The sequence below is a fragment of the Tachypleus tridentatus genome, chromosome 8 (genome assembly GCF_004210375.1).
Source record: "Tachypleus tridentatus isolate NWPU-2018 chromosome 8, ASM421037v1, whole genome shotgun sequence".
Lineage (NCBI taxonomy): Eukaryota > Metazoa > Arthropoda > Merostomata > Xiphosura > Limulidae > Tachypleus > Tachypleus tridentatus.
Window position 1 is genome coordinate 101363873 of NC_134832.1, and position 143112 is coordinate 101506984.

Genomic DNA, 143112 nt, shown 5'->3' on the forward strand with positions numbered 1-143112 from the left:
TGTTTTATATACATAGAATCTACTAGTCGCAAATAAAGTATTTTCTTACTGTCAACAGTTATTGTTCGTGGACAAATTCAAATTAATGCTAAGTATAAAAATGCGCAGAAGTTGAATGCAGAAGTTTCCAATAATTTTATAAACTATATGATAAGCTTTAAATCGGTAATCAAATGTTTTATTGTATTGTACATCTCTACTGTAGCCACGTCTCTTTCAAAGAGCATATTACGGCCCAGCATGACCAGATGGGATAAGGCGTTCGACTCGTAATCCGAAAGTCGCGGATTTGAATCCCCGTCGCACCAAACATACTCGTCCTTTCAGCCGTGGGGGCGTTATAAAGTAAAGGTCAATTCCATTATTCGTTGGTAAAAGAGTAGCCCAAGAGTTGGTGGTGGGTGATGATGACTAGCTGCCTTCCCTCTAGTCTTGCACTGCAAAATTAGGGACGGCTGGCGCAGATAGCCCTCGTGCAGCTCTGGACGAAATACAAAACACTAACAAGCAGTATATTATCTAGAATACAGGTTATAGAAAGTTTTATACGTATATTATTTAACAGGAATTATGATTCGTCGCTCTCGGACATTTTAACCAATTACACATGCTACTTTTATATTATCGTCGTATTATTTGACGTGTAGAGCTGGCGAAAATGAATATCAAAATTATAGCATCAAAGATAGATTATTCGTTGTTTTTTCTAATTTCGCGCAAAGCTACACTAGAGCTATCTGCTCTAGACGTCCTTAATTTGGAAGCAAAAGACTAGAGGGACAGTAGCTTTTCAACATCACCCATCTCCAACTCTTGAGCTACTCTTTTACCAACTAATAGTTGGAATGACCGTTAAATTATAATGACCCTTCAGCTGAAAGGACGAGCATGTTTGATGGAACGGACATTTGAACCTGCGGTTAACCATCTTGCCATGACTAGCCTCAAAGTTAAATTGAATGGCACGATGTCCACCACAAAAACCTTTCTGGATTCGACAGCACATCCAAAGTAGTAACTAGAAACAAACACTTTTTATAAACTAAACCTGTTATTAATCTGTAACAGAGAAGTAATTACAAACTGGTGTCCTTGCTGGATATAAAGTCTTTAGCTCAGTTTGTAAAAGCGCTTTGTTTGTGTAACTTTAGCAGATGGTGGTTTGGACCCTCGATAAAAGTGATTATAAATTATTGACTAAGTAGCTCTGTTTGGTACGAATTAGTTTCATCTCTATCAGAAACAACTGTCATAAGAATGAATTACGTGTTTTCAAAATACAATTCAGCAGTTATTAATTACCGGTTCTGAACTGCTCAACATTAGGATTTCTTCGCATGACTTGCATTGTTAGAGGGCTTGTTTGTGTTTATTGTTGTTTAATCTAAGTTGCATTTGACTTAAGGCTGTTTGATAGCTAATCAACAACAAACACGAATATTTTTTAAGTAACCATATGTGTCTCGATTGGTTTTGAAGACTACGTTTGACTCTTTTTATTATTATTATTATCATCATTAAACAGAATGAGTTCCTGTAAAAGTTTGCTTTCAGTTACGAACAACTACTGGGTTCGTCATTTGTAACTATAGCTATACAGAGGTAAAATATTAATCATTATAGGTTTGACATTCTATAAATGAGATCGAAATTTATGAAACATGTGGTCCTACACCTTCAGTCGACCGAAGAGGAGTGTTAGACTGGTACAGCCATCAGAAAACATGCAGTATGCATCTGTCTCTAATGTTGGCTATTAGCCAAACATTTTCATGCATGAACAAGGAGGTGGAGAGGGAATTGAAGTAACACGCCTTCTTGTAAGCAATCGTAAGTGTTTTGACATTGTTGTCGTGACCTGAACTTGTAAATTAAACACCAGAATATCCAGAAAATTAAACACCGTTATGTGCACTCTGAAAAGTCATTTTTACCTTGGTTTAATTTACTCATCAATTGCGAATATTTCTTTTAACTAGTAATGAGAGGTACGAAAGAAAATTATTCATTTATGTATGCTGTTTTACATGTATGTTGTAATTATATTTCAGTACATAGAACCTGAATTCATTATTAATAAGCGTTGACCTATCGGATTCCACAACCCGTAATTAAGAAAGAAAACTAGATATTAATTCTACCAATAATCTATGACTCATTTCGTAAAGAGGCAATAAAATTTGAACCTTGGATACCACCTGCTGGTCGTTTGAAAATAATGAAAATGCGAACATCCCTAATTTTGCAGTGCAAGACTAGAGGGAAGGCAGCTAGTCATCACCACCCACCGCCAACTCTTGGGCTACTCTTTATTAAACAGCACAACAAACAGCAGTCGACTTGTAATGTTTTGTTCTCGACGTGATAATATTCATATATGATAATTGTCTTTAAACATGACAACTAGTTGACTGAATAGTTTTCGTACTAATCTCCTAGTTTTTCTAGAATTTTTTTTGTTATATTTAAGTTATTGAACTTACTGTGTTACAAACTTCTGCAGTTAGAACCGTTTCATTGATCAATTATTTCTACAAGCCCTATTATACAACACAAGTATCAGTATATTTTCTATAAGTTGTGGTCATCAGTGACCGTGTAATCTGTTCATTAATAGTAACAATAGCATTGCAAGAAATTTATTGATTGTTTCGAATTACTAATTTCTGTTTTATTGAAAAATTCTTAATACATTAAACCTTTCCATTAGCAGGGTGTCTATAGGGAATTTTATTTTTGAACAATATTTGGTTCTTCTCGAGAAGTCGTGGATAAAGATGGTATTAATATTTGTTTGTTTGTTTTAATACATAATAAAACTTTTGTTTTGCCGACTGTGAAATAATATAAAGTAGTTAATTAAAGTTTAAATTTCAGACACAAGTTACCTCAGAATAGCTGGAGGAAATAACATATAAAGATTCTATGAAGGTACGTTGTCATTCATTTTTTTTCATCAAAAGTGAATTAATTACATAGATTATAATATATCTTTTAACATAAATATTTAATGCCCCTATTCCATGAACAAGAAAATAAAGTATATTAGAATTAACTTACCTTGAATTATCATTTCTATGTTCAGTCATAATCCAAAAAATATCTCTTGAGTTCAGCCAATTTGGTAAATAAAAACTATTCCTATGTTTATATGTTAAATAAAAGCTATTCCTATATTTATATATTAAATAAAAACTATTCCTATGTTTATATATTAAGATGTAATGATGCAAAGTATTCTTCTTAACCTAGAAAAACGATTTTGAAAAAAAATAATTGAAAACTGTTTTAAACATTATAATCATACCATTAATTGAATTAAAAATTAAATAAGTCATTATTTTCAAAACAGTAACCATTTGCACCATTGTTATTTACGCATATTATTAAACAAGCCATATAACTTTGAAGAAAGCAAATATCCGAGAGCCCTCCATACAAGCCCTCCAGTGGCACAGCAGTATGTCTGTGGACTTAAACGCTAGAATATTCATTTCAATACTTGTGGTTGGCAGAGCACAGATGGTCCATTGTGTAGCTTTGTGCTTAATTTCAAATAAACAAATCTTGCAAACAGTATCTGTGTTAGGTTATTTAAACTTACGCATTAATATTACATTAGCCCCACTATATCTACCATATTCAATGCTGACGAGAGCTTTTACACAAAAACGCTTAAGAGAGTGATGAAGCAATGGCGAACTCTTACTATAGAAGGGAAACGATATAGATAATACTAATATTGATTTAATATATTAAAAAAAGAAGTTACACTAAGCAACATAGATAATAGCTCATGACTAGGATATTGGAAATACGATAAACTTATGAATACCGAAAATATGAAGTAATCTATAGAAGTTTTATGTACAAAATATCGCTGGTCACACTGACATAGAGAATTCCCTTATGCAGAAGCTTTCTTCTCTATAACTTGAATGAAGCTCTTCAAACATAAGAAACTACACATTTAAGCTACAAGGAATTTTCATTATCTCATAAATTATCATGTTTATATTGCACAAGAGTTGCTTCCAAGAAAACAATGAAAACCTGTAAGAGAATATTGAACATAGAAAATAAATAAGAAGTTGTTACATTATAATGGACAACATTTTCACATCTAAATTATATTTGTTTTATAAATTATAGAGAGATGGCTTAGTGGTAAAAATACACACAGTTTATCACAACGTAAAATCTGAGTATACTTATTATCATGTATGCGTAGTTATTTGAAATAGTACAAAACCAGCATCAGAAATAATCAAATGAAAAACACTAAAATTATAAGCAAAGAAATAATAGTTGCCTATACCAGGAGTTACATCAATGTTCTGTTACTGATTTCCGTTGGAACTGCTAGAGGAAATCAGAAATAGAGTTTCAGTAACATGTTACAGTAGTTGAAGAAATAGATAGTGGTGTTTCATATCATGCTCATTAAGTCGTGTTCGTTTAAAAACACTAAAAGTTAACGAAACAAAATCTATTATGAGAAATAAACAGTTCTCTTTGGAATGAAGTACAAAAAATGAAACATTTTATTTTAGAGCGCCATCTGACAGTAATATCGTAAAAAAGAGTTGACATGCCATGCAATCTTAACTTCCCTTACAAATCTTGTGTTTACTATTTCAAAATCTTTTCGTAAAGTGTAATTTGAAATTACAAGCTCTAATGGTACGTTTTTTTATTTGTAATAATTAATTTATTTCCTTATACAATCCACAAGAAAATATTTATTGGTGAAATAACCAGATTTAAAAATATATGTTTCTTTACTGACAAAATGAAATAATTCATAGCTGAGAAACATATTTGGTTATAAAATAAACCGTGAAAAAATAATAATAACAATAACAAAAAGCTCTACAGGAATGAAAATATTTCATAAAATAAACTGGCGACATACATCACCTCATAGAAATATTGAAATTATTCCAAAGCAAAGATATAAAATCACATAGTTCTCGAGTACTTCTACGAAATAGGATTTTTTTTTGTCTGAATATTGTTAGAAAGTTTTATGGTCTCAAATTACTGTATAGCGTGTCTTAAATTCCTCTTTAAAGATTTGTGATTAATCCAGTACCTTCATAAAACTACCCATTTCATACTTACTATTAGTTTTATCTTTACGCTTTTAGATTATACTGATTTTTTCTGCCTCTTAACTGAGTATGCAGTTAACATTTCAAAGATTATTTTGTTTAATACTTCAAACTCTGAATGCATATTTTACAAATTTCTAATATTTATTAATGTAGAAATTATTTTCACTTACAATGAAAACATTAGTGTTAATAAAAGACTTTCTACTAGAGTGTTCTTATACCTTATTCAGGTAAACAATCCGTGCTTATATTCTTGAGATCCATAGATCACTAAACAATACTCACGATCACTGAATATTAGTGTGGTAAATCATATCTTGGTATAAAGTGTGTTTCAAGGTCCAGTTACTTTGAAACGAAACACTCCTTAGCATATTCCTGTGTCACTTGTACCACGCCTACGGTAGTCTTACACTTGGGTCACATCTACGCGTGCTGGTTATCTTGTTTTGAACTCGAGTCGTGCGTACCTACGATACTGTTGATTCACGTGCCTTCCACACTAATTTCCTTCTTATCCTCTAGGGGAGCAGGATCATTTCTGTTGGCAGTGTTATTATCATATCTCGCTTGGTAATTTAACTTTGCTGCTTCGACCTCGTGTTCACAACATTATTAAGAACCTATTCAAGCGTTGGGAGTCACGCAATAGCGTTAGAAAGAGTAATTCTCATATATTACAACTTTGGAGATTAGGCTAACTATTCGAACCCACGTGTAATTCACAATCTGAAAAGACGTTGTATATGGCCATGCCTGTTGTGGTGAGTGGTACCATGTGTTCCAGTATAAGATGAAAATACGAACAATTGCACTCATTAACAAAAGTAATAGCGAGTGACACAATGAATAAAATTTACAAATACATATCCATCTTTCTGTCTGTTACTTACTTACCCACTTATATGCTTATGATATCTGATATTTCTACTAAGAAAGATGAACTGCTTTAAGTGTATTCGTGTTATTCCTCAATGCTCAGAACTGAAAATGATTTTTTTCATAATATTTTTCCTGCTTAAAATAGAATGCCTTGATCATATCGAATCGCGGGTAATAAAGGGTTTTCTTTAGTTTAATAGGACTGTTTGCAGGTAACACAGCTTAAAACTGTTTGTAAAATATGAATTAAAAATGTTCTAACTCGAGGGAATAAAACACTATATATTACAAATGCAGTTTGTGTGACTGCTTGTGTCATATACTGCCTTAATAAAATAGATAACATTAAAACTAATGACAAGTTCTTTTTCACGATGCAGTATAACTGTCGAAACAAGATTTTGTAAAGATAACCGACAATTAGATATCTGACACTCGTTCCTTTCAAACATCGGAAACCTCAGAGCTATGTTAGTCTTTACGTGTAAAAACAGTTAGAGAGGGATTAACAGTTTGGCTTTTGTAAGGCGTGAAAACTAACAAGCAGGTGAAGGGGTCAGCGCGAGCTCTTCAATCTCTCGCGGAGAGACTGGCCTCCATCCGTGAACTCTAGAAAGTGAAGCAGCCAAGTGAATGTCGTGGCTGGACAGTACGAAGAAGAGCACTGCTGACGAGGCGTGGATTGTGAACCACTTGGCTGGAAACAAGTCTAATTAGATTTCCTCCACATGACTATAACAAGAAGGAGAAGCCTGGACATTTCGGCTAATTCCTCTGTGTGATGGACAGATTTTTAGTGGTAGTTAGTCACTTGACCCTCAATGCACCCTACTACATCCTTGATTGAAATCTTAGTGACTCATTCTTGTGTGCTTACAATTTTATATGAGTACCGCTGAATAACTGTAGCCTAAATTTAGACACTTCCATTTTAATTTCAATTCCCTATGAAACGTGAGAAAACAACTCCTTCAAGCTTGTAGTCCCTTAAACCTGCACAAAGATCAACTGAAGTCATTTTGCTGAGATTGGTTTCTAGAATGTCGTATTTATTGCAGTTTATTTCACATTAGTAACGTCCATACACGTACCTAATAAAATATAAGAAGTTGAGCGTTTAAACTCAGAGGTCTTAACCAAAGATTGCTGTCATAAACCAGTTGTGTAAAAAGTTGTAGTTTCTGTTCTCAACAAATAAAGGATTTTAATATCTTGCTTCTCACGTACGGCCAGTAACTTAAATATCTTTATTGGCTTTCTTCGTTCAACCTGCAGCTCTCTCTTCATTTTTATTTTTCATGTTCGTTAATGGTGTAACTTACAGGTTAATAAAACTTTCTCAATCGTGCACACAAACATAGTAATACAACACCCAGAAGGCGGTGGTAAGAGAAAGGTGGTTTAGTCGCTCAGGTGAAGACCGGATGATGGATCACCAAGAGAGTGACTTGTTCAAATCTGTGCACTTTGAAAGCTTTCGTGGGGGGTCGTGCGACTAACTCAACCTTTGGCTCCTGAGACAATCACGGGCCATTTGCTTTAATTATCGGTTTAAAGAGTCAACATCTTGAACTTCTCACGCTGTTACTCAACCTTACGCAGCGCCCTAGTTCAATCCGATTACATCATATAACTTGCTTGTTTCTGACGGTATTTTTTAACGTTAGATATCCTACACTAAATTAAATATTTAAATTTTGTCGTTATGTTCAGCAAAAATTGTTGTTGAGTTAAAAGCAAAGTTACATAAACATAAATAAAACGTTTTTATTTTTTGACTTAACTTTTAAGATTTAAATATTTATTTTCATACGCAACTTTTTCGACTTTAGGTACTTAGGTGCCCCCCATTGGCTCAGCGGTATGTCTGCGGACTGACAACGCTAAACTCTGGGTTTCGATACCCGTGGTGGGCAGAGCACAGATAACCCATTGTGTAGCTTTGTGCTTAATTCAAAAACAACAACAACAACAGGTACTTAGGCGAAAGAGAGCTAATCTAGGAAAGCGCTTAAACATGAAAGAGTAAAAGGGCAGAGCTATACAGAATTTATTATGATTATAAAAAAACGAATTTTTTACTTAATAAATATTATTGAGAAAACACGACAAACTGATTTTAGTTAACATCAAACTATAACTAGAACTTTTTACTATTTTAAAAGACAAAAGTAAATAGATAAAAATTCCGAGCGGTCAATTTCTCTGCTAATTTAGTCTCTCATTTTAAGGATAAACTTTAAAATAACATTTACTGAAATGCATTAAGAAAATATTAATACTGGTATGTAATCTACAATAAGGACTTGAAGTACGGTATCCTAAATACCATCTGAAAAACAATATATTTAATCTATTTGAGAAATAAAATTCAAACTTTAATCTTAGGTACGAGAGGTTAATTCAAATCGGAAGCAAAAATATCGGTCTCAACCTGATAAAAATTTGATTTTGACCTCTTAGAAGAAAGACTAATTCTAGTTTAAAGAAAGAAAAGTAATTCTGATATGAGACAAAAATTGCTAACCCTAATCTGAGGCAGTATAAGTCAGTAGTACCTATAAGCTAATTCTGATAAAGACAAACATTACCAATTTTCACCTGAAATGATTTTGCTTTTTTGGTGAGCCATCTATGCTGTGCTTGGTATTGACACCAGGTTTTTTGTCGTTATAAGCCTTCAGATTTACTGCTGAGCCACAGGGAACACCCGAAACAACAATTAATCATTTCAATTTAACTAAACATTGACCTCAGGTAAGATTTTCTCATTTGATCTAAGGTTTATTTGATTTTATGTAAATAATAATATTAATCTTAGGATTATGTAAGCGATAATATTACTGAGCTGGTGTAAAAGTTACTAATTTTGATGTAAGCAAATAAATGATATTCCCTACTTAATGTAAGATTCAATACTTCTCAATTAATGAAAAAATTGTACTTCTAGAATGACAAAAAAATAGATTCTTCTTAACCTAAAGAAATAATAGTAAATCCTAACGTCAGAAATTCTACCTTGAAGTTTGTTTTCTAATTTCGCGTAAAGCTACACGAGGGCTATCTGTGCTAGCCATCCCTAATTTAGCAATGTAAGACTAGAGGAAAGGCAGCTAGTCATTCTCACCCACCGCCAACTCTTGGGCTAATTTTTTATCAATGTCCTCACGGCTGAAAGGGCAAGCATGTTTGGTTTGACTATGATTCGAACCCGCGACCCATAGATTGTGAGTTGAGATCCCTAAGTACCTGCATATGCTCGGCTTACCTTGAATTAAGAAATGTTAATTCTGACTGCCTGATGTGTAACCAACAGCTGGTAAATCTCAGCATTTTGGACATAAAACTAATTTCTTATAATTGTAAAACAGGATTGAATATTGTACATTCAAAACCCATATTTTGTTATAAAGTACTTAAATATATTATAAAACTGGTATACCTACTCAAGAATTAAAGTTTATTTCAAACGCCAGTTCCATGAATTAAATGAACTATTTTTGACCTAATGTTTTAACGAGAATTTTAAGCTTTTTTAATTTTATAATATATAATTTCGTTGCCTGGTAATATATATTCTGCCTAAAGGATTCTTTCTCTCCTTACCATTGCTAGAAGTGTTTAATGTTGTTATATGTATATCAACAGCTAAGATTTCCATTTTCATGCAAACAGTGATATATATATGATTTTTTTATATTATCCTGAAAAGTAATTTAAAAGTAATTCATGACCTTCGTCTCAAAATAACGTTTTGTAAAATTATTTGCTCGATTTCACTCCCAGGTGGCGCTTGTTGTTCTCAATAATAATCCCTCTTCGTTATATCGTTGCCAGCAAAGGTCGACGTGAAACTGATTACTTCGCGATAAGGTGTTAGGGGAATAGGTTTTATTGAAAGAAAACACCTAACTGTTTTGAGCTCTAACGGAAGTTTACATCATTCGTTCCCACTGCTTAATGAATATTTTACACACAGTGACGAAACGAGGTGAAAAGGCCGCGGTGTGATTCTTGTTTTCGCTCGAACACTTGACACCTTATCTGGTTAGTTATGTAAACTGCTCACTTAAATAACGTTAGTTCCCACCCAGAAATCACGGTTACCACAAAAGCCAGATTGCCTCTTTGGGAATATTACAGGTACACTTACGTGGCTGTGAATACATTACTATGGAAGCAGTAGGTAGATGTGTAGGTTGGTAAGCTATCCTATCACAAGCCGACCTTTGATGTCTTTAGGTTGTATCTCGCCACTAATGACACGACCCAAAACAAGCACAGCCACGCCTGGCAATAGCTAACCCTGTAGCCTGAAGAGAAATGATTAAATGCACGTGCATGAATTGAAGGTTCAGCGGACAGTTTGATGGATCAGATGAAATCAGATATCTTTTTCTTCTCGTTGTCCAACCGGACCTTCAACCGCCCTTCATATTCAGAAACATGCTTTCTTGTCCGCCCCTTGAGGAACTGACGTGGTACCGATGGGTCCATATTAGCATTATACAATTACATCTTTAAATGTAAGTTTCTAGTCTTACAAATACTAAGTTTATTTAACATTTAGCTATTATTGATTTAATTTTCAATGCCACTTTCTCTTTTAAACCGTAAAAGGAATACTAATTATGAGAACACAACAATCATTTGAATATTCAACATTGGACACTGTAAATATCTTTCTAATTTTTCTAACAATAAGAGCTTTCTTATTTTCGCATATATTATAATACAGAAACTTATCTGTATAAGAGCGAAAAAAAAACTTCGCCAGTTTCAGCATTAAACACACTCTCAGTGTTGTTTGGTTTAGAGTTTTTAACAGACCTTTTAAGCATTATATAATCGTGCCAACAGTTTACTTGTTTAATAAACTTAATGTTATTGATATTGAAAAGACAACAGCCTTGGCATTTCTGACATCAACGTTTTCCAAACTTGGTCTTTTAAGTGAAAAGATTTCATCAGATAAAATAAAAGAAAAAAACAATTAATTTTGATTTATAAGAAGGGAGCAGTAGAACTCTTTCTTTTCTGTTCAGGATAAAACTTTCTAGGATAACAAGACCAAATTTTTGAATATTTTTTTATTCAATGGGAACTGTTCTATTTCTGGTTTTAAAAACAATCATTTATGGACTTAGTTCCATGCACAAACAACATTATAAATATTTAGAATTCAAATCCACAACAAATGCTGTTGACCATATAAATGTTATTAAAACAACTAATTGTCATCTCTCTTTTCTGAAAATTTTAAATTATTTTTATTTTCTGAAGCAACTTGTACTGTCTGTGAAATAATAAATAGAAAACATTAATCCAATAAAGAATTTGTGAAATGAAATTCAGTAACAATAATCATTCAATGATAATAAACCTGGAGTTGAAAGCCTTTGTCATCGAGAGATAACAGTCAAATTAATCATGTAAGATACAAAATAATATTTACTAATACACTCCTCGTTAGATGTTGTTGGTTTTCTTCTTATTTATTAAAACATTTTAATATTCATGTTAGAAACAAAACGACCGCTACCTTGTGTCATAGGGGTATGTCTGCTGACTTACAACATAGAAACCAGGTTTCGATACCCGTGGTGACCAGAGCACAAGTATCCTGATGTTTTACTTGCTTCCAAACAAACAAAACGATCTTATACTCCAGATAATTAAAAGAAAACTTAATTTTTCAACATTGTGGTTTGATTATAGCTATTACAAAAATATTTTATTACTTTGAAAATGTTCATTAGAAGTTTTCATATTAACCATAACAACAATATCTGTTCAGTGGATTTGTACAAAACGTATGCATACTTAACAAAAAAAATATTAACTTGTATGAAATAGTCCAATAGTTTTCAATACATTCCAGGACGTTTGATTGTCCCAAGTTAGCTCAATGCATGCGCATTATCTAGTTCAACCTTACGTTACTCTTTCATTCTTAAGAATCAAATTAGTTCTCAACTTTCTTCTCAACACCTATGATCATAAAGTTTAACAAGGCGAAAGGTCGTAGAGCAATAATGTATTAGGTTATATTAATATGATTGATAATATTATATTGATTGGTTACTAGATTGTAATTTGTTCGAATATATGCATTTTTTTAAAACGTTTATATTATCTCCGTCCTAGTGATTCATTACCTGCCTCAAAGCAATTATCTATATATATATATCTTTATTTATTACTTCATAAACATGTTCTCTGTAGTGTTATCGCTCATGTTTATCATGAAACAAAATGTTCCAGCCTACTTAACTAAGATAAGTATAAAGGTAAATGAAAAAGAGTTACACGTGATGTAGAGACTTATATATCTTAACTTGTTTAGAAATAATAATTGAAAAAACGTTACAATCTGACATTTGTTAAGACATGCAATAAAAGTAATCATCTAATACTCTGCCACTTGAGGGAAAATTTAAAAAAACAAACCAAGAATTCATCTTTTTTTTATTTAAGAATAGAAAATGCAACCAGAAGACATACAGTTTACTTTGTTCTTTGTGAAACTTGTACAACTTTTACATTACATACAATTTTCGACAGTTTAACGCTGAGAAATATTATTCAAACACCTGCTGATTGTTTCGACTTTATACTTTTATTATGGGCTATTACATACGTTTTATAATCGTATGAAAATGAAAACTCAGAATGCAAGTAAAAATAAGATAAAAGTCGTTCAATTAGAAGTTGTTTACGACACTGCAATTCGCGCCACGTGTTCCGAAAAACAAAGGTTTAGGTTTTGTTTTCCAATGCGACATTGCAGCAGTAATTGATTACACTGGTCAACAAAGTTTTTGTTGCATTTATATCAAACACTTGGTATTACATAATTTCTTGCCCTGATTTCAGATCTGAAGTTAGTTTTTTACTCAGTGCTCTACTTTTTTTGCAATCAAGGTATTTGAAAATCTCAAAATTTCGTCATCATCACATTGACGTCGTAGTCTATCATAAAAAATATGTGATAAAATATGTTATAAAACTCTTTAATATAGCTGGGTAATAAAAAAGAAAATGCAAGATAGTATAAATGTATTCAAGTTATTTATATAAATTCAATTTTATATAAAGTTATAATTCAATTTATTTATATAAAACTGATTAGTAGATAAGACATTTGCTACTATGAGCAGGCAAAGCTCAATTGCAGTCTACTCAGGCATGAATTTCCGCTTGTAGCTCTTGCGTTTGTGGACTGTCTCAGGGCATTCTCGTTTAATGCTCCAGCAGTAATCTGCCATCATATGTTTGTCCCATCTCCTTTGGTAACGCTCTTCCATGGTCTTGAGGTCCTGATGGAACCGCTCGCCTTGCTCGTCACTTACAGCTCCTGGGTTCTCAGGGAATCTATCAAGATGACTGTACAGGTAATGGAGTTTGACACTCACGTTACATCCAAGATCGCGAAAAGCTGACAACATATTCGCTACAAAAGTTTCATAGTTGTCAGCTTTTTTATTACCGAGAAAGTTTGCCATCACCGCCACAAATGAAAGCCATGCAGTCCTTTCCTTGTCGTTCATCTTTCTGGCAAATTCTTGATCATGCACAAGTGCACGAATCTGTGGTCCATCAAAAACACCTGCCTTGATCTTCTCGAAGGACAAACCAGGGAGCACAGAAAATATGTGTTGGAAGCATTCACCGTCAGTATTCAACGCCTTTATAAACTGTTTCATCAAGCCCAGCTTGATATGGAGAGGAGGAAATATGATCTTTTCTCGACTGACAATTGGATCGTTGACAATATTTGGCATACCTGCCTTCAGAGTCTCACGTATGGGCCACTCCTTCTGGTTCCAGTGCTTTTCTCGAGCTCGGCTGTCCCACATGCAAAGATAGCAGGGATACTTTGTAAATCCTCTTTGTTGACCTAAGAGGAAAGTAACCATTTTGAGGTCCACACAAATTGTCCAGTTGTGCTCGTGGTATTTTAGTAGGTCAATCACAGTCTTAATGTCATTATATTCCTCTCGTAAATACACAGAGTGTCCAATTGGAACAGCTGCATAGACATTGTCATTATGAAGTAGAATGCACTTCAAACTTTGCTTAGAACAATCTAGAAACAATCTAGAAATTGGATGGTATACTGGCATCCCTAATTCCTGGAGAAGACCTGAGATATTATGACAATAAACAAACATATTCTCCTCTGTAAAAATGGCACAAAAGTCTGCTCCCGATTTCGGAAGTATGACACTTTAGTTGTATGGCTCATCTGATTCTTTTCTTGCATCCTGGAAGCTAACACTTCAGCTGCATTTTGGAGAGACCCAAATCACGCACAAGGTCATTCAACTCTGGCTGGCTAAACTGTTGAGGAGTTAATGACTGTGGGGTCTCATAAGAAGGATCGCCAGATTCTGAAAGTATTTCTTGAGTTTCATCAGCAGTCTCTTGCTTTTGGTCACTACCCACATCTTCAGATGGAAGAAATCCTTTAAAACTGGGATTGGGAGCTCATCAGAGTGCAGAGTAGGTCGGATTGCTGAGGGGATACTAGGATATGAGATTTTGTGTCTGTTTTTCTTGCCAATGCCCTTTGTATTGACCAGACAAAATAGCAGTCAGTTGTGTGGTCCATCGGTTCTCGCCAGGTCATGGAAATCCCGAAAGGTAAACCCTTACGTTTCCCTTTTGTCCAGTCACGCAGCATTTTCTCGCAGTTATGACACACAATATGTGGGGCCCATTTCTTGTCTTGGTCACCAAGAGCAAGTCCAAAGTACGCTTTATAAGCACGCCTCAGAAACGATGTTATATTACGCCTTTGACGAATAAGCGTGAAGCATCCACAAATATAACAAAAAAGCGTCCGGCTTGTTCTCACATTGACGTCTCCTTGTAGCCATGATCAGATCTGAAACAAAATCTAAACAATTTTAATATCTCTGTTGATAACATAAACGTGTAAGTAATTAACACGTTTCCTGCGATGGGACCCACCGGTGTCCCACTATTGTCTTACCTTCAACTAAGTTGCAGGCTAGAGACAAGTGTAACGACAACCTCACGTTATCATAGCTCATGCAGCACTGAAGCTGTCAGATGTACAAGAGCATCGCAGCAGTTGCCGGTTTGCCAATATAGGCATCGCAGGAAACGTGTTAATTTGACCACAAAAGGCTAGAATGAAAAACTTAAAATTGCATTAAAACTAGAGCATGTAGAGCTGAACCGTTTTCATATTTGAATTTAGCAGGTCACAAAGGGTAAGAATGAGTAAAAAAATCTTATGCAACTGAGATTTCGAAAAAATTTGTTGACCTGTGTTATTAATCTCTTCCTACCAAAAGAACGAGCTAAGTAAAAAAGTAAAAGGACACACAAGGGTTTTATAGAAATATTCATGCATGCTGAGTTATAAACGAAAAAAATATCCTCTTCTTAATTTACATGTACAGTTAACAAGACATCTTGATGTATGTGGTTTTATAACGAAAATCCGCAAAGGAAATCAGACAAGAGCTTTGTCTATAATGAGTGTATTCACAAAATAGGTATAATGTGTACACATAAATTTATATGTATATATGAAATTTTTTTTTCTATATATATATTTTCAGCAGTAAATATTCTGTTACTCTGAGATTTGCTCAAGCAATTTCTTTATTTAGTGATGAAATACTGTTACTATAGCTTGAACTTACTGTAGAATAAATCAGTAATACAGGTCGTCCTATACTATTACCATATAGCATTTTTTGGAAAGTCATTCTTAAGTAAACTGTATTCACTTCCTTTAGACGTCGTATAAACCAAACATTTCGTTAAAAGTACAAAGATAGAATCAGATTATGCCTAAAATGTTTCACTCGTCATAGACTATGAACTTCTTCTCACTACCATGATGTTAGTACTAATACTAATGCACTTATGTAATGATCGAGACGCTAACATTATTATAATAATTTTCCTATTATAGACAATAACCCCCAAACCAATTCAGTCCTCTATAAATGAGAGAGGAAGAGAACAATCCATTCTAATGATATAGGTTTATTACATTCACTCCCATTGTACCAGCTGGTACATTTTATGGTCCAACCATAACTATAACCAGATTTGTCCAAGTTATCAGAATTTGTAAAAGTAACGTCACTACTATAAATGTGGAAGCAGCCGATGTTCCGACTTAGATAAAGCCGTCACCGATAGAGCCCGCCCCACTACCCGCGGTGAACGACTCTTGGTTATCTTCGGGAGTAGGTCTATTGTAAGCCGGTAACAGTCTGTCGGTCCGTATATCACCCAGCCATCGATGGCCACTGAAGTATTTAAATGACTATAAGCCACAATACGCCTGCCTATTTATCTCTGTCACCTTTTTGGAAGGGGGGGACTTTCTCTAAGCCGATGTGCATGCAGAGAATACGAGGACCGGGGTGGATAATAGGAAGGTGCTAGTGCATGGCTGCTACATGATGCACAAAGAAGAGAGATGTTTAGGACCCGTAGCGATCAGCCGTCTGCTGTGAAAGTTCTTTGTGTCATGTGGCCTTCGCCGGACGTCCAGCAGTCAACAATGAGCGCCCTTCCTACCATCATTATCGTTCTTTCTTAGTTTTTCTGTCCAATGTGTCCCTGGAGCTTAAAGAGTTGTAACTCATAATTGACACATCAGTGAAAACTGGATGATGGCGACAATAACAATAACGATTAAAGACAGAAACATATTCAACACAAATACCTTGAACAGTGTTCCTCTCAGCTGGCCCGGAATAGATGATTCTATTTCTCTGGTGTTGACTGAAAGGAATAAAAAGCTGGAGTTGAACGGATAGAAGAACTCGGTGTTTGTCTGATAATGTTGATATAAGAGAGGGCATTGGTGATGCTCTCACCCTTAGGTATTGTTTGTTTAGTTTCCACTGGCGTTGTAAACACAGATGTTAAACATCTTTGTAATAAAACAGAGAAAGAAAGTTTCGAACAACCTACTTATCAGGCTTAAAGTATTATCGTTATTAACTATTGAGAAACCCAGTTATCTTCTTTTGGTTGTTTGGTTTTGAATGCAAAGTGTCTCACATTTGGGAAGCTCTTTAACCAGAACTGAAATCCCACATAAGTAGAGCTGAAATACGTTGTTTCTCAATAACAAATAGTTTCACAGTCGTCTAAAAGAGTGTCCAGTCACAAACTTATAAAATAACTGCCAAAACGATATCAAATTTCATAACAAACTAAAACTTATCTCTTACTTATTAAAAACTTGATCTTCTTGGAGTTAGCGTTTCATCCTCCCAGTGGCACAACGGTAAGTCTCCGGACTTACAACGCTAAAAATTAGGTTTCGATACCTGTGGTAGGTAAAGTACAGATAGTCAATTGTATAGCTTTGTGCTTAACTGCAACCAAATACAACCAAAATCAAGGTTTCAACCACTATAATAAAGAATTCAGAGATTATTTTTCAATGTAAAATAACATACTTAACTATTTCTATCCTATAGTATAGCATTTTTGTCCGCCGGTGGTGTCACACAGTGGATCAGCGATAAGTTTTAGAACTGACAGTGTAACATTTGACGTTTGATTTCCCGTAGTGAACAGGGTACAATAGCCTATTGTGTAACTTTGCATAAAACAAACAAAAGCCCAAAAGTTTCTAATAATGTTTTACCTTAAGTATTACTTTCAGTTGTATATTAATAATTTGAATTCAGTTTTGTCATACATTTTTCATGCCCAGACTCTAACCCTTACTTCTCTGCGGGTAAGAGATTTCGGCAGGAAACAAATATATACGATCAAGTAGTGGATTTAATTCATTAATGTTTTCGGTTATCACTGTCTCTAATGTCAGTTTAGCTGTTTTCCTATCCTGTCATTTTGTTTATTCATTATTAAAATCAGGTTTGTTTTTTTGTCGGATGAGAATAGCTCTTGAATAACATCCAAAAAATGTTAATAACGAAGGAGGCTTAATGAGCTGAGCTTGTACAAGAAAAAAATATGTAATAGTTGTTTACTTGCACTTAAATAATTAAACAGCATAATACTGTCCCCATACTGAGTATACTTTCACACACACATGTGTACGTATATCTTATGAAACTGGAATTTTTCTGTCCCTATTTTTGTGGGTTTTTCACGTTTTCAATGCTTAAGACTCGAAGTTGCACCTCAAACATCCAAATTTTCTGTTTGATTGTACTCTTTACACAAATCGAATTTTTATATCATCTCATACCACGCACTATATTATAAGTAAAATATTTTGATCATTATGTTTAATTAGCTATGCTAATTAATAGGTATAAATTTCTGGTCTATGTAAGTAGCTTCTTTTGATCAAAAGTGAATATTAGATAGAAAAAAAAATTTAAAAAAATCTGTGAAGTAAAAAAATGGTGCAAAAATTAATTTATTTAATTCTTTATGTCTGTCATATACACATATATGCATGTCCTTGTATAGATTAATGTCCCCATAAAGAATTGAAACAATGTACCACATGATACCGAAAAACATTAACCCATTTTCAATGTTATTGATCTTAAAATGAGCTCAAAAAATAATTTTCAGATTTTTTTTTCACAGGAGTTTGCTAAATGTATTTACTACTTATTGAAATGAACCGAGTGATGTCAACTTCTATGTTGTTTGTGTTACATAAAAATTTATTCACGAGCGACAAAAATTTAAAAGGTCCTACACTTCTTCAATTTAATATTTCGATGTTATTTAAAAGATAAAACAACAGCTTATATCTATGTTCGGAAGTCGTGGATAGGGTGGCTGTTCTCTTGTGTTCATTGCCTAGAAACTGGTATCCGGATATTTCCTTTCAACTTTCATTTGCGTAATTTTTAGATGTAAAAATCCATAACATTTTATAAATTTAAACACAAGAGAGGTCGAGATTAGTTGTTCTTTTACACTGTAATTTAATGTGGTGTGTTTTGAAATATGGACCTGTAACATTAAAAATGGAAAAACACACTGAAAAAGAAACTACTGAGAAATTATTGTAAACAAATGAGAATGAACAAATTCATCAACAAAAAAGATGTGATTCAGTTGTGTGCTTTCTCTGTTCGTAACTAAGTATCCAAATGATAATGTTTTCGTGCTTTATCAGTAAAGTCTGGCTGGCATTTTCGTGATAAACGTTATCTTTTAGACGATTACGAACCAAAGACATCAGACATTAGATAGCCTTATTCTTCAGGAAATGCCACACAGTAATTCGGCATGTTGCTTGTCGACATTTAGTTAACTAATGTTTCTTCAAAACGATTTACCTTTTGATGTTCTTGGAAAATATTTTAACGGTAGGTCAATAATATAAAATAACCGATCGTAAGTTTATCGCTATGTATGGTATATGCTGATGTTTTTTATCTCTTAAATACGGATTTTTTTTTATAAATCAATTTTTATATCAGCGTTTTAACAAAATTAAACAAAAGTTAAATATTAAGCAAATATTAATCTATTCTTTTTTTATTATATAGCATCAAAACTGAGATGCTGTTTCCATAATGTTTCGCTAAAGGTTCAACGTTAAAGAAATAAAAAAATTGAGATTTATGACATATTATAAACAACTATGTTAAAGACATTTACTTTGAACAGGTGATACAACAATGGTAATGGACTCAGCGATCTTGAAAACAATTTTTATCATTACCGAAGTAACAAATGAATTACTTAGGAGTCTTTATATCTTATAATAGTTTTTTTTTACCTACATATTTAAAGTGAGAAGTAAGGAAAATTGGTCGTGCTAGTGTACTATACATCGGATACTAGAGTCCAGTGTTTGAGCTGTGATGACATATAACACGCTTTGTACTTTCAACATTGGATGCGTTATAAATGTAAAAGTCAATTCCGTTATTCAATTCAAAGAGTTAGATAAGCCTCCAGTGATAGCGGTTGCTGCTGAGTCGCTGCTTTCACTCAAGTTATTAACTGAAAATAAGGGACTGTTCTACCAGAGTCCGAGAGGGATCGCTAACCTGGCCGTATGTCAAATAAGGTGTCATTCACATTGAAAATTTCAATAGAAGAAAAATTAATCATAATTATTTTGACAAACTGAAGGAGACTCCAAAGTTTTTAACTGATAAAAAAGGCTTTAATTACGTGGTTTAATCAATCTAACTCTTCAGCGTATTTCACTCTTTATTAGTAATCTCATTTGTACTAGAATTTAATGAATTATTGTTATTTGTGTTTAACCTCAAGAGATAAGTAAGTAATACTAATTAAAGGTTATCAATAACACACCAATCGCAAATCAACCACTACATTTTGCAGTGTTTCAACATATTACTTAGTAATACGCCGATAGGAAATAAGTAATATTTTAGATTTCTTAAATATTACAGCAATTGATACTTTTTGTAAATATTGAATAATGCATCGATTAGACATAAATGATAATTCTTTAGTTCTTTATTAATTTAACTAAGCAACAATCTTTAATTCTTCAATATCTACTTAATTCAATACCTACTTCACCAGTAGGTAGGAAGTAAGTATTGCTTTTGTTAAGTTTTTTCCAATGTTTCAAAGAATGTATTCTTATTTATAGTTTTCAATAATACAACGGTCAGAAATAATATTTTCTATCGTCTTCGGTCAAAGGTCAGTTACGCGCTGTTCTCTGTGCCTTTTAATTACTTTGTATGTTTTTAACTTCTTAAACAATAAATAGTATTTGTATGATGTTTCATAGTCATAATTCATGTACATATGAAATAATGAAAATAGTAAGTCTGTTGACATTGGAATCCATTTTATTTGTTTTGTTTCGAGACATTTTAAATGTCGTTATTAGAAAACAAAGTTTTAATTCAGTACTCTGATTTCAAACAAGTTTGTTTTATTGCTAAGCACAAAGATACACAAAGAACTATCTGCGTTGCACCCACCGCAGGAATCTAAACTCGATTTTTAGAGTTAGAAGCTCTCGTGCATACTTGTTAGCCTCTATAGGAACATTTCAGACAAAACTTAAACATCTGGTTACATTATACACTAAACAAAACGTGTAAATCTAAACAAATTAACTATACAGTTGAATTTGTTTTTCTGTAACTTTAGGCAGAAGAATGATATTGTAAATTGTATTATATAAGGTTTAGATTTAATCATTTTATTCTATGTCTCAACATTACAACTAAACAAAACCGATATAATAACCTATGTATACATATTATGATTTATCACTGAGTTTCAACATATGTATTGGTTACAAAAAACAAACAAATGTGCTAAAATTAATAAACGAAACTAATTTACTGTATATTTATATTTATATATATGTGTGTGTGTATTTATATTTATATATATGTGTGTGTGTATTTATATTTATATATGTATGTGTATGTGAATATATATATATTCCTCTTAGTGACATCAAATAATATATAATTTACGCTTTTATTTATTTTGACAAAATAACTGCCTGGACACATACATATTGACAAGTTTCTGTATAAGCAGTTTCTAATTTGTGAACAGGAGTTTTATAACAGCAATGCAGCTAACATGCTGTACTTAATCCTCTGTTAGCTAGTTAAGGTTTCATCACCCTCCCCTCCGCTTCCTTTTCAAACTGTCCGGGAACTGAATATGGTCTCCGGCGTTCAACAAGAAGTTTCCCAGAACGTTGTAATCTCTTTCTACCGAAGTGTTGAGCCAGAAGCGGCGGAAAACACAATAATGCTTTCGTCTTTGCTGAAGCTAGAAACATCCATTGAAGGCAGCGTCCCCTTGATATCTTCATCTGTCCTAGACATACAGATGGAAACTCTTATTGTTGCCGTATCATCCCCCTTTTTGGCCATCAGAAGAACTCAGTAAAGGGATCAAGCCCGAAGCGACAAGCTAAATAAAAGTCCTAAACATGATCGTATGAGCGTCCTTTTTACAGGGCGCGAATCTGCTCACCTGCCACGCGGGAGACTTCACCAAACATCTTTGTTATGTTAAAGAGGACCCGGAGCCCACCCGGTGGGCCTGTCTGTCTGGAACAAAGATGTAGCCCGTCCCGGTACATTCTTCAAACCCCTCTCTGCGGTGTTTGTTACCAGAATTCTAAAGATTGAAGACTTTACAGAAAAGCTATGATCATTCTGATGAAGCGATCACTAGCCGGTTCTTGAAGCCACGTAAGCCCGACCTTTACGAAGAAAGGGTCTACAATATTTCAGTGACAGATGAGATTCCCTTCTTTGTTGCGATACAGCAGAAAAAGCCGTCTATAGTAGTGAAGGCAAGTAGAGCACAGCGAAAAGTTCCGCCTCATTTGATGTCTTTATCAATACTCTTCTGTCTGTCCATGGCTAAGACGATAGTACTTTGACCAAACTGTAATCTCTACTTTTATCTAAATAGTATCAAAAAGGAAACACTGGGAAAATGCTTAGTGAAATTGGCACGTAGAAGAATGTCTTTTGATTCACTTCTAGAGATGTATCATCGTGTATAGTTACCGACCCAGTCTTATAGAAATTACTGTTCTACGTTGCAATATGCTCACCCGAGTTGCTCCGAAGCTTATTCGAAAGTAAATTGGCAAATGTAATTTAAGAATAGACTTACTTAATAAACTTATTTAACATCTCATAAGGAAGCATTTTCTTGTATCAGTTAATTTGTTTTGTATAATGGTTAGTACACACTTTGTATCCTGAAAAATCTAATCATATTTTGTATAGAAGCTTTCGTAGTCCTGCTTGTTATTGCTCAGAGTTAAACGTTTATTTCTAGCTGTATGCTTGCTTGTAAAAAAAAAATAAAAAAAATAAAAACATAATTTTGATATAAACTCAAATATGAAACATAACTCAAATGCGCAAAAGCAACAACAACTCATAATAAAGGTTTAAGGGTTGTGTTAGAAGTGAGTGTAAACCTTAGGAAACAAATATTCTTACAGGGGCAAAGTAATGTAACCCAGCAAACTATGGCGTTTTTATTCTGACATTTAACAAGATTAGCTATAAAAGCTGTAAATTTATATACAGTGAAAAGCGTATTAAACAGATGTCTTTGTAAATATTTAGAATAAAAATAATAAACAAAATTATGAGAATCACTCTGTGAAATGGAAAATATAAAGTTAACTGTAAATAGTGCTTTATCTTTGGAAGTGCCCATCTATTAAAAGCTCTTTGTGCGCCCACACTTAGCATTATCAACATAGCTTAGATAAGTACTAACTGCGCGTCAGATTCGTTGAAAACCTAATTTAGACAAAACAAATATTTTATTGATAAAAATTAATTATACTATTATTACAATGTGTTGTGAAGGAAGTATTTTCTCTTTCATTGTTGTCGTACACCTCTTGTTGGGCTCACGCCGCCATGATTGTGTTTAAGAGATACTAACAATTTAAATTCATTCATAAAGAAGTAAAGTATTTTTATCGTTTTATTTTCATTATTAGGAAATAGTTTAGTTAAAACAATGTTTTCTATTTAATTTATTCGAATTACACATAAAAGCATGTTTTGTTGTTGTTACGATATGTTGTTGATAATGGAATACTTGAATTATATGTTTTAGTCATGTCCAAAAACGGCATTTTCTACATTTATTCACATCATTTTAAAACTGTTTTCAAAATATGAGTTATTAACTATCTTTCTTTAAGACAGATAGTTATTAAGTGATTGATATAAGTCGCAAAATAAATATCTTAAAAATGGATCCAGTGTTTAACATAATTCGACTAAATTTGTGATTATGTTTCCATAAGTCACTTAATGAAGGCAATTCTATTTTGTTTTATACATAAATGTAATGTTATCAAGTATATGTTAATATTCTTATCATTCAAGCACCCTTAAGTCAGCGACACTTTGAGCATTACGTTAGAGAATTTTAATTAAAATTACTAAACTTTAATGCAAAAGCCTTGGATACTGCTATTTATAAGGTTAAAAACTGAATAAAATATTAATATTTTTATTAGTTTATTAATATCAGAATCACAGTAGAAAATATTCTTTAAATAATGATCAACATAACAAGCAGTGCTATAGAAGAGACAGTATTGCAGTAAGAATATGGAACAAAGTGTACTAAGTGTTATAAAGCGATAGCAACACATGTTTGATAAGCATGATAACTACTATATAGATGGGATTATTTTATGTTTGGTCGTCTGTAGAACAGTTGTCGTATTCAGCATTTTATAGCAGGCGTTGCTGCACTAGGAATGTGTAACAAAGTACGTTACATTTTATATGGAAAAGATTACCGAATGCTTGATATTATGCCCAGTACTTTGTGTTGTATTGAGTACTGTACAGCACGTTATGTTGTATTATATCTGTACAGCGGGTGTTGTTGCATATCTTCCATTATGCCCAAAACTCAAAATGAAGTTTTCCTAAGAACAACACAAGTATAAATTAAAAACAGGTTTTCAAACTTCCAAAATAAGACTAATAAAGTTATTGTAAAAGTTGGCACTTATAAGTTGATTATCAAATAAATGTTTTAAAGTGAAAAAAATTTGAATGACCTGAAAACATTAAGGTTAGATTCAAACATTTTAATTTTTTGCCGAATTAGAGAATGTAGTTTTGAAAACTAACAATTATTTTGCTATTTGAAGGCAAATTTTTATTTAAAAAACTTTAAGTTTTTCAAATGGTAACTGATCCTAACTATGTCAGAGAACTTTGAGCACATAATCATTGTTTGGATTAATTTAAAAAATGCAAAATTAGTCAATTTATGTTATTTATTGGAAGAATAACCAAACAAGATATCTTCTTTTACATTAACATAAATCAAAAACAAACAGTTCGTGATTACTTTGTCTCCTGTACATCAAATGCCTCAGAAATTAAGTAACTACAAATATCTAAAGATTTCTAAAGAACTGACAATACACAGAAAGGTTATCTGGTGAGAAACGTAACATATCAAGGTGATAATAATTATTTTTAAGTTATGTTATTTCATGACTAAACCTCACTATAACATGTAGGAGTATTGAAGATAAATTAGTGAAAAACAACTGTGTAAACTAAACCATCACCATACAGTTCTTTCCAGTCATTGTGTAAGGCACCTCTTTGTGGGTCTTCGTTGTGAATTCGACATCTTGGTTATTAAAATGTTTTTGGACACCATTTGTACCCTTCGGGACCACTGACCATGATACGTTGGGGAGAAAAGAACTGTTGACAAGACCGGTTTCGGATTGCGACACATTTTCTAGAGAAGATGTACCACTTTTCAGTTTAATATCATACTGAGGGCTCGGGGTGTTTGTTTCTATAACTGCAGTGCTTTCGTTTTCATGGAGGTCGTTGTAAGTATCCACGTCTTCGTTTTCTTCTTCAGAGTTTGTAGAGCAGGGAGATTCTGATGGATGGCCGCTTTCATCTTGTCTTCTTAATTCCACGTTGTTCACGGGAGTGCGTGTAATAGTCTGGGAATCTTCTGTCTCTACCATTTCTTCATCTTCCTCTAGCTCTTTAAAACAATCATCGAATAGCATTGACTCGTGTTTCTTCAAGTGTCGATCCAGGTTAGTCTGTTGACCAAAGCTGCGATCACACAGTGTACACTTGAACGGTTTCTCTTTGTTGTGGATGTTCCTAACGTGACGTTGAAGGTTGGAAGAAATACTAAAAGATCTCTCACAGTACTGACACTTATACGGCTGTTCTCCTGTATGTGTTCTAAGATGGCGAGTGAGATTGGCAGAGCGGGGAAATACCTTACCACAAAACTTACAACAATACCGTTCTTTCTGTTTTCTAGAGAGCAAAGGGTTCATTTCTTCCAAGATCCTTTTTCCTGGGGTAAAATAAGATGGAATATAGCTAAAAGGATTAAAAGCACTATTTGTGTAACCGGGATTGAAAAACGGGGCTCGGTAAGGAATGCCGACAGATGGACCTCCCAACAAACCTGAAAATTGAGGTATAGCGGTCGCTGCAGGTTTTATTTGGTAAGATGGACTGGTAACTTTTACTTCAATTCGAGTATTAGGCGATATAGAACCATTTGTTAATAATAAGGTTTGAACTTTATTTTTTGGCTCTTCTTGTTGTGCTTCTTTTTTTAAATCTATTACCTCATTTTCTGATTCACTCGTGTTGTTTTTAGAACCATCTCGAATATCTTTCTTTGGTATTACTCTTAGATCAAGCGGTTCATCGATCGCTTTTATCTTTTCTTTTTTGTCGCTATCATTCTTAGAAATAGAAGACTTGCTCAAATCATAAGGCAAGTTACAAGGCTCTGATGCATGTTCTTCCAATATCAGTTTGTTGCTCTTTGGAAAGTGAAATTGACTAGGAATGTTCAAATGATTGTCTTCTTGAGATCCTTTAAGAAAAGCAGTTGATTCACAAAGTTTTTCGATTTTCGGGTAAGATGTCCAGGGAGATTTCTTTTCACCAGAGTGGTTTTCGAATTCTTCCTCCTCATCTTCTTCGTTTTTGGACATAAGAAGATGTTCTTTATCTGATTTCTGATCTTCTGATATTTTGGTGTCTTTGCCTCCAGAAGAAGACCCATGTTGAGTTAATACAGACTCTTCTACAGAAACACTGTTATATGCTCGAAGTTGGTTGAGATGAAAAGTGTTTAATGCTGTTGACAACTGGTTACTAGACAACAGGGGATGAAAGGGTGACATTGATGCCATAGGAAACATAGGGTAACCCATAATTGGTGACGGATAACTTGGAAACCACGGTTTGGGGTGGAATGGCAGTGATGCAGGTGTTAGGTTTGAAGTATTTGACATTTCTGAATTTTGAAGATAATTGGGCTGTTCGGACATGACACTGTTACCATTTTGTAAGCTGTTCCCTTCACAAAATCTTTTATGTTTAGACAAAGAAGAAGCCGTCGAGAATCTCTGACCACATCGATGACACTTTACTTGCATCCGACAGTTGGCATGCATCCTCTTGTGTCGACACAAATTAGAAAATTGTGTGTATGCTTTTAAACAGACTTCACACCGAAAAGGCTTTACACTGCTGTGGATATGCATATGTTGTTTTAGGCCACTAGATGTCGCAAATGTCTTCCCACAATCTGGACAAGCGTGAGAACGTGCTCCAATATGTTGAGAACGGATATGGCGTTGCAAATTGCTGGGATCTGTAAACACTTTAGTGCAGTTTTCGCACATATAGTTACGAGAATCGTCGTGTGCCCCCTGGTGGCGTATTAAATTACTTTTCCAATGAAAAATTTTTGGACACTGGTCACACTTGTATTCCTTTTCGTGGTAGTCAGCGTCTTCTGGATTAGTTCGTGATGTTGTACTCAATTGATCAGTTAACCTACATAAAGGAAGAATCAACATTTTCTTAAAATTATTGAGATCTTTAAATGAGTCAACTTGGATAAATCCTAAGTATTGATCAGTACTTGAAGTACTTAAAAGGTAGAAGTTTTAAGAATTATAGTCAACATTTAAATAATATACAATCATTTCATATATCCTATACACAAGTCAGTGACTTATCTAAACTATTAATGTTCTAAAAATGTCATAAACATTATTCAAACACATAACTAGGTTTACTGTTATATATTTGCTATTCTTACAATTATAAACTATATCAGAAGTAGGTGTATGGCTATGCTCTGAAATGTTGTTATAGTAAATCGGACGGAAAACAGCAAGTAAAATAAACACTGCTTAAGGCTTGCTTATGTAAAACCTACCGACTGTTGAAAGTTGGGAACTGATCAGCCAGAGACCTGGATTGACAGTGTTTTTAACATTACATCAGAAACTGTTTTGACCAGTATATATTTTTATTTTTCTTCTCGTGACGCAAATAAATACTTATTAAGAGAATGTTATGTTAATAAAAAGAAATATTAGACCAATTACTACAAAACTTTATGACTGGAGAGACAAACTTTGAAAGCGCCATTTAGGATAAACAAAAAAGATAAGAATCATGTATCAATTAGTTACTATTCTACATAAAATGTTAAAATAAATATGAATTTAAATTTGTTCTTTGAGGTATATTCAAAAACATCCATAAACGCAACGTTTTCTTTCGATTTTATTTCAAAACAAATTAACTCTACTCTTTAATGATAAATATCTGATAATTAAAAGGTTATAGCTACAACCAAAGTGTTCACGTATCTCGTATTGTAAAAAGCGAATAATTCACTAATTAATTTCAAAATGTGAATCTATACTCTTGAAAACTAAAGTTATCGACACCATACTACGAACTATAAAATACGTAACCAGTTCAGATAACACTTATAAAATAACTACTTAAATGTTTTTAGAAAAGGAATATTTCGTAACTTATATACCATACCTCATGCTATGCTGGATGTGGTTGAGTGCTTTGAATCTCAGATGCACTTCTTGTTTGTTTATTTCGCCCTCTACTTGGGCCCCTTCGCATAAAGAGACAGTTGAAGTTCCGGTCTTGTTGTCAGAAGTTGGAAAGATCGTTTCTATTAAAAATAAACGACTTAGGTTCAATACAAAAAATTCTTCAATCAATAAAAATCAAAGTTGTATATTACAGAAAAGCCATAAGATGTAAACTGGTTTAAATATAAAATAGTTAAACACTGGTTTCCAGTGAGACTAACGACAATACCATGCTTGTGTTTCTATACGCTGACGTGTAAAAATCAAGATTCGTCATGAGGTTACCCCAGCTACATAATTTTTGTAAAGATTAAACTTCTCCAACCAGACAGATGCCTTTTTTGCTAGTGATACTATCTGTGGGACGAGTCTGATTACATCACTAATGAAACGGGCATCCTGTTGTGTCTTCTTCACTCCAAGCACTTTTTACATTGCCCAAAATATATCTAATTTCACCATTCGGTGAACGTTCAGATCAAAAGAAACTTAGAGAATAGCGGAAATTAATATTTCGCAGTTCATTGATGCAAAAAACGCACTACGCAGTTAAAGCTGAGGAAGCGTTATATGAGTGACGGGACAAATTCCACTATTCAGTCAAACTTTGCGTATTGCTATTCCAAGCTGAAAGTTAAGGAAGAAGTCTCGAACACTATGCATCAAAAGTGTGATTAACCATAAGTAGCAGTATTTCTTATAGCTACACAATAAATTACTAGTACATCCAACATCCTAAGAAGTTCAATACCACCAAGGCAAGAATTTCCTATAAACACAATAATAAACATTATCAACAAAGTAATGCTTCTCGTGGTATTTCGTACTTACGTAATAATAATAATAATAACATAATTTGTAAAAAAAACATCAATGTCGTATGATATTTTACGTCACGAAAACGACTTGTTTGTTGTTTGTTTGTTTTTTGAAAAATAACACAAAGTTACACAATGGGTTATCTATGCTCTACCCACAACGGGTATCGAAACCCGTTTTTTAGCGTTGTAAATCCACAGACATACCGCTGAGCCACTGGGGGGCAAAACGACTTGTCATTAACATTGTAGGAATTTATAGACTGCCTATTGGCCCTTTATACTTAACTATTTACTAAAGAAAACAATAACAAACGATTATCTACAATTACAACTACGAACCAGCTGATCTATGTCAAACAATGTCTGCCTTTGTGATATTTAACATAAAATAACTATTTTTTTCCGATCCTGACTATACCAATATAAAGCTAATGACGTTAAGTTCTGTTTAATACAACAGTTACTGACACGCTGCAGGATAGTTACTGTTCAATATAAATCTATCACCGTGAAGCCACCAATTCTCAATGAATCGTTCTAGACTTAACTGTATGTAACTTCCTCGACGAAGGCAGTAGGGTGGTAAACAGAGGAAACACACTATTTCCTTTGTTATCATAAACCAGAGACGCCTTGCTAAAGGTGGGAGTCTATAGCGGAAACTGATGGATACAAACCGGAAGTGACGGCTTAAATAAGAAGCTACAATAACTACAATAACACGTCACTTCCGATGTCAAGCACGTGAATAACAGCATATCTCGCGGGGTGATGCAGGTTCACTCCAGCTCTTTCCCGACTACTTATTAACAACTTATCATATAATGCTTCCGATTCCGCACTGCCTATAGCGAGATCTCATTATTTTAAGGAAGTGTAATTATTCTCGATAACATCCAACTTTTGGTGGATATCCTTAAAAATTAATTAGGGTTCGAGTTAAAGGTCACTATTCAAGTTCTGACCACAGTTATCAGGGAAAGACATGTAACTGGTTTCATAGCAAATATGGCACAGTTGTAATGTGTGCTCGTGCAAACGTTCATCCTTACGTGAGTATATTGACACGATCAATATAAATGTGCAAATATCTCTTACAAATAAGCTACATACTTATACAAATGTACGTTTGCAGAAAGTTCGATTTATTTTCTTTATTTAATAAGCACAAGGATTTTATTGGTTTATTCTCAAATTTCTTGGAATCTTTTCTCCGGTAGGGTGATGACGATTGTTTGAAGTTCACGTTGTAAGTAAACATTTGTTTATTCGAGAAATTTATATATATATTTTAATTTCTATTAATTTCACAACTCACATTAACCTAAGATATATCTAACATCATTTCCTGATCCGTATTTTGCTAACATGTAAATCAGACTAACCTGAATTATATCCAGTCTACTTTTTCCGATCTGTGTCGTGTCTACATTCAACTCATAATCTGGTTTCTTATACCTACAAAGTCAACGTCTTTTGATCCTTGTGATATCTGTATCTAACTTAAGCAGATCTAGTTTATATTAAAATATTCAATTTTTTTTTACTCTCGTTAAGCCTACATTTTAGCCACTTAAGCGCATGTTATACCTAAAAGCGATTCTTTTTTATCCTTATCATTCTTAATTAGCATTATGTCAAATAAATACGCATAAATTAATCCACGTTAAGAGAACAAAATAGACTAATATTATCTCGCTTCATGCCATTCACTCTTACTTGTCTGCGTTTGACAGAAGAACGTTAATTCATACGAATACTGACTGCCCCAGGTTGTTTTTAAAATAAATTTTCACTTATCTTAATCTGGTTTATTTAAGTTTGAAATAAAGTGATAAAGAAGCTTAACTGACATACACATATAAATACGATTGGAAATCTACGTTTATATGTAAACTAAATGTGATATGTTTTGAAAAGGAATGAAATATATGATGTAACTAGATGTATTCTCAACATGTCAGATGGTCAGTATTATTTCTTATTTTTATGAATAATGTTACACGTATCTAAATAGTTCAAGGCAGTGTACATGTTCACTTTCTGGTGTTGTAAAATACAGTCATTGTGAATAACTGAAATAAAGGTTATTTTTATCTATCAATAAAATCATTCACATCCTTTGTCTGCACTCACTCTATACGACAACAACAATTAACAAATAGTAAAATTCATGTGTTACCCTCAACATTCGTTGCGGTGCCTTCAATAATATATCATCTGTGATTAAATAGTAAGGTTCATCTGTTTAACAACAGTACCAGGCTCACTGTGGAGTCAACATATTGCGGTTTTTCTACAGTATCCCCCTCTTCAATAATAGCAAAGTTCATGCGCTACAAACCAACTCAATTCACTAAAAAACTAACGCATTATGGTGCCTTCAAAAATATCTCTCAGGGATTATAACATTATGTCCTTTGCCAACAAGTAGTGAGATTCGTGTATTACCAATAACACCATGTACAGTGGAGAGCTAACACATTACGGTACTTCAAAAGTATTCTCACTGCCAACAAATGATAATTATTAATTTACTGTGCGTTTTAGCATATAAGAAACGAGGTATTCTGTATTCAAATAGTGTATGGCTCATTTGTCATTTTGTCACGTATTTATAAACCATGACACGTTGCGTTACATCGCCGTATGAAAATGACATCACTCACTAATTTACTTTCTGTAACTCCATAAAAACTTGCTACATCACATTTTATAATGAGTTACAGGTAGGTGATTCTCACTAATTTACTTTCTGTAACTCCATAAATACTTGCTATATCACAGTTTATAATGAGTTACAGGTAGGTGATATTTTACATTTTAACCGCTTGACGTTATTACAGTTAATGATATATAAAAAGAACAACGTTATGTTGTTATTTTTATATATCAAATATATCTATTAAATATAATTAGAAATACTTATTTTTCTGTCACTGATCATCATTGAATGTTTTTATGCTAGATACAGATGGCGAGGTATATGTTACCTTGTTCTGTCTTTAAACTCAGAAGTTCTGATTAATAATGTACGATGATATATATTTTGCTGTCTGTTTCTTAAATTTCACGCAAAGCTACACGAGAGCTATCTGCGCTAGCCGTCCCTAATTTAGTAGTGTTGGACTAGAGAGAAGGCAGCTAGACATCAGGCTACTCTTTTATCAAAGAATAGTGGGATTGACCGTCACATTATAACCCCCAACGGCTGAAAGGATGATCATTTTTGGTGTGAGGGGAATTCGAACCTGCGACCCTCAGATTACGAATCGAGCGCCCTAACTACCTGGAAATGCCGGACGGTAAAGATTAATGTATAATAGTATGTCAATCACACACTATATCTACTGTATTCAATGCTAACAAAATATTTCGTGCAATACCAGGGATCCTAAGGCCAGCGTGAAAGACAGGTCGTGTGGTAGAAACCTCTTTCAATTTTCGTAAAGTTATGCAACATATTTTATTCAAGCGCAGTATATTGCTTATTGGAGAACATACATAACACAGTACTCAAAAGTTTAAAACGTCAGTAATTAAAAACAGTAAAAGCAATGTCTCACATTGTATTCCCTGAACAAAACTATTTAGTCAAAAGTTCTGAAGCTTTTTGGAAGGAATACAGAAAAGTAAAAGGTTGGTAACTTGTAGTACTGTTTTATTACTTTATTCAAACACCAATTCAAATTATCTTCAAATTTTTAAAAGTTCTTTAATCTTAGCCTATGCTTCCTAAAAATAGAGCAGTTGATGTGGATTTGAAAGTTAGTAGATTTAATCCATTGCTTCTCAGTTTTTATCAGCGTATTTTTAACAGACATGAAAAAATGGCAAAATTCAATGTACAACAGTCGTTTAGTTTCACAATTATCTGTTATCATTATTACAACAAAATCAATAAAAAATGTTGACGTTAGAGTCCACGTAAGTCGTGGTTTTTGACATCAGAAACTACAGTTCTGTATGCTATGTGTTCAAGTTAGTTATAACCAAAATTACACATTACCTGCTTAGGTCTAGATAAAAAGCCATGCATTCGTAAACACGAATTAATTTAGCAAATATAGAGTTATGTAACGGGACGTGCGTGGCGTAGTGGTTAGCGTACCTAGAATCAAGGTTCAAGCTCACAATAAGATGCAAAATAAACTCCTCACTTCCAGCAGTGAATGCATTTTAAAAGTAACAGTCAGTCTCACTATTTGATTAAGAGTAGCTCTGTAAGCAACAGGTGGTGCTAATTAGTGGCCTTCCTTTTGGTCGGAAGGTGCAAGATGGCCTTTTGATAAAACTCCAGATTTCGGTACCTCAAAATAGTCCTTGCACATTAAGTTGTGTGTGCGTAATAAGAATGACAGTGAACCTTTAAATGTGGGTTATGGGTTGTAGGATACTCTTTGTTGGGTGTCTTCTATCTGGTCATTAGTTTGAAAGTGGGGACTGAGGCAAGTTGCCTTATATAAATACAAAATTTCCTCCTGTGACCAGTTCTCATTTACGGACGAGCTTGCTCGAGTCTTATAGTCTTTCTCTTAATCACGTATTGCATAAGATATTGTTGACATTGAAAATGTCAAGTGCTATTAATCCTTTATAGGTTGATAATGGTTTGGATTTAATCGTTTTGATTTTATAAAACATTCTCGAAGTAATTTTCTAGCAAATGACTCGTTTGGATTATACAGAATGTTATGGTAACTATGAGTAAATCAGTTGTGATTTGCCGTAAATAACCTGTAATATGTCGAATTATATTTTTGTACATCTGTAGCAAATTCCGTGTTAAGCCTTTCGGTTTAATTTATTCACTAAGAATCTGCAACAAGTTACTTATCAAAATTTTAGAGTAAATTAGGTTTGAAAACTAAAAGTAAATTACTTTTCAACGTAGGCTAAACACATATTTTCCGTTTCTTATTTTTTCATTTGCCATTTTTACCTTATAAATGGCACGTTATAACTCGATTTCGCGACAAGAATTATCGCTAGACAGACACACAACTTAGCAAGCACTTGAAAGACCAAGTTTTTCGGCAGCTGCATTGAGACTAGAGAGTCATGTCTGTCACTCCTCCTTCTGAGCCACATTTCACGTCCGACTCAATTTTCACCACGTGATGGAATTCCTCAATGTATGATTAATTGCATTTAGTGTTAGCTAAAAGTTACATGTGATGTATCGTTAGGATTACTCAGTTAGCTTTGAGCTTATAAAACTGACTTACTAAGGAAACATATAGGATTAAAAAAAAAACTGATGAAAAAATCAGAAACCTGATAAGCCGAGCGCTTTCCAAAAGCTCTCGGACTATCAACGCGGTATTTGATACTATACTCCATGTTTGCCGCTATATTACACCGGTTGAATAAACCTAATAATTATCAGCTACATCAGCAGCAGTAAGGACAGGACCATTAGTCTCGACACATGTTGTAAACAGAGTTTCATGAAAACAAAAACCACTATTTAACTAAAGACATAAACATCGTACATGTTTCCATACTTCACGTCATAATTAACATGAATGCTATGATAAACTGATGAACATGAAAACTATAATCCAGGTTTTACTTTCGTGTAACAAAGTTTACGTACATACCTGGTGTTTGTAATGCTGGATTTTCTTCCTATATCACTGTGCGTGTAAACGTTTCTAAATGTTGTCAAGTTGAATCAGGCAGGTAATAACCCAAATTATAAATTATGTTTTCCCATGAGATAACACTAACATTGGTTTAAAACTATAATATTAATTTATTCTTCATAAAATGGCCAATTTTAGAAAATCAAAGATATCCCACTGTTTAAAATCGTTACTAAACATTTTTTGGCTTTTACCGTAACCTCACTTGCTAGGTTTGCTCACAAACCTATGCTGTTTATTAATATGTTTATATCGTTGAATCTAATTACATGGTTAAAAACACATTAACACTCGCATTGATAAATAAGAAATACAAAACATAATGTAAGTAATATAAAATAAACTTGCAAATCATTTTCTAAATAACAATTAGTTTCTTGTCACGTATGTAAGTATTTGGAAATATATAGGTTTTATTTCGCCAGTGCTGATAACGAAATATTGGATAAAACACCATACAATACGACTTCGCTTATTGAAAGAGTGTGTGTAGATGTCTTGTCAGAAATGATAAGTTAGTCTGAATACGTGAAGTCCATAAATATGAAGTTACTTCCTGCTTTCTCGAGGCTTACAGTTATTTACAAGAGCAAGTAAAAGGAGTAAAACCTCTATAAATACAAACTTAAGCTAAAAAATAATTATGAGCTACTTTTAGATGTGTATTTAAGTAATTCTCTCTAAGTTTAGAGTATGCGAAAACATTGGTTTAATACTGTCAGAGAAAAGAAGAAAAGTTCTTGTTGTTGTTTTGAATGAAGTACAAAGCTACACAAGGGGCTATCTTTGCTTTGCCCACCACGGGGATCGAAACCCGGTTTTTAGCGGGTAAATAAAACCATATTGTGAACTAGGACTATGTTAAATAAAACAGTCTTACCTTGTCAATAATTTTCAAACCAACTCCAGGAATACTAGTCTGAAAGAAATTTTGGATTCAAATTTTTTGAAACAAATGAGAATGTTACGAAAATTATATTGTTGTTACCATTATTACTACTGTAGTTTCTAGTACCAGTACAATATTTATATTTTGCTTACCAATTCCGTTGAGGCCCTTTCTCATACCGAATATCAATGTACTATGTCTGTTCGTTGTAACAATGATAGGCTGATACCTGAAGATTTCAAACCATATAAGCGTTCATTATATTGAAAAAACAACAACCCGACAGGGTGCAGCACCGTTTATCAAACTAGCGTGATGAGCACGTGCATGTGATCTCGGCAAGCGCGTGCACGAAGTCTTGGAAAGAAGTCGTGCGTGTGCGCGTTAGGGTGCGATATAGACGTCTCCCTTCAGACTTTTTGATTAGAGGTGGAGCTTACGCGTCACATGACCAAAAGCTTATGATTCTGATTGGTTACTCTAATTTATCAAGAAAGCCACCTGTGGTTGCTTTCTGTCCAGAAGAGGAACTTCGTTTCAGAGGCTTATCTGGGTGGCTGTTCAATGCTTTGAAAATAAGTTTTTGTTCAGAGATTGGCTCATCTGTGCGACTGTATGATGCTCTGGAGGGGTGATTTTTAATAACATTGGCTTATTAACTGTCGGAGCTACATCGCCTAAGCAGAAACAAGTTTTTAGCTGATAACCTAAGTTATATATTGTACGATTTCATTTCTCAAAAATTTTCTTTCCTTGAGACTAGTTTCGAATCGCTGAGTTCTCAGAAGACAAATATATATATATATATAATTTAATTCGTTGTTGAAATTCAAAATAAAACATTAATTGCAAAATGCAAATCACTTTTATGATATTTAAAAAATTAAACTGTAATTCTGAAGGCTTACAACACTAAAAAAGACAGTTTCAATATCAGTGGCGGGCACAACAGAGTAAGTCCATTGCGTGGTTTTATGCTTAATAACAAACAATTTGAACTCAAATAGTCGAATAAATGTCTTAAAGAACGTTACTGTTGACAAATTGGCATTTTCAGTCTTAGAATTTGTACTACCAGATGCTATTGCATAGAGTGTATTAAGTCCCGAGTATTTTTTTACATTAAAAATTATCAGATAAATAACGTGAAACTGATTGGTTGAGAAACTGACTTGGGTGACATAAGTAATATGTTGTTTTTCTTTCTGTTATCTGAGTTTGCTCAAAAAAGTTTCATAACAAGAGGATGTTTTCATACAAAATTATTATTCAAGATGAGAGGGTGTGACCTACTGTTAGCGTGCTTGAACTGTGAATTCGAGAGTCAATGATTCGCTTTGCTTTCCGAAGTTTGAGGTAATGAGTTCGCTATAAGAGGAACAATTGAGTCTCACTATTCGGTCAGACAACTGTAGCTTGAGAGTTGGTGGTTACTGCTGTTGAATAGCTAACTTCCTTCTATTCTATCACCTCAAAAATGGAGGATAAATATCAGAAGGTACCTTTCAGTATAACTCTGAGAGAAAAAAAAAAAACAAATAGTTGCTAAATTTACATGGATCAGCAGATGCATGTGGTACACCATACAAAACCTATTGTTACTAAAAAAATCCCTTCCGTATGGATCTAAAACAAGCATGATAACCTGTCAGCAGATGCATGTGGTACACCATACAAAACCTATTGTTACTTAAAAAAAAACTTCTGTATGGAACAAAAACAAGCATGATAATCTGCTAGTATTGTCCCTTACATTTCATAATATAAAGGGAATTTCAAAAGTATTCATTTTTGTAATGTGGGACAGTGTGAAATATTTAATGTTAAAAAAATTAACGTATGCTTAAATTCGAAACGTTGAAATGCAAACCTTACATATTTCAAGAGAAACACTTTCCAGCACTATATAGAAATGATAGGACACTTTTAGTAATGAAAACAACATAACAATATCGTTAAGTTATCCATATAAATGAATGTGGAAAATGATTATTAAATTTAGGCACACTAAACCATTATAAGCGTCTGTTACAGCAGGCATTTTGCGCTGTTCCTATACAGTATGCTACGACTGTTAGTGAGAAGGGAAGTACGTGAAAACCATCAGTTCCAGATTAAGAGCAATTATCTGTCAACTTCGACTGCAGATGTAATGCCTTTATATTAACAATGTTTAATTTCATGTATTTCAGACTCACCTATTTTAATTTGCATGCCTTAGTGGTAAGTAAGGTAAGACAGTAAAAGCATCATGGTAAATATATTGCAGTAGGTTGTTTTCTGGTTAATATTTTCCTTGCTAGCTGTTGAATGTTTGTTTGTTTATGAATTTTGCGCAAAGCTACACGAGGACTATCTGAGATAGCCGTTTCTAATTTAGCTGTGAAAACTAGAGGGAAGACAGCTAGACATCAGTACCCACCGTCAACTCTTGGGCTACTCTTTCAACGATTAATAGTGGGATTTATCATCACATAATAACGCCCCACGTATAAAAGGGCAAGCATGTTTGGTGCGACAGGAATTCGAACCCGCAACCCTCGGATTACGAATCGAGCGCCCTAACCACCAGGCGACGCCGGGCCTGCTTGTTAAATTATTTTTCTTATCTGAATATGTAGATAATGTTACTTATTATAATACATCCCAGACGAGCCTCTGATTTATTATGTTATGTATTACGATTTCAAATAGCCAAAAAAGTTAATATAAAAGTTAATTAAATGTCGATATTGATTAAAATTATATTTTCCAAAAAGATTGATACACACAATTTTCTTTCTTAACACAAACATATTTCATTATACAAACAACAATACAACTTCTTCACACGTGAGGTTTTTTCCGACGAAAATATCTTATGCCCTCGTTGAAATTCTAACGTTCAAAGTTAATTTACTGAAGTTAAAAGGTTTCTAATGTTCGAAATCTATAAATGTTCCTGGTCAAATATTTGTAGTTTTCCGCTTAATACGTGTTTATCACAGTTATAGTTTCCGAGGTTTATAATATACTAACTGTAGCAAACCAACAATATTCTGAAAACTGTCTTTTGGCGCATCGAGTTATAAACTTCAGGCGAGGTTCTCGAAAATTCAGTTGGTAACAATGTAAAACATATATTTTTTATTCTTACATTTGAGAATATTCTACAAATTTATAGAACAGACGGAACTTTAGCATTACACATTCACCAATACAAGTTACATGCATTTCTAAACACATATGAAATATGAAACTGAAACAAATATAGTATGAAAATAAATATATAATATTAAATCCGTCACAATGATGAAACAGGAAAGTGAAAAGATCAAACCTAAATCGTGTTAGCGAAAATCAGTTAATTATATTGTTGTTAAAGTATTAAAATGTAAATGACCTATAGATAAGTAAACTTTGCTGACCTTCCAACCAGAGTTGTGCATATTGAATCGTGTATTTCTCAAAACATTTGAAGAGACTTTTTCAGAATAGAAAAAAGTCCTATATACTGAGATCTATTGTTACATCATTTGTTTTTTTAACTTTGCGTAAAGCTACACGAGGGCTATTTGCTCTAGCCGTCTCTAATTTAGCAGTGAAAGACTAGATAGAGGGAACGCAACTAGTCATCATTACCCACCGACAACTCTTGGGGTACTCTTTTACCAGCTAATAGTGGAATTGACCGTCACCTGTAATGCCCTCAAAGATGAAAGAGCAACAGGAATTGGTCTAGGACACTATGTTTGTTCATATAATTATCAGTTTCATTCTATGCTAAAAATAGGTAATTACTTGTGAAAGTTCGGTTTCAGAAGCACGAGAAGCTTTTGGTAATGTACTTCAAGTGTAAGTAAAAAAAACGAACATGAAACAAGTGTCAACATGACTTACTCAAGACAAAACTTATTTTTTCTTTTGTTTTCCTCAACGGTTTCTATCAAACTTTGTTATACTATTATATCTATGTAACACTTGAATACAATTTTAAAAGAAACACGCTGTAAATATGTTATTTTGCGTTGTACTTCTAAACGGACTGAGTATTTACGTTATTAATTCTAATTGTAGTTTCATATGCAGACTTGGATATTTATTTCCAGATAAGTGTATTCAAGTGTAAACCATGTTTTATTTTATGTTTCGTGTTACGATCATAAGTATTTCTGTTCAGTTTGTGAAATACAATGTTCATATGATTTTTGACGTCTTCAAAAATTTGTTTAATCAATCTGATTTAAGCCACGTTGAATGACTTTTTACTTGTTAATAAACCACTAGTTTACTGGAGTACGACGAAAAAAAAAAACGAGAGATATTACAGTCACTACGATTATATCAAACACTCTAGAAGAGCAATAAACAAATATACTATTTATACACTATTTCATGCCTAGCAGAACAAAAGAACATCTTTCTTCTAGAAAAAAGATAAAGCTCTAACTTCAAAGCGACTGATGGGACAGTCTCCACGGTTCAGACATCTTAATGAACGGCTCTTTGTTGTGACGTTATCACCAGTCTCAGGCTAGTTGCCGTCTCTAATTATCGTCTTGTAAGGAGAGTTTTTCTGACATAAAGACCACCGAACCACACTGTCTAGTCGTCTCCGCCGAAAGGGTTTCGGGAAAGAGCGGGAACTCCTGATTTGTTTTGGTGTTGATTACAAATTTATCAATACACATCGAGCCTGTAACTGTCATGGAAATACGAAAATATTTTATGTAACTGTTTATTTTTCTGTACATTATCTCATAAAGATCTCCCAGTGGCCAAAGACATCAGTATATAATTAAATCTGTCCCGTTATCTCTGGGTTTAAGCATTTCTCCCTGGTGAAGATGACCTAGGAAGGTCGAAACGTTGTTCTCTGGTTTATTAGTAAAAGTGTTAATACCCGTACCAGCCGTCCTGAGATACATTGGTGGAGATGCTTCTTTGTGACTTAAATAGCTCGTCTTGAACGATACCACGAGTTAATATAATGTTGTATTACAGATTTTATTTTTTATTTCAAGCCTAATGTTTATAAACTGTATCTTCATTTTGTGTTACCATTTTAACTTAATGGTTTTGATTTGTTTTGAATTTCATGCAAAGATACTCGAGGGCTATTTGCACTAGCCGTTCTTAATTTACCACTGTAAGAGTAGAGGGAAGGCAGCTAATTATCACCACCCACTCTTGAGTTACTCTTTTACCAACGAATAGTGGAATTTACCGTAACATTATAACGCGGCTGAAAGGGTGAGCAAGTTTGGTGCGAAGTGAATTCGAACCTGCAACCGTCGGATTACGAGTCGAGTAACTTAATCACCTGACCATGCGAGGCCTTAACTTAATGTTGCATATTATTTACACATATGTAATCTGTGCATGACGTTTTGTTTTTTGGTTGTTGTTTTTTTCATTTTAGCAATTTACTATGTATACTGTGTGCTTTATTATATCCCCATGACCGCTATATACAGTCTATGTACTTTGTCAATATTTTTCTATTTATTACCTGAGGTCACACATTGCTAACAACCAGGTTTTGGTGCTAGTTTAACAACAAATAAACGAAAGTCACTAATTACTAATGTCACCTCCGATTGTAATGCTACGACTCATTACTCGAAACTACGCTTTTTATTATCATCGCCACAAGTTACTAACACTGTTTTCGATCTGTGCGTTACTGGCTACGTCACAATACCTCGGTGGTTTTGTATTCAACCTTCAATATTGAGTTTATGGTTCACTAGGAGATTGCTTTAGTAAACTAATGATACCGATCGATCAGAAAGTAACGTCAGTTGCAGGTGCTTGATTTGTAAATTATAAACTTATTTGGTGTTTAGCTTCGTATGTCTCTGTGGTTAAAGTATGCAATTCGGATTTTACGTTAATATATTAAGGTAATTTTCTTTTACAGTGTTACATGTTCGAAGTCAAAAAGCTATGAACTTTTCTATGCATTAGTATGTAGTCCAATTAAGAAACTAAAACTAAATATTTAAAAAAACATACATTTTACTTTATTTTTGAACTAACAGACAATGAAGCTTTAAGTGAAAAGCTGTCAATTTTTAAGAAAATTTACATCAAAGTTACATTCGTATAATAATAACTGTTTTGTTAATAGATAACGGTTTGCAAAAGTAAACCCACGTATTTAGTTTAATTTCATTGATCTTTGTACAATGAAATGATTATTAAACCATGTACAAACGGTATATTTATGTAGTATGTATTGTAGGTTTTAGGCTACTACATTATATATTCTGTAATGTCACCTTTATATTCGTATAATTTTAAACTAAATCCTTTATTGTTCATAACTGTGCTTAACCTGTTTTTCAGTATACTCATAAAAGTATTATTTTTGCAGTAACATAGACGTTTATTTATAGAAGAATCGACCTTTTTTATTTATTTTTTCTATAAAAGATTACATAAGAAATGATATGATTAAAACTGAAACTTCTGTGCGTATGTTGTTCTGCGGAAAGTTTTTGACTTGAATGACATTCTGGCTGGCCTCTGGGTTCAACCTTTAATTTGATTAGTGAGTCTTTTGTGTCATTCATGTTTAACTCAGTAGCATCGTTACACCTCAATCACAATGTTCAAAGCATTGTTCAGCTCAGATTCTAAGTAATAAAAACTGTTGTTTTTGCATGAACCGTCTAAAATGAGGTTTGAAACGTGTTATGGTTTGTTTCTAAGGTTACATGTTCGAAATGTGTATATTTATGCATTAAATCAAACATTTGTTTGGGTTTTTACTTTTAAAATTGGAAAATTGCACATGAGATATTGGTGATAAAAAGTGATACGCAAATATTCTGCTCATTTTCACTTCACCTGGTTTTGTAAATCTTTATCCGAAACTATTAATGTGGCAGAGGAATATAATCATGCTAAACCGTTAGTTTAATCCTAACTTCAAATAAACTGACTAGTTTTCAGAATGGTTTCTGTAGACTGTTTCTGCCTTATGTTTGTTTGCGCAATTGCGGGCTTTATACTAAGTTCTTCAGGACTCAGCATAGGGTCTGAAATGTTGTCATCAACAAATGTAAAGCAGGAGAAGTTCACAAAACACTTTTCTCAGATGTCTATCACACTGCTTAAATCTACATTTATAGAATAACTAATCGTTTTAATTGTAACCAGTTAAATATTCCTGGTATTAAGATGTAATTCATCGCGAAGATAACGATGAAAAGACTACATTTAGGGCTCTGACCCTGTTTTTAACCATACAGTAATAGCTACATATATTCTAATGAAAACGTTATTTTCATGCTGCAACGTATATACATAAAGGAAGTTACCCGTGTGGAATTTTTATGTATATTGTGAGAGTTTCATAATATCAGTATCTATTCTAATCATCTTCTCTCCTCATACCTTTTTGTTTTCACAAAATTTTGACATTTTCTTGCTGACTATAAAATATAATTTTTAAACCTAATACCTTAAACCTTATTACTGAAAGTTGTAATTGATTTACCAATACTAAATATAAACAGAAATCACGTTTTTCTATGCATTATTGGATGATCCATGATGAAGGACCTAAAAATCTGAAATGAATTTGACATGTGAAATTTTGTATATCCAAGAATTGCTAAAACTAATTTCTGACTAGGAAGAAACTAGAATAGAATAATAACTTTTCATAGTGTCTCGTTTGTTTGTTGTTGTTTTTAAATTTCGCGCAAAGCCACTCGAGGGCTCTCTGCGCTAGCCGTCCCTAATTTAGCAGTGTAAGACTAGAGGGAAGGCAGTCAGTCACCACCACCCACCGCCAACTCTTGGGCTACTCTTTTACCAACGAATAGTGGGATTGACCGTCACATTATAACGCACCCATGGCTAAAAAGTGGCGAGCATGTTTGGTGCGACCGGGATTCGAACCCGCGCCTCTCGGATTACGAGTCGAACGCCTTAACACGCTTGGTCATGCCGGGCTTCATAGTGTCTCGAAAGAAGAGAAAAAGTGTCAAAACTTTCGTGTCGTTAATAATAGGATATAAAAAAAATTAATAAAACAACTTTGAAAAAATGCTTTCGCAGCGCGATTTTATCATATAATGTTTATTAGAAGAGGATTAATTTATATAATTATTTAACATGAAGGTAAATAGTTTGATAAAAACCATATTGCATTGAGTGTTTTGGTTTTAATATTAAAATAATAATAAAAAACTGACTTGGCTTGCTAAGCGCCAAAAACTTCATTAAATCAAATTTATGGCTTCTTAGATCCCCTAGCAACACTTCCTAATCATGAGCAGAAGACGTATCACTTTGTTTAGTCAGAAAGTGGTCTCTTCCCCCATAAGTAATTCAGGAGGGGTTCTTCTTGGTCTCAGTTATCTCCAAATGGTCAGGAAGCTCAAACCACAAGACGGGAAGATGGCACAAAAGTTGACAGCCGTCTGTGTCATGTTTCACCAATTACTGGGTTCGGAGGCAGCAGACGCTTCCCAGAATCACTACATAACAAATGATCCTGTCTATTAGATGAACACTCCAATTCTGATTCAAACCAGAACCGAAATTGAGCAGCAGGACAAACAGGGCTGATAGACCGCAAAGATCGAGTTTCTTCCTTCATCCTTCGCAGGATTTCAATATTATTGGCTATAGTAGGATGTGTTTTTATAAAGCTCAAGAACGAAGGAGACAACTTGTATAAAGCCTTAAGCTAAAATCAACTTCGTGCATCTTATGAACGACTTACATTTTGTAGTTGACCGATGCTGGGCATTTAATCTTAGAAAAATGCATTTGTTAGTTACAAGTCTGAGAGGTGTTTTTTTAACCATCACTAAACTGATAAGGTTAAAAGGATAAAACATTAAGCACAATTTCTATATGTGTGTAACTTGGTCATTATTGAATAATTGAACTCAGAATAGTCACGCCATTAATTTCAACTATTTTGACATATGTACAATATTTTTATTTTGGTAGTTATCGAACATGTCTTAGAATTACAACACCATCAACTACAGCTTCTACATGTTTGTTTTAACAGTTTTCAAACAAAGCTATCTGCAAAAAAAAGAAGGGAATTTAAACAATATATATTTATAGAAATTAACAATAAATATTTCAGTCTTAGAGTGTGGGAACAATGATAACTCTATATATAATTTTGCATTCCATATGTATATATATTACTATCGTTGCATACATACGTGCATATATATATATATGCTGGTATTACACGTTATTTAGCTGAGATTATTTAATAATAATTATATGTAGTTAAGAGCAAGTAAATAACCAGCATTATATGAAAAAATATACACTCTTTGAGTCTTTTGGACTACAGAAAATATTAAGCTTCTTCCCACAGTTAACAAAGTTTTCTTATATATTCGTTTTTCTTAAAGATCTACCTGGGTACATTTAGAGCTAGATACAACAAGCTATAAACCTGATGTCTACAGTCAATTTCAATTAACAGTTATGTTTACAGCGCCACGTGTAAGACCTACCAGAGTAAAAAGAAATCAAAGAATGTTTTCATTACACCCTGTCGCTTCAGTTTCCTTTTTTGACTGACAGTGAACATGTGAAAATACATTTAGTGAAGGCCGAAAAATGTTGCTTTTTTCGGGGTCTTGGAGGGGATTCGTTGACAGGGTTCGAGAAGGGGGTGTGTTCATTAATTGATCCTTATAGCCGAGCTAAACCAGAGAAAATCTAAAATGCACGTGCACGCATGTCAACAGGCAGCTGTAATTAATCATACAAATCTAATATGTGTAACGAGTTTCATCTATATCTCTATTACAAAATGAATTCTTGAAGTGAAAACAGTAAATGAAACAAAGAACTCTTCACCATGACAGTTACATCAGCAATGTGTTGATTTCCTGTAATTTTTATATTATTATCTTAAACCAATAAATTAAAGCTTATATTGACTTAAAATTATCATGTTTTGTATTTCAAGATGAAAATTTTCAATTTCTTTCAACTTTATAAACTTGTTCAGTTAAAATAAAACATTTTTATTCATACAGGAATAGAAAGTTTGTTTTTGAATTTCGTGCAAAGCTACACGAGAGCTATCTGCACAGGCCGTCTCTAATTTAGCAGCGTAAGACTAGAATGAAGACAGCTAGTCATCATCATCCACTGCTAACTCTTGAGCTAGTCTTTTACCATCGAGTAATGTGATTGACTGTCTCATTATAACACCTTCATGAAATAGTGAGAATGGAAAAAAATATTTTAAAGTAACAAAATTCGTATTATGGGAATAATATATTATTTTACAAGAAGTCATAAAAATATGTACTGGGATTATGGTAACGATATAGGGGTAATTTTGTATAAAAATCAAAATGCACAGAATATTAAGAACGTTAATTTGTTTACTTCAGGATTTTGTACAAAACTACACAGTACCCACCTTCAACAACCGCCCGTAATTTCGAACTGGTGTTCTAGAGAGAAGACACCTAATCAACAGTATCCACTGCCAACTTTATCCTAACAGAATAATGAAAGTTTCATCATTATTTTAAGGAGTACCTGCAAGCCCAAAGTGCATTGCGGAAACTTGACTCGAACCATGAATCTCTGGATTTGCAATCTAGTATCGTTACTCACTAGACCATTTCCAGTCCATTAACAATATAACTAACTATATTAAGATAGTATAAGATGAAAGATACAAGAAGATAATGTATTAAAATAATATAAGCCAAATAGTATACAATATAATTTAAAAATTAAGAAAACGAAAAAACAGGCAGAAACAGTCAGTCAAAATATAAACCTCTATCATAGAGATGATATGAAAACAAAAGAGAGAAATTATTTTATGAACTTATGAGCAAGCAGAATTACATTCTGTAACTAAACACACACTAGCAACCTGTCCCAGGGCCCTAAAAGACTTTTAATATTTCGTTATACCTTTCAAAATTGTGTTTTATAAACTACACATTAACAACATTTTGAGTGGTTTATCATATTAGTTTCTTGATGCCAAAAATTTTTCTTATGGCAACTTAAACTTACATTCATAACCCTAAACAGTGTTTTAATTTCATGTTGAAGATGAAACATCGGTCATTGTCATTTTCCAGAAATTCTAAGAAACCACACAAATGTGTTGAACATTTACAGTTTTGAACCGTATTTTTCTTAAGAATTAACTTTGATTGTTTATTATCACAAAGCTTTAACTCAAACGTTTCAATTTAGAACGACTTCCTGACTCAAAAGGTAAAACAACCTTACAAATTTACAATAATAAATTAAAACAAGACAATATTTGGTATATTTCTGATATACTTTAAGCGACAAGATTCTTTCGAACTAACAGCGTCTTCATCGTAGATTCATTCTGCATCAAAAGCCTTCCAATTTAAAGCTTCTTGGATACTTGGGATTATCTCGATCCTAACAACGCGATGCCATGTACTTGGTAATCCTATTTTCTGATTGGCGCATCTGTTGCTAATCGTACTTTCAATTGAGCGGAACAAGACTTTTACAACGGTTGTTATAGCCGTCAATCCTGAAAGCAAGTGCCACCAGTGGACGGGTTTCCAGTTATGGATAACACTCTCACCCTCCTTACTTTCTTAATACATGAAGCGTTTTGACTAATAAAATAAGATTACAACCTACCTCTGGTGAGATTATCTGGTGTGGAAAACCCTATGAATAATTTACTTGTAAAAATGTTTTATGATAGCCTTTATGACTAAAGTTACGTAGATTGTGTTTTGATATACATTGTTACGTTTGTATTGCAAAGAGTTTCTAGATTTTTGAACTTGTATTGTTGTTTTTAAATCATTCAACAGACTATGACTGAACTATCACTGACTGGTCAGAATAGAAATGTTTGTAGAATATATTTCATTTACTTAAACAAAATAGTCTAATTGTGTTAGAACTTCACAAGTTCCATAAAATAGTGATGCAATAGTTAATCTACAAGTCAATGGGTAAGATCAAGGATACCTTAGATTTCAAAGAAGTATAATAGAGAATACCTGTTTAGCAAAAGCTATGCTTTCTAACATTAAACGCTATTACTATGATTGGCTACTCAAAGATATCAGCAAACAAAACCTTTTAACTTTGACAATCGAAGAAAAAAACACTTTTCTCACAAGTAAAACTGTAACCGAAAACTGTCACTAATAAATCAAAGATATAATTAATTTGACATACTTGTGGTGCTCGATATATATCGGACGCTATCGAAATTCACCAATTATTTCAAAAGTCACGTTTGGATTTTAATATGGATTATCTTTATATCATGGGAAAAAAACATTATAAAAGTCGTCTATATTGCTAGTAACTGGTTATATCAGATATAAACAGAACGTAATAGCTTCAATGGTGCATAATTAGAGTAAAACTTACGAACAATGAATGACTGGAAATATGGGATATGGTTTATAAAGTCACACTATACCATTCAATCTCTAACCGGACCGAAGAAAATCACACCAGCTGCTAATATTTCTTGTATTTTGTTTAAATATACAGTACATGCTGCTGTAGGTGGTGTAATTATGTGAATAAGGTTCAATGGCAGAGCTTTAACTTTCTGAGAGAGAAGAGAAAACAACAGAATGCGCTCGAGTATTGTTTGTAGTTGTGTCTACAACACAATACTTGATTTCAATTCTCATGGGCAAGTGTTCTTTCAAAATTATATTGTAACACCTTGTTGCTTTCGTGTTACCCGAAAATGATTTGAAAAGCAAGATAAGAGACTTCAGTCAAATTTCTAAGCCAGAACAACTATTATAACTCAGTACGGTTGGTTTTTGTTTTTTTTCGGTGATCCGCAATGTTTCATTGGCCATTTTAATCACTTGTTGACATACGTGAAGCCACTGTAGACCTCACTACTTAGCAAACGGGCTACACTCAAACACGGCACATTCCTTTAGTATGGAGAGACTGTGCTACTCTATATTTTTGTGTGTGGGGGGTGAAAGGTAGTTCATCTCGTTATTAGGTGATGGTACTACTTGAATGGTGAGCAAGTGTGTATAATGAGTGTTTGGAAAATGTGTTACATCAAATGACATATTCCAATTTATGTTCTTTACTAAAGGGTTTCCTTGGACAATACGCATTAAACTGTTTCAATGTATCCTGCAGTTTTTACTGCTCTTTATATATATATTGTGTTCAATTAGTATTATAAAATAATATTAAGTACATTAAACATACAACTATTGTAAAAGCAAATAAAGTATTGTACTGTGCTAAGCGATAAAGGTATTTTACCTAATATTAGTATTCTATATTATAGAAAAACAAGAGCATAAGCAATTGATAGAAGATAAAGCAGTGGATTGTGGTGTTGTGAGGACACTAAAAATATCAGTTAGGACCAGTTGATTGATGTTTATGACGAATTACATAACCTTAGATTTAGCGTAGCTCCACTAGGATGCTAATTTTCTATAGTGTGTTTTGTAATGTATTCTATATTTATTTGATGTAATTAGGAAGCGTAATGGTTTGAAACGTTCATAGTTCTGTTATTTTCAATTAAAACTAAAACTTCTTACAGATTATTGTGGAGATTTAATAGCTTTTTTTCCTTCGTTTAATTATGAAGTAAATGTTTTCCATAAAATATGTTGCCAAAGTAGAAGCTTTTGAAAATATTTCATCGAGGTTTTTGGGTAAAACATTTCGGTAATCACATCTAACACTATGCTGAGGTCAAGTACAAATTAGATGGTTCACCAAATGTTTTCGACACACATGGGTGACATATATGAATATCGTGAAATAAAGTATTCCAAACAAATTTATTCTATCCGTGAAATTAATGAGTTATTTGAATATATAAAACATCGTAAAATGACATATATTAGATACTAAAAAATCATACATTAAAAAAATACCCAACAAAGAATGTCCTCATGATGTACATGGGATATCGTAGTTGTCTTATAATAAATGTTCGTACTTTAGAATAACCTCAATTTATTGTCTGAGAAAATAAATAAATAGAATCCAGTCTGTTTTTTATCCAACGGAGATGTAACAGTTGTACACACAATAACCAATACTGATCTTTTAAACATTGAAATATATAGTTCGATTGTTTACATCAAAACAAATAGACATATGTTTATTTCACGTTTTTCAAATTGCATGTGTTTCATTAAGGATACAGATAAATCACAGTTAAAATGCAGCATGGTGTAACGTTTTCTGATAAGCATAATCTACTTGCTCATGTGCTTTGTATCACTTACCAAAATGTCGTGCACATTTCTGTTATGCCAGACTATAAAAGTGATAAAATTTAGTGTAAAATCAAAACATTAAAGACAGAAATTATCATTCTAACATCTTTTGTGACTGAAATTATAACAGGAAAGTGTTTAATGTTGAAAACTGTATTTACTATTTTGCAACTTGTAAAAAAAACAAAAAAACGTAATAGATGTATTGCATGTTACTACATCCGTTGGCAATGTCCTTGTGAAGAAATTACACTATAACATGATATTTAAGTCGTGATAAACTTGTAACTCACAGGCCAACTTTCAGTATTTATAAAACACGATAGTTCATCTTGTAATATTCTGCATTTTAACATGAACTTCTACTTCAAACAAAATATCGTAAAATCTCGAGCTACGCAATTAAATGCAATAAGTGTTTTACAAGATGTCTACTGAACTGAAATAGATATCAGATGCTCTGATGTATTAAGAGCTATCTATGTTTTATTTAACTTATAAGAAGTGGCCTTCTTATATGGAAAGTTTTGCATTTCTTTAAAACTGTTGCGTATTCTTTTTGGTTTGTAAAAGGCCCTTCATTTAAAAAGAATCACGATAATATGTTTTTCACCTAGTGGAGAAAACAAAGCTCTCGAGATTCTCAACAATACCATGGTATTTCTGAACAATATTATGATTGTGTTATGGTATTCAATAATTAATTCTCTACTGATTGGTTTTGTTGACACTTTTCAACAATATATCTCTTACTATTATAAATACCTTAATGATTATGTCAACTTCTGATTTGATGTCAACTAAATGAATCAAGCATCTCTGAGCTAGAAGTAGTGATAGAGTTTTTGGATTAAATGAAAGAGTGGTTAACAGTATTCATCACACAGAGTTTGTCTTGTTTTGGAGTTTCTTCTTCTTCCACTGATATATCTTCATCTTATATATCTATTAATACAATTTTATAGATCCATTTTTCCATTATATCGCTTTAACGTTGGTGTCGAGATTGATAACTTTCTCAATGAAGCTCTAAATTTCGTCAAACGGAGTTTCTTAATTTTCGTCATTTTGCTTCAGAGAATCTTTGGGAAAATTTCGTCCCATCATTCTCATGTTTCTTTAAGTGTCGATCCAAGTTGGTCTGCTGCCCAAATTTACGATCACATAAAGAACAGTTGAACGGCTTCTCGTTGTGGTGGATGTTTCGGACATGACGTTGAAGGTTGGAGGAGATACTAAATGATCTTTGGCAATATTTACAAGTATATGGTTGTTCCCCTGTGTGGGTTCGAAGATGGCGAGTAAGATTTGTAGAGCGGGGGAACAGTTTACCACAAAATTTACAAAAGCAACGATCACTGGTTTTATGTAACTCTTGAGAAATTATTTTAACAGTTTGGTTGCCATCTTCATTGATTCGACATTTCCAAAGACCAAAAGAAGACATGCCTGGTTCAAAAAGGGATTTTTTAAAGTAAAATGGCGTTTCCAGTTTAGTTGTACGTGGATATTTGTATTTAATACTTTTAATATTCTCTGAAAACATCGGAGGTGCAAATCGTCGGAAGGCGATTGGAGATGAAAGTTGAGTAAACAGTGTTGTGGTATTTTTGCACTCATCAATACTAGTATGTTTCCGTTTCGGGTTTTTGTTTATTGCCGTTGTCATTTTTTCAGTGTTGCTTGGGATCAGTTTCAGTATCTTATTAATCAAAACATATTTTTCTTTATCATCATATGTCGAGTTTTTTATCTTAGAAACGCGCAGGTCAAGAGGCTCATCGAGATTCAGTTTTCAATTTGTTCAGGAGTTTCATTTGTTTCTTCTTTTTTTAGAGAAAAATTGATCCAAGAAAGATCACAAAAGCTATTCAGAAGTTTACAATTTTCAAAGGTTGATGGCGTCACTGCAGTCATATCATTTTTTTGCAATACTGTTTTGTCAATGTGATTTTTTGGATTTGAACCAACTAACATATCTGCACTGTACTTCTGGCGATATAAAGAGAGATTTACATTTTTGTCATCATTGATCTGTTCATCCTCAGGAAATGTTAGTTCGGTTACAGTAGTACCGGATACCACTTCTTCTGAGTTTATTGAGTATTCACACATTTTCTGATGTAAAAATTGTACGTTATTTTTGTTAGTGAAGTGATTTTTTTGAGTGGACAATGACGAAGAAAAGTTACCCCATCGAAGAAACGGGTATTTATACATCGAGGAAGGAGAGAGGTGAAACTTTTCACTAAGCAAAAACCTGTTTGTTTGACATTTTGAATTCAACGAATTGGAGGGTTTTATTAAATGTTGTATTTGACTAGAAGACACCTTGCTAAGCGAAGAAGAATATGTTGACGAACTATGGACGGACATCCATCCTCTAATGTCACAATAGCTTTTATGTTTGGATAATGATGTCACGGTTAAAGATGGTCGCGTTCCTTTGTGGCGCTTAATCTTCAAACGACAGTTAGCATGCATCCTTTTGTGTTGACACAAGTTGGAAAACTGGGTGTAAGTTTTGAAACAAACTTCGCAGCGAAACGGTTTGATATTGTTGTGAATGTGTTTGTTGTGTTTAAGACCACTAGTGGTTGCAAAAGTCTTTCCGCACTCAAGACAGGCATGAAAGTGAGATTCACATTCACGAGTGTGGCTTTGTAAATTACTGGGGTCGGTAAACAGTTTATTGCAACTTCAACACACGTATCGGTGAGAGTAGTCATGTGACACCTGGTGACGAATTAAGTTGTTTTTCCAGTTGAAAAGCTTTTGACATTGGTTGCATTTATGTAATTTGTCACTCTGTTCCAGGTTATCACGCCTCTAGGAATAAAGGTCGTCCCAACTAAAAAATAAATAACTTTGAATTAATTACACCATTATGTGTTTTGTAATATATTTTTTTAGTATCCCACTCCACCAGGTAAGCCAAAATTTAAAATATATGTGTGTACAATATGGCAACAAAGAAAACCTCGTATTAAAACTATTGTTTCTTAAAAACTGTTTAAACAAATAAAATCAAATTTCAATAGAATTGTATTAAAAATTGTAAATTTTATTTAGGAAAACCCGGAAAATGAAAGCGTTGTTTCACAAATTGTCATAGAAAGTGTTCAATATGTTTTTGGAAATTCATAAATTAACAAATTCAACTTATTCTCAAATTAAGTTACTAAAATAATGATCTAGTCGGTAAAATATACATTATTCCTTGCAATGTACTGCTTACAAGAACCCATTTTATTCAACTCTACAATCTCGTATCACTGAAAGATGGAGAAAAAACAGAAACAAATTATGTTAGTTTGTAAGAAATATAATTAGATAGATTCTTTCATACGACTTTGAAACAAATCTCATCCTGTCCATATTATTCTAAACAAAAAATGTGCTTTTGATGAAGTGTATCTCCTTCTTAGACAAGCAATTTTTAAGCTATCGTTTTAATATAAAAATTTATTCACATTCACTCTGTATACAAGTGTGTAAAAAAAAAGGAAGTTTTAAATTATCTATGTTAATTTAACAATATTTTATCCAATAATACCTTAGGAAATTGTAATTGAACCACTTAATAAATAGATTTATGTATTCATATAAGTTTTTTTTATAATGATAATGACTTGTAGCAGATCGTTACAACCTTCTTGTTAATACATAAAGACTCGCTAAGACCAAGAAACTTAGAAGAAATTAAGGCAACTAAAACATTTAAATCGTAAATTAACTAAAACAAATAATCACATTATCTTTATAACGTATTTGTCTGTCAGCACTTCATGTTGTAAGATATTAACTTAGAAACATAGCAAAGCCATGCTACAAGATTAGATCAAGTATCACCATTTAAATAAACAAAAGACACAGAATGATATTACTAATATCCATCTATGAACAAATAATACAGTAGGAGACTACCTCAAGATGTACAGAGCAATACACATTTCATACCAGCAAACACATTCACTTGTTAAGGGCGTTCGCTTATTTAAAAATAAATAATTTCACTTACCTTTTCTTCAAACACTTCGACTGGAAGTTGGTAGACAGCATCAGTCATCATCGACTTAACAAATAGACATAGTCCTAAAAGTTTCCTTTACCTAAGTTTCTTGGACCAGTACTGTGAAAACTTTTAATAACTAATACCATATCGGATATATCTCCTTATTCCATCCAAAAAAATTAAATACATTCTGCAGTTATTACTGGTTTTCAAAGCTAAAATGAAGCATGTTCTTACCAGCAGATGACTTCTTACAAAATTTCGGTTTTAATGAGAAATTCTTAAATCTTTCCTCAGAATATCATAAGTTGAAACATGTTCAGAAACTCGACAAGCACTTAACAAAAAAAGGTAAAACTGCAATACTTCGTCAAATAAAGATTTTAAAACCAAGTTAAAAATTATAAAGAAAAGACAGAAAAATTATTTCTCTTAATCTCAACTTTTTTAACCCCGAAAAAACTCTCTGTGTTTGTTACCATAGCAGCTCTTCCCTGAAAAAACCTAACACTTACGAAAATGTATTTCAATTATAAAACTGCACCACCATATGTCATCAACAGCACGAAAGTAACCAGGAAAAACATCCATAAAAACTTAACACGACTACATTTATCGTGATTATCCCAGCAGAAAAAGGAAATAAGACTGTTACAATAAATAAAAAATTACAGCTCTATTAAAACCTGCACATCATCATTCAGAAAGTCTCATGTAAGATCCTGAAAAAAAAAGATTGAAAGGACAAAGTTGGATGTACCACAACAAACGTAAACCTGAAAAATTCATCAGTGTCACCTTTAACGTACCAAGTCATGGCGGCTGATCGGATTATTTAAGGTACAGAAACCAGCTATTCCTCTCACACCAATTATAATTATTCGTACCATAGGCTTTTAATCTACAACCTACTATTCCAGTCCACAAAGCTGTATTTATTGATTGAAAACAGCTTTCTGAAAACATTATCCTGAAACGTCAAATCAACTTTCCCAATGATTCTCTTCTCTAAATCATCATCAGTGATTTATGTATGAAAAATATTGAAACCAGAACTTTATAGTTTTTCCCTTGAAAACAATACTGAGGTGTACATTGGTAATCTGGCCCCACAGTTTGTATATTCTTGATGCTTTTTATACTACACTTCAAATTCTGTGAAAGGAACACTCAGTTTATCCATGAAATCTGAAAAAATGTTACCTCTAGTTTCTGAAACTATTCTTCTCCACTAACGTGAGTATTACCTCACAATACATATTCTTTTATGAAAAACCAAAGCATTTTAGCGGATATTTACATTTCTCATCCACTCGCTCTCTCTCTGTTTAAAGTGATAATACCCAGGATTTCGGATCTGGAAATCGTATTGAACTCCGTGCAATATTACAAATATTCTCCGCACAGTGAACTATGGACTCATTATACAAGTAACAGTGAATCTCTCATCGTGGACAGTAGGTTGCTGTTGACTAGTTGCCTTACCTATGGTCATTAACACGGAATTAGGGACGGGACAGATAACATTAGTAGCTTTGCCATAAATACAAAACGAACGAATTAGTGACTCTGTTATAATAATTAATTTCAAAAGGGAAATAACCCCAATAACTAGTATTTCAAACCAATAGCTATCTTTATTTCATTTAAATTTTATGAGAAAATGGTTATATCGTATCAAACCCTCAAATTAACATGTTAACCACTGTCATCCTTCAACTTGTTCTACATTTTAACATTCAAGTTTGCTTCAAATACAAAAATTTACCAAAGTTAAAAATTAGACTTGTAGAGAAAAACAGGTGAATATTAACTGTAAGAAGGATTGTTCCTGCAGAGAAACTGGATTAACAGTATTTTAGACATAAAAAATATCAGAGTGTCACAGAATACTGTTTCTGTAATAATCATTTTTTTCTGGACATTAATACAACAATATTGTTAATTGGAATCAAAATTAAATTTCTGACTTCGCACAAAACTAGAAAGTGGAGTAACCAAAAGAAGCATTTTTCATCCACTGCGAACCGCGTTCAGGATATAAATTTCAATCACGTGTGATTTTCTGTTTATTTCAAAGAACACAAAAGACTAAAAAATATGTCCATTCGATCCAAGCATTAATTTGACAGTGATGACGTCATATGAGGTTTTTCTTTCTCATAACTGTTTTTAATGTAGCTTTATTCATAGCTTCAATGTTACATTTGCTGAAGGGAGTTCAACTCGCAACTTGCCAGTAGTGGAATCAAATGCCATTACTAAATACGCTCGCCCTTTTGGCCATACGGGCGTTATGATGTGACAGTCGGTCTCTCTTTTCATCGATAAAGGGAAGCCCAAGAGTTGCTGTTGAGATGGTTAGTGCAGATAGCACAAAGTTTCAAAATGTTCTTATACACTTTATGGGGTTTCTCACTCCTCAACCTTTTCTTATCTTATGACATCTAAATCGTCATATTTACCCTCAATGACTGTTTACCAGCGCTGCTTTCATAGTAGGCAGTACATAAGTGCTATATATCCCGCCTTTTTAAACGGCTTTCAGTTTTACTGGATTATTGTGACAGTCCATTTAAGGACTAATTTTCGTTTGTTCTAATAATCTGTTTTTCTCACTGTTCACTTTTAATGCCTCCCATTTCTTACTTGTTCTTAAATATCATTCGCGTCATTTTCGATGTCCAGACGCCATTGACGTTTCGTGTTTTGGTGAATCTAAGAAAAAGGTAAAACTCAACCTACTAGATATGGAATTAGGCCATTTATAGTTCTTCAATGTCTAAATACCAACATTTCACACTCCTGGTACTCACAAAGAAATCAACCTATCTGGTTCATATCATTGCTAACCTAAACTTCAGACGTAGCTCCTTTTCAAGTCAGTCTCCAATGTCCTTACTCCAACCCATGTCCTTCCCAATTCATAATACTGTTAATAAACTGACAAATCACGTCGTTGTTTTTCTTATAAAATTACTCTCTATGACGACGTTTGATAGACAAAATTCTACTCTTGACATTTAATCCTTCAAATTCTGCACCTAAATTACCATGGTTTGTTGCTTTACAATATTATGGCACGACGAAAGCAAACTCTTTCAAACTGTTGTTACAGTTGAAGGAATTTCTTCTCCTTTAGGTAATCACAAATCTCCATTGTCTGCATCCGCTTATCTCCTTACCCAACTTAGTCTTCTTACAAAATGAAGCTACGTATCGAGTGCCTAATTACAAAATCATCTTTAAACTGGTATAGTCAAGTAATTAATAGGTAACTGGTTTATATACATACGATTTAGAAATTGTTTTACTGATTACCCCATTTCTAATTTTACTGAGTTTAATATGTTTAATATTCACCTTCCAAATTATCCAGTTTTCTGGTTATTTGTCTTTACCTTTACCTTTCTATCATCCAAAATTATTTGTTTAAAAATGGGTTCTCAATATACATCCAGAATAATTATTTTAAGTTACATTAATTCTCAACATACTAACTTTCATTGTTTTACAGTTAGCTACAAGGGTATTATACTATATCCTTTTATGAAAAATAATCTTTAGAAGTCGCAACACAGTACGATCTTAGTGCACACCAAACTTTTTGAAGACTCAAGGAAAAGCAAGTACACTATATACAACATCTCATGTATAAATAATTCCTATTCAATGGAGGAACAAAAATATTCACTATTCAGAAGCACGATAAACATAAAAGTATTATAATACTACTTTCCTTCAAAAAGTGATATATGTTGCCTTAAATATTTCATGTATCATATTATTTGTTAGCAAACATGTCCAGTCATTCTAACAGAAAGAGAGAACTAAGTTAGTATCTCAAAATAACATTTGATATATCCTCAGAGTAATTCTAGCTTATGTGTGATTTATAAAGAGACAGAAAAAAAATCTACTCTCTTACCCAATATGTTCCATGAATCCAGTCTTACCTTTGCTTATGACAGAAACTGTTACATTTCCATTGAGCCTTCATTTCAGTGAACCGACTCTCTTTGCTTTGTAAGGTAGCTTTTTTTCCAGTCCGCATGGGCAGTAATTTAATGGGGTTGGATAAGCTTGACTTATCTGGCTATATGTATCATACGCAGCATAATGCGAAGAACCAGAAAAGTGTTTAACTGCTACTAAAGGAAAGAGCTGTCAAATATCTTAATTTGCAACAACTGCTTATATATAACTGAAAACCAGATTCACTGTAGAGATTAAGAAATCAAACTGTTGGAAACGTTTAATACCCTTTGTTATGTAAATCATAACGCTCGTTTACTGTTTCTTTTGTTCTATCTTTATCTTTAAAATGTTTTTGGACGACTTACGATTCTTTTCAGAAATGATTTTACCTTTCGTCAAATCTAATTCTCTTCGATCAGAAACAGTTTTTTCAGCTGTTGATTCTTCTAAACCTAACAAAAATTCCAGATAAATCTGTGGGAGTGAAATAAAACTTGCAGTATTATAAAAAGTTTAAAAACAACTGTGCCCCAGAAACTGTTTGTTCCAAAACTTAATAAAACCAAAATTAAAAGTAACGAATATTTTTTCTTGTTTTTAAAGTTCCTATCTAATGTTGTGTTATAGCCTACAAAATGCGCAATTATTCTCATGACTCATGGCATCTGTACGTTTTACTGTTTTCACGACAGCACAAATTTCAACGTTAAGCCTCCATTGTATGACGCCATATTAGTCCCCACTGACTGACTGACAGCACACAACTATACGGTGGTTGAATGGTTAAACCAGATGACCTCTCCAGCGGGCCTATGGGAAAAAATATGTAATTAAGCATAGGCCTAAAACCCCCGTTGTTATTGCCAAAATCTTCACATAAGACCAGATATCTTATTTTTCTGATATTGATGTCAATTTTAAAAAGCTCATCTTGATTCAAGAACTCATTTCAGTGTGTTTGTGTTTGTAAAGCTCAGTATACTTATGCATAATTTATTAATACTTAAGCTTGAATATGTTTACGAAGCTCAGTACATTCATTATTTATAACCTCATTTCGAATTTTATTCTTGTTTTTAACTTTTATAGATATATATATAATTCTGAGCACCACAGGTTTCATTTAATTTTTATTCTAAACGTCATTTTAGAGCATAAAAAACTCTAAACTTCTGTTTGGAATTTTGTTTGTATTCTAAACTTCTTCACAGAACAATAAATATGCTGTGCCTTAGTTACGGTCCCCAGGATTCACAACGCGAAAATCAGACACTCAGTACCTCTCGGAGGTAAAAGCGGATCGCCCCGTGCTGCTTTGTTATAAAACACACATACACATGTGCCTTTGTTACGAACATGAGTTTTGTTTTAAGTTTCGGTACAAAGCAGCAGAAGTTCTGAACTTCAGTTTCAAATAATGTATAGTTCAATAAAAACATTTTAATACTGAACAAATGTCAGACAATTAATTTCAAATTAATGTTTTAATTTTAACATGTTTAAAATAACGCCCGTGCAAGCTCTAAATATTTTTGTCTGTGAATAAGCTGTTACAAAGATTAATGTGCAGCTTAGCTTTCAAAATGTTCGATTTTTTCAAATAGTTATATAGTTTGCAGAATGTTTTAGTTCTTGTTGTTTATCAATTATAACTCATATTAAATGACCTGCACTATTTGGAGTGATAAAGGAAAGTTGGCACTCAGGTTCGACTCATCTATGTCATTTTCTCAGAGTCCCTATGCATTTCTCGTACATTGAACGGATACATCAACTTTAGTTTTCGAATTTCGTGCAAAGCTATTCGAGGACTTTTCACAAACACAATTCCTAATTTTGAAGTGATAGAGTAGAGGGAAGGAAGTTAGTTAACACCACCCACCGCCAACTCTTGAGATACCCTATTAATAAATAGTGGGATTGAGTGTCACATTATAACGCCACACGACTTAAAGGGCGAGCATGTTTGGTAACGGGGCTAGAAGAATTGCGAATTGGTGTCCTAACCATATTGCTGAACTAAATTTTCGATTCAGTAAAAACAAACAAACAGAAAACACGTGATACCATATGTCGTCATTGAGAAAAGGTTTTAATATTACCGCTACCTATATCAAAATATCTCAATTACTTATGAAAACTCAAAACTCACACTCAAAATATAATCTAAACTATTAGTAAGTTATTTTATAACTTTGCAATATTCCAGTTTATTCCACTTTTCGCCTTTTTAACGAGTAAACTAAACAATTAACTACTAGTTCTCGGCTCTCAGCAAATACATTTCCATCTTCAGGTGTTGTTGGCCACCGTTCCATCACCCAGCAATGAAAGAGAGGAATCCAGTAATTATTTCTAATATTCAATAATAGTTTGTATTTCAGGTCGCGACCCAATATCTGCTTAATCATCAAGTTACTCGTAAGTTTCTTTTCACACAAGTGTCGCAAAACTGTGTTTTTATATAGAGTCTTCAAATATCGCTCTTTGTGTGCGTGTGTCTAAATCATATATAAAGCATATCATGTTTTATTTATAGTCACAAATACTTATTTCGATAATTTTATATCTCCAAGTTTTCTTCATAAAAATAGCTTTTGCAAAGTTTTTACTGTTTCATTCACGCATGAGCATATCATTCTTTAATAAATATCTTTGACGTCTATCAAAATAAAGTGTAACTTTGAAAACAATTGAAATATAAAATTCCTTATCAGCAGTATACTCTTTTTTTGTGTGTTCAACTTTGTTATTTTCATCAGTAGTTTAATATTACTTTAAAATGTAGAAAGTGATACAATATAATATCACAGTAAACAAAAGATAATGCAATTTATACAGTACTCATACCACTGAAAACCATGTTAATCATTACATATATACATACAAAACCAAACGCAAATTTACCTTAGCGTCAAATGTCTAAACCAAACTCGCAAATGAAATGTACTTAATACTTTCTTAACAGTTACACAGCCTAGACAATAACTTGTTTGTTTAGAATTAAGCACAAAGCTACACAATGGGTCATTAGTGCTTTGCCCGTCACGGGGATCGAAACCCGGTTTTAAGCGGTGCGAGCCGCAGACGTACTGCTGTGCCGCTGGGAGGTCACATAGACAGTACTATCATTTTGTATGCTTTCGATTTTGTACATGTTTTCCCTTAATTTTTGCCCCCAAAAAACCAATAAACTTTATCACACAGGTTTTATTACTAAACACCTAAAATAGAATTATTGTGAAACCAGAGAAATTAATCGAATTTTTATAACTTGTTACTCTCTCCAGGTACCTGGAATTAGCAAGGGTAGCCCTTTATAGGTAATATTATTCACCGTTTTCCTATATTATACTGAATAACGTGCCATAAATATATCCTTAAAATCAAAACAACTTTGGTTTGATTTTTGTACGACGTTTTCTGCGGGTTTGAAAACAAAAATGAACAACACTATTCTCCCCACACATAAAAACGTACATGAAACATAAAACTCACTGTTGAAAGTCAAAATAGCTTCAAATTCAAATGTAAATAGTGCAGATCCTCCGCAAGGTTTCAATATAAAAATATGCAGAGAAACGAAGAAACAAATATATTGGAAAACACATAAACCTATTTTACTCCAGTTAATTCACCAAAGCCAAGTATATTAAAGGGACTTGTATATTTAGCCTATACAATATGTACCAAGAACATCACTGATGAATTACACGTTGATTCCAATATTTCAGTGGCCCGGCATGGCCAAGCGAATGTATGCGTGCGACTCGTAATCTGAGGGTCGCGGGTTCGCATCCCGGTCGCGCCAAACATGCTCGCCCTTTCAGCCGATGGGGCATTATAATGTGACGGTCAATCCCACTATTCGTTGGTAAAAGAGTAGCCCAAGAGTTGGCGGTGGGTGGTGATGACTAGCTGCCTTCCCTCTAGTCTTACACTGCTAAATTAGGGACGGCTAGCACAGATAGCCCTCGAGTAGCTTTGTGCGAAATTCCAAAAACAAACAAACAAACCAATATTTCAATATGACTATCCAGTTTCTCCTCCAAAGTACTTATACAAATCGTAACTATATTAAAGGAAAATAATATTTACAGACAAACAGAATTAAAAAGTACATCAGAACTCATCGAACTTAATTACAAACATCATTTCCTTTGTGGGAGACTAATTGTGTTTGTAAACCTGGAAAGGGTTGACATGAAAGTGTGACCTCAATATAATACTTAGAATTATGTTCATTCCAAATATAAAAAAATCAAACACATGCCAAAAAAAGCTACACAACGAGCTCAACTCTCCAGGAAACATTTACAACACAACTGCCCATCCTTTTACACAGGTTAAACAGGACGCAAATTAGACACACAAATAAAAACGCTAAAAGCCTACTTCTCAAGTACACGAACACTTGAGCGGAAGTTATCATAAATTATCTGTCAAAAATGTCACTGTACTAAAATACGAACCAAACATTAGCAGAAAGAGTATTCGAGAAACCTTACTAATTTAGCATGTCGAGCCTAATATTACAAACACTTAATCACACTTTAATTACTGTATCATCAGGTTATTTTCAATCTAATGAAACTCTTGACACACAAACACACAGACAAGAAACAAAAAACATCAATAGCATCACCTTCAGACGTGATTGAACAACCAATTACACGTTGGTAGACCGGTATTTAACATACAAAAAATAATTTATATTACGTTTCGAGATAAGCTTTGTGTACTCAACAATGATCGAAACGTCGTACAATTTCAGAGGAAAATCTCCTGAAAGATTTGAAACTCAACAACTAAACGACAAATTGAAGGTAATACGTTATAGTTATTACATTTTTATTATCTGCAGAATCATGAATTATTTGAGTTCAGGGTCACCTGATTCATATTAATCCCTCGTGAAACGCATCAGTGATAAATATTACGTGTATAATGAGTAAGTCCATTAGTACACCATGCATATATATCTTTCACTGACGTGTATTTCATGCACAAAGAATATAACCCTTAGCGCCATGTACTGCGTGTATAAACAATTAATATAAATATATCCCTTAGCGACAAGTATTACATGTACGCTTTCAAACCTCTCCATCAGAACTGACTTGACTTTACAAAGATAAGCGATACTTAAACGTGTAATAATATGACCTGTTAAATAAAATCCAGTCTTTTATCTATCTATATCTCTTTGTATGCGGTGGTTCGTTTCAAGTACATGTGAATCAACTTTTATAGAATCTTGTTTTCACAAATAATTTTCTTGGTTTACTTTCTAATGCACAGACACGTGCACATCGTAACTTTGTCGGTACATCCTTTCCTAGTAAGTACACATCAGCCTCACGTGGTCTCGTGAAACGACGCCCTTCCTGCTTTATGTCGATAATACTACGCCTTCTTCTCATTCCATTTGCCTCAGTTGTATCGTTCGTCTATCTGATTATTTTAAAACTGATTTAAATTTGATATCTCTCTCCTTTCTTCATAAGTACACCTAAGGGGTGATTACATTTTTGCTTTGTTTTTATGCAGTAACACGATCTATCTTATACTTTGGACAGAGCAGATGTTACGATTAAATTTTGATAGTTTCTACCGGATTTACGGAGTTTATGACGTCAAGATTATTGCCTTCAGGCTGTTGTCACGCAGAACGCAAACGTGGCATTAAAACATATAACCTTCTATGACCTTCTAGGGTTTATTAACACCTTTTTTCTCACCAGAAATTGGTAAGGGAAATATTGACTTTATTTCAAAAATTATGAGAGTAAATAGCGGGTTAAAAGGAAGTCAAAAAACTAAAAATGGAAGCTATAAACACGTGAGGTATAGTGAGGTCCTCATGCAGAGAAAGGATAATACGTAACATGAGGAACATCTGTAAGAATGAGGTGAAGTGTAGGTTCATAGTACTGGAAAAGTAAGGTTATCTTTTGCATATCAAACTACAAACAGAATGAATTATAAAATCTCAAAATCACAAAGATAAAAAAGGATGCACCTGGTACCACGAAGCATCGGTGATGTGAGCCCCGGTAGGTGAACTAAAAGAAAGAGATGAACTGCTGTTAAATGTTGAGAGGATGTTGCAGTGAAAGCTCAGTTTGCACATTATTGCAAATTTTAAATATCTACATACTACAAACTATGTGAGCTAATTAAAAGTAACAAAACAGTAAATTAAATTAAAGTTTATAAAATATTAAAAACCTCGTTGAAGTGAGTTTTTCGTTTTTATATATTTCTGTATTTAACAATTCAATACTTGAGATGTTTATGTACTTTATATTTCATAGAGAGAGGGATGTTTTAATTTCTATAAATATTCTTAATCCTACACAACCAAATCAGTAGTTAGAAAAATATAACGAAACAGCGGGTTAGAATGAAGATCAAAGAACCAATAATCTACCTTTAAGCGTAGTTCAACTAATTATACAATAAATGTACTATTGATCCAATAGCTCTCCGTCTAGTCGTCCATCCATTCATCTGTCCAATTATTTGTTCAGGTCAGGTATAAAATTCCAGGAAAATATTGAATCATTTTTTTTTTTATTTAATTTGAAGACAGCAAATTATATTGTTTTAATCTTCTGTGTATTATGGATTTGCTTTTTCTGATAACAATTGAATAGTGAGAAACAAACTTCGAAGCAACATGTTACAGAATAAGCCTTTCACTTATAAATTGGACATTAAACAGGCTTTCATTGGGTACTTTCCTGCGGAGCTCGGCCTGGGACCACCGACGACGGTAGACACGTCGAACACTGTTATCCCTCGTCTTCTCAGGGCTAGTGCTCGAGTGGAACATGTGGCCAGAGACAGTAGATGAAACGACTACATGGATTTCACGACGGCCCTTTCTTTATGCTGTCACGACACCAAACGATCCCGACAAAACACAGGGATCAACTTGGATTTTGGACCAAATTCTGCCTGTTCTAACATTACAGCAACAAAATGATTTAACGTTGTAGGTGCTTCAACTTGCCATTATCACAAGTAATGTAAATTATACACTAAGGCATGAGTGAAAGTAAAACATAATGTCGTAATATGTCAACCAAACTACATCTGCCATATCCAGTGCCGTCGGCAAATTAGTGGTCGAAACACTATTTATATCACTAATATTTTGAAGAACAACCTTTTTGGTATGAAACAGATTAAGTTGGTGAACCAATCTAGATTACTGATGGCTAATAACAATTTATAAGAACAATATTCAGGTGCCGCCCTTGACACCGCTTCATTACTTTTTTATGTCAGGCTGGCTGTGATCCAATGGTTAATATGTCATATTATGATCGAACGCACACTGAGGCTGTTGGTGTTTTATAAGAATGATAGCCTAATACATTTATTTTATTAGAGTGTCCTAAGTAGTTGATAGTAGACGTTCTTCGCAATCTATTTTATCTTTAGTCTACCAGCTTAACATTAGGAACGACTATGTATAACTTTACACGGTTTTCCGAAATAAATAACAAAAAACCTCCCTCAATCGTGCTCAGACTTAAGATGATTATTATTACACACTCTTGCCCAGTATTGTAACAAGCTTCTGTAAAAGGCGGGGAAATAAAACTTACGCTACACACATTTACAGTATTTCTATACACCTTTCAATGGCACAATTTGGCTTTCAAGGTGATTTTTAAGAAAATAGAAATCATACAGTTGGTTGGATCATCTGAGATATTTCTTTTCCAAATTGAGGAATGGTAGGAAGCTGATAAACTTTGGATTATCAGCCTTCGGTAGCTTCAAGTCTGTGCTCACCAATTTGTTAGAGGTAAAATGAAATATTCCCAGCTTCACTGAAGAAAAGTTTCAAGTCGGGCGATTCTTCTATGTAACCATATCCTTCTCTTTTCGGATGAGGGCATTGTCTAGTATTGCACAGGGTTGTAATTTCTGAGCCCGTTGTTGTCCCAAACGTCTGGTTGTGATTGTTGTTTTGTGCTTCGATGGAGAACATTGAAATCTTCCTTCTTCTAGCTTTTCGTTATTAAAAAGTAGCCCAAGAGTTTGTGATGATACTGCCAGCTGTTTGCGTTATCTTAAGACAACGGCAAGTATCCTTAATTTATGTTTTAAATAATAACGAACAACCCCTCCTTGGAAATGATTTGTCTCTGTCTTACCTAACAATCTCGCTTTCAAATATTTGTCTTTGAAAGGAGTATAACAGATATCTATAGCCAGAAATATAGTTTCTCAGAATTGCGCGGTAAAACTGTTTGAAAATTACAATGAGACAAACAAATAGGAACTCAACATACCGCTCATGTTACTAAAAGCTGTGTCTGAAATGACTCCATAATATATTAGGATACGTAAATCGTTTTTATATAGTGTGATTGACACTTTGTATGTTAGCAAAGTTTTGATAAGTGGACGAAAAGAAAAGATCAATGAAATTGACTTGAAACTTACTTATAGAAAATCAAGGTCATGGTAGTTTAGTTGGCAAATTTTCAAGTAAAAGTAATTGCTGTATATCTTTTTTTAAACATAAAATATTTAAATACGAACATTCTACAATTCTAAATCTCATTATTACTTTGATCTAAGGTTATCATTCGGAAAGATCCAAGCCAAACATGATAAAAGTATACACGTAGAAAGACACAAGCATTATAACCTCGATCCTATCAGGTGGACTATCCATAAGGTCTTCAATTTTCAAATATTTATAAAATTGTTTGTTTTTTTTGGTTATTTTTCGAATTTAGCGCAAAACTACACAAGAGCTATCTGCGCTAGCCTTCTTTAATTTAGCAGTGTAAGATTAGAGGGAAGGCAACTAGTCATCATCGCCCACTGCCAAATCATGGGCTACTCTTTTACCAACGAATAGCGGGATTGACCGCACATTATAACGCTCCCACGGCTGAAAGAGCGAGTATGTTTAGTGTGATGGGGATTCGAACTCACGACCTTTAAATTACTAGTCAAGCGCCTTAATCATTTGGCCATGCTGGACCTTATAAAATCGTTCGGTAAAGTGAAAACATTTAATAGACAAATCGTTTGTCAGTACAGGTTCACACAAGTGACTGATTAATATGCTAACAATTAGTTACCTTCCTCGTCAGAGCAGACGCTTTTGTTGTTCAAAGATATCCGGATTTGGACCATATTGTGATCCTTTACAAATCTTGTTTCCAGACCCAACACCAGTCTGGCAAGATAAATTGCTAGGCCTAAACTCCAGGCCATTCGGTAGAAGCTGCAGCTGAGACGTGCCATCGGTGGGAGTCAAACCATTAACAACTTTCTCTGACCATTTATCTCGGTTTGACAGACACTCATCTCCCACCGCCTGATGCATAGAAAGAACTACAGAGATGCTCATCTGTTTCTCTACTTCGTGGTAAATACTATTCTTCTTCACCTACAGGGGAACACATTCATTAGTGCATTGATTCATCGGCCTTGTAAGTTGATTATAGCCAACGTGTGTGGATGAAAATACGAACCAGTAATTTTAGTGAAATCATATATAGAAATATATCAGAATGAAAATTGCACTATTCTTATTACTAGAATACACGTTTTATTTTGCTTCACACGTTTAATTATGGGAAAAAATATTACTTTATTTATTATATTTATACTTGGAAAGTAATTTGTTTGTTTGTGTTTTTTTTGCAGTTTTGCACAAAGCTGCACTAGCCGTCCCTAAATTTGCCGTGTAAGACTAGAAGGAAGGCAGCTAGTCAACATCATACACAGCCAACTATTGGGCTACTCTGAAAGAGTGAATAATGGGATTGACTGTAACATTATAAAGCCCTCATGGTTGATAGGGCAAACGTGTTTGGTGTGATGGGGATTGGAACCCATGACCCTTAAATTACGAGTCGAGCGTCCTAACCACGTGACCATGCCAGACAATTAGCTCAATGACTTATAATAGCACCTATTCTCTCACTTTGTTTTCTCTCCATCCAAAGACATGATTACGAACAAAAAGTTTTTAACAACAGACATATATTTTAACTCAAACTTTGTTACCAGTAAAACTATTTTGCTTCTGAAGCTTCATGGCTACTTTGTTGCTCAGTTACTACACTTTTGTAAGTTTTAAGAGATTAATTTTTATTTTCTACCAGTAAAAGTAATTTAAAAGATCTACATAAATACATCTGATACATTTGTTACAAATTTACGTATGGTAAGTAATAAACCATTTAGAAGTTTTTATATGTGATTTTTTATTATTGTATTTTACCGGTACTGGCACATCTACATTAAAAATATGTTGAAATACAAGCTCTAACTCAACAACGAATTTTAAGTTTCTTATAAACTTAGCATAAGAAATATCTCTTTCGAAACCACAATAAACCTTTCTTTAATCTATCAGACAGAAGTAATAACTTCTGTAATTGCAAAGCATAAAAAAATGCACTCACGTCAGAGATTTAGAATTTTAGAGACGGGATGTACCTTGTGCTCAGTCTTATTAGAAAACAAGGGAATGTGGATCAGCTTAAGATGCAGAACTATCCAGAAAAAGCCCTGCAACCAGTCCTACCTCAAATATTGAGTAGAATGTGGCGTCATGCAACAAATGAAGTTTCGCGAACATAAAGGTTAGTGGGAAGAAGCCGTTTACTTGCCCTAAGCAACAATACATAATCAAGAAATGAGACCAACAAGGAAAGAATTCACAAATATAAGAGTACCAATTATATCTTCTGTTCAGTTAGAATCAGGATACTTTTAATATGATATTCTAAGCCTTTCAAAAAGCATCTCCTGAAATGTTCAGCTTCATACAAATTATTTTAAGTATTTGGCTAATTTTTTGTCTGAAATTACTGAGTAAAACCAAGCACACTTACGTTTATACTGTTCTCATAGTTACAGATTATTAGAATAATAAATTTCGAAATGTCCATTATTACTATGTTTGATCTTTCTCTCCAAACCTTCATACGACTGGTATTATAACAAGTTGACCAGATGGTCTTGAAGAGCCCTCATTAGATGTCAACGCGAGGATAGATAAGCACGATTACTGCCGCTGTTCGTTTAATTTTCTCAGTGTTTCTTTCAGACAATAAAAATAAACGTAAACGCTGTCATAATAAAGTATTGACAATGTTTGCACTTGTTTTGCCTTGTCAAACATACAGATTACCCAACCAGGAGAGGTGCAGGTAGAAGAGGAAAATCACCTGGTCACAGTGCTTCGCACACTGAGTAATGCTGCCTGTGTGATAAGAAACAAGACAGCACTTAGGCATTTTTCAGTTCAACAGCAAAGTGTAGTTTACATAGTGTTTATCTCATCAGCGTTTCGATAAGAATGCTATCTGCCTTCTGTCTTATACAGGGTGAAAAATAATGAGACTGAAATAAATGAAAAAATCTGAGAGTATTTCAACATTTGTTTTTCATTAATGAAACAGGATTGCTTTACCAAAATAATCCAGAAACAAGTCCTGTGAATTGAAAAAAGGCAGAATTACAAGATAATATTTTCAATTCAAATTTCAACTGGAGAAAAAGTAACACAGATGATTGTTCAACTTGAATTTGTGCATTTCGTCATGGTCATTTACTGAATACAATTTTATATTGAATGAAACTTCATGAGATATTATTTTAAACAAACAAACAAATATTTTACGACAAAAACTGAACATAAAATGTAGGGACAATTTAGGTAAGACGACTACTCCCGAATATCATTAGCTACGAAACGCTGCCACCAGAGTGAATTATGTCCAACTATTGTTCACTTGGCCCTGTGCATGAGCACAGCTGCGTAAGGGTGCATTACCCACACTTGTATCTATTGTTTCTAATGTCATTCCTCACACTAGTATCAATGTTTTCTGATGTCTTTCACACACCAGTATCCAAATTTTTTGATGTCGTTACCCCCACTGGTATCCATGTTTTGTAACATCGTTACTCATACTAATATCCATGTTTTGTAACATCGTTACTCATACTAATATCCATGTTTTATAAGGTTGTTACCCCAATAATACCCGTGTTTTTTATGTCGTTACTCATACTAATATCCATGTTTTATAAGGTTGTTACCCCAATAATACCCGTGTTTTTTATGTCGTTACTCATACAGATATCTATGTTGTCTGATGATTTTACCCCCACTAGTATCCATGTTTTCTGATATCGTTACTCTCCCAAATATCCATATTTTCTGGTGTCATTACCCACGCTAGTACCTACGTTTTTGTGTCATTTTCCCAGCTAATGTGCAAGTTGCGTATTACCCACATTCTTCCCTATTTCTACAGGAATCATATAAATTATGATATTAGGTGATTGAAACAGAGCACTTATTTTAAATTGTAATTGTTATGAGGCCATTTTTCCCTATTTTGAGAACCCTTTTTATACATCCGCCCCATTCAGAAGGTAGTGTATCTTTTCATTATCTAATCTTTGTTTTAACTAGAAATAACACCCCCATCTAGTACAGCGGCAAATCTCTATGGACTTACAACACTAAAATCAGGGATTTGATTCCCCTCGGTGGGCTCATTAGTTAGCCCGATGTGGCTTTGTTATAAGAAAACACAAACACAAACTAGAAATAAAATTTATAATAAAACAGAAGTTATTTTAAAATATTTTGATTATTACCACACTAATTTTTAAGCATTTTTCACGATAATAACAAACAGTCACATCAGTGGGTCAGTATTATTAACAATTTAATTGTTACTAGTTTTCTAAACCAAAATCAATAGAAATTTAACACTATCATACAAGTTGATTTAAGTCCCACTACGCCCTTATTTTTTGTGTTGTTTATCATATTATTAATCCCTATTTTAAATTTTATCCTATTAAATCCCTATTAAAATTTTAGTTAAGCAAATGGGGGCAATACTTTGTGCTCAGATATCATTCCTGAAAAAACTACTAGCGTTGGCCGCTAGGGAAGTGGATCCAGAAGGTCTGTCGGTTTCGGCTTGCAGCCAAACTGGGGTTCGAGTAAATTAGGGCTAAATGTATGTCGTTATCTTGATGGCCGTCTCTGGGGCAGCTAAACGATGACAAGAAAAGTGGCCATTTGAACGAAGATATTCCGTTCCGGAGTAAAGCAGTAACTTCGATAAGACGAAATAGACAAAAAGAAAAAAAGAGTTACATTAAAAATGAGGAGCAAGAAAAGAGACTAGAATGGGAAAATTAATGTTATTTTGGAAAGCTGTGATAACTATTTTAGGGCTATAATCACAGGCTGCAAAAATAATGCCATTTGAAGAAAAACAAGCGGGACTATCGGACGTTTTTTATCTGTATCTTTATGGCTTTTTTCAAGTAGTTAAATCTAAGTATAACCTTCACAGCCAATGTTAAATAGCAGCTCGTACCCTAACGTCTTGGGAGACATTACTTACACGCATACTGAATAATCCGGGATCAATGCCTTAGTGAGGTTATACTTTGATGAGATGTAAAAAGTAAACAAACAAACAAAACTGAAGTAGTGAACACGAGAGATGTTGAATTCACTTGGTGTTTTATTTAATAAGTCCTAAAGTATTTTATTCATTTTATTTTGTTCATTGGTGTGCGTTTATGTGCGTGTTTTTCTTATATCAAAGCAACATCGGGCTATGTGCTGAGTCCATTGAGGGGACCTGAACCTCTGATTTTAGCATTGTGTATCTGTAGACTCATCGCAGTACCAGCAGTGGACTTTCTCACTAGCAAAATAAAAACGAACATCTAAAAAATCACGGTTAAACATTAGAGAATATATACAAAAAAAAGGTTTGTCTTGAGCCATATATGGAATCTGAAATCAATATATTTGACTTACACCATTGACACCTACTTAAACTTTTTCCTTCATCTATATACACTGGTCTCTCAGTAGTATAGTGGTATCTCTGTGGACTTATACCGATAGAAACCGGCTTTCAATACCCATGGTGGGTAGAGCACAGATAACCCTTTGTGTAGCTTCGTGCTTAATAACAAACAACAACAGTTATATGAAGTGGTTTGTCGACACTCTTAATGAATTTTTCATTTCTAATATATTTCTTCTTTTCATTTCAAAATCTACAAATTAACTTGCTTTTTTTTTTTACTTTTCTATGTAATTTCCTTCCTTTTATAGTTTTTTTTCTACGTTTCTTTCATGTCATGAGTAAATTTCTGGTTCATATTTATATTATATCACCATATTAGCACAGGCCTTTTGCGATAATGCCAATCTGATGTAATGGTCAGTTGAATTATTAATGTAGGATACCAGTTAGTTTGTTTGCATGATGTTAAGTACAAAGCTACATCTGTGATCTGCCTACCACATATATAGAAACCCGGTTTATAATGTTGGACGTTCATAGTTATACCACTGTGTAGGATACTAAAATATTTCAATACTTATAGCGTACATAACACAGGAGAAATTGGTGTCTGAAAGAGCAACCGTCTCACATAATACACTTGATTTTTCATTAAAAGGTTAAAAAAAAAGTAAACCTGTGAATGAAAACTGCATTTCTAGTGTTATAGTTTGGTATTTTGCATTTATTATTTAGACATTACTTAGTAACTTTACAAATCTTGCTGCTTTTCTAACATTTCCGTTGTTTTCGCCCGTATAAAATCATTTAAACTGGTTACGTTGACTTCAGTTACGTCCTAAAAGGTATTGTACAATGTCATTTAAGAAGTCAAACAAGGAAGAATGTGTAAGTGATAAAATGTAATAACTGTAATAAGTGCCGGATAATGATGAGAGGAAAGATGACAATTAATTATCAATTCTTGAGATTTTTCTTCATAATCATTCACATGATCGAATACAAATTTTCCATCTTAAGAAATAAAACTTTATGCCTTTATTTTCTATTTCTAATACAACGTCATTATATAAATTAAAATAAAAGTTCTTTTCGTTTTAAAGTTTACTAATGAGATTCGGGAATTGCTTGGCTAGTAGAGACCAGAATCAATTTAACATGAATTAAAGATTTTCTTTCAGAGTTAATCGTTATCTGACATCATCAACAACAGTTTTTATTTATCCACAATATCATTACATCTTGGACGAATGTTTTAAACAGTCACATACAACAAATTATATGAAAGCTGGTGGTTATAATTTATTTAAAAAAAAATAAAGTGTAGAGCGTCCATGTCAGGAAACCGAATTTATTTTTAAATTAGACATTGTGTACAATGTCTTATAAATCAAATTGCTACATTTCTATGGATCTCCTCTATAATAATAGAGATATGAATATGGAAATTGATAATACGAAAATTATTAGATTATTCTGATATCTGACTTCATACAGACGGTGTACACAATGTATGTTATGAAAAATGTTATATAATAAATCCTTGTTGAAAACTGGAATGAAAGTAGAACGCCTTATTTAATAAGAAATATATAAGTTACAATGGTTTACTGTAAGGTTCAAAACTGTGTGATCAAGTAATAACCAATGTAGACTGAAAGAGAGTCAGGAAGAACATGTATTAAACTTGGAACTCCAAGAGACACTGTTGAAGACTTTAAAAATACACCTGGATTTTCGTGTATCTAAATACAAATGGTGCAGCAGTTTCTCGAATATAGCCGCGAGGTCAGAATGGATCATAACAATGCATGTTCATCAATGGTGTTATTATGCTTAACGTTGCAGCCCTCCATCTGTGAGGAACAGCGAACAATCACAACTGTTGGATGGGAAGTGAGAGCACACACAACACTCTGAGATAAGGTACCAGACTTGCCGATCATAACAAGATCCATAGTTAATCTTTTTTCCACAGCCCTGAACATACTGACAAATCGAGTTTTCCCGCAGTGTTACGGAACATATGTATCTTCCTTCAGGACAGAAGCCACCGTACGTCGTATAACTGAATCACTTCAAACTAACCTTTTGAGCGACTGGATTAGCAGTGCTGAAACCAATTTCACTAGACCTCATGCTGTTGAGCTTTTGTCGATGAGATTGTATGAAACCAAGCCCACGCTTTACATTTTATGTCATCTATAATTATCGACCTTAATGGCTGTACATGAAAACAGTTGATGCAATTTCAGAATGCGATCTCATCGATGTGCTTGCAAAATGGAATACACGTCTGTAAAATTCATAATGACTGACGTATGCCATGCGTAGAAGTACAAAGCTTTGATATAGCTAGGCTACACAGATCTTTTTTATCTTTCTTTGTTGAATTAAAATTATTATTGTGATATTTTAATATATGTAGAACCATTTGTAGAGTTTGCTCTCTAAAGAAAACACCAACCAAGTGCCTTACTTCTAAACTATTTACGTTTTATTAATAATACTTACTAACGGATGGATTTACAATATGTTTGTGAGCGGTACATAACTATGTTGATAAATATAGATATATAAAACCAAGTGCCTTACTTCTAAACTATTTACGTTTTATTAATAATACTTACTAACGGATGGATTTACAATATGTTTGTGAGTGGTACATAACTATGTTCATAAATATAGATATATAAAACCACGTAAGAAGTTTGCAATTATCTCGATGTCTAACAAAACATTACGTTGGTCAGAGGTCTGCTGGGCTCAAGAAAATGTGCAAAAGTAACAGACTAACAAAAATTGATTTTACTCTTTGGTTTTAAAAATGTTGGTGCAAAAATACAGAAGAATTAGATGCGCATTTTTATCAGTTCCAGTAAAATGTATGAAACTTTGTAAATAGGGGTTTTGGTACGTGCTGATTTCAAATTTTAAGAAGGCAATTGTCCTGAATAATCATTCCCCTTCAAACTACAGAGACCAGAGATGTCCCGGTAACGATTTTCAAGTTTTTAACGGTTACGACGTTTGTTTCAGTTTTAGTTATAAAACCTTCAACAGCAATCTACGTTCATTAAGACATGGAACGGATCGGAATGGCAAAAGTCATGTTTTCCTGAACATATTTCTACAAAGTGAAACCAGTTGAATTTAAAAATATTACGCCTTCTCAAAGGATAATCACTGTCATGGAGTGAAAGAATATAAGATTCTAAACGTTTTAGTATTTAACAGATTAATGTAGTGCTAATGATTTTTATAAAGCTTCAGTCTGTACATCATCTGGTCCATCATCGTTGTAGCATTCATTTTAATATTGAGGCACCACGGCTCAATAACTATACAGCAGCCGCATTCATTTTAACACATATTACAAATTTATATAAGATAGGCAAAAAACAAACAAAATTAACTTTCACTCACTTCATAAATAAGGCTAAAGGTATTAATGAGTTTTGCATGTGACACACACAGCTGTGTGAAATTAGAGCCAAAGCTTTACCTAAAGCATGTGGATATATTCAGAATTAAGGCTTAGAAACTGGCAAAAGTGAAAGCGTTATCGAAACCAATGATTGTTAGAGTAATATCCAATATTATTTTTGTGTTATTTTTACCGTCAGTTATTCTAAAGGTGTTATACAGTTGTTTGTGTACGTTCACTTTTTTGTGTCTTTATTAATCATGCTTCCAATTATGTTTTATTTACAAACTATATAAAATAGTGATAGATAATGCCAAAAAACATGCCCAGATATCATGAGTTTGAGGTTATTAGACCACCCCACCTCAAATAAAACGTGTCTCAGATTTTAAAATTCCTCAGTTTTTGAGTGTTTTTGTGAACACTACTCTTTCTCTCCTGCTAACTAGATTCATTTTGAAGCATATGTCCGCTAATAGTATCAGTTTAACAACTTCCAGTGTTACCGGGTGTCGTACTCGCTTGTAAGGAATAGTACATTACTGTGGTGATGAGATCTTTCTCATGGAAAAACTCTCTATGTCCAATAATATGTTGGCCTCTATGAAAGTAGAAAGTCTATTTTTTATACGGGCTTGATTTCTGTATTGAATTAGAAAACAAAAATAAATACCCTTGCAATACATATATTTTAGAGATCCTTGGTTATCGAGTCGGTTAAAACAAAATACTTTCCAGCTATATTTTTCTCTTTAATTTTTGAAACTCTACTCTATTGAATGTTTCGGGAAACCATGTTTTACGTGTGTCTTTCATGTGTTTGTAACTCATAGCATGTTATTTGTTGGTTGTTTGGCGGTTTATGGCGCACAGCAAATAGGCTATCTGCACTGTTATTTGTTACATATCTATGTACGACATAAATATATTAAGCATTAGAGTTACCAATGTTTTACATGTCTGTTGCTTATAATTTTATTATTTGTAAATTGTTATTTATATTCTCTTATCCATGTCTTTAAGTTTATTGAAAATTTTAAAAAGTAGCATCGTCAAATAAAAATAAAAATTCAGAACTCACTGACAAACAAAACAAGAAAGGTACCACCACTACATTGGTAGAGCCTCCTTCACTTATGATTTATGTTATTAACCCTTTGTCACGTGGTTTAACTATAATTACAATATACTGTTGTAATAAGACCTATCACAATACATGAGGAAAAACACAGCGCGTGGCTGTTGACACACGTAGGCACGAGCTGAGGCGGTCCGTGTTCGACTTGACGTTGAGCAGTGCACGGATTGGATTTCCTGGGACACAAAGACATATCTCATCACAGTCTTCTACATCATCAAAGCAGCTCTCATTCGAACAATGCCCCTGTATATACTAAATGAAACTGAATTATGTGTAACTTGTAACAGGGTGGCAGAATGCTTCCTGTGGGGAGAACCTCGAACCTTCCGTCCTCAGCATTATCGTCTACGAGCCAATTCCTACAAGTGATCTACCTCACGTGGCTGTCAGCCTGTTTAATGTCGTTATGAAAACTCTCAAGGAAGAGGTATATTGGAAGCAGATACAATAAACACTGAAAACGTCAAAAGCCTCTTCTCGGGATTATTATTTTTTTTCTAAATTAAAACATTGAAAATTTATCAGTCAATATTTTATTGCACTCTTGCAACTTCCTGTTATATATAATGTCTCCTTGACAGCAGTTTTAGATGTTAAAATCTCTGTTTAAACTCAGACGTAACAAACGTTTAGTATCTCGTGTTTGGCGTGAAATCATGCATCATCTGAAAGAAATATTGTACAAAACTACATATCAATCAACACTGTCAGCCGCAATACGAAACAGTCGAGAAAGCCAACATAGATATACTTTAATCACAAGCAGGTTATATTACTGTTCCTTGTGTATACTTACCTAGATATAATGATACTGTTGCAGTTCGTGAGTGCACGTGTAGAGGCACATCGTGGTCAGAGGGTATGTGTTTTAAGACAGACTTACAGGTCGTATATGCATGACCCTCAGCTACTGAGGCCATTAAAGGGTCAACTTAATATAGTAAAGCTCTCGTCTTGGTATGCGAAAGTTGCCGGCTTCGATCACAGAACCTTTTAAAATTTGGATTACTATCAGATAATTTGACGCTGTCTCCGCATAACCATAATATTAGACCCAAAGGCGAGTTTTGCCTAAAAGCAAGAATATGGCAGACAAGTGGTTCGAGCTACTAAAAAGTGACCTCAGCATCACGAATAATTAACATATTTTCAGTTTCCTCTGAACTGCACGTTCTAATCGTTTCGTTTTTCCTCTAATACAATTAGAGTTTTTGTTAGAAGTCTGTTTAATATAATGATCTACATTTTTCCATGTACGCTGCATTTACGTTATAAGCATATATCATTGTCGTTGATGGTAATTTATATGAATGCTTAAGCCTAATAGTAAACTGATTATTATTTTTTGTTACATATATACTTTACTACTTGATCTCCTCGAGTGTAATTGCGCTTCTTTCTCTTAAATACTTGAGCTTTGTTTTCTGTCTCTATCCGTATGTAATAAAACATATTTTATTAAGATCATCTTCATTTCACTTCCCACCTACCCTCAGAGTCGTCTGTTTTATTCTTTATTAATTATCTACTACTACCTGAGCTCTTTCTTTGTTGAATTCATTGTCTTTTCTCAGTGTAGTTTCAGCCCTCTATCATAACAGTTCCAGATTAGATCCTGTTTTATTTACAATCAACGTCTTGTCTTATACTTTTTTTCTTTGTTTGATTTGAATTTCACGCAAAGCTACACAAAGGCTACCTGCGCCAGCCGTCCCTAACTTAGCAGTGTATCCCTAGAGGGAAGGCAGCTAGTCATCACTGCCCACCGCCAACTCTTGGGCTACTTTTTTACCAACGAAGAGTGGGATTGACAGTCCCATTATAACGCCCCCACGGCTGAAAGGGCGAGCATGTTTGGGGTGACGGGGACTCGAACCCACGACCCTCAGATTACGAGCCAAGTGCCTTAATCACCCGGCCATGCCGGGCCAGCTCTGTATCTTACTTTCTGCTTAGTTTTCTTTCCGTTTATTGTTCATTTCATTAATAAATAACGAATAACAAAATTAACGAATATACAGAAAGAGAAAGAATGCTGTAGGAATCTCAGAGAACATAAAAGAGAGAAGAAAGCTTAAAAATAAAACTTATTAACGTTATGAAATATGTATACATTAAATTAATATGTTAAAAAGGATTTAGGAGAGAACCAATGTATATTGTGGAAGAAGACAGATATGGCTCCAGTATGTTAAAGAAAACAGTTATCAAATAATACAAAGAAAAACAAACATTATATCAGAATTTTATAAACAAAAAAAATATTTCTCAACATGTTGGCTAAACAGGTACAAATAATACTATTAGAAACTACTAGAATGTCAACGTATTCTTTCAGTGAAAGAAGAAAATATTTCAAATAATGTAAATGTTTTGATGATCATTCTGAGTAGTTTTAGAATTGTGTTTTACAAGCTTGCATTTTTATTACAAAGTAATGTAGAATTACTGCGTTCCAGAGTTATTACAATATTAACTTTAACAGCACAATAACATTACATTGAAAGAAGCTCAGTTGTCAAAATTTATTAGAAATAGGTCAAAGGTGTGTGGGATATCAGAAGCGTCTCCAGGTGGTTAAAAGTTTCAGGAATCGGGCCCATAGGTGCAGGAATTTTCGGCGTTTCAGTATTAAATTGATCATGATTTTCTATTCTGATTTTTAAAGACACTAACTGGGAATTCGAGGCACAGGCCCTGTGTGCCAGTACCTAGATACACATTTGTGGAAAATATTTTTGGCAACTAACATAAAATAGCGTTATTAATAAGAGACGAACAAATAATGATTTATAAACTGTTTGTCAGTTTCGAACAAAACCACACGCGGTCTATCTGCCTTTACTTTAACAGTTCAATGAATATTGGGATTGATTGTTGAATTACAACGCTCCTACGGCTGAAAGGACAAGCATGTTTGGTGTAAGGGGGTCTCGAATCCGCGACCTAGAGATTACAAGTCGAGTGCTCTTATTACCTCGCCATGCCGAGCTGATTTAAATGCTTAACGAAGAGTTTTATTGATGTTAAAAGAAACTATAAGTTTCGATAGCACATTGCTCTGTCTTCTTCAGGTTTTACCTGTTACTATACTAGCATGTACTTCCTTACCCAAGTAAAATAGTGTTGTCCAAACACTATAAACATTGTTTGTTTATCTAAGATAAGTTTTAATTGTATTTTAAATCATGTTCTCCAGTCATTTCTTTTCCTATCACAAAAATATTAAGTCATAAACATCGTATCAGGTACACAAGGATATTAGAATATGTTTATTTTAAAATACTTTCCTCAACAGCACAACATATAATTTAGCTTACATTTTTGCATTCCTTGCTTTTTTGATATGAAAATTAACAATGATTAATCGACTCTTGTGTATTTGTTGATTTTGTGTATGAGACGATGAGGAATGGAATTAGCTTGTAATGACAAAATTCAGGTTCTATAAGCAAGTTTGGAGATAATCAGTTTAATTTAATATTTTTATAACTATTACAACGATTATTACAAGTAATTTCATTTTAAAGTTATGACTTGTTTATTCGTTTAAGAATCACTAATATGAAAAGACAAACCTTTATCTAAACAAACTAGTAATCACGCATGCTGTGATATTTAGACAAACATGACACTGGTTCTAATATTTAACGAGCTGGATTGTGAATCTCATGATCCGTAGTTCATGTCCCAATGAGTAAACTCGCTCTATGCAATTTGGAGCCTATGTGCGTCAAAAGTGTGACAGTAAAATCTTACTATTCTAAAAATCGATAGTGAACGTTATTGACTAGTTACTCTTCTTTAAACCCTATCAGTTTAAATTTAGAGACAGTCAGCACAAGTAGTTCTTGTGTAGTTTGGGGCGAAAACAAACACGCCACCTATCTAGTGGCTGCACAGCTCACCTTTATCAGTGTTAAAGCCAAAGTTTCTCAAGCTTACAACATCCTCATTATCAAACTGATAAGTTCCTGCAGTGAGTAAATCATTTTTTCCGTTGCATTAATTACCTCAATTTGACTTTTTCTACATCCAGTATAAGGTCTGATATAGTCCACCTGATTTAGTGCTTGAGTTGAATAATGTCTTCTTCTGATGCACGTGTGTTACTGGAAATATTGTGTATACACTTGTGCAAAAATTACATGGAAATACCATGCAAGCTCTTTTTAATTTTATGTATGATCTTAAAAAGAACACACGAGGTCAAAATATCTATTGAAGGCAAAAATACAAATCTACTTAACCTGAGCCTCTTCGAAGGTAGATTTTTCTTCATCAGGAGCAGACGTTCGCAGGTCCACATTTCGAAAGGGTTTTGTATTTTTGTTAATTTTATAGTTAATGTTTTGCTAGTATTTAAATAGTATATAAGCAAACTTAGTTTTACGGGATCAAAAACTTACTTTCTCCAAACAAAGGGGGCATTTCCACGAACTAGGACTAATTTCTGTTAGAAATTGTCTATGTGACCCTCCTGTAAATAAACTTGGGAAACTTTTATTCTTGCTCACGTCACCAACAAATAAAGTATTTCCACTCACTAGAGTGCAGCACCATCCACGTTATAAGCATGATTTTCTACTTAAAAAGATTTGAAATTACTCGCGATCAATTTTAAAATATACACCATGTCACTTTTCTTGCGTGTGAGTTGAATCAAGTAAAATGACAACATGCAACATTGGTTCGTGTGATTGCTTTGCCCTCTGGGGCGTGGCCTTGATGTCGCATGAAGACTGAAGAACTGTTTCTATTGGTTTTTAATAAAAGCTGTCTGTTTTCTTTCAGTTAATAAACTGACATCAACAGTAATATGTTTACTGACGCACTGACTAGTTTGTAGACCGTGAAAAATAAGTTGAATGTAAAGAGATGTATTACGTAGTTTCATGAATGTCGTATAAGTTTGTAGGCAAAAGTGTTTTTTTCTTCTTCTCAGTTTACTTTGCAGTAAAGCGGCATCTGGGTATTCCACTCGATTTATCTGCTAGACAAATATGTGTGAGCTGATTGCGAGTCAGAATATTCACATTTCACCTCAGCAAACAAAGGAAAGTATCAAGAACTGATACTTTCGTTTATTGATAATTATTTTCCACATTGACACTTCCTCTAGATGCACATTCACAGGATTTAGGCTCCAAATCAAATGCTTAATTATTTAGCAGAAACCTTTGACAAAAATAGCACTTTCTATATGTAACGAAGTTAGATTTATTGGCCTAAATATTACCTCTGTTTTTGTCTCTCATAGCTCAACGGCAAGGTTTGAGATTTTAAAACACTAAAATTCAGAGTTCGGTCTGTGCGGCGAACAAAGCGCAGTTAGCTCAATGTGTAGTTTTTGTGTAAAGTATACCAACCAAGCCAAATTTCTATTATTTTATAAATATTAAATAAGTAAATAAATAAGTAATCCAAGAAAGCAATTAATAACATGTTTATTTTTCTCCGTAACTGTTAAGTACACGATTGTTTGAACACTGTTTCTAAGAGTTAATGAACCATAAAGAAAATATTTGTTTGTTTCTTTTTCGCACTAAGCTACTCGAGGGCTATCTGTGCTAGACGTCCCTAATTTAGCAGTGTAAGACTAGAGGAAAGGCAGCTAGTCATCACCACCCACCGCCAACTCATGGGCTACTCTTTTACCAACGAATAGTGGGATTGACCGTCACATTATAACGCCCCCACACCTGAAAAGGTGAGCATGTTTGTGACGGGGATGCGAACACGTGACCCTTAGATTACGAGTTTCACGCCTCAACACGCTTGGCTATGCCGGGCCACATAAAGAAAAGAAGAGAAACAGTGATAATCATTCTTCGGTGAAAATATATTTTTTTTTTTTTTAATTCCAAATAAACTATTATTAGGTGATGATCACTATTACCTGGATCAAAGAATACTAGTAGAAAGAAAATCTATTTGCATTTCTATGGCAGCTGTATTATCATAGAAATTATTTGACATTTATTTTACTTTCTGATCGTTTTAAAATATTTAGTGGTGAAATTTTCAAAGCATTTTTGGATTGCTTTCATAATTTGCTGATGTTTTCCCATTCACTTCTTAATTTAGGCCCGGCATGGCCAGGTGAGTTAAGGCGTGCGACTCGTAATCTGAGGGTCGCGGGTTCGCATCCCTGTTACATGAAATATGCTCGCCCTTTCAGCCGTGGGGGCGTTATAATGTGACGGTCAATCCCACTATTCGTTTGTAAAAGAGTAGCCCAAGAGTTAGCGCTGGGTGGTGATGACTAGCTGCCTTCCCTCTAGTTTTACACTGCTAAATTAGGGACGGCTAGAGCAGATAGCCCTCGAGTAGCTTTGAGCGAAATTTAAGAAAAAAATACTTCTTAATTTTCAAAATTCCAGCCAATACCTTCTTACATTAACCAACTTCCATTTTTCTATTCCCTTGAGATTTTCCTAGCGTTTCCTGCTACTTTATTCTTGGAATTATAAAATAAAATTTTTATTCAATTTTTTTTCGGCAATATATTGTTGCCTTGTTATTCTTTTTAGTTCAACGCTATTTATTCCACAGGCTAACTACGCATTGTCTTCCGCGATGAATCGAGCCACGAATTCTAGCTTTGTAAGTTCACAAGTTTTCTCCTTTTACACTTTTTCCTAATTTTTCGGAGTTCAAAAATGAAATAGTTGAAGCGAAAAGTCTGTAAGTTTCAAGAAAATATTGTTAACTTTTATAAATTAATTTCGTGTTCGAGTTTCAAAGTTTTTACCAATGCAGCTTTGGCGATATAAACTAAAATAGCTGGGGCTGACTTGACATTTGAAAGTTCTTAAAAAATTGTCATATATTTTTATGATTTTTCTGGTGAAATCTCAGTAACTGCTACTGCATTTTTGGAATGATAATGTGAAATACAAAATGGAGGTGGGAATAAGGGTAGCCTTTATCACTTTTGATATTCTACAGGTAATTATGCCGAATCTTCCGAAGCTTTATACTGACGTTTTCGTTGCTCCACTTTTGGAACTAATAGCAATATGACTCATTAACCTAATAATTTATTTCCAAAACGTATCAAACCTTTCCTGTAGATTCCAAGCCAAACAGCTATTGGCGCTAATAAAGATGCTCGATCTTGATTAGAAAATATTTAGAAAATGTTGTAAACAAAGTTTGAAGTCAGGACTGTCGTAAGTTTGAGATAAGAACTGCCATCAAATTATCCTTCCCTTCCCCCACATTCTACTTTACTTTATGTTTCTGAAACGGTAGCATACGAGAATTCTAACACTCGAGCAGGAGATGACGAGAAATCTCAGCACAATTTTGATAAGAAAGTCTGAGGTGGGGAAGGAGGGGTCTAGACGGACCATTCTGTTGCTTTTATCGAAATAGTCTGATGGAAAATCATGCTTTACTCTAGATTCTGTTTAAAAGTATCTTACAGTGCAGTAACTGAATACCATTCATTTTATAAATAAACAAGGAGTTATCAAAAATGTGCTTGAAAAATGGAAGGCTGATGTGTTTGTATCAATCTTAAAAGACCTAGTATTCCATGTCACTTCCTTTCTATTCTAACAGTCATTTAAACAAAGGATTTGTTTTAGTTCACGCCTGCATTCAATCTCCGAACAACGGAGTGAAATCATTGAAGTAAGCAAAAACGTTTTTTTAAATCGCGTCTGAAAAAACTAAAATATATTTGAAACATAATATATTTATTGATGACTTTTCTGACATTATTGAAACATGACACAGTAAATATTTTATATAGTTGACTGAATAACATCTATACATTCCAGTGAAAAAATTATATAATAAAAATAGTTTAGGTTGTCACATGTTAACAAAACACAAATACACGCATTAGTTTTAAGTGTTCTTTATTTCTGTTTAAAAAGAAGTGTTTTGGGGTTAGCCCAGTAGTTAGAGTACCGGACTGTGGATCCAAATATTTCCTTCATTGTTCTTTGTTTTGTAGTGAGGGTGTGGTTATTGCAGAGTACAGAGCCATCTATAGTCTGTTTTGAGATATCTTTATATATGTATAATAATTACATACACACCAGTATGCGCTACATTTTTACACAAAACAATAATAAGAAATCTTACATTTTATGAAAGTGTAGTACCATTGTTGACAATGTTTAGATCGTTCTGCTTTCCGCTTCGTTTTCTCGATTAAACGTCTTTCAACTTAGTCGATACTCAGGTGCATTTATTCGATCATTTCTGACAACCCAACTGGTTATTACTAGTTGCAGTCACCCAATATATCAATACATATATTTACGAGCATATGTGTATGTTTATTTTTACTATATTTCTCCTATTACATGAGTTGTAAAATCAACCAGGAACTTGATCACTTGGACTATAATTCGCTTCCACCTTCTATCCATGTGTTAATTGTTCTCATAGCATTGTTGCATGTTTTATTGTCATCCTAATCCTCAACACGACTAAAAATTATTTCTCTGAATACCGAGTGCGTTCCTTAGGTAAATATTGTTGCATCAGATAATCGTGAAGTATCTATTCCTCTGTTAATAGTTATTTTGAAGGTAATTGAATATTGATTGTTTGGTATGGGCAAAATTAAGTATTGTTTGTTGTTGTCCTCATCAGATCTTATTATTTCTGATGACATTTGGACTCATTACCATTCCATCTATTAAAGCTTACGATGTTTATCAGCCCCCTTATGCATGGTTATCATTCTGAATAATATTTCATCTATTTCTTGTTGCGTCTACTGATTATTGCTCTGAAAAGTACTTAATCTGATAACTGTCTCTTTGAACACAGTGACACCTGATTTCAGCTGGTTACCAACATTGCGTTTGATTATTGTTGGTACCTAAACTTGCTCATAGATACACTCAATGTATAGAATGCTATAAAAATCGTCCCCCAGTGTCACAGTGGTATGTCTGTGGACTCACACCGCTAGAAACCGGGCTTCGATACCCGTGGGGAGCAAAGCACAAATAACTCATATGTAGCTTGGTGCTTAATTGTAAACAAACGAGCTGTTAAAATCCAAAAAATGCCCGCTGTATAAAACATAAAGAACGCTTATTTGCAGACGACAGGATTATAAAATAGCACAGTATCCTTTAAACCTTTTCACAAGAAACAATTTACAAAACAACATGACACATTTCTGCAAAGTGTGGTTGTTGTAGAGATTGGTTAAGTCAGAGGATATCTATAGCTAAATAATGACTATAGATTGATAGAATATGTGTTTAATGAATACTGGAAAATATGTAGGTTATACTATATGTAAAAATTTCTTATAGTATTGTGAGAATTGCTCACACAAGAAATTCGAAGTGTATCACAATTCAAAGCAAAGTGCGTTCGACTGCAGGTCAGCAAATTTGAAATAAACGAGTACAACTCGATTTAAGTCAACTAGCTTTTAACTGCACAGATGAAGTGAGATAACAAGTAAGATTAACTGAATTGCCATAGATTTCGAAAAAGTAATCTGTTTTAATTCCTGTGTAGTAGATAAACTATAATAAGGTTTCTTCGTGAATTGTGGAACTTACAAAAAAGGGTTGTTGGTGCTAAAAAGCGGCTCGTTAATCCTCAATAATAAAACATAAGTATCGTAAATTTACAAGTGAAATGTTACAGATTCCATGACAAATCATTAAGTCTCATTACTCAAGGCCCGGCATGGCCTAGCGCGTAAGGCGTGCGACTCGTAATCCGAGGGTCGCGGGTTCGCGCCCCCGTCGCGCTAAACATGCTCGCCCTCCCAGCCGTGGGGGTGTATAATGTGACGGTCAATCCCACTATTCGTTGGTAAAAGAGTAGCCCAAGAGTTGGCGGTGGGTGGTGATGACTAGCTGCCTTCCCTCTAGTCTTACACTGCTAAATTAGGGACGGCTAGCACAGATAGCCCTCGAGTAGCTTTGTGCGAAATTCCAAAACAAACAAACAAACTCATTACTCAAGCCAATATCCGTTCTAAGTATTTTGTAACAAAAGAGATTAAGCAATAATTTATACGAATATTTTAAAGTACACAGTTGCTTAGATTAAACAATGATTTAAACAGATATTTTACAGTAAACAGTTACTTACTGGAATATTTGATTTATTACATTTGTATTATAATAAAAACTAGTAGGCTTAAATAATTAGTACTTTTGTCGAGCGATTCCTGCTACACAGTCGTACAATAATTTTTCGTATATCTTAACTTTGTCATTTTACTCATTTTATATTTTCCACGGAAAGGAGTTAGTGTCTACAGCTTTAGTTGCTAAAAGAAATAATGCATCATCATTGTATTTAAAATGATGAAAAGAATTTACTTCACTATTTATTCCCCTAACCAACGCCCCCTTGGCTTTGCAAAACGAATGGATTCTGCTTTCATATTTAAGAATCATTTCGCTATATATATATATGTTGGTGTTTACTTTTCACTATGGAAATAGCATCAACCAAAACATCCTTAATTGAGTCATTAGTTATAAACTGACACCATGATATTCCTCGAACAAAAACCGAACACAGAGATTTTTCAAAAATTAATATTTTTTTTAGATATATCATGTACATGTGCGACACAAATATTAGGCCCGGCTTAACCAACTGGTTAAGGCACTCGACTCGTCATCAGAGGGTCGCGGATTCAAATCCCCCGTTACATAAAACATGCTCGCTCTTTCAGCCTTGGGGACATAATAATGTTATGGTCAATCCCACTATTTATTGGTAAAAAAGTAGCCTAAGAGTTTGTGGTGATGATTAGCTATCTTCCCTTTAGCCTTACACTGGTAAATTAGCGACGGATAGTGCAGAGAGCCCTCGAGCTTTGCGCAAAATTCAAACCAAAAATATTATGTAACATTAAGATATGTTATAAAAACAGATGTCACGGAAATTTCTTTTTTTGATAATCACGTGTCAAAAATTCGTTGTATAATGAAACCAGATATACTACATTGTCTCATTGTGCTAATAAATGACCTGCAAGGTGAATATGTAAAGGGTTATGGTAAAATAGAAACAGGTTTGTAATTATTCTGATCATTATTAATAATTCTGTGTAAACTATTTTTATTTCAGAGTATGCTTGTTTGTTTTTCTAACACACGTAACTATTGAGCGTTCACAATAATCCTAACACGCTAGTCCTTGGAAAAAAATATCCTGTACCTTCACTAAGAATTCGAAACCCCAAAGGCCTTGTACAACCAAATTTAACCATCACAACTTCTCGCAACTTAACTCGATGTTTACTTCATTCTCCGATAGGTGAAGGTTGTGCCTAATGCGTCAGCTTCGTTGAGTTTTATACGTAGTGGCAGGTTAAAAAATTAACCAACTGTTAATTAGGGTCAAAGAAAATATGTCAAATTTACTCTTTATTCTCAAAAAATTGTCCAAATTACTTTGTTTTACTGAGTAATTAACTTATTAAATATTATAGGAAAAATACAATGGTTAATTTTTTCTTTTCTTTAGAAAACTTCCTTGTTAGATAAATTAGAAGAAAAAATTAGTGCTATTAACGCTTCATAACCTTCAAATATTTATCTGTGAAATAGAAGTTTACCTTGCTGAGTAAAACACAATTAAAAAGCTATACATTTAAATACAATAGTTATAGCTTAAAATTAACTTACAAAATAGATAAAGAAACAACTTGTTCATGAACACTTATTTGCTATTATTCGTATTAATATAGAAGCAAGTATTGTTTAGTTTTGGAAACAGCAATAGTGAATTACATGCCAAACTTTATTTTTTCTCTAAATATCCTATATTCAAAACTGAATGTCCCCTGCTGGGGCAGCGGTAAGTCTTCAGATTTATAACGCAAAAATCAGGGACTTGATTCCCGTCGGTGTGCACAGCAGATAGCCATATGTAGCTTTGCTATAAGAAAAACACACACATACAACTGAAAAAAATGTAAAGCATTCTGAGAAACAGCACGAAATATAAAAGCTGGATTTTAATATATTTAAACGTGTTATTATCCTGATGGGCTTCTGCATTTAGTTATTATATTATTATATACCTGTTATTATATACCATTTTAAACTGTTTTTTGAAGTCCGTATTTTTAGCACTAGCAGTAAATTTTATCTTAATTTTGTTGCAAAATGGAGTTTTAATGTTACAGAAACAATTAAAAGATATTTATACTGTTGGAACTCTATTTTATTACTGTACCAATAATTCATTGGTTTGTCATTGGATCAAATAAGGTTTAAATGTTTCTCGAATATTATTACAGAAAAGTTTATAAATAAATGCGGAAGGCTTGATTTCAACCGCCGAGGATAGTTTAGCTCATTTAAAATGCTACAGTTTGGGAAACAGCTCTTCGTGGTTTCAAATAAGGTATTTAAATCCTTTCCCTAGAAATACCTCCTCCCCCTGAAAGTATCAGATAAAATCTACATGAGATTCTGTCGGTTGTAAAGGGCTTAGCGTCAACGCAGTGAAACTGACTTATTTCGTTATACGTGTGAATCTTTGAGTGTTATTCAATGTACACACCACGTCAAGTGACAGAACGATTTTCATAACAACAAGGTTTTAAGGAAAGTCTTTAACACAGTAATCACTTCATCCGGGTACGTATCATTTCCAAGCAGACAGATGGTATATGTTCTATGGTAGGATTTGTCTGGTAACCCACCTGTTAGGTTAGCTGCTAACCTCAACTTCTTTCTGTGCAGTTATTGTGATTCATCCTCAGCCTTAGGGCTAGAGAGAATCTCTTTCAGAAGACAATGAAGATTTTATCACGAATATTTCTCTCCCCAACTTTCCCCTCACCGAAAATACACTTTGACAAGTAATATATTTTTCTCACACAAGAGAGTTCTTAAGATGGAAAAGTGAATAACGTGTATATTAAAATGAGTTAACTATTGATTGATTTCTTTTACGACGACTCACATTTTCACACCCTATTGTACTGACTGAAAAAAGCTTGCAAGAATGTTTTGTATACGAAATCAATTTTGGAATTATGCCTCATTTGGTGTATGAGCCGAACTACGTATTTAGCTGAAAGCAATTTACCTTTCATTTATGGTTGTGTTCAGATAAATCCAGCACAGCGAGTTCCCAAGAAAACATTTAGTCATCAACATAATGCTTAGCCTGTTGTAATTTTCAATGCATCGTGTTAGCTATAAACATGAATTACATCACTTAGCTGATGATGTTCTAACCATAAACTACTTTAGTACACAAACGTGAACATGTTATGTTGCCTATCAACAAAAACCTGTTATTGTTTCAAAGAAACTGTTCTTTTCCATTCGACTCACAAGAAATATTTTATTTACCACTTGACTCTTGCTCGGTAACTGTTAAATCCAATTACCCCTGAGCCTACAAAGTGCTCCCTTGACACCTGGGTCACATCCTAATAGTTTCTGGACAGTGGGGTAAAAGTTACAACACGATCGAACCCGACATTCCAGTGTTATCACCACTTGACGGACAACCCCCAGAAGCTGGTGTAGATGGACGTAAAAAACATTAAGGAACAAGTGGGCCCTACTAGAAGGTGCAGAGACACGAAGAGATGGGCTAGAAGACAACCAGAAACTTTGCACATGGCGTGGCGGTCAGACTAATGAACCTTAAGGGACCATGTGAAAATATTCAAAAGTTTTTAGTTACAGAATTCTGATGAAACCCGTGAGCATGAAATATTAAATTCTGGAATATATTGAAGAGATAGTATTAAATTATTAACCAGTTAATTATTAGAAGTGTGTTTAATTACATTATACAGACTTCATGATAGGCCCAAATGAGATACGACAAAGCTCAAGAATGATGAAAATGACGTTGTTTTGTATCTTGGGAAAATTTCGTTCGAAGTAGCACAGTTTTAAGTGGTTTGCGGTTACTTGTGATATATACATAAATCATTGTAAACTAATATTATGAACGGTCCCTCAAGAGTGTTGGCAAGTGTAAGCAGCAGGTGGCTTTGACAGTTTCGGGTCACATTCGTGCTAGAATCAAGAACTTAAGAAATGCAGTTATTGCAATATTTATAGGATTTGTTTATTATCATACAAAGAAGGAAGTGAAAACAAGACAACTTTTCTTTAACATCTGAGTAGAACATGAATACTTTTAAAATTCGCATTTTTACGCTCTTTTAGTACATTTGTTTGTTTCTTTTGAATCTCGCGCAGTATAAGACTAAAGGGAAGACAGCTAGTCATTACCATCCAACGCAAACTCTTGGGCTACTCTTTTACCAAAGAATAGTGGGATTGACCGTCACCTTATAACGCCACCACGGCTGAAAGGGCAAGCATGTTTGGTGTGACTGGGATTCGAACCTGCGAACCTCAAATTACGAGTCGAGTGCCTTAATCACCTGGCAATGCCAGACTTTTTTAGTAGATACTTAAGTTCCTGGTTACTGATTTTTCAGCTGTAAACGTATAGAGTAACCAGGTGGTTCCTTACCTTTTTTAATATATATTTAATCCATTCCAAAAATGAAAATTAATTTAAAGTTTTTGATGTAACCACTCTGAATTAAAGAAAATATGAAATGCAGTTTGTCCCACAAAGTCATTTTCATTGTTTTTCTAAGGCATTAAGAAATAAGTCTTGATGAATAAATGTTTTAGCACCTTAAACTCATAAGTCAAACTTAGTATAATAGTTTTACAAAATATTGCTTCAAGTCAACCTTAAAAGGAAAACATAAATTTATCTGAGCTATCGAAATATTGAAGGAAAAAGCTTCGAAATTATATTTAGAATACTCATAAAAAAACGAATGGGAAGACCAAGAGCAACCACTTTAAAAGTACATTACCTTGTAGTAATGTTATAAACAGAGGTTTGAGTACGTTAGAAATGTTGAATATATAAATCACAAAATCACGGTACGAACACAACCCATCTAAAGTGCTGAAAAGGTGAGCATGTTTGGTGTGACGGGGGTTTGAATCAGGGACCCTCGGATTAGAAGTCGAGTGCCTTAACCATCGTTAGAGTATGTACTTTACCAATATGGTAAGTTTCCAAATATCATTTTCATATAGCTTGCTTAACTTTTATATCATTTTATGGTCAAAATATATATATGTTATCACATAACGCAATAAGCAGGCTGAGAAAAAGTTGCTTACCTTTAATATTATAAAACCGTGCTTGTTTACTATGTTATTACAAAAATTCATTAGCCTTAAAATTAGCGACTTGTTTTTATATCCTTCATCACCTGTGACGTTCACACATTGCACCATATTTTAAAATATTTTCCTGTTAAAACACTTATTGTAAAAAAAAAAAAAAAGAAAGTGGCCAAAATTGATGAAATCACTCATTTTTATACAGAATACAAGAGAAAAACTCTTGGAGTAATTAATAAGATTTTTTAATATTTTATATAGGGATCCTCTAACTAACAATGTTGTAGATCCACAAGCAATTTGTTGCATAAATTTGTTGTTTGGAAAAGTATTTAAATATATGATTAGTTGCGGGGCTAACTACGCCTTTTTACAACTTTTCATCGCTATATTCTAGTATCTATCTCATAAATAACATTTTTCAGAAACGTATAATTTAAAGCTATGTTAAAGCTTACCTCTTATATTTCTGGTTTAACATGGCCTAGTAATTAGAAAACTTGACTCGCAACCAAATATTCTCGATCTTTTAACCATGGGGGCGTTATGAATCTACGATCAATTCCACTGTTCGATCACATTAGCTCAAGTGTTGGTATTAGTTGCGTTGGCAAGCTTGTCTTCCCTCAGACATATTTCTTTTACTTTATGGATGAGTTTACGGTGATATAAATGGAAAATAAAAGGAGAATTTGTTGGTTAAGAAAGCTCTGATTCAGATTTATTTCTTACTCGCTAGACCATATCTTTACGACCTGTTAAAATCTCATTTAAATCAGTTAATTTGCTATAATGAACAAATTTAAGTGGGTAACTTGATTATTATTAGTTGTTTATTGGTTGAACAATACTTATAATAAATGTTAATGTCAAAATGAACATGCATGATGCACACAAAATGAAAACAAATTGAAGATCATGTAAATGAATTAGTGACCCATTTGTTCAGGGATAAGCCTGAAGGCTCATAAAGCTAAACACTGGTTTTCTATAACTTTGTTGGACACAATACTGATAGCTAATTGTAAAGTTTTATGTTTAATAGCAAATATTGAGCAGTTTAAGCCAAATTAAAATGTTGCAATGTATTCTAGACAAATTATACAAAAAGTAATTAGCTGGGATTAGAACAATATGCACAGAAAGTAACTTAAGCAAGTACATATCTTAATGATTAAGGCTTAACCCTCAGATATCGTTTGAAAATCTGTAATGTTAAGGTTAGCAAGTTAAAATTACCTGGGCTTAATTTCTAGCTGAAATACCAAGTATGATGAATGAGTATAAAAAACTAACCAAAAGATCAAACACGAGGAACATTGGAAGAAACTTTGAAATGCCTGATTTGTGTGTTTGTGTGTGTAAAGAACAAGGACGACTTTGTAGAAATATCAAATAGAATTAATTAATGTTGGTAGAAATTCAGAAAAACTACTAACAAAACTAATCGAAACATCTTGAGTACAGATTACTTGAAAAAAAATGCTTACGAAAGACTATCCATGTAGGTAGCAATAATCGATTAGATTAAATTAAAATTAAGCAAGTCGAAATGTCACAAATGCTGATTATGAAGGGACGCTGATTAAAACGTTGTCATATGATGATAACTTTGATTACATTGATGTCGAGTTGTCTGAAAACGTTGAACTATTTGTATGTTGTTTTATCGTTATTCAAACACAGACACACGGGTCTTTTTAACCTTAGATATGTGCTTCATAAAACAAATGTGTATCTACTCTGGGCATTGCATAACGATTGTGAAGTCACAGTTCTCACCTATTTTAAAGACTATTTCATGGATCCAAAGATCCAGGGCTCAAATCTCATTGCTGAATATTTAAAAAACAAACCCTCCGCACTCTATAGGTGCGTTATAAGATAACAGTGAAATCACACTATTCAGTTAGAAAAGATCGGCCTAAGAGTTGGTGGTAGAAGTTGTTAACTAACTGCCTTTTCCTGTAGTCCATCGGGCCTGGCATGGCCAAACGCGTTAAGGCGTGCAACTCGTAATCTGACGGTCGCGGGTTCGCATCCCTGTCGCGCCAAACATGCTCGCCCTTTCAGCCGTGGGGGCGTTATATAGTGACGGTCAATCCCACTATTCGTTGGTAAAAGAGTAGCCCAAGAGTTGGCGGTGGGTGGTGATGACTAGCTGCCTTCCCTCTCGTCTTACACTGCTAAATTAGGGACGGCTAGCACAGATAGCCCTCGATTAGCTTTGTGCGAAATTCAAAAACAAACAAACAAACTGTAGTCCATCACTCTCAAATTTGTGTCGCTTAGCACAGATAGCCTATTGTGTAGTTTTGTGCAGCTCTTCAAAACAGACAAACAATAAAATATTGTTATTTATATCTTTTGTTATTAATCACCAAGCTACACAAAAGACTATCTGTTCTGTGCCCATCGCGTGTATCAAAATCCCGTTTAAAAGTGTTATAAGCCTTCAGACTTTCACTTAAGCCAGTGGTTGGCAAAACAGTGTTAACTATTACTTGGTAAACCATCTTCCGATGGTTTGTTTATATTTGCTTAATGTGTTATATTGGTACTGTTTGAATAGTTCTTTCATTCTTCCCAAAATGTTAACTATTACCTCCTTTTATCTTAATACTACTAGATAAGAATAAACGTATACATAATCTGCTATCTATTAGCATTATTAGATAAATAGCTCACTTTAAAACAGTGACATAGTAACAGCTGTCAACCAACTGAAGTAATAAACCTATTTGTTACGGCCTTTTGTGAATCATAAAATTTTTATTCAATTCGTAATAGCCCGGCATATCCAGGTAGCTAAGGCACTCGAGTCGTAATTTGATGGTTGCTGGTTCGAATTCCTGTCACACCAAATATGTTCGCCCTTTCAGCCGTGGAAGCATTATAATGTGACAGTCAATCCCACTATTCATTACTAAAAGAGTAATCCAAGATTTGACGGTTGGTGGTGATGACTATCAGCCTTTCCTCTAATCTTACACTGCTAAATTAGGTACGGCTCGCGCAGATAATCCTCGAGTAGCTTTTCGCGAAATTCAAAACAAACAAACAAATCAATTTGTAATTGTTTTTATGTGTGTGATGTTTCCTGATAAACAGGTAAAACTGATATTCAAATTGTTTTTTTTCTGAAATAGTTTCTTTTAGTTATTTTTGTCTGTTTATTTATTGATCTTAACGAATCTTTAATGTTATTGTTAATCATAGCTTATCATTTGTCTCTGCCTCATGATACTCTTGAGATATCTATTCACTTTATCTGTATTTCTTATTCTTCTTTCTCTCCAGTATCCTTTGAAATATCACTAGTTATCCTAAACCATTAGATTTCCGTTACAACCATTTTAAATTTCCATGTTTCCTCTGTTCATGGGATGTATATGACCTATATACTTTGCACTTTTAATATTACAGCATTATAAAAAAAATACTTCTTTTAAAAGTAACCGTACAGGTGGCGTATGCCGCTGATTGGTTGTCCTCTTTGGTCAAAAATTCTAAGTTAAAGACGGCTTTGCTAATTAGTCCCTTGACATGGCTAAACGGTCAGATTAGAGTTTAATAAGCATAGCTGCTAGAAAGTTCCAAGTCACGGTTTCCGTTTACAGTTCTCACATTGTCTATTTCTTTTATATATTCAATTCAAATTTTGTGTTTTCTGACAAGAATTTGTGGTCTTTTTCCTTACACTTATTTTCTCTCTTTCTCTTTTTCGCCGCTTTTATATTCCATTTCTCCCAATTTCTTGCTTCTTCTACAAAGAGTTGTTGTTTCATACACACATGGCTCACTCATTAAGCACTCTTGTTTTATCAGGCAGGCTCATAACCTCTCAGTATTTACTCTCAATTTGTTTAATAAGGCGTCATTCTTTTCCACTGTAGCTGTCGTTGTTTTAATAGTGAAGTCTGACAAATGACCTTTTGTTACTTATTAACTGTTTAGAGATAGGAAAAATAAACTTATGTTTAGTTAAGTTGGTATTGTATGGATATATAAAGGTTTAAACAATAACTGCTTCTATTTTATAACATTCACCAGTTTTATAAGGCTCTAATAATTCCAAAATTGTCAAATTTATCTTATTTTTTATCTAATTGATAAGTATAATCAATTGCTCTGCTTGCGAGTAAACAACTTATTGAGAGAAACAGGTAGACTTTGAACCTAAAATGTTTGTTCTTCGACATCTGGCGAGGGATCGACAGTTATTCTGACTTATTTCTGTTCTGAGTGAATTCAAATATTTAAAAAATAAAATCAAAGTTAATGCACGTATACACAATTTCATTTGCAAACAAAAAGAAAATAAAATAAAACGTCTTGTATGATCATTTTACGTTAAACCTCACATTATTTACTGACATGTACTATCAAACAATAAAATAGTTGTATTTTATCTATTTAACAGTTTTTATTGTTTACTTACGAGGAACACAATTAGATTAGTTTTAAGTTATATTTTCTCCCTTTTCTACTTACACTGAAACTTTCTCTTAGGCTATACTACAAAAAAGTCCAAGATGGGTTCCTAGCTGGTTTTACATAAATTTGACAGTTTGGTACTTTCATGTTACGTTTTTGTTTGTTTTTTGGATGATAAACTTTCTCGTGTAAGTGCTGACATCTGTCGGCTATAGTATTAAAATTCCATATTAAAAAATTCTAAATGGATATGCCAGTGCTAACTTCACTGCTTGAAAAGACCTAGTTCCTTTAGTAATATAATACAAGTCTTTATGCTATGATTAACATCTGATCAGAATAAACACCTACGTAGAAGTTGTTGAATAACGTAAAACTTTATCAACAACCCTTATTTTGTTTATTCCAAGTGTATTAAAATGGTAGTTAACAAATAAACCTTTAAAAAATTAAATTACTCGTCATATTCTACACGTTATGGTTTATAAATTACAGTTGTTTGTCATATTCCTTTTCCTTTGCCATATTGTTAGGTCTACATTCCAAGAAAGTTTCCATTTCGTTTTGTTTTTTATTGCCTTTCAAATTCATATTTAATAAAGTTTGATACGAAACCACAATATATCCACACATGGATTATTTCTTTTATAATTTCAACTTTGTACTAAAAAAATAATGTCCAAGAAAATCAAGATATTATTTTTACCTTACAATAAATTCTAAACGGAAAGAATTATGTTTTGCTACAGTCGCTAAGTTATTTTCCAATTGCATTGCAGTGTGATCATATTTAGTAGATTACGTATTTGTCCCTACATTTTGTTTAATTTAAAGACCTGACTGAGTGTAAAGACACCACTGTCAGAATTGATTACGGTTTAACCAGGTTTTCACCTGGTTTTATATACATTACATATTTTTGTTAGCAATTTCAGTAATTACTTGCTCACACATTCCTTCCTAGAAACATAGCAAAGTGACAAAGAAACCGACACAGATTAGTATTGATGTACTAGGCTTATAAATTTTTTTAGTTTATGACTCAGGTAAAATCATAAGCCAAACTTATTCATAAGACATGTCATTTGAAAAAATGTATTTCTAAAATGTAAGGTAATAGTGCATGATTTTATCTGCCTATCTAAATGATTATCTATTTAAAAGTTGGTTTAGTTGTATGTCTGGTGTTACGTATTACAATTTATTTCGGACTAGATTCCAATTTATTATGTTATGTATGATAATTTTAAATAGCCTGAAACTGAGTTAAATTTGAATTTAGAAATTAATTAAATGTAGAGATGTGTTAAGTTTATGATTTTTGCCAACATGATTAATATACGGAGTTTTCTTTCTTAATACAAATACATTTTGATACAAACACAATAATATAACGGTTGTTACTAATAGTTATTACAAATTACTTACAAAAAGATTACAAATTCACAATATCGAGTCTTCTATCCGATCCGGAACTTCTTTGACATGAATGAGTTTCCCTGTCGCGCCAAACATGTTCGCCCTTTCAGCCGTGGGGCGTTACAATGTGATTGTCAATCCCACTATTCGTTGGTAAAAGAGTAGCCCAAGAGTTGTCGGTGGGTGGTGATGACTAGCTGCCTTCCATCTAGTCTCACACTGCTAAATTAGGGACGGCTAGCACAGATAGTCCTCGAGTAGTTTGTGTGAAATTAAAAAAAAACAAACAAACAAACATGAATTAGTTAATTATACGTTGGTATAGCTAAAATTCACTTAACGGGGAGCTAGCTAGCTCTTCACTGATCAAACGTGAGGTTTCTCCCCTGAAGTTATATAATGACTTCGTAAAAATACTGACGCCCGATGTTAATCTACGAGCCTGACGGTTTGTAATGTTCAAAATCTATAAACATTTCTGGTCAAAGATCTATAATTTGTTGATTGAATAGCTTCCGAGGTTTATAGTATACCAACAATAGCAAACTAATAATATATACTGTCTTTCCTCGTATTGCAATGGTTAACTTTTATAATTATTAGGCGATATTTTAAAAATTTCAGCAACAATACTGGCAAACACTAGCATCTACACAGGCACATAGTATATTGTTGAATCTTACACTCTACAAATTTATGGGCAGGCGAACATTTCTTAATACACATTTAATTGTATATGTCATGTATATTTCTAAATATGTATTCAACTGAAACAAACATCGGTATTAAAATAAATATAAATTGGTAAATCTGTTACACCAGCTACAGCTTTGCATATTCGTCTACTTTTTTTCTCTTTTTGTTTCTAGGTTAGAACTTCATTTACGGCACACTTAATCAGTGGCGTGATACCAGTCAGCGTTTCAGTTGAGTGTCATTTGTGGGTTAGCATTTCAACTCTGAGTACATCAACACATCACTCGTTTTTTTGTGGGTTGGAATAGACGTTGAAGTTTGATGTCTTAACGTCTATCAGTACATCAATTCAGTATCATGTTGTATGCAGTCAAGTAGTAATTTCGTCGCATTCGTAGGTAGGTGAATTGCTTCCTCATTAGTCTTGTTACTGACTCCATAAATCAGAATCTGCCTGTATTTATCAGCAACTATGGCGTCATTACTTCTGTGTAGATAGATGATCAACACCGTTAGCTGAGTCGTAGTCCCAAACTTCTATAGATGTTGCCTTTCTATAAATGTTCTACGCTGGATACAACATTGTTTTTAATTTCTTCGTCAAGCTAGCTTTTATTCACTGTTGTTGCACAATTCTTACTTAAGTTCATACGTTTGTTTGTTTTGATTTTCGCCCATAGCTACTCGAGGCCTATCTGCGCTAGCAGTCCCTAATTTAGCAGTGTAAGATTAGAGGGAAGTCGGCTAGTCATCAGCATCCACCGCCAATTCTTGGGTTATTCTTTTACCAACAAATAGTTGGATTGATCGTAACGTTATAACACCTCGCCGGCTGAAAGGGCGAGCGCGGGATTCGAACCCGCGACCCTCAGATTACGACTCGAGTCCCTTAACCATCTGACCATGCCGGGGCGGTTCAAACTTTGTTTGTTTCTCTGTTTGTGATCCAATGCCGATTTTAGTTGAAAAGACTTGTTTGTATTCGACCCCTGTTGCTCAATGGTGAGTCAGTGGGCTTAAAAATCTAAAACTTTGTTTCGAAATCGCGCGTACTCAGGTAACTGATAGCCCGCTATGTAGCTTCATACATTAGAACAATAAACAAACTTTACTTTATACTAGTTTATCACATTTTGTTTAGTTAGATGACAGTAAAATAGAGTGTAAACTATCCAAACGCTAGTGTACTCCGGTAAAACGCATTTTGATATGAAAAACCAAAAACACCACTTATTCTCTTTTATATTATTTGTTCTCGCCGTTTCCATGGTTCTTTTAAACAATGTATATCAATGATTTACATTTATTTGTGTAGTTATAATTTCAGAAAATAAACTCCAGGGTATGTAAACCGTTATATTTTATTGTAAACAGGTAGGGAGAGCTAATATCTAATCCTTTAATTTCTAACAGCAGATACGTTTGAAAGAAAATTCATTTGGAAAGTATATCACAAAAAGTAATAACTGAAGAAGCTTTCGACAGATATATGTAATTTGTAATTTCCACATTTTTTTAAAATATATTATGAATGTTTAGAAAAGCAAATTGACGTAATGTTTACTAAATGCAAAAAAGCCGCGTTCCAAAAACAGGTTTTATAGATTTTTTCTTTAATGTTGGTTATATAGATGTAAAAGAGTGAAAAAATAAAGAAACAGAAGATCCCTGAAATACAAAGTTAATGCTATTTTAAAATTCTCGAGTTAGTTGCTAGTAGAAACAGAAAAAGAAGAAAACCATATGAACATGTAAGGTTGTAAATAATTAATGAATTTACTATTATATATTTATTTTAACATTGATGTTTGTTTTAGTTATATATATATTTAGAAATGAATGTAACAATGTAGTATGTGCGTTTCTAAGTAACAGTGTTTGCCAGTATTTTTGCAAAAGCTGGAATTTCTACAATATCGTCTAATAATTATAAAAGTTAGCCATCGTAACACGCGGAGGGACAGTACATATTTCCTAAGTTGTTTTACAAATACGTCTTTTTATATAATGGCAAACAACAAATTAATAGCACCAGGAATAGGTGAACAATATATATATCTGTTATATCGAATCGATGGTGAGTTATTTTGAATAGATTTCGTACAGTCTGTTTCCTATAATGTTTTATTAAACACATTTATTTTGTTTTATTTTTTTGTATATGCAACAAATCCTTAAATTTTATTTATTATAAAAATATTTTCAGCTATTAAAGAAACAGAAATAATTTAACAGACTCCAGGTAATAGAAAACTTTTTCAAGTTACGAGATTGTTCAGTCTTGTTAACAGCTGTCACCATTTCTTTCAGTTGCAGGGATATTTTACTTTTAAATAAATAATTATCTATTGTTGTAACTAATGTCAAAATAAAGAGAAAACTAACTTGTAACTTTAGGCGTCAGTCATGTCAGGGTCTATCTTAAGACAACTATTTACACCTCGTAAATTTAAGAAATACCTCTTTAGAAGGTTTTTAAAGATATGAATAAAAAATATGAAACCTTTCGTGAAACACTCCTGGATCTAAAGAAAGATATCTTTCCTAAGTTATGTTTGAGGAATAACTTTTTTCCCACAATGTTTTAGTGAAACTTGCTCGAGGTTTTCAGTAAGGTGAGGTATGTATAACATATATGCGCGATATTTCAAGTGTGACCGACCTGGAATATTTAATAGATCGTGACAAGAGAAAAAATCAGAAGAAATAACATTTTTGTACTTACAGATGTGATGCAAATGATTACACGTGTTTTGCATATAGAAAGAAAACTGGAAGGAATTTCTTAAATAACGGTTTATTACAAAACTGGTATTTCATTTTACCTATATTATATATATATATATATATCTAATTATATATACTTAATATTAAAGCTGCATTATCATTGCGATTTCTTCTGTTAAAGCTGTATAACTGCAGCCATTATGTGACTAAACTTTTAAATACGATGTCGCAATTATTGCTGCTGACGTAGGTAGCGCCACTTCATGGTCCCCAACGAATGGATAGTTTATTTTATTTCTGAACTATGTTCATGTTTGGTTAAGGCATGAAATTCTGAGATATTTAAGGTTGTTTTCTTCTCTTCCGGTTACCGGTTTTAAGTTGCATTTTGGTTTTATAAATTTCGCAGTCACGAAATGTTCTCACTTGCATGGCAAGGTTTATCTCATTCCATCAAAGTAGATTAAACCGTCATTAGCAGCATTCAACCTGAATGTCTTTTACTTCCTGTGAGTCGATGATTTAGAATACGTATATAAACTTCCTTTTTTTTTTCTTTACTTTGGTAGCGTTAAAATTTTGTCCTTCGATTCATTAGAAAAAAAAAAAAAAAGAGTCGCATTCAGCTACAAACATACACTGCTGGCCAAAATCTTAAGGCCAATGAACGTAAAGAAAAAATATGCACTTTGCTTTGTTGGACTCAACCACTTATTTGAGTGGAGCTTCGAAAGTTGAAAATAAGAAAAGGGGAAAAAAAAAAAAAAACTTTAGCCTATAATATGGAAAATGTGAACACTATGAAATTAGCCTAAATACTAGCTGGTCAAAAGTTTAAGACCATATTGTTAATCAATAAACAAGTAACCAAACTTAGTCATTTGTGTTCAAGCATCAGAGTTGTCAACATCTCCCACTGTCATCTTCTGTGTTACATTGGGTAAAAACATGGCAAAGGCTAAAAAGTTGACAGAGTTTGAACGTGGCAGAATTGTCGAGCTACAAAAGCAAGGACTCTCTCAACGTTTCATCGCTGGTTAAATTTGGCGTAGTAATACCGCTGTTGCAAATTTCTTAAAAGACCCTGAAGGATACGGAACGAGAATTTTAAGTGGTCGGTTCAAGAAAATTTCGCCGGCGTTGAGCAGGAGCATTCAATGGGTTACCCGACAAGACACCAGCCGATCGTCGAACCAGATTAAGGCCATTACGAACGCAGAATGCAGCTAAAAAACAATAAGACGGCATTTACGAAAGAAATGTTTTAAAAACCGTAAACGTCTTTAAAGGCCACGCCTCCTTCCACACCATGAAACAGCTTGGTTAAACTTTGCTGAGAAGCACCAAGCATGGAACGTAGAAAAGTGGACGAAGGTTTTGTTCTCTGATGAGAAAAACTTTAACCTGGATGGTCCAGATAGCTTCCAACGTTACTGGCACGATAAGGATATCCCACCGCAGACATTTTTTACACGATACAGTGGAGGAGGTTCCATCATGATCTAGGGTGCTTTCTCTTTCCATGGAACAATGGAACTTCAGGTTATACAGGAGTGTCAACTACATTGGAATGTTGGAGAGAGCCTCCTTATTGAATGAAGGCCCTCGCTTGTGTGGAAATCACTGGATCTTTCAGCAGGACAACGCTGCAATCCACAATGCCCGCAGGACAAAGGACTTTTTCATGGTGAATAACGTGATTCTTTTTGACTATCCAGCGTGTTCTCCCGAACTGAACCCCATTGAAAATATTTGGGGGTGGATGGCAAGGGAAATCTATAAAAATAGATGTCAATTCCAAACAATGCCTGATCTTCGTGAAGCCATCTTCACCACTTGGAATAATATCCCAGCTAGCCTTCTGCAAACGTTTATATCGACCATGCCAAAGCGAATGTTTGAAGTTATTCGCAATGACGGCCGTGCAACTCACTACTGAGACCTCTTGTTGGGCATTTCCTACCCTGTTCAGGACTTCATTTTGGTATGGTCTTAAACTTTTGACCAGCTAGTATTTAGGCTAATTTCATAGTGTTCACATTTGCCCTATTAAATGCTAAAAGTATTTTATTTTTATTTTCCCCTTTTCTTATTTTCATCTTTCGAAGCTTTACTCAAATAAGTGGTTGAGTCTAACAACGCAAAATGCATATTTTTTCTTTATGTTCATTGGCCTTAAGGTTTTAGCCAACAGTGTATTTTACTTTTAAAACAATTCTAATATACTAGCTAAAGTGCCACCCTGCAGGCGGCTGTTTGTGCTGGTAATTAATAATCGCAGTACTCTTACCTCATTAAAGAAATTTAGAGAACATTTAAAAAAAGATCTTTTATTGGAAAACATTACATGACATAAATGTTTGGATTCTACTCTTTAGTCACATGCAACTCATTGGATTAAAATTGTTCGAATTATAAAGTTAAAATTTTTCATAAATGTTACTGTCATAAACAATCATGTTTTCATGTATTAATATTAGTGTCTTTTATTGAAAGAATAATTAATTTTAAAGAACTCCAGTTTTTCAGTACTATATTTAAAAATTACATCAATAAAGATGTAAGGAAACTCTCACATACAGTCCAAGAGAATTTGTTTGTTTGTTTGTTTTGAATTTCGTGCAAAGATACTCGAGGGATATCTGCGCTAGCCGTACCTAATTTAGCAGGGTAAGACTAGAGAAAAGGCACCATCCCCCACCAACTCTTGGACTACTCTTTACCAACGAATAGTGGGATTGACCGTAACATTATAACGCCACCACGGTTGAAAGGGCGAGCACGTTTGGTGCGACCGGGATTCGAATCTGCGACCCTTGGATTAGGAGTCGAACGCCTTAACACGCTTGGCCATGTCGGGCCAGTCCAAGAGAAAGTCATATTCTTGTTGTGAGGAAAGTAGTTTTATTTTAAATCATGTTCTATTATAGAGAAATGGTTGTTACACATATCACAGTTATTTTGATAATTGTCTGAATCTTGAATACCTAAAGTGTGACATTTCTTTAGGGATTGGCCCACCATGACCAGGTGGTTAAGGCATTCCACTCGTAATCTGAGGGTCGCTGGTTCTAATCCCAGTCGTACCAAACATGCTTGCACTTTCAGCCGTCGAGGTATTATAGCGTGACAATCAATCCCACAATTTGTTGGAAAAAGAGTAGCCCAAGAGTTGGTGGCGGGTGGTGATGACTAGCTGTCTTTCCTCTAGTCTTACACTGCTAAATTAGGGACAGCTGGTGCAGATAGCTCTCGTGTAGCTTTGCGCGAAATTCAAACCAAATCTTTATAAATTTCTGTTTATGTTGCTCTTTAATAGATGGCGAAGGAAATGTGGTTACATACATAGATACTAACATACATGACACGTCCATTAGTGTAATTAATGTTGAAATCAGTCAAAGAAAGAAAAACATTTCTTGCAATTTTAAGAGGCAGCCATTTTCAATTTAATCCTAAGACATATATTTGTTCTCCAAAAAAATAGAAACCTAAAAAACAATAACTATTTCATTTAAAAAGTATTGAGCTTAAATATTATAAAATGTTAGGATGCGTAATCTCTGAATGTGAGAAGACAATGTTCTGAAATAAGATTAGATATTTGGAAGTTTCAAAGAATCAGAGATGAGATAATGCTCGCGCATTACTTGAAGATGTATTAAACAACAGCATAACAACGATTTTGCTCCTTAGCTTTGAGTATAGTAAAAATACATTAAAACAAGCAGTGTCGCAGAGAACAACGATCTTGGTAATTATTTACAAGTATTGTAAAAATAATGCAAGAAACAAACAGCGTGAGAGAAAAAGATCATAATATTTAATTTTGGGTGCTGTAATAATAATAGAAGAGAAAAACAATGTGGAAAACAACAATGATCTTAATGAGTAGTGTCGGGTATTTCAAACATGATGGAAGAGACAGTCAGTGTGACAGACAACAACCTCAAAAATTATCTTCAGATATTATAAAAATAACACAAAAGATAAATCGCGTGACAGACAACAAAACTGTTACTGATTAGCTTTAGATATTGTAGAAATAACACAAGAGATAAGCAATGAGACAAGCAACAAAATATTGATGATTAGCTTCGAGTGTTGTTCAAATAACGTAAGAGACAAACAGCGTGACAAACAACAATGATCTTGCTGATTAGCTTCGGATGTAATAAAAATACTATAAGAGATAAACACCAGGACAGACAACAAAATGTTTACGGTTTAACTTCGGATGTTGTAAAACTAACACAAGATATAAACAGCGTAACAGACAATAATTATGTTGCTTATTAGCTTCGGATGTTATAAAGATAATACAAGATAAAAATAACGTGATAGGCAACAAATCTCTTGCTGATTAGTTTCAGGTGTTGTAAAAATAATAGAAGAAACAATATGAATGATAGACGTTTTGAAAATTAACTTCAGGTTTTGTAAATATAACAGAATAGCCAAACAACAAACAGGTAATAACAATCTTTTGATTAGCTTCGGGTGTTTTGAACATAATACACGAGAGAAACAGCTTGACAGTCAAAAACAATTTTTCTTATTACCTCCGGGTTTTGTAAGTATAATACAGAGACAAACAACATGAGAGACAACAACAAAATTTCTTATTAACTTCGATTGTTGTAAAAATAATAACAGAGACAACCAGCATGAACAACAATAATAATTTTGACGATTAGTTTAGGGTAATGTAAACATAATGAAAGAGACTATTAACGTAACAAACAATAAAGATCTGACTGACTACTATCGGTCGTTGTAACATTAATAATACAAGACACAAACAGCGTGACAGAGAACAACGATTTTGTCAATAGGCATTGGTATGATAAAAACAATATAAGAGACAAAGTCTTTGACAGACAAGAAAAATCTTGCTCATTAGTTTCGAGTGCTGTCAAAATAATACAAGAGACAAACGGCGTGACAGAGAACAACAATCTAGTTTATTATCTCGGGTATGGTAAAACAGTACAAGAGACAAACAGCGTGACAGATAGCAAAGATCTTTTGTTAGTTTGAGATGTTGTAAATATAATAGAAGATACGAACTGAGTAAGAGACGAAAACTATTTTGAAAATTAGCTTCGGATGTAGTAAAAATAATAGAAAAGACATACAACGGATAGGCAATAAAGATATTGTTAATTAACATCGGTTGTTGAAAAATAATACAGGAAACGAAAGCGTGACAGACAATGATAAATTTGATGATTAACTTAAGGTGTTTCAAAAATAACAATAGAGACAACCAGAGTGACAAACAACAATGATTTTGGTGATCTGCTTTTCATGTTAAAAATATTTCAAGAGACAAACAGCGTAATAGTCAACAGACCTTTTGCTGAATAGCTTCCGATGTTATTTAAACAATATAACAGACAAACAGCGTGACAAACAATAATGATCTTGAAAATTAACTTCGGATGTTGTAAAAATAATATAAGAGAGAAATATCATGACAGGCAACAAAACAATTGTTGATAAACGTCAGATGTTAGAAAAATAACACAAGAGACAAACTTCGTGAGAGACAACAAAAAACTTGCTGATGTTGTGGAAATAATACAAGAGACAAAGATCGTGGCAAACAAAAACATTTTAACTATTAGCTACAAGTATTGTAAAAATAATACATGGTATAACCAAATATTGGTTAGTTTCGGGTATTATAAAAATATTACAATCGACAAACAGTGTGAGAGAGCTGATTAGCTTCGGGTATGGTAAAAACAATTAGAGGCAAACAAAGATCTTATAAGTTTAAGGTATTGTAAAATAATGATATTGAAAATTAGTTTCAGGTGTTGTAAAATTAGTAAAAACGACAAACAACTGATAGACCAGGCGATCTTGTTGATTAGCTTTGGGTGTCAAAAATATTTCAAGAGACAAACAGCCTAACAGACAACAATGGTCTCGCTTATTTGTTTTTTTGTTTTTTTGCGTGTTGAGTGTGTGTGTGTTTTCTCATAGCATAGCCACATCGGACTATATGCTGAATCCACTGCGGGGAATCAAACCCATAATTTTAGCGTTGTAAATCCGTAAACTTACCGCTGTACCAGTGGAGAACTATTTTGGTTGAAAACTTGTTTTAAGAAACAAACAACGTGACAGACAAAACCGATCTTGTTGATTAGTTTCGGTGTCAAAAACTAATACAAGAAAAAACAGCGTTAGAGGCAAATAAACTTTTGTTAATTGACTTTGAACTTTATAAAAATATTTCAAGAGGCAATCACTTTGACAGGCATTAATGACCTTCCTGATTTGCTTCAGTTTGTAAATTGTAATCCAAGAGACAAACTGTGTAAGAAAGAACAAGTATCCTATTGGTTAGTTTCGCGATTTGGAAAATATTTCCAGAGACAAACTACGGTATGCAACGATGATCTTGTCGATTTACTTCCAATGTTGAAAAAGTAATAAAAGATATAAAAAGTATTACAGACAGTAGTAATCTTACTAATTAGTGTTCGTATGTTGTAAAAACAATACAATAGACAAACAACTTCATAGACAAGAACGACCTTGATAATTAACTTCAGGTGTTTTAAAAACAACATATTTTTTTTAATGTGATTTGTGAATCCCTGTAGCAGGAACTTCAGGTAACTCAAGAATTCCATTTATAGAGACTGTTAGAAACTACATACAGGCTTTAACAACTGAATGTTTGTTTTCAGAAAGTTTCTGAAATACACAACTTGAACTTCTCTTTCCTGGTTTCTTTTCATAACTTTTGCAAATTATTATGCAATATTTAACAAGCATTTCTAACTTTCCTAGTTCAATCAAACATTCGTATTCATTACAGCATTTATACACTTATGTGACTAACATTCAATTAGCTTTAAAGAATTATCAGAAAATAAATTACGAGTTAAAAATGAACTGGACCTTTTTTTTGTTCTTTACATAAATGATATCCATTAGATCCAATATAAGATACTTGGATGAAACTGCGTGTTTTAGTTAACGCAGAAATCACGTCTTTGTAAAGCATACTCAGAAAATAAGATTCTTTAGAATCATTAGTATTATAACTAAATAGCAAGAAGAAACTAATATAAATCCATTTGTGCCATAAGTTGTCTGAAAATGTCAGTTTTACACGGTGCACTTCACTTCAGTGGTTTGGTTTGAATTTCGCGCAATGTCACAAGAGGGCTATCTGCGCTATCCGTCCCTAATTTAGCATTGAAATATTAGAGGTAAGGCAATTAGTCATCATCACCCTCCGCCCACTCTTGTGCTACTCTTTTACCAACGAATAGTAGGATTGACCATCACATTATAACGCCTCCACGGCTGAAAGGGCGAGCATGTTTGGTGCGACTGGGATTCGAACTCGCGACCCTCATATTACGAGTCAGTCGCCTCAAATACCTTCATGTTTGGTGGAACGAGGATTCGAGCCCTTGACCGTCAGATAGATTCTCATTATGTTCGTTACAAAATAATTATTGAGATAATTATACAGGGTGTTCGAAAAGTCACTGTGCAGTTTTGAAAGCAGCGATAACAGCATTCATTCAATCTATTTCAAACCAGCAACTAATAGCGGTGTTTAGAAACAAAATAAGAAGGATCCAAGCCTGTATTGATGCCAACGAGAGTCACTTTCAACATTGTTTATAATTGTCATTCATATTTACCTCCCATATTTTATATTGAAACATGTCTGTTAATAAATATATAAGTGCACAGTGACTTTCCGAACACCCTGTACAATTATCTCACAAACAAGACAAGAAGACATCCATAAAACATACTTATAATACAAAAAGAATTATTCATCAATTCATCAGGCAACAAATCAACATCGTGTTGAGTTTAAAGTTGAAGAAAAGTGGTACGTATGACTTACATGTCTGATGTTTCTTTATATCTAATATGATCATGTATAGGATTCTAATAGGTTGTAAAAAAACAAAACAGACTTAGTGTTTTCTTGCTGTTTTCCTAAATGTCTTAAAAGCTGGAAGATTAAAATGCTCTATACTTATATACTAATAATCGTCTGGTGGCGCTGTTAGATACTTAAAGGCAGTACAGAAGTTTTGTAAGAATGAATAATCCAGTTAAGTAGCCCCTTAAATATCTGTACAAAAAATGCCAAAATTAAAGAATGACTGATCAATATGGGTTATTGAGTGAAAACTCTTATCTGAAATCAAAAGAGTAGGTTTGTATTAAACACAATATGATTTACTCTTATCGTTGTTCAGATTCTACGTTAATGGAGAAAAAAATCATTAAAGGATTTTCTAGATCGAACATCTGCCTCAACTGGCGAAGAGACAATGATGTGGGAAGACAGTTAGAGATATGACACTCCTACAATAAGTCCCTCCGTCCAGAGGAGCAAATCTCATTCAAATCTACGTAATTATTAGGGACTACAGCTATAAATTAGTAACTGTAAAGACGTAAGCATACCCTCCCTTTCGCTACTACTACTCGATTATCCATTGTAGACACAACACACCTCTCTTGCGACGTTAATATGATGAAAGTGCATAGCGATAGACAGAATGAAATAATGTAATAAAAACAATTGAACAGGTATAGGTAACCACGGAAATAGCTGAAATAATACGTACTCACACTGTGGATATTTTCGAGCCTTTGCTTTGAGCCTCATGACGGCGAATCGTTCACATATTAGCGTATTTGCTTTCAAAAATGTGACTTTAAATTATTGTAGTTACTCTTTATATGTTAATTAATTACCTTCTGTTGTTCATGCTATTGATTTCCTATAACTATGCAGAAGATACTGCTTGGTAGAGCTACTCGAATTCATGTGTCGTGACAAATCCCAACGGAATAAACGTACGAATTATAATTTTTGCGCATGCGTAAATGTTCGAAACCTTTTATGGGTCGAAAAACTACGCCCCTTGATTGCATCGAAAGCCAGGATTGCCTGTTTTAGTGTGGTAGCAGTATTTAGAAACGTGATTGTATATTTATATCATAAGCTATCTGCGCACGCTAGTGTAAGTAACAAACCGACTTACTTAGCAGAAACGTTATAGTGAAACGGTCATGTGAGAAAAATTAAAAGATCATGAAAAACATTATGTATTAGGTAATCGAATGGTAAAATGTCTAAGATTTAAATAGTTCTTAAAAGAATTAACATAAATAAATCTCAATATTTACATTTTCCACTCACGGTTTTTATGCTATTTGTTATAACAATATGTACGTTTTTTCACACATAATTTACGCGTCGTAACTTGTTAAATTATAGGTTATGCATCCAGTATGATACTTTCTTAGCTTCAGAGTATTTTACGTCGTACTGTTTTATATAGCTTTGGAACTTTTATATTTTAACTTTTTAAACATAAACATTAAATATACGGTACTGTGCAAAGTACAGAGCTCATGAGCTTCAGTTTTTACATCAAAAACTTCGTAAAACATAGCTAATACATCCAATACCTTACGAACATGTGTAACAAACATTATGTATAGTGACTCAGTTTTCCAGTTGTAACTACTTAACCAGGGGAACTCCATAAATACAATGTACACTAGATTCTGTATATTGGTACTCTCATGTATCTAAAAATATCGTGAACTAAGATACCTCCCTAATTAAATTAAAATTATCATTTAACAATAAAGTTGCTTAAAACAAATATTAAGAGCAAACTAAAAATCAACTTCACCAATCGATAACGGAGATGATGTATCTCTCAGAGAAGGTCAATACGCATGTATTTTTATACATTGAAGCCAAGTCAGCAGGTGAAGTCTCACTCTCGAAACGTTCTCTCTCTCTCAGTGGCACGATTTTGTTAATAAGAAGGACGAAACTGACATTTCACGGCAATATTCCCTTTATGTTGTGCACTGTTTAATGGGTCAAGTCGTTGAATTTATATATACTCACTTTGTAATGTTATACAAGGTATGTTTAAAATGTCGTGATTGTTATCTTGTTGGTTTAGACATACCCTAATTCTAAGTTATTTTCAGGTGCGTACTTTAATGTACATTGTTGAAACTATTTATTATATTCTCAACTGCTGGCATTAATAATATCCTCCTGTTTTAATAACTGGTAATTAATTAGGTTGTTAATTAGTTAACTAGATTCTGAAAAATTAAAAAAAATTATGTGTTTAGCATTGTTATTAAAGTTTGGAGATTTGTGGAAAAAGATTATTGTAAATTACTAAGAACAAAAAATGTTTGAAGTGTTTGTTTGGAATTAAGTAAAAGGCTACAGAATGGGCTATCTGTGCTTTGCCCACCATGGGTATTAAAACCTGGTTTCTAGTGGTGCGAGTCTGCAAACATACCGCTGGCCCACGGGTGGGTGGGTGTTAAAGTGTAACGATTCCTGAGAAATTAGACAAGGTTCAGTTGTAGCATTGATAACAAGAGCCATCTGTGAAGTGGAACAACGTTCAGTTTAGCATTGATAACAATAGCCACTTGAGAAGTGGAACAACGTTCAGTTTAGCATTGATAACAATAGTCATCTGAGAAGTGGAACAACGTTCAGTGGTAGCGTTAAGAACAAGGTTCATCTATGTGATGTCGAGAAAACCCACTTGTAGGGAAATATATCTGTAAAAACGACTCGTTTTGGTTGAGAAATTTTATTACGTAGAGGAGTGAACAACGTTTCGACCTTCTTCGGTCATCGTCAGGTTCACAAAGAATGAGAGAGGTAACTGACCGGAAGCTGACCACATGTTTGAAAGGGGTTGTGTAATGAGTGTCGGAATGTAGAGATCGGGCTTAGATGTTGAACATACAATTTTATATTATTTATTTATTTTATTATCATTTATTATATTATATTTTAATATAGATATAAAGGTGTTCCTTTGTATTGGTTTGTTTTGGGCTTAAGTTGTTGTATAAGTAAGACTTCTTTAATTTTGCGTTCGTTTATGTTTGTTTCTTTATTTAGTATTTGAGTGTTTTCTATGGTTATGTTGTGTTTATTTGACTTACAGTGTTCGAAAAGTGTGAAGGTGACTTTTTATGTTCTTTAAATCTGGTTTCCATTTTTCTACTTGTTTCTCCAATATAGAAGTCGTGGCAGTTATCAAATTGTATTTTATAAATAATGTTGGTGTGGTGTTTGTCAGTGTAGTTTTTACATAGTATAGACCTCAGTTTTGTGCCTGGTTTTGAATAAATTTGGTATTAACTGGAAAGTCATATTTTGTTACTAGTTTTTGCCAAATGTTGGTTATTTTTCTGCTGATGTCGGGAATATATGGTATGCAGCAGTACATGGTTTCGTGATTTTTTGATTCGTGAGATGTATTTACTTTTGTTGGTCGATTGGTTCTTGATTAAAAAAATAAAGCTTAGGTGGCATACGCTTACCCAGTATTCATAAGGATTCAGCTGAAGCGATTTAATATATTCTGGATTGCCACAACAACAGTCAAAGAAAATATACGAGTATTGTTGTTAGTTTAACACAATATCAACAACAAGAAAATTCAAGTCCACACTGCTGATCTCTTTAAATGCTGACTTATATAGCAGTTATCTGTCAAAAAAACAACCTCTTTTGGTATATGCCATAATCACTACCTTATTTAATAATCGTCGTACATTTCTACTGCTAAACTGAGTTAGAAGCTATTCTGCAAGTTTACAAGAAAATAGTTTACACGTGAAAGTACTTAACAGATGTTGGTTTTTTACTTAACAATTAGCCAGGAGGTTCACCGCGTTGATATTTTTGAACCAATTCAACAAGTTGATTACATTGCCCAACAATAACTAGAATAATAACTCTTCACAGGTACACTGTTAAACCAGTTCAATAGTTGATTACATTGCCCAACAATAACCAGAATAATAACTCTTTACAGGTACACTGTCGAACCAACTCAACAGTTCATGGCCAATCCAGGAAACTAAATCATTAAAAGTTGATGAAAAGAAGATAATAACAATGAGAGAAAGTAGTTTAAACAGAAATATCAGGAAAAGGTTTTGTTTATGCTATTAGATTTATCTGTTGATTAAACTACTTGTTCTACAGAAAGAATAACTTGAAGCTGGAATATGTGAGTATTGCTGTTATGAAATCTGGAACTTAAAGAATAATAAACATCTATTCTTAGTAAAATGCAATAAACATGAATAAATATGCTAATTTCATTGATGATTCGAAAATCAGTATTTGAGATATAAGGTATTGCTACTGTTTATTTTATCGTATTTTTGTTAAGAAAGATACAAACAAACATCCTACTGTGTCTCTACGATCGATTAGTGTTCACGGTCTGATATTGTAATATTAGGAAAATCTCTCAGGTGGTACTGTAAGATACGCTAGGACAGTACGCTGTTACTACTACAATATTTGGCATGTCATCATTTATCCCCGTTATGAAATCAGTGACAGCTAGATCATATTAGTCATTTGTCCTGTTCGTTCGTGAATCTACCGCAGAGAGGCGGTGAATGGACGGACAATGAAATGAAGAGATAGATAATAGCAAGATTTATGAAATGAAATGCAATATTGAAAATTGCTTGGCTGATTAGTTTTGTTAAATACAAAACTATTCAATGGACTATCTGTTTTCTACTCAAAACGGGCATCAAAACCCAGTTTTTAGCGTCCTGATCCTCCAGACTTACCGCTGAGCCACTAGATGGCTTGAAAATTGGAATAGGTTTACAAGTTGAGAGTAAGAATTAAAACAACGATTGTTCTGTTCCTTCTTACACTGATGAAACTATCAAATCAGTGACTAATGATAATTTTTATCACAGATTGCCTTGTTTTTAGGATATAAGGAGGATAACAAGATGACAAAGGTATTTTTTGCAAAAATAATACTGTATTTAAATGGAAAACTCAATGTTTCAATAAAAACAAAGTAACCGAAAAATAGTGAGGCATATGAAGCACAAACAAGTTTATTATACGTTGATTTGTCTCATCATGTTTCAAGCTTGAACACTAACTGAAACTTGTGAGGACCAAACATACTACACTCAAAAGACGCGTATTTATTTAATACGTAAACAAATACAAAACATCCTGACAAATGACTCATGAGCGACCAAAACAGCAGCGAATTTCAGAATGACGCTTAACGTGCCAAAAGCTAGTGAAACCATGAACTACAACACAATTAACATTTACGACTATAATCACTTGAACTATAGAAGTTTTTTTTCTTATACATTATTAGCTTGTTCTTTATCAGATTTAGCTCTTGGTGGTCTGAGAGTGTTCCACATTATTAGTTTGTTCTTGATCAGATTTAGGTAAATTCTTGGGTCTAAAAGTACGATAAGTTATAAAATAATTGCCCTCATAACGTAACACAGAATAATTATCAAGTAGAGGACCGGAATTTAAGAAAATTAAAAACACTGTACAGAAAAACAATAAAATCTTTCTAATGTCCGGTAGCTTTTCCAACTCTTTTGGAAAACGTCAATATAAAAAATAAATTGTAGAAAATGGTAAAATATATTTTATTACAAATTAAAAAACTAAAAGTTTTGATGTTTTAAGAAGGATGTATTATGATAAGACTGACACAAATTTTATCGATGAAGAAATGACTAAAACTAGTCTCAAACAGCTGATAAAAGAAGTAAAATACTAAAAGAATTTTTTATTGTTTTCCTCATTCAGTTAATAGTTTAAATCTAAGAATTCTTGAATTTTACGTCATCTTAAAAAGCATATATTCACATATGATTCTGTATTATGGAATTTAGAGAGGCTTTTGCATTATTTGCCTAATTTCGTGGCTACATACACAAACAATACATATTTAATTATGTCTAAATTCATTTGACCTCAACAGTTATTTTATTGTATTAATACTGTAATAGTGACACAATGCATTTCTACTCTTGTTAGAGACGAATACAGAGTTACAGGTATGTATTTAATGATTAGTTATAGTAAGCTTTAACATTTGTTTCAAATAATGGTTCATAAGGTTAACTGTAGGATTCTACAAAACGTGGAGATGTAATTATGGGTAAAGACGTTGCAGCATCAGCTTCTATAACAATCAGACATGCTAGTATTAAAGCTGTGTAATATCAAGAAGGAATATCTGTTCATCTATACAAGCTTATAAGCGACACATCTGAGTATATGACTTAGAAACACTTTTCAGCTTTTAAAGATCCTTTAATACAATTAATCCTTTCTTAAGTTTTACCCTTGCCTATTTCTCGACAAACGTACTCTAAGGTAATGACATTCACACTACTGACGCCAAAATTATAAAATTACTTATACGTTATTTGGTATGCTCTGTATCGGCATTTTCATTCACATATCATGTAATAATAACTGGCATTGCAAAGTTACGCAGTACAAAGTTTCAGTTACCAGAGCTTAGAGAAGAGTAGTGGTCCTTTCAAAAGAAAACATTTACCCTAGAAATTATATACAAAACAAGATCACAGGTTTTGATACGAACAAGCAAATGATAAGCACATCAACGTTTCAATTCATGGTTCGTGGACAGTGCACAAAATCTGCCCTACCTAAAAATTGATCTCGAAACCATGACTACAATCTGTAGCAACAAGCTCTGGTATGCGAGATCAATCACATCAAACCTCTTCCCCTTCCCCCGAACAAATTAAAGTCGCATAAGCTAATAAAGCGAGAAGTTTTGATAGCAGATTACTTGAAGAGAGTGACAGACATTAATACATAAGGTTGGATAGAAGATATAAAAAGATTTGGTTTGAATTTCGTGCAAAGCTACACGAGGACTATCTGCGCTAGCCATCCCTAATTTAGAAGTGTAAGACCAGAGAGAAGTTATCATCACTCACCGCCAACTTTTGGGCCTCTCTTTCACGAAACATGCTCGCTCTTTCAGCATTGGATCATTATGATGTGATGGTCAATCCCACTATTCGTTGGTAAAAGAGTCGCCCGAGAATTAGTGGTGGTTGGTGATGAGTAGCTGTCTTCCCTCTAGCCTTATACTGCTAGTTATGGACGGCTAGCGAAGATGGCCCTCGTGTAGCTTTGCGCGAAATTCAAAACAAAGAAACAAATCAAATCTCTTTTACCAATGAATAGTGGGACTGACCACCACATTATCACGTCTTTACGGCTGAAAGGATTAGCATGTTTGGTGGGAAGGGAATTCGAAACTGCGGCCTCCACATTACGAGTCAAGCGACCTAACCTGGTGATGTCAAGCCTGATACAAACAGGCCAGTGCATGACAGGATAACAAAGCATGCCAAAAATATCTAAAACCAGAACGCAACTTCTAAAACCTAAACGCTTTTGTGTGTTTATTTTATAAGAAAGTCACTCTGAGTTACCTGCTATGTTCATCACGTGGAATCGAACCCCCTTATTGTGGCTATCCCACCGAGTGACAAACTAACCTTCTCTAATAATAGCAGAAAATATTATGTCAATACATTCAAACACATGGGATGCGAATATACCAAAAATCGAGAATCAATGACATAAATTAAAAGTGTCATAAAAGATCCAACGTTTTGAAAGTAAAATGCAAATAGAAGCTATTGCCATTATTAAGAAGTAATTATCACAAGCCCAAAGCTCATGCATGTTGTCAATAAAGAGTCATCTCAAACCCACTCCAACTGCAAGCTTTAAATATAGAACAGGATACGTGCAGTAAGTGATTAAGTGAGTAGTGAGAAAATGACATGAGTCAGATAAGCAAATGTGGTGTACACAATAAGCCCAAATGGAAGATAGCAGAATAGAACAAGTATGTAGTTAGTAGACTGAGGCAAGTAAATCTTATATTAAGATCAACAGGTTCAATAAATGAGAAAGTGAGATCAAAATGAAGAGAGCAGAATTCAATAAAGTTACTTCAGGATTCCAGAAAAACAAACAGAGGAAAATAAACAAGCAACATAGAACAATTTCTTCAGCAATGTAGTCCAATAAACCCCATATCAAATTAGAGTTGGGAGCTGGGAAACATTATGAAAACAATATCAAGTGAATGTGTGGGAGAGCCAAAGAAGATCAGAGGACTAAATAGCGAATATTTTAAAATTGACGAATAAAAGTAACACCTTTTGGCAGTCGTGTAAACCAGATACAAGAAAATGCTCTGGCTTCTGTAACATAGGTGCTGCAAGAAATGGAAGACAGAGTTCAACAGGAAGTTTACTCACGGTCAGATTAACAAAATAACACTGGATGAATTGGAGAAAATCAACCGATCAACAAAGAGGGGTTCTGCACCAATCTCAGATGTGAGGAATACTCCGAGATCAAAAGTATTTCCAAAGCAATGTTGGAAGGGAAAATAAGGAAGGATTTCATAGACTGTTAAATCACAAATCATCATATTCTAAAGATGTATAAATTAATATCAATGTAAAATGTATGGGTAAAGCTCATGAAAAAGGTATCAGCAAAGGTATTTGTAAAAGACTTAGAGGAAAAACATTCTCTGTCTATCTATGTAGGAGGAACAAGAACAAAGGAACTAACAATCTCAAATGTCGTAGCAGATTCAACCACGCATTTACCAATAGATGCAGAGGTCAAATTACTGCATTTTTAGGCTATTTGATCTTAAATATGCCTACAATTGGGTGCATATTAACATATTAACAATGAAACTCAAGGCTCTGGGAGTCTTGTACATTCTCATACAATGGATATTGGTTATGTTGTTACCAAACACTCTCTTTTGAAATATGCTTACAGAGTTTTGAAAATTTCGAAATCACACTGGCTTGCTACAAATCCCAGTTCAATTATTTTCTCATAAAGAAAAACATGTCAGTCACTGGAAAGTCTTGTTATAGCACCATACGCATATGTTGAAGATATAATTGTTGCAAGTACCTCACCACATACCAACACAACTGGTGGTGAGTTTGACAAAATAGCCTTTGCCAATATACTATAAATTGCAAAATCTCTATTCAACTACATAAAGCCTGCTGGAAGTTGACTATCAAATCTAATAAAGACAATTTTCTCTTCATGCTAACATATGAACACCAAAGTTCTACTTATGAACTCTGTAACTCTTCTAGATGTTGTGATGGACCATAGAATGAAGGAATTCTCACACTTATTAAATATGATGCAACCCAGAAAGTTAAATAAATATCTCTCATCAAGCTGATGAAAAAAAAAAGCCATGACCAAAAAGAAATATGGAATCCATTTGTGTGTGTGTGTCAGTGGCTAAGCTATAAATGGTGCAGAATTCAACCGTACAAATATGAATAGCTTTAAGCTAGCTAACATTCTATAACACCTAGTACCTTCGGGTTGGATTGAGCAGTACTCACATAAACAAGTTATTCTAGCGTTACATGTCTAAAATCAGGCAATTCATGGCTCATTGAGATCCAGAAAGACGTCGAGAAAATATTTCTTCTGGGAGATGTCAAGAGTATTAAATTAGCCGAGGCATGAGGCATTAAGTTAACCATAAATGTCAAGAGTATTAAATTAGCCGAGGCATGAGGCATTAAGTTAACCATAAATGTCAAGAGTATTAAATTAGCCGAGGCATGAGGCATTAAGTTAACCATAACATATGTGAGGGAAAAGTCGAGGCTGTTCAACAAAGGCAAAGCCGTAGAATATATTTACGAGTAGGCAGAGACTAATACAGATCAAAGTAGTGATTGACAAAAACATGAAGAATCAATAACCTAACACTTTCAAAAAGTAAACCTTTCTTCGTCAGTCTGTTCCTGATGAAGAAAGGTCTACTTCTCACAAGCGCTCTGGTTACAGTTTCGTATATTTATCCTTGATTCATTTTTTACAATAAATGTTTCCTTAACGCCATGGACATAACAATGGATGATCAGTCAGGAAAGATGGGATTTAATTGGTGGGGCTCCATGGTAATTCGTGTTTAAACGTTCAGTAGCTAAAACTGGGTGATCCAGCTTATTCAAAACAGAATGTGAAACATATTAAGATACACTTTGCTGGGTGACCTAAAATATGGAAGATTATGATAGTGCCATATTCTTGACAGATTCTGTAAGCCATATGACAAGATTGAAATCATCTTTTGGCGGAAAACCATGAGTAAATCCTTTGAGCGACTTGAGTGTCATATAAAAATTCATATCCTAGACCACAGTGTTGCATTTAACGAGGAAATGGACCACCTGATTGGTAAATCACAGCCTTTGGCCAATGAAATAGCACTTTGTGAAAAAATATGATTGGTTTGGTTTGTTTTAAATTTCACGCAAAGCTACACGAGGGCTTTTTGCGCTAACCGTCCCTAATTTTAAAGTACAAGACTAGAGGGAAGACAGATCGTCATCACCACCTACCGCCAATTCTTGGGCTACTGTTTACCAACGAATAGTGGGATTGACCGTCACATTATAACGCTCTCACGGCTGAAAGGGCAAACATGACAGATTACGAGTCGGGTGTCTTAATCACCTGGCCATGCCGGGCCGAGTGAAAAATATGAAGAGGTAACACTGTTCAATTGGAAGACCGGGGGGAATTTCTCTTAGATCAAAGTAAAAATTAGGTATTATAATTACATGGAACCTTGAATTAATTATGGTTGGAAGAAGAAGTAATAAATGACAAAAAATGATAAAGAAATGGTTACTGCCAATCGTTTCCTCCCTATGGCTAGTGTCTCGGTATTATAGACAGCGCAACGCTACCTGTTTTATGCAGTGACAAATATGCTGCGAAGAGATCCAACACACAAGGAAAAGAGAACATGTGTACGAATTGTTGCTAAAATTCTTTAGTAAGTAAATAAATTAATAAAAGTATCATTTTTTGTACATTATTTGAAGAATCTATGTCATTCCTATACACAAGATTTTGCTCTAATTTTTGGTAATGTGTCTGTTTCACAAGAAAAGTCTGCAGGAAGTGTTTCTAGATTTTGTAAGGAGCTATTAACAAAATACATTTGGAACAAAAAACACTTACCCAAAAAAAGATGTGAATATAATTCTTACAAGAAGAAGAATAAGCAGTATTAATATATAATAGAAGTTGAGAAAGTTGTTTGACGCAGATGTCCTTGTAAGATTAGCAGAGAGTATGACAGAAGAAGTAAATGTAACCAGAAAGGAAATATAAAATTATGACCAAGTCTGTTGACATTATAGAAAAAACAAGACGAAAAGTACTGAGTCACAAGAATATGGAAAGTTTTCTACTTACCATCAAAGCAGAAGAAAGCATGTATTATTACTCAGAAAATTTTTCTATTACCTATTATAGCATCAATAAGCCTTTGTAAAATTTTGCTTTAAAACATATGCCTTTACAAAGAATTTTAAGCATAATATTAACATAACATTATTCTGTCAGTATAGCAGAAAATATTCTAATGGCGATAATTATCTATGTAGGTACTAAGAATTACAATATAATATTTTAACAAACTGGACATTGTGCTGCTACAAATTATTTTTAATAGTTTAAATATCAAATAACACAGAGTCGTGTTTCTAAGTCCCCCAGTGACTCAGCGGTATGTCGGCGGACTTACAACTCTAAAAATTGGGTTTCGATACCCGTGGTGGGCAGCGCACAGAGAGCCCATTGTATCGCTTTGTGCTTAATTCAAAACAACAACTCGTATTTCTAATCGTTCAATAAATTCCAAACATTTATAAATATTATTTTCTTCCTTTTGTTCAATAAAAAATATTTTCAATAATGATATCTCTTTTTTAGGTATTTATCTATTTACTATTACGTAAAAAATTTAAGTTAATTTCACAATAGCTGTATGTGTTTTGTTTTGTTTTCCTGACAGCTAGCAAAGTTTTAAGATAAAATAAACACATATCTGATACTATTTCAGTCCGCGGAAGAACCTTGTTGTTGTTTTCTATCTTTACCCTTATGACATTTAATTTGGTTTATTTAACAAAAGCTGATCAGATATATCAAAGCTTCGACTATCTCCTTCATGTGCACATGCACGTCCTCTTGGTTTGTTTACAGTCCAGTAACCATAGAAACTATTTGCAGGTGCAACACTCGGAGAATCCTAGAAGGGAGGAGAAAGGGAGATCTTTGTATGTTTATGACACGCGAGAGAGCATTCATGGAAACGTTAAGTAGCGTTTAAAAGCTTTGTGACGAATACCATGTAATGAGTGATACTTTTCGAGTGTGATAGCTTGCAGTACCGAGATTGTATGTTTGCATTCAAGTATTATTGAGTATTTCTTCACGTTCACCCGAACCTTAAAATAAGATGAGACTGTATTTAAACGTCTGCTAAACATTTGTTAGTTGGTCTTGGTAAACGTATATATTTTTAAGTGTTTGTGTACAAGATAAATTAAAAAGGGGAATTTAAAAACCAGGAAATATGGATCGTAAAAAAGTAAGAAAACGAGGCTAGAGGTAGTGTAAACATCATTTACGCAAACTACAAACCCTATTTGACTCCATGCTGTTACCTGGGATTACATTTAATAGAGTTAAAATAGGGATTTGTAGTTTGAGTAAATAATGTCTACATTATCTCCAGCCATGTTTATTTGCTTATTTATGATCTCTCTTTGCAAGTTTTCAAATTTCCAATGCTTTATTTATTTTGTTTGTTGACTTTTTTAATGCTTAACAATGAAGAAAGGATTACTCAATATGTTAGCAAACTTTATACATTATAATGATAACAAACATAGTTAATAGCTAATTGATACGGCTCATGCTGATTTACTGTAGCTATTGACTATTTGATCGATACAGATCGAGATGTAAAATGTTAGGTTGCAGCTGGAGATTGTTATGGTGATTTGTTGGAGAATATAGTGAGCATCTGTAGTTTCTGTATAATGCATAGCGATGGGCAACTATATTCCTAGTCTATCCCCACTAAGCACCTATAAAATTTTACCAGTAGTTAATTTGTTTGAAGCTAAGCAAAAAGCTACACAAAGGGCCGTGCCAACAACAGGTATCGAAACCCACTTTCTAGCATTGTAAGTCTTGCAGAAATACCATTGTGCCACTGAGAAGGGGGGGAATTACCAATGTAAAAACAGCCTTTTTAAATAAAACACATACATCTAAAACATCATCTTAAATAAATCTTCGTGTCTTTTAAAGTGGTTATTCAACCAACTTGTGCGATAAAAGTTATTATTATGTGTATCGATATTTTTTTTTCCTTCACTTCACACATAATGGGCCCGGCATGGCCTAGCGCGTAAGGCGTGCGACTCGTAATCCGAGGGTCGCGGGTTCGCGCCCGCGTCGCGCTAAACATGCTCGCCCTCCCAGCCGTGGGGGTGTATAATGTGACGGTCAATCCCACTATTCGTTGGTAAAAGAGTAGCCCAAGAGTTGGCGGTGGGTGGTGATGACTAGCTGCCTTCCCTCTAGTCTTACACTGCTAAATTAGGGACGGCTAGCACAGATAGCCCTCGTGTAGCTTTGTGCGAAATTCCCAAACAAACAAACAAACAAACAAACAAACAAACAAATCACACATAATGTATGGGTTGTTTTCCTTAAGACATTGATTGCATAGTGTGCAAAGCATTGAGTACATACATGTTACACCCAACCAATGTTCATCTATTATTGGCTAGTGATTCCTGTTTCATCTTGTACTTGGTCCGGCATGACCAGTTGGTTAGGGCGCTCGACTCACAATCTGAGGGCCGCGGGCTCAAATCTCCATCACACCAAATATGCTCATCTTTTCCGTTATAATGTGACAGTCAGTCCCACTATTCGTTCGTAAAATAGTAGCCCAAGAGTTGGCGGTGGGTAATGATCACTAACTGTCTTCCTGCTAGTCTTACACTGCTAAATTAGGGACGGCTGGCGCAGATAGTCCTTGTGTAGTTTCGCGCGAAATTCAGAACGAATAAACAATCATCTTGTACTTACGCTTTTCAACTAAACGCCAGGTATTTTGTAAAAAAGCTAACTCCAAGGGTTAATGATAACATAGTTTACAATAGAACTATGATGTCTTTCAGCTTATTTAAAGTATAGAAGAAATACACAGACATTTCAATACATTACGACTTTCGCAGTACCTGACTTAGTATTTATTCTGTAAGAGGTTTGGGTGTGATGTATCAAGTCGTTTTTGTTGTAAACTAGCAAGAGGATAAGAATAATAAGAAACTGACCGTTTTGAGCAGATTTTTTGTGCATTTTTATATATGTATAGCCTTAGCAGTCAATAGCAAAGGTTTTAAAATGTGTTTCAACTGAATCTTTACTGTTTAAGGTGTTTTTTGTCGGAAAGTTCTATTAGGGTTTGATCTCTAGTATGGTTTTACTTGGTTGTTAACAGCAGTTAAAGTAATAGTACTTTTACGACACAAATTAGTTTATTTCTTTTCCTTGTATATTGTTTAACATGTTGTACGAATCATTTTAGTTCGATATAATAAGAATTCCCATTGCTCTAATTAATACCTTTAACATACCAAATCTAAAGAACTGTTTTTGTAGCATGTAAAAGTTGTCAAGAAAAAAAAAGAGACTTTATCTTCCAATAAATAAATAACTGGATTGGTAAAATTACTAAACGTTTAAATTATCAGAATATTTAGACTATTTGATAAATCGTCTTCTATCACTTGAAAAAATATTAAATCCACGAACTATTCCACGAGCTATTTTTTAAATTTTTTCATCCTTCACAATTGAAATAATATTATATATATATGTTTCATATATAATATTTTGGGTTAAAAAAATAGATATGTTCTTCATTTTTCTAAAGAATATAGTATCATTCATGTATTTTTGTAAATATCTAATATAAATAATGTGTTGGACATGCCAAACTGTGGAGGCACTTCGTTGTAACCATGACAGTCAATCCTGTTATTCGGTCAAGAATAGCACAGGTGGCGCTGTCTTTTGTTTTACTCCTGGTGGCTGTGACTAAGGCTTTGGATCCACTAATAGTTTAGTTCATGAGTCACATACGGTGCACCAGGTCGACAATATTAAATATTTGTTTGTTTTACTTATTGTTTAAATCGCGATAAACGAAGAAAATTTCTTTAGTTTTATGAAATACAATACCTATATTATTCCCATTTAATATTCGATCTGCATATTATGCATATAACTCGTTGAAATATACCGTTGCTGACGTTGTCTCACAGCACGATTATGGTATAAAACTACAAGATAATTGTTGAAATTGTTTTAAAGAAAAGAGAAATAGATGTTAAACATTACTCACCAAGACCAAACAAAGTTACCAAAACGCTCACCACTATTTGTGTTTCAGTTTTCATCATTCTTTGAATTTCTATATTTTTGCTGCATTTCAATGCTATTTGCGAGTACGACAGCTAACTTGTCTCTTCTTTAGCTTTTTTACTTGTAATTATACAGAGTTAGTCGTTTTGAAATACTTTGAGGCAATTTGTGTGTATATGTTGTTGATAAAAATCACTTACGTTTCTCTAATCAGTCTAGATGGCATGTGGCTTTATGACAACATAAGTGCACTGCGCACGCGATATGCCAACCCAGGACACTTCGGAAGCGACAAAAGTCTATGTCTACTTGTCTCGCGTGCATTACATAAATACACGAGATCAAGTATTCTTATTGAAAGAAGGACAATGATGACTCGGATCACGAGAATTTCTGGTATTGTTCCCGTGGAGAACTAGACGACTGCACGCTGCATTAAAACATTGATCAGGTCGGTTTGCTGGCCACCATCATGAATTTATTATCGGTACACGCGAGCGCTTGTCTTCATTAGGGCGTAAATTGTTGCGGTCTTCCGTCATGCGTTACCATGACAACACCGTAAACAACAAACACTAAACTGTGAATTTTATTTTACAAACATTCGTCATCCGTTTTCACTGGTTTTGAGAGAGGGCTTGGTGTGTAAAGTTTAATAAATATCTCTGATGAAGAAGAAATGGAGACACGAATTGATATATAAGAAATAATTAACTCATTAAATCAGTTTTACGCTAACAGAAAACTAAAAAAGACTGACCACGTTCTGCTTTAAGGTTATTCACGTTTAACACTGCTTACTAAAATGGGTTATGTGGAAATAAAGCACGAATTCTATAGTTCTGTAGTCAATTAAATAAGTTATTAAAATATAAATGAAGTGTTAAGTTACTATGTGTAATTAAAATCATTAAACAATTGTCTAGAGAACTATACGCAAAGAGAAATTATCAAAACTACTTATGTCTTTACTGTTGTTATTTTGTGGATTATATTAATTTCGTTTTTCGCCCTAAAATAGTGCAAGTTTAATTCAGGCTGTCTATCAGCTAGTATACCACATGGGCCTGGCATGGCCTAGCGCGTTAAGGCGTGCGCTTCGTAATCTGAGGGTCGCGGGTTCGCGCCCGACTCGCGCCAAAACATGCTCGCCCTCCCAGCCGTGAGGGCGTTATAATGTAACGGTCAATCCCACTATTCGTTGGTATAAGAGTAGCCCAAGGGTTGGCGGTGGATGGTGATGACTAGCTGCCTTCCCTCTAGTCTTACACTGCAAAATTAGGGACGGCTAGCACAGATACCCCTCGAGTAGCTTTGTGCGAAATTCTAAAAAAACAAAAGACCAAGTATACCACATATTACTTGAACGTTACAAATCCTCCCTGTTTCCCGCTAAATATAAATTGTAACTTCTTTCTACAATGTACTCGGTGAAACGCGTTAATTTGAAAACGTTTTAAGTTTTTAGGCTTAAAAAACAAGTAATAAAGTCAAATTTTTAACTTCAAATTACGTTTCATTAATATTTTGCGTATTTCTTATCAGAGGTGTCTAAGCTTCTGTGATCTAACAATTTATGTTATAAGGTCAGTTGTTCATACTGAAACTTTATATTTACAGTGGTCATTCAGTAGGTATAAACAAAAGTAATAAAGAAAGGAGACTTTAGCTTTAACGTAAAACGAGTAACAGAAAACTAATACAAATGAATATAGATAACAATGTATGTTTACGTATAAAACTTAGACACTAAAGCACACTACCAGCCATGTCATTTCTAAGGGGTTCTGGGGGTATGCCTCCCATAAAATTTTTTACAACATAATGCTATGAGATTGAATTTTGAGCCTTTTAAACTATAAATACTGCATACGTAATGAATTACATTAAAAGAAGCAAGTTTTAGCCATATATGCCACGAAAACGTAGTCGGGCTGACTGACCCTATCGCCTCCGGCCTTGTAATGGATTGTACTCTCAGTGAAAAAAAAAATCTCAGAAATGAAAATTCAGGACAGGAAGATTTAGGCTTTTAATTCATTTTGGGTTCCAAGCCCAAATTCCATTTAGTTTCAGTTTTTACTTCTTTGTATGAATTACTAATAACACATGAACGACAAGCCTTTCCTAACACATCTTCCTTATATTGACTTAATGTGTTTATCTTTATCGTATTACAGAATGGTTCTTTAAGGAAATGTTTTAAGTAACAAAATAAAACTGAAATAAAAATTTCACATGAACATGTGGTTAATGGCATGATACTTATAAATTAAGAACGTTATTTCAACAATTAGAAGATTAATCTGAATTGTGAAAGTGTGTTAATTCGAGATTGATTTTGAACTAATATTTCAATGATTAGTTAATCAAAAATGGTGTGTTCTAACTTATATAATGAAGAAGTATAAATAACATTGAAAGCATATTTTTTGCGATTTTTGGTATGTAAATTACTTTTCACTCGAGACAAAACACTCAAACTTGACATTCTAACAGATGATTCCTGATGACTACCTGCGAGTTTTCTCAAAATACACTTTAATGCTTTTAACAAATATACAATACAATCGTTATTTATAAAACAAGAAAGAAAGATAAGAGATAAAGTGGCTCATCCCACGCTTATAAAGATCACATTGATAAACGTTGTTATAACCACGGTATATCTGTTAAAATGGGAGCAAAAAATATTAATGTTTAAAAAACTAGTACATAAATAGTTCATTAATCGTATTCCTGTTGTCAATGAAAGAAAGTAAAATAGGAATAAGTGTTTTGATAGGATATTAATCACTACATACTTTAAAGGTAGTGAATATTTTTGCCAAATATAATACATTTACTTCAGTTTATTCGGATATTCAAACAACATGAACACTTTAGAAGTGAAATTGCAATAATGTAGCATAGAAATTTTCTTTTTAATTCAAAAGTTACTATTTGGAAAAAAAAGTTGAAATGAAAACAAGCAACTCAATAGAGAAAGTCAGAGACCTTGAATTCTATTTCATCATAAGACCTTCTTTATATAGAATTATAGATAGGTGCACAACTTAAATAAATTTTATAGGCAGCTTCTGCTAGAACGTTAAATCTATAGTTTTCAAACTCAGGCTATCAGCAGTAGTGTTTAATAGGTAATATATTCTTATATGAAAAAGTAAATTTAACTTCTCATAATCTAATGAGCTACAGAGAGAAATATACAACCTCATCCTTGTTTCTAACCATCTGTTGCTGACCATATGTGCGTCTTTCCCCAAGTAATTGCATATCCATAGTCTTAAGCCAAAGGATGCTTTCATATAGCTAGATTGTGCAAGATTTATAAGATTAAATTATCCTGTAAGAGAGGATGATAGGCTAGTCTAAAGTACATGAAGAAAATTTGTTTAAATCATTCGTTTCATCGAAGACGTTTGCATGGTAATTTAATTTTATAACCTTAAATTTATTTCACATACACACAAAAAATTGCAATTCATCCTTTGTTACTTAGAGTTTACTTTATTTGTTTTCAATTTACATAATTGATTCATTTCCCCCCTCTCTTATTTAACCTTCACATCTTTCTATACTTGTCATGCTGCATGCTAAGGTTATTAATTCCTAGTTATTGTAAATATCATTTAACTATTTGCAAGACTAAACCTTGGAATAGCACACCAGTAAATACCTATTTACTCAACTGTTCTAATCTAAGTGATAATAACTGTTATTATCTGTTTTGGCTCTGAATGAGTTTTTAATTGTTTCTTTTTTATTTTCTAATATATACATGAAAAAGTGCCCTCAGAGGCACACTTTTCTCGAATATGTAAAGGTTTGAAACTAGTGTTAAAAATCAAACACTTGGCCTAAAAATTTAGGTAAATGCGTGTCATCACAAAAGAAAACAACTTTTTAAAGATTATCAATATTATTATCACTATAACAGTGAATTGCTAGTAGCTGCATTAAAATAAGATGTATTTGTACCCTTATTTTCTGTGGGCGATTTTAACTTTGTACGAAGCCAAACGATTCAGAGTACTATAAGAGTCTGTGTTCACAATGGTTTTGCCTTGTTTGTTCCTTATAAAGAGCAGTTGTCTGAAACATAATCACAAACAAAACATTCGGGCATTAAAGTTTATACCATCACTTTATTATTTAATAAATATAATTTTCGGGTTGTTCTGTGGATTTTTAATTTGTTTGGATTTAATCGCTAAACTTAAACTGTTTGTTTTAACACAAAGCTGTATCCACAAAGGAGACTCGAGCCCCAGATTTTGGCATTGATAGCCCATAAACTTACCTCTGTTTGTTTTGTGTGTTTGTTTTTTGAAATTTCGCGCAAGGCTACTCGAGGGCAATCTGCGCTAACTTACCTCTGACCCATCAGGGGATTAGCCAATTGAACGGATGGACCAGCATGGCCGGGTGGTTAGGGAGGTTGACTCGCAATCTGAAGGCCGCGGAGTTGAATTCTGGTCATATAAACATGTTCGCTCTATCAACCATGGGTTGTTATAATGTTACGGCTAATTCCACCATTCTTTGGTAAAAGACTAGCCCAAAAATTAGCAGTGAGTGGTGATGATTGGCTGTCTTCCCTCTAGTCTTACACTGCTAAATTAGAGCAGCTAGCGCAGATAACCTTCATGTAGCTTTGCGCTAAATTCAAAAACAAAAAAGAAGCAATGAATTGAACAAATGTTGTTGTTGTTTGTTATTAAGCACAAAAGTACACAAAGAACTATCTGTGCACTGCCCACTCCGATATCGAAACCTAGTCTTAAATGGTATAAGTCTGCATACGTACCTCTGTGGCACTGTGAGACCACACTCCCCCCCCTTCAGTAGCACAGCGGCATGTCTGCGGACTTCAACGCTAAAATCCCGGTTTAGATAACCTTAGTGGGCAGAGCACAGATAGCCTAAAGTGTTGCTTTGTGCTTACCTTCAAGCAAACAAACTTTCTCTCCTTTTCGAGGCCCGGCCAGGTGGGTTAAGATGTGCGACTCGTAATCCGAGGGTCGCGGGTTTGCATCCCCGTCGCGCGCCCTTTTACATGCTCGCCCTTTTAGCCGTGGGAGCGTTATATGTGACAGTCAATTCCACTATTTGTTGGTAAAAGAGTAGCCCAAAAGTTGGCGGTGGGTGGTGATGACTAGCTGCCTTCCCTCTAGTGTTATACTGCTAAATTAGGGACGGCTAGCGCAGATAGCCCTCGAGTATCTTTGCGCGAAATTCAAAAACAAACAAACTCTCTTTTTCGATTAATTTTTGTTTGAAAAAACGATCTTGTAAACTTTTTGAATAGCATTATGTAAATATATGCAAAGCTAAACTTAGATATCTTCACTTATTTCTTCGATTGTGTAACAATATATTATTTTAATTAATTTCCTAGATTCCTTGAAGCATGCACACGTCTCGATTAGTAAATGCTGCCTCGATGCTACGCGTGTATGTAATACATCGATTTTTTGTCACATGTTTCTTCCTCGTTTGGGTTGAATATGTACAAGCAAATCAGATAACAGCAACAATTTATTTTGCATGTAATACATATGCATATAATGTTGTACAGGTATATGCAGGTATATTACAAACGTGTTCATTTTCTGTCGGTAAATATTCCGTAAATTTCTATAAGTGTTTAAAGTCTGTTAGCAAATGGAAATGAGTGATCATATAAATTTTAATGTGAATATTTACTTTTAATGTACCTGCTTAATATAAAATGAAAACCCATTCATATTTTAATTTAATAGAATAGTTCTATTGACACATGTTAACACACCTCTAGGGTACCACTTTTAAACACTAAATAACAGCACTTTCTGAGCAGGTAAACTACTATTAAACACGAATAAATTCCATGTTTTTACATGAAAAAATATCTGTTTTCAAAGATAAAATAACTTAAGTTCCAAATGAAAGACTATTAAGTGTTTGATTTCATTTTAATATTTAAATATTAAATATTCTTACACTTAATAATTTAAAGCATGTAAGACTTTAAAATCAAATTTTAGTTTCAGTTTACGCTTTTCTCTCCCAAGTATTAGAACTTTGATTATTTATTCATTCGTAGAGACACAACACAACAATGTGTTTGCGGACTTATACTGCAAGAAATCGGTTTCGATACACGTGGTGAGGAGAGCACAGATAACTTTGTGTAACTTTGTGTTTAACTACAACAACAACATTAATTTCCGGCTGAAAATGTCAAATAATATTCTTTTTATTAGATTATTTCAAATATACCTAGGCGAACAAAACAAAGCATTAAAAACATTTCAATCTTTGGAGTTTTCTTCCAAACACAGAATTACAATGTATTTAAATATGTAATCAATACGAGCACTTTCATGTCAGTTTAACACGATAAACACACCCACTTTTTTATCCATTTGCTCTTTTAATCTGTAGAATCTTCTTATCAAAATGCTGTGAAGTAAAAATTCCAGCTTACATTAGTAAAAAAGATCCCAAAATTCTGTTTTTACTCGCCTATGATTTTGAATCCAAATGTCAGTTATATTTCAGTAATCATTAAAATTTGAGTGTGTTAAAAAGAAAATAAGTATAAACTTATTTACTTATATTAAAGGCCATAAAACTGTTAACACGCAAAGAACTAATTTTCCAGCCCACTAGTTGTCATATTGAGACGAACATTCTTATATTTTCAATTTCCATAGCATTTACCTAAAAACTAGTTCACAAAAGAGAAATGCTTGTTATATATACAAGCTCTTTCTGAAAGAAAGATTCTCACTAATTGAACATGTTATGTAATATATATTTTTATAACAATATCTCGTTATTTTATATTCATTTTCTAAGATTAAAACCCCCTATTCCATGAAAAATATTTTTCTTCCCACGTTCATAAAAAGTAAGTTTGTTAAATACCACAGCTAAATCATTTTTGGCTCAATGATTACCATGCCAGACTTTCGATCTGTATATCGAATGATTATATCCGTCTAGTGCACAAAGAAAAGGATAAGAAAAGAAATGCGCTCCTCACTTTGGAGCTATGAATGCGTTAAAATAGTGACGGTCAAATACGACTATTCGGATTCGGTCAGACAAGTGGCCAAAGTGTCAGTAGTTGATGCTGTTGATTAGCTTTCTTCCATTTAGTCTGTTATTTTAAAATCAAGAGTTGCCAGCTCAGATAGCCCTGAGTAGATTATGCGCGAATATCCGAAATGATTAAAAAAAATGTATTATTGCTTGTTTGTTTCATAAATTACCGTAAAGCTGCATTACAGTTATCTACATATACCAGGTCTCTAATTTCGAACTGAAAGAACGCAATTGCAGTCAACAATATCCAACGTCTGCTTTTGTGGTAATTGAACGTCACTATTATAGGTTATCCAATGATTCACAATACTGAATGTGTTTCGGTGGATAGGGGTTGTAAAACACAAATCCCTAGATTCACAATACGAACACACTGATCGCTGAGCTGAGGATTAGTGAGCGTGTGATGTTCTCAGGGGAAACAGATTTTTTTCAAGAGTGACATAATAAGTGTGTGTTTGTCTTTGTTGAATTCTTCGTTAAACTACAAGTTTTATGAATAACCATCTTAAAATTTTATATACTAGAACATGAATGTCGCAAACACAATTTATGCTTGAAGCGTTGCGTACTATAATTGCGCACAATGTCAAGCAACACATTTATGGTTTGTGACGTGCTGCCATCTAGTGTTGAACTACTATAGAACTACTATTACCAGTTTTACCTCGGTCGACCGCTGTATTTTATTGTGATAATTCAAATCTCTTCAGAATAATGTTTACAATAACTAACACTAAAGACTTTGTCAGATCAAAGAGAAGTTCTCAGCTTATGGAGATGTGAAGCCTCATATTATGATTGCAATCAAACTCAAGTAACATAAAAACAAAGCCAAATATTATGGCTGTAACTGTACCATGTTTAAAATCTGGAAATATTCTTAATCGAACTCTATTCACGTAGAGTTTTACAAACATTCCAGTTCAGGAATTAACTAGACGATTTATATGAACAAGAAGTGTGCAGATTTGAACAACTTAACCTACTGTTTAGGATTTGTTCGTTTTGAACACAAAGTTACACAATGGGTTATCTGTGTTCTCCCCACTATGGGTATAGAAACCCCGTTTCTAGCGTTGTGCGTCCGTAAACATACCGTTGTACCACTGAGTGGCCTAATTTTTAATAACCCAAGCATTTATCTATCCTTTGAAATGGCTAGTGTGCCGGATAAAATGTGAAACGAACCACAGCGGGATGTTTGTCATGCTGATCATGCACTAAAATATAGATCCACAGCAGAATGTTTATCATGTTGGTCATATGACTAACATGACAAACATTTTGATAAAATAGAGTACCACAGTAAAATGTTTGTTGTGTTGGTTATATGTTAAAATAGAGAAGTTTGGAACTCTGGTCACATTAGGAATTTTCTCCAAACCATTTGTGATACTTATTAATTCATAGCTTCTTAAGTCAATGAACATCAGTTGTAAGTTGATTTCTGACTATTCCTAATATAAGTCTTGCATGTACTTTTGTGTTGCATACATTATATTCTTTATTTTGTTTGTTACATTTGAAACCATTAGTTAATTCTGTCTGCGGAAGATTTCAGTAAACAGTACAAAACCTCCTTATAAAATATAATAAATTAACGATTGTATGGTTAAGCACAAAGTTACACAATGAGATTTCTGTGTTGCACCCACCACAGGTATCGATTCCAGGTTTTCAGTGATATAAATCTTCTGAACTATCGATGAATTAGTGGTGAGAGATGGGGGTAGTAAAAATGTATGAATAAACGTAAAGAATTATTGTGTAATTTTCTTTCTTCGTAGGTTTTACTCACGCTGATATAAGTCTGAAATAATTACAATCCATTAAGTGCTAAAACAGAGGATTAATATTTAGACCATTACTTCTCTAGCTAACAATTTGATTTATTCGCTGGAGTTTAGTCGTTGTCAAAGTAAAGGCTACAATTAGATAGTCCCATCGTAGCGTGATTGACATTGTGAATTACAGACCATAAGGAGACAATTGATCTGACAGCAATCACCTTTACTTTATTACTACTATATTTATTTTATATTTTGTTACTTTAATTTAATAAAAATAAATATAAATATAAATCAAAATAACTTAGTGATACTATTTTTTATTCAATTTCTGTAGTACACATTGGTGTATAGAAGATATTTTAATAATATAAATAAATGACCTCATAACAATAAATAGTTTGTTTGCTTTTTAACTAGACACTCAATGTTTCGTCTTTCAGTTTATTTAGAAGAATTTCACCAAGTCCCTCACTAGGACAGCGGTAAGTCGACGGAGTTACAACGCTAAAATCAGAAGTTCGATTTCCCTTGGTGGACACAGCATATAGCCCAATATGGTTTTGCTAAAAGAAAACACACATATACGAATTCCACTAACACACAAAGCGAAATTGACTGTACTATTTCGTTGACGCTTGTCTACAATAAACGAACAACAAAGAATCTATTTGTTTTAAAATAATATCTTCAAAAGAAGTCAAACGAATGTACAAAAACTTTCTACACTATTGGTTATCACAGTTGTATCCGAAGCTTTGAATAATTGTCTCTTTCCAATCAAAACCCACAGAGGGAGGCTTATTTACTTTATAACACCCGTTGACAAGATAAATCCTTTTCCTCTTTTTCCGTTAGTACAACACAAGCTATAAACTTTACTTTAGAAATCACCCATTACAGCTAAACTTATGCACGGTTTAACTTCAGTTTCACTAACTTTACTTGCTTACATTACTTGGTCGCCTATATGTATAATACCCGACTGAAGCCTAGAACTTTCTACAAACCACGAGACTTTATAATATATTAATACTTAAAGCAATGAGAAAGGTTCAGAAGATTCGAGTAACGACATGTCAATTCACAGCAACTAAACTAAAGCTGGTTAAATACTGGGAACCAAGAGTCTTACAATTTGTGTACATTTTTTATTTCCTTTTTCTCTCCATTTGTTCATTTCTGATTTAAAATCAGGAGGATGTTAAAGTAACATTTTGTTCTTGTGTTTAGGTTTCCTGCCCATCAATGGCGTAATAGTATGTCTGCGGACTTACAGCGCTCAAAACCGGGCTTCGATACCTGCTGTGTGCAGACTGCAGACAACCAAGTATGTAGCTTTGTGCTCAATTATAAAGAAACAAACTTTTGTTTCTCACAAGTCACCAACCAGTAGACCTATTGTTGATTAACAGAACTCATATGTTGGGATGGTCGTTGTTTTGAATTAAGCACAAAGCTACACAATGGGCTATCTATGCTCTGCCCACCACGGATATCGAAACCCGGTTTTCAGCGTTGTAAGTCCGCAGACATACCACTGATCTACTGGGGGGCTCTGTTGAGATGGGTAAGTAGAGACCAATATTCTCCATAGATGCACTAGCACTATAATACTTCAAACCTTTCGGTTTGAACACACAAAGCTGATGAAGCTTCAAAAAAAAATCTCCAAAGTCAAGGGTCAGGAAAGAGTACGTTCAGAAGGATGTGTTTCCAAGGTTTTAGAAAAGTGGGTTTCACTATTAGTCTACGGAAAATCGTTCGATATCTTCCATTGTCCAAAAGGCCTTGACATTACTTTTTATAGGGACAAACTTTGGGCAGCTCAGTTTTTGACTTCAACAACCTAATAGCATCTATAACTGAAAGTATGATCGATGCTAAAAAATTGCCCACTACAGACAAGAATCTCGCTGTATATGAACCTAGCACTTCCACTTTTAACCTTGTTTACAAGGATGGATATCCAGACCGAACCATTGTATCTGCATGTAGTTGCCCTACAGAACAAATGTTTTAGCTACTTTGACGAAGTTTTATCGTTATTTGTCATGAATATACAAACTCACATAAAAGACAACACTCATGCCATTACTTTAATCAAAATACACATTTAACTGGTAAGGAACATTACATTTTCACCACGGACACAAAATCGTTGTTCACGTCTATCTCACACAATGAGGCTTTAATTGCACTAAAACATTTCTTAAATCAAAGACCAATACTGGACCCTTTAACACACACACTTATACGTTTGGCTGAACTTGTACTTACACTAAGTGCCTTACTTTTAATGGTAACTACTACAAACAGATCTTCAAAGTCACTATGGGGACTGAAATGCACCCCACGTTTGCCAGTCTCTTTGTTGAAAACACCGAAAATCTTGTACTTAATCAATACAACGAGTTAGTACCTGTAATGTGCCATCACTACATTGACGACATACTATGGATTGTATCCAAATCTAAATCTGATTTAGAAACTCTCTTAAACTTTGTTTATTTTTTTCATCTCTCTGAATTTGCATGATAAATATCCGACACAACACTCCCTCTTCTCGACATTGACATACACATACAAGACGACCATCTGAAGACATACACAGTGCAAAGAAGCACATTCATATACGTACCCACATTTCGAATCTGCCCACCCATACAGTGACAAAAAGTCAATACTACGTTCACAATATCTACAACTATTCAAACTATGTAGTTATGATAACCATTACAAATCCAAAGTGATTAATACCTTTTTCTCCCAAAAAAGACACGACCCTGATTTTCTCATCCATTCTCAACCACCGAAGGTAGTTCATATACACAAGAGCAAATACTCAATCCTACCATGAAAGAACTCACCGATTGTATTCCACTTGTGCTAACATACCACCCGACGAACAAGATCAAAGATATTATACTAAACAATTATACAATCTTGCTGGTGAAAAGGGATTTCTTTTTTGGCCATTTTTGGGGGACCAGCTGAATATAGCTGAGATCAGAAGGTGCACGTGGTGCAACTGAGCTCGGAAATTTGAAATCTGTAGACAACAGTCGACAACTCTGTAAGCTACAAAATTTCATTATACGAATAACAACTGCTGCAGAAGCTGATAATCCGACTTCTTCTCTTCAGCTGCTTCACACAACCAGTCTCTCTGTATCACTGCACTCACTAGCTCATAGTAGGCTGATTTAATTTAAGTTTCTAGCAATTTACTTTGTTAAAAGTCTATCTTTTCTTAAAGAGATAAAGACCGTTTTTTTCTGTAGAATTAGGTCACAAGTGTTGACCAAGGCAGCAGATTGGCTTCTAAACTGACTCTTAAAAAGAACCTCAAATTGTACCAAAAATAATTGTGATGCGATATCCTAACAACATATAAAATTGTTGATGTAATAATTAGGAAGTATTTCATCATTAATAAATTAATCTTGAACCTACATGCATTAGGACTTCAAACGAGATGATGATTCCAAAGAAAAATGTGAAAGAAGTGGGATATACAATTATTTTTTTCGACCACTATATATATATATATACAAACGTTCTTGTAGTTTTATGTATTTTACCAATTACTATTATGGTATTTCTTTTAAGTGTATTAAAATGGTTAGCTTTGTATTTTTTGACGATGGATTTTACTTTTTTCTTGGCCTGACATAGCGGGTGATTAGGGCGCTTGACTCATATTCTGAGGTCGCAGATCCGAATCCCCTTCACATCAAACATTATCTCCCTTTCAGCCGTGGAGACATTATAATGTGACGGTCAGTCCTACTATTCGCTGATAAAAGAGTAGCGCAAGCGTTGGCGGTGCGTGGTGATAATAAACTGCCTTCCCTCTAGTCTTACACTGTTAAATTAGGGACAACTAGCGCAGATAGCCCTTGTCTAGCTTTGCGCGAAATTAAAAAAACAAACAAATCATTGACTCCTGTTTTTTCTTTACGTGATGAATACATTGAACATTCCTCCTATATTTTCCCGAGATTCCCAGCATTTTAAAGATTGTCTTCCTCTAGCTAGGTGTCATAATCTGCAACGGAGGAGTGAAACGTCGTTAGTGGATTTCTTTCCAGCATTGTATAAAAAATTCTTTTACTGAGGAGCTAAAAAAACACCTACGTGCTCTTCCTGTTCTTGTAGATAATGTTATGCTTACTTACGTTTTCAAAACTTTACTTACATCTTCAACATGCTTTACTTACGTCTTCAACATGCTCCTTCCAGGTTCGTTGTCCTTGTGGCAACATTCTATAATTTTATTAATTGAATGTTTTTATTTTATTTTCTGAAAGATGTCAAATATCATATTGTTTTAAATACCAGCCAAGCCTATGGTGAATGTTGGATCACATCTTCATATCAGACTGACCAGTGTTATTGTGATAAAAACACCTTTGGGGTAAAAAAAGATGGGGCCAAAAATAATTGAACGTGTGATTTAAAAGAACAAAGTGAAAATTGGTGGCCAAACTGTTACCTATAACGTGGTCAAGCTATCTAATGAATGAGTATTTGCTGTAAAGTTCTTACCAATACTATAAGCGTAGCTACCAATTTGACCGTCAATTTTGATTTCATTCTTTAAGTGGCACACACAATCCTTTTTTGGCCGCATTTTTCTTTCACACCTAAACTGTTTCTGATTAACTATGATAACGTTCTGCCAATACACACTAACAAACCATAGCATGTAAGAAAATGAAACTTGATAGTAATCAGCATTAGCTTAAGAATAGCAACCCAATTTTTCAAAATAGACCTATACATAACAATATCAACCAGATTATTTAAAATATGTTGGCAGTTTCCTCTTTAAATCCTTTTATAGTAATACCGTGGAATCTAGGTTGACAGTTTGTTGTAATCGCCTTCATGCACTTAATACAGTTTTATCAAGCATAATTATTTACGTTAATTGCTTAAGCTAATATCACGTAACACTAAACGCTCTTTAATTAGGGTAATTTAATAAAATTTACTAAATTTGTGTTAAAAAGTAGGTAATGATTAATAAATAATATCCATCCACCCGCATGATACTTTTTAAAGCTTGAACTATAAGCCACTAATTTAGATTGCTTGTTCTAACAGTACTTATGTAGCTGCATGTGTTTTCATCGTATAGAATTTGATGTTTTAAATCAACAGTATTTAATTCTAATGACAAAAGAATTAAAAACGGTCCACTTTTACTCTTAAATGAAGTTGTAATAAAAATTTTAGGCCCACATTTCATGTGATTTTTTGGACAGAGGCTTTTCACTCAAAAGTCTTTAATTTATTTGAATTTTACTAGTGTCTTTTATTATAAACTTAAAATTTAAATGAGTTGACTTTGATGACCTATAGATGACACTACAGTCACTACTGAGTATGGTTTGGGCAGATTGAACATTACCGAAGCGGTTTGTGCAGGTGTGTAAACAGGATTTGATATCTCCGTTAGGCACTAATGAATGTGAGAAAGTATTATTGGAAAGTACAGAGTATCTGTTGTTTTTATTAATCCTGACAAATGTCCCTAGGAAAACAAAATGAAAGCAGCGACAAAGGCCAGTAGTAAAAGTTGAGGTTAACAATGCCTAATGTGAGTCAGCTGAACTGTGTAGGACCAGAAAAAACTCAAGTTTCTTTCTTTCCTACTGGGACTACGTTCTATCTATGTGACAGCCACTGTCGAACAGAGTAAACAGAGAACATCGACCATATGTAGCTGGTTTTATGGAAATGTAAGGAGACTAGAAGATCAGGGATTTTTCAAGTTCTTTGGATACACGTTCCAAAGGCAAGGATTGTCATGAGTACATGTTAAGTATAGACATTTCACTTGCTTGATGTCTAGCTCATGTTTGTAATTGAGTGTTATGACCATCATTAATACTTCTCTGAGCCTTTCACCAATTAGAACTCAGTTAAACGTTGCATTTTAATCTTTTTCACATGTCAGTCAGTGATTCTCTTTCATAGTGAATACACTACACTATGTGATTTTTACTTAATTAACAGTTAGGAAAATCATGTGCTTGAAAATTCAGAAAGTGAAAGATTGTTGTGATGCCCTCTTGCTTTCTATTATAAGTGAAATTTCTGATGCAAAACGTTATCCAACATTTCAAGAGAATCATTTTTATAACCTAGTTGTGAAGTGAAAACTCTAAACATAATTACACCCTATACTCGCTAGATTTTCATACCTATTTGCCAGAAAAGTTTGTCAAACCTATGAGATATTAGGAGTTGTGTCTTTTTTTGAAATCACAATAATCAACAACAAAAACGTGTACACAGTGGATTTGATCTCGACGTTAAGAATTGGTGAATATAATGTTAACTGTAGTGATATATCTTGGAATTATTCTTGAAAAATGCAGCATATCTGTTATTTTCACTAACACTAGAAATAGAACAATTCAATTTTAAAAATGATTTGTTGATCAGGTTGGAAAATTATCACGAAGAAAAACAAAAGTAACAAAGACTCGAGTGGGTTGTTTTGGAATACATTCTTACCTAGTGGTAAGGTATACACATATGATGTACTAAGTGTTTGATTCAGCTGTGATAGGAATATTTTCATCCATGCAGATTAAAACTCTTTTATTAAACATAAAACTTTATTGAAACTTTTCTTATCGTTGTTTGACTACAAGTTGCAGTACAAAAACACGAAAATGCAGACTGTATGTGTACAAGGTAGAAAAAGAAAATAACATTACCCATTGTGAAACTTTGTAATCTACACTAGAAACTAGTACACGAAATATAACTGGAAGGAAGTATCTAAGTAATGTCAACTCTACCTTCAACTGATAGATCAACCATGTGTGTTATTTCTTTGTGAAGTTAAATTTTTGTATTTTATTGTATCTGGTCATTCCTTAAGTAATGTCCGATTTTTGGTTCAGGAAAACAGAAAGGAATTCAAACGCTTTTAATGTTATCTAATGAATAATGTATGTTCCATTGTTATTAATTACTTTATGTCAACGATTCACAAGCTTCTGAATGTCACCTCTATAAAATTCTTGGGGTTTGGAGGAAAATAATGTATAAATGGTAGTTTTGGCATCTTCTTGAGTTCCAAGCTCTTTTCTATCAAGATAGTTTTGCAAGCTTCGGAATAGATAAAAATTAGATAGGGCAAAGTGTGGAGAATAAGGATGATGTGGAAGTTTTTCCCAGTCTAGCCCTTCAGTCTTTGTAAGTGTCATCTTTGCTGTATGGGGCCGTGCGTTATCCTGGTGTAATCAAAGCAGGCCTTTTTTCTTTCAGTGCAACTTTCAAGCACCCTAACTGTTGACAATAGAAGTCTGTTGTAATCGTTACATTGCGTGGCAGCAATTCAAAGTGGATCACACGAACAATATCCCACCAAACGCTTAACAAGACTTTCCTAAGCTGGAGGTCCATTTTGGTCTGTGCTTTAGCCAGTTTACTTGCACTGAGCCATTGTCTGCGGCGCGTAACATTTGTTTTTATAAAATATCCATTTTTTATCTCCAGTCATTAACCTGTCCGAAAAAGGTGAGTTACGTTCACGAGAGTGCAGTAAAGTGCAAATATCTACTCTTGCTCTGAATTTGGCTTCTGTCAAATCATGGGAGACCCATTTTCCGAGTTTTGACGCCTTTTCAAACTATTGCAGATGACGATGAACTGTTGAATGGGTTGAATTAAGCTTTAGCTCTAGTTCTTCAACTGTTACAGCACAATCTTCATTAAATGCAGCCAGCGGCAAGTCATCATTAAACTCAACAGGACGATCTGAACGTGGCGCATTACTTAAGCTGTAGTCACCTGATCTGAACTTCTGAAACCACCTTAGAAATTTTCTTTCATTGAGAGACTCCGCACCATCAACACCTTGAATGTTTTGTGTTGTTTCTGCTACACTATTGCCTTTTTTAAACTCATCAAGCATTATAGGCCTAATGTGCTCCTCAGACACATCCATCTTCATTAGGGTTTATTCTATTAATGATCTGAAAAAGTGGATTTGATCTAGTTTCTTTTATTTGTCTGAACATTTTTATACACGTCCTACTACATATTTTAATCATTAACACCTTCTACAAAGACAGAAATGATGATGCACTTTCTGTATTAAATTTTCGGACATTACTTATGGGATGACCTGATATTTCATTGTTAAAGAAATTGACTTTCTATTACTGTGATTAAGCGTAAATTGTTGTTAAAGGGATTTGTTGTCATGGGGTATATATGCTTCTAGGAACAAAGGAACGTTAACATGCTCTTTTTTCATTTCATGAGATTAAAGGATGTTAGTTGTAAAGCTATATTTGAATATTGACTTGAATTTTGCGCAAAGCTACACGAGGTCTATCAGCGCTAGCCGTCCCTAATTTAGCAGTATAAGACTAGAAGGAAGGCAGCTAGTCACCACCACCCACCGCCAACTCTTCGGTTACTCTTTTATAATGCCCTGGCTGAAGAAGCGAGCATGTTTGGTGTGACGGGTTACGTAAATGTGAAATTTGACTAATTTTTGAAAGGCAACTTGCATATACTAGTAAAAACGGACCAATCATATGAAAATCTACAGGTAAAAGTGAACTTTTAATCCATAATGGGCTTTCTTTCTAAAACTTGTAATACACATCAAATGTAATGCATGTTATTTTGAGGAGACTGCGCTTCTCCGTCTTTTTAATCGTGGAAAAGACCCACAAATCTGCTAAAAAAATAAAATCTCTTTGAAGATTTTCAGAAGTGTTAATTCTCCAAGAAAATTGTTGTAAGACATGAGAAGAGATCTAAAGTAAAGAGGTGAAGCAGTCCAGTCGAGGAACTTAGCAGAAATGGCAAAGCAGTTACGTCACATGTTTGGAACAGCCCATTTTACAGTAGACATGTGAACAAGATTTCTACTCTCTGAATTTTATATATTTAGTGCAGTAAATGTAATAATAATCTTCAATTTTGGTTGTATGGTAAACTATATTCTACATCAAGAACTAAGAAATATCCTTAAAACTTGATCATTATGAAATGCGTCTCTAATTCAAGCTTAAAGGCTTATTGTAACTGTCATAAGTCGAAAATTGAATGGTGTGAATAAGAAAAAGAATGAAAATCAACAGCAATCTCTTTTATTATCCGTATTGCAGCTGGACGGTTTATTACTGTGTGTTTTGGTAATTATGGGAAACGAGTCAAAGTGCAGAAAAGTATATTTGCAATTTTTGACTTAAAGAATTTTTTATGGTGTGAAGTTTGTTCAAACTCAACTATTTACAGTAGCTACTACAGTAACGATACAGGTGTTATTCTATTACGTATTTTTATTCTTTAATATGTTAAAATGTTTAATATAAATTTGGTTTTCTTTTACGTTACTAAGTTAAGGATTCAAGGTTTCATCTGGATGGTTAAATTGCGTCATCAGACAGACAGACAGAACATTTATCTTGATATTTGATAGTAACAGAGCCGTAATAGCTGAATATTTATAGCATACACGTGAAGAACGCTTGAGCCACGATTTCTATACTAAGATTGATATAAAAAAAACAAATATGTTCAAAGAGGTTAACAACTCTCTGTGAAACACTAGAAATAGGATTTCCGCTGATGTATAAGTCCTGCTTCCACTAAATGGAAAGTTCCTGTAACTATAGGGGTTCTCATTTTAAGAGACAGTGTGACTCGAATCTAATATTGTAAAGTTAATACATCCAGTATATATGAGTGACAAATCTAAAAGACGAAGCATCTTTTTTGTTATGTCAGTCCCACTTCAGTGGAAAAAGAACTGGTTTATTGCATTTTGAGTCCTGTTTCCAGTAGACACAGTGCAACATCAGGAAGACAGCACTACTTACTTTTTAATAGAAAATAACTTCAATTTCATTTTATTTCCCAGCTTTTCAAGGACTTTCACTTGTGGTAAGCATTATTGATATTTTTCAGATACTGCTTTCTTATAAATATTTTAGGTTTGATTATTTTCTCTATTGTGTGAGTGATCAATGGAGTAATATTTAAAGCATTAAAGTTGCTGTTTTAAATCTTATGATTTGTAGAATTTGGAGGTGTGTTGTCATACAATATCATTAGCATTTATAATAATTTTTAAAGTATGCAAGGCAAGAAAGAAAAAGAAAATTAATATCGT

General features: G+C 33.7%; 2 protein-coding genes across 11 annotated transcripts; both read right to left on the reverse strand.

Moving 5' to 3' along the window:
- Positions 1 to 24732: 24732 nt before the first annotated feature.
- LOC143223072 (MDS1 and EVI1 complex locus protein EVI1-A-like) lies at positions 24733 to 36146 on the reverse strand. Of its 9 annotated transcripts, XM_076450494.1 has the most exons (5): positions 35903 to 36128; positions 35742 to 35780; positions 30599 to 30671; positions 28331 to 28472; positions 24733 to 27319 (listed from the first exon to the last, which is right to left on the reverse strand). In XM_076450494.1, exons 4-5 carry the CDS (start codon positions 28333 to 28335, stop codon positions 25036 to 25038), a joined length of 2289 nt encoding a protein of 762 aa, XP_076306609.1. In that variant the 5' UTR covers positions 28336 to 28472; positions 30599 to 30671; positions 35742 to 35780; positions 35903 to 36128; the 3' UTR covers positions 24733 to 25035. The 9 variants fall into 9 exon arrangements, with proteins under 9 accessions (XP_076306609.1, XP_076306606.1, XP_076306604.1 ...); XM_076450491.1 differs by lacking the exon at positions 30599 to 30671; XM_076450489.1 differs by lacking the exons at positions 30599 to 30671; positions 35742 to 35780 and having other exon boundaries at positions 35903 to 36146.
- Positions 36147 to 44550: 8404 nt separating this feature from the next.
- On the reverse strand, positions 44551 to 109659 carry LOC143223074 (uncharacterized). 2 transcript variants are annotated; one of them, XM_076450499.1, is made up of 3 exons: positions 109457 to 109659; positions 67103 to 67413; positions 51658 to 52844 (listed from the first exon to the last, which is right to left on the reverse strand). In XM_076450499.1, the coding sequence occupies exons 2-3, from the start codon at positions 67266 to 67268 to the stop codon at positions 52741 to 52743; spliced, it is 270 nt and encodes an 89-aa protein (XP_076306614.1). In that variant the 5' UTR covers positions 67269 to 67413; positions 109457 to 109659; the 3' UTR covers positions 51658 to 52740. The 2 variants fall into 2 exon arrangements, with proteins under 2 accessions (XP_076306613.1, XP_076306614.1); XM_076450498.1 differs by lacking the exons at positions 67103 to 67413; positions 109457 to 109659 and adding an exon at positions 57965 to 58906 and having other exon boundaries at positions 44551 to 52844.
- Positions 109660 to 143112: the final 33453 nt, after the last annotated feature.

Bases quoted from the DNA above. Each gene is read 5' to 3' on its own strand.
- LOC143223072 (XM_076450488.1), bottom strand. From the start codon at position 29,832: ATGATAACAAAGGAAATAGTGTGTTTCCTCTGTTTACCACCCTACTGC. The intron at 28,473-29,699 runs GTAACTATCCTG...TATTTTTAATAG, and splicing joins TGATAGATTTATATTGAACA to AAACGATCTTTCCAACTTCT. The intron at 27,320-28,330 runs GTATGGTATATA...TCCTTTATGTAG, and splicing joins CACATCCAGCATAGCATGAG to GTTAACTGATCAATTGAGTA.
- LOC143223074 (XM_076450498.1), bottom strand. From the start codon at position 51,662: ATGACAACGGCAATAAACAAAAACCCGAAACGGAAACATACTAGTATT.